The sequence below is a fragment of the Cryptomeria japonica genome, chromosome 7, assembly GCF_030272615.1.
Source record: "Cryptomeria japonica chromosome 7, Sugi_1.0, whole genome shotgun sequence".
Taxonomy (NCBI): Eukaryota; Viridiplantae; Streptophyta; class Pinopsida; order Cupressales; family Cupressaceae; genus Cryptomeria; species Cryptomeria japonica.
The window spans coordinates 66,551,815-66,695,993 of NC_081411.1; the positions used below are offsets into that span (position 1 = coordinate 66,551,815).

The window sequence follows — 144,179 nt, forward strand, 5'->3', positions numbered from 1 at the left end:
ATAATTTATTTATTTATTTTTAATTTATTTTTTAATGAATTTCTTGAAATTCATGCCCAAAATGGGCAAAAATTAAAAACAAAATCAGAGACCAAAGTTGTCCAAATTAGACAAATTTTATATGAAAATGGGGGTTTTTGGGTGTTCTGAGTTCAATGGTGACGCACATTTGAACCCAAAATGCCCAAAAACAAAGAATCACCCCATATCCAAATAAAAAGCTTTGAAAAAACTTGAAACCCTAGCCTCCAAAAATCTTCTAAAAAACAAAAAACAGGCAGCAGCAGATTTGAGCTCTGATACCATGAAGAAGTTGAAAAATAAAACTTCAGAGATCCCAAGAACACCTGCAAGAAAAATACCTATCACAAGAGAAGAATGGAGGCAAAAAAGCAACAATGACTCTGAAGAAAAAGATTATCATTCAGAGAGAGAATTGAAATAAAAAGTACAATACAATCCTTATAAAAGGAGAATATCCAACCCTAAAGAAACCCTAAAGGGATAAAGTGTATTTAATAATTATTAAATACCTATAATATTATTAAATGCCTAAATTTAGCTTAAGCGTAGAGGATAATAGACTAATAATTAAATAAATAATTATTAGCTAATACATGATAACTCTAACAGAGGTTATGTCTGCATTATCAGAGAGTGGTGTATGTGAGAGCAAGTGACTCATCCTTCGATATTGTGATTGAGCAGATATTTGTGTTTAACTAGAACTATAATTAGGCATTTGGAGATGTGTTATTCTTTCAGTTCATTCCTTCCGGATTGTAGTCTGAGTCTTGTTGTAAGTCAATGAGACTTCCCTGAGGGTTGTAGACTTCTAGGTCATTTTATTTGAGCAGTGAGCTCTAGGCAAAGTTCTTGAATGCATGTGTATTCCCCATTGTAATATTTTTGCATACTATTGTAGAGTATCATCTTACTGTGCCTAGGTTCCCACTGTGGTTTTTCCCTTAACCAGGTTTTCCACATCAAAAATTTTGGTGTTGTGTGTTGTACTTTCAATTTGTTTATCTTTGTTATTGTTGCAGTTTATCAGATCTGTATTTGTGATTAAGTTTGTAGATCCGGTGGACACTGATTCAACCTGCCCCCTCCCTCCACCCCAATGCCTCCCCGCCTCCCCACCTCTCAGTCTTCATTCATTGTTGTTGCCAACAGACCTCCTCTCCCCAATTCAAATTGTGTGTTGTGGAGCTAATAGAGGGTGCCTTCATATCAATAGGATTACGAAATAAATCATTTGAAATAAGATATTAAATAATTTGAAATTGGAGAAGATTGGTAATTGATTTCACAAAAAAAAAAAAACCTTTATCTTGAAGATTAGAGAATATTTTATTATATTTCATTGATAGGATTTCTATGCAGGGAACGCTCCCCACCTGAATTGTCTCACGCCGGTATACAATTATTTTTCTGCCGATATACCACCATCTTTCTGTTGGCATACACCCATTTTTTTGTCGGTATCTCACGCCTGAATATTTGTCTTACTCATCGAGAAACAGGTTACCGACAAATCACAATTCGAACAAAAAGTTCTTCAAGCCGCTGGAACTCCACGAAGCTTGCAACCATCTTGTTTCTAGCTGTAGATGAGCCGCCCCAGATTGTCTTTATCGAGGACAAAATCTGTTTCAAAAAATTAGATTGATCAAATCAAATAATACAGTTTTTGAGCATTGGATATTAATTTATTTGCTGGAGCTGGAAAATTCATTTCACTGCACCAAAAGCATTTATTAATTCAGATGAGAAACCAAATATCATTAAAATTAACTATAGTTTTGGCAACAGTTTTGTTTATTGTCCTTTCTTCCACCATATCCCTCAGTCCTGTTATAAGTTGCCTCTAATAAATTCTTGTATTCTTCTTCAATTGAATATGAACTGGTATGTTCTAACATTGGAAGCAAGTGAAGCATCTATACCTCTTTCTTTTGATAGCTACTCCTTCAATCTATTAGTAATTAAGGAAATTTGGAAGACATTGGAAAACTGCATGCATTTGAATATTGTGCAGTGTTTCTTAATCATTTCCATCTATAAGCTCACATATGATAGAGTCAGATCTACCAAAACAGGAGAATGATTGGTATCTTCTATCTAATAAATTTAAATTTTGGCGTTACCCAATCCGCTTCCTAATCGAAGCAATTCTCAGGTATGTAGAACACTTGCAGAGGTGCGATTTGCCCTTATCTTGCCTCACCTAGACTTCATAAAATTTTATTTATTTATTTATTTTATTAAGACATCAAGAGTCATGTTCAAAACTCTCTCGATGCTAGGTAAATTAGGTGACAGAGGTAATCAATTTAAGAGGGGCATATTCTCAACATGTCATTTACATCCTTATGATAGATCATAACAGTTGGGTTAGCTTAGGTGACTATCATATAGTCTTTGATATTCACTTTGAGGACATACATTAAGATTGGACAATGTATTCAAATGACACCTACATTTAAGTCTCTACGCAGTGATAAAAGTCAAAAATAACAATGCAAAGTTATGGAGAAAAACATTTGTTATTAACTTGGATTATCTATGAGTAGAGAATTTACGAAATTGGGTCAAATAAGAGTACATTGAGTTTATCCAAGTATAAAAACCACATCTCGAATCAAACAAGCAAATACAAAATATCAATGAGGATTTATAGATCATAGTATCCAAACAAAAGAAATGGGGTAATGTCAAAGGATTGGGCTCAATTTATCATATCACTGGGTTCTCATTAGCTTATGCTTAGTTGAACTCTTGAAGGTGGTATGAAAGTTTCATATCTTGTAATTCCTTGGCTTGAAAAATTCCCTTCTTATATATATTGAGAGTTATGAGAGTTTTGAGGACAAAATGGTAGCTTCTTGATAATAGAAAAATAAGAGATGTAACAATATTTCTATTTTTATCATGCAATAGAGAAATAAGATTTTATTTTCAATCCTTGATATAAAAGAATTTTTATGTTATGCTTGCCTTATTCATTAGGAGAATTTTATATAGTCCCATCACTGTTTTACTTGCTAAATTTGTGTTTCTAATATTCATAAAAAGTTGGTCATGGGAATTATAATTAGAATTGGAAAGTAAATATGTTTAGAAGTGCAAACACATATTTCAAAGTTCAACCAGATACCAATTATTGTGATAGTGGATGATCGTATTCTTGAATGTGTCATAGAATGATTTCCTACCAATAGACTTATTTTGGATATGTTGGTGTAACATGGGCATCAGTGACAATACAAAAGAATTAAGCAAGTTGATTCCACTATTTTGGTCCCATTGTAATGCAAAGATCGTGTTAGGTTGCACACAAACTTCAAAGTTAAACAAGATACGAATTACTGTCATAGTGTATAATCATATTCTCGAATGTGTCATAGAAGGGTTGCCTACCAACAAAGTTATTTACATAGATTTTAGAAATATGGTATATTATAAAAAAATCTTATATATCTTATTGTAATTATTCAAAGTACATTGTACCCTCCAATATATTATCTAAAATATATTTTACTATCGACGTAACCCTTGAACCTTCTTTAGATGCCAGCACTAATATATCATATTTTTAAAGTATGCAAACATACTGTTGTTAAACTAAAGGATAGGATTTTCTTTCAACTTTTATTAAATGAGACTTTGTGGAATGCCATCTTCCATTTTTCATACTTTTCTAAGTTCTATCGATCTAATTGTTGATGCTTTGAGGATTTTTATAAAAGTGACTATCCAGCCGCCTAAATGCATCCATACCACTTTATTAGTGTATGAGGTGCATTTTAGGTGTCAGGAGAAACGCATATGTAGTCCCAATCATTGAATGACTACAAGTGGTGGAAGTAGATTCAGTGTATCCAACTCGACTGAACACTAAAACAAGTAAACAAGAAGCTATCAAGGCAGGGTGTGCGACTGCGAACAGCCTGCGTGAGCAATAATTAAATAAAAGGCGCATGGAAGATCATTGGGTACGGAGAGGAATAACATTGAAACAATGCAAATGGGAATTGTCTATGCAAGTGCGCTCAGGTTATAGCGGAGGCATTTCGCGGATATCATCGACAAAGGCGTTGGTTTAGCGAAGGATTCATGCCGGATAATAATAATTCAGCGAATCCAAGATGTTTGAAAGGTCTATATACTTAAAAAATATTCAAGAAACGGTGTACAAGTGGCTTGTGTGTGAAGAAGCGCAGCAGAAGACTTAAAGCTCTGGTGTGGGTCATAGTGAACGCTCTATATATAGAAAGAAAGTCTTTACAAGCTTGTAGCGTGGGCTTGTTAGATGGCTCCTATGCGTCCCAATTTGACGAGATGTCACTGGCCCAGCGATAGGTGATGTAGAAGGCGGGTGCGGGCAGTTTTCGATGCATATGGTGATTTCTGAGGTGTTGCAGAACTTGGGTGTTGGTGTTGAGGAAGAAAGTATTAAGGTGACTCTCATTCCCAAAGTAATTCTTCAACAACCCATTCAAATCTCTGATGTGCGAATCGACAAAGAAAAATCTTGAAATAGAAGCTCTGTTGTGGCTTTGTTTATATATAGTTAACTTGTTGTATGCCGGGGATGTGGGATTGAGAGTTTTTGTTTGATCCATGTATCCAAAACTTCATATCTGATGTCTTCTATTTACGCTTTACAGTATTTCTTCTTGTCTTCAGTTAACGTGCATTTATCTCTATTCTGTAATGTATTAAGCTCCACCTTTAAGCACTCTATTCGAATATACATTTGGTTAAGATCTTAGAGTGATTATGCCGATGATGGAGTATTTTGTCATCTTTTTCATCTTCTTTTTCTTTGCTCAGAGTGTTGTGTCTTTACAAAATATCCTCTTACGATGTCTCTTATGTCGATAGTGTCTAAAACTCCCGAATCCCTCTTTTCTGCTTTATGCGATATTTTATAATAATTTATACGAAAGCAACCCCCAGTACATGAAAACAGTAAGGTGCATAACTGGAATTGTTCTACTGGAACAACCAGTAGAACAATTATGAAAAGGAAAGAACGAAGATATATGAGAAACCCCAGGAACGATTAATACGTGTACTGTTTACAAAAGCCTAAAAGAGAAAATTTAAAGCTACACCAACCATGAATTAAATCAGACGGCAGAGGAAAAGCAAACGCAGAAGATAGAAAGAGAGACACAAGAGATTCATATATAGCAAGAGAGGTTTCAAATCTGATTGTTGGAAAAATAAGTCATCAGAATTAATCACGAGAGGTTTGGTTTGATCTATGAAATATTTAACACTAATAATATAATGCGTTCATTATGATAGTTTGAAAGAAAGGAAGAATAAATTTTGTAAATTTTTCTAATTTAAAACAAATGAAGAGCATGGGCAAATAGAGCATTCATTTGTTTTAAACAATATGCTAACATGGTACAGAAAATAAAAAACATTGCATTCTATGTTGGAATATTAAGGTTCACTTTGTACAAAAGTCATGTTAGTGACTTGTGGTTTGTTACTGTTGTTAAAATGATTAGTTGTATTTTTGTTGGTAGTTTGAAAGGCTTTATAAAACATCATATAATCAGTCATACATGCCAAGAATAATTCATTGTATCATAGTTATTATTTTGTACTTCTTTTATTATACAAGCATGGTTTTGAATAATATTTGTGATTGTCATTATAGAACAATGTATCAAAGCACATATAGAAAGAAGTCCATTGAGATGAAATCCAAGTAGGAATTAAAGACATACTAATCATTTCAATTGTTGGTGGTTGTAGCTCATAAAAAATATCGGCAAAACATTTGAAAGAATAAGATATGTAAAGTATTTTATTTTTTTTTCTAAAAATGACAAAAGAGGATTTATATGCATAAATTGAAGAAAATGTAAGAATATTAAATAAGAAAAATAAGGTGTTATACAAAAAATTTGACCACATAGAATGTAGAATTTTTTATTCATGCAAACACCTTAAATGATTCTTCTTATCATATTACAGTATTCGTGTGCTTTTTATATTGCATTTGCTACATTAAATAGTGCCTCCTATCATAGCTTAGCTAAGATACCTTAAATATATGGAACTGAATCTTTCCCCTTCACGGAGCTATAAAAATTGAAATTTATTTTCCTTCATGGAGATTGTTTTCTAGGTGTTGTCCCCATTCACTAGTTCCCTAGGCCAAGATTAACCTATCAAGAATAAATCTTCCACCTAGGAACACATTATGTCTAGGTCAAACTATACAATTGTTGTTAGTTTAATCCTTATAACTAAAGCTTTACCAATGATTTTATAAGAGGTTTTAAAATAATAAGATTCCATTCAACATAGAGTTTGCATTCTTTCTTTCCCATTGGAAGAAGTTTGATCATACCTCTATTAATATAAGGCTCTAATGAACATTCTTTAAGAGCTTCCAATCTTCTATAGGTAGACCATAATCAAAATCCAAATTTTGTGGTATGTGGTCTTTGATAATATTTTTCAATATTGATTGGGTATCCTACTTAATAGAATTATTTCCAAATTTTTCTCATAAATGTGATAAACATAGATTTAGTTTCTTCTCAATTCATACAAACTTACCTAGACTCATCTTGGATTACACTAATAAGCCTTTTTTCATGTTTATAATTTAAGTAGTTGAAGAAGTATTTGGAACCTCTATTTCCATCCTTAATGTGATGTATTCTAACCCCAATTTGGACTCTCTCTCTCTCTCTCTCTCTCTCTCTCTCTCTCTATATATATATATATATATATATATATATATATATATAGATATATAGATATATATAAAGTTTATAAATTACATTTTGATAGTAGCTATAGAAGTTTAATTGTTAATTGTAGCATCATAAATTGCAAGATCCTATGCAATTTATTTCTTAGCTAGGCCCTATTTTGGCATGTATGACCTCTCAATTTCGGTCTCGTTCATCACAACTCAATTTCATATGTCTTTCTAGCTTCTCCTTCTCATTTTGGACCTTAGGTCCCAATTTAAGGCCACATTGTGGGGAGAAAGAAACCTATGGTGTTTGCCTTCTAGGATAGGTCACCCAAGGCATCCTACTCACTGATGTTTGGGCCCAAATTTAAATCATGACACACTTGGCTAGGTTGAGTGGGAAATCTTTTCCCGTGTCATCCTGCTCCAAGTTTTGCATCTTGAAATGCTTGGGAGAGGTATATAAGCAAGATATCCTCCCTCATTTTAGACCTAGCAATCATGAATCATGAACTAAACATAAGAGGAGAACTATAGGCAATTCAATTCAAGCATTCAAGGAATTTCATCAAACCATATTCTTCATTGTGGAAAGCTTCAACAACCTTCATGCAAGCATGTCTTTTATGATTTCTTTTTAGGGTTAAAAGCACAAAACTGTGTCACGTTTCAAGCCAACTTATCAGCACAAGTGAATTTAAGTAATTCTGACTAAAAATTAATTTTAGTCAAACATATGGTCTATATAGATTCATTATAGCTAAGTTATATATGGGCCACAACTTTTTCATTTGGAAAATGTCTACTAAATGTATATTTTATACCACTTTGTGTCTAATTACCAAAAAAAAAAAAATTTAAAAACTCGATGTTTCAACAACTCCTACTCTTATAAATAATATTTTTTTTGAAATGTAAAAATATCATTTTATAGATCTATAAGTAAATTTTCCAAAATATATATCTTTTGATATTTTAATTATTTTTTATTTTTTATTACTTTTTTAATTGAAAGTAGGTCATCAACACTAAAATATAAGGTTGATTATCTTGTCAAGGAAAAATACTAAAATTTATTTAAATTTTTTGAAAAAAATATGATGCTGTAGAGAAAAGAACCTATGCCAAGATGATATAATTATTTTCTAATTTGGATAAATAATTAACAAAAAAGGTGGTGACAATTGGAAAGAGTTATATTTCAGCGCACACAACTTTTTAAATTTATTGAAAATATATATTTATTAAAAATACTAAAAAATATATCCATGCACTAAAGTTTCAAGTTATCAATATACACAAAAAATTGAAGAGAAAAATGTAAAATTTACTAAATAAAGTGTGGCGACTTGTGTAACTTCAATTTCAACATTTTATTAGCAACTAAATTATAGTGTTTACTTTATAAAAAACTACATTCAAATAATTTTTTAAATTTTTGTTAAAATTATAAAGATAAAATAGACAAAAGAATATTAATTTTATTAGTTTACATCATTTCAAAATTCAAAACATATATTTCACTTTCTATTGATTTAATTTAAAAAGTTGAATCAGCATTGACCATTTCCTTTATAAAAGTGTGAGTCATGCTAGTGCATTAACATTCATGATCATCTTCCCAGAAGAATTTGTGTCATCAACGTATAAGACACTTCCATTTTCAGATCTACCTCTACTACCTAAAAACACACTTTCCTTTCAAGTTCATTTCAATTCTATTTCAAGGCTAATTCCAAAATTGATGTTTGAATTAGGCAAACCCGTTTCTCCCTAATTATCTCCTCTCTTTTTTTAGTGTATAAATAGGTGGCGAAGCTATGAAAATAGGCACAAAAAATAAATAGAAAAAATAACTTTCATTGAAAGTATATAAAGCTATCTATTTGAGTGGTTGAATTGGTAATTGCACAAATTCAGGGACTAGCGAGGAAAAAATATGTGAAAGGTAGAAGAGAATTATGTCAAGCTCAACAAATAATGTGTTAGGTTTTGTAAAAAATTTAGGGTTTATCCATAAGTTGAATCCCCATGGCTTTTAGCTTCTCAATTCTTTGTGCTAACAATTTCTAATTTGTTGTTGACCTACAAAACAAATGAATAAATCACTTTGGTCATCCTGCAAATGTGTGTAGTTTTGTTATTTTACAACCCTCTCATCTAGATTACCAACTATATCATGCACTTTCTGGATTAAGATGTTAGCATTAGGATAGGTGTACTTTAAAGACTTTGAGGTTCTCACTTTGTTATGCATCATTTTTTAATCACATTATGCATGGTTTTATATATTGTAGCTTTAATCAAGGCGTTTTTTCTTAAGGTTGCACTTTTCCACTCTATTGGTTATGTGTCAGTTTTTAATCCACTTAAGTTATCTTAATTATTGTATTATTGAAAGAGAAGTCATAAGTTCGTGTATGCTTCATTTGAAACACAATTTGATACCTCCTTAATGATGGTCTCATATTACTATAAATCATTTTAAACCCAAAAAATAGATCACCTATTATCATGAACAATAAAATGATGTATATTTTGTACCTAAAATTATTCACCAAAGTTTTTTTTTCAGATAGTTGGTTGTGTTTTTTTTCGCCTCTTCACTTTTGTGCTCATCCATTCGTTTACCTAGCGGGGGGTTTGAAACAAATTGCTACTTCAAATTACAGCTCATAAAGATTTCATAGCACGATTTCACATGTGTGCGTCCATTCAATGTTTCGATGATGTCATATGTTGATAACTATCACCGACGAATGGTTCAATTCAAGTACCATACATTTTTCCTATTCGATCAAAGATTCCATTGTATCTCATTTATATTGAACCACATTTGCTGAAGTAGGTGTCATTCTATGATTGTAGTGCATGCTTTCTTTGCAGCGCGGTTTGACTAAAATATATTTTAAATTCCGTGCACTAAAGTTTGTGAGTTGCTCTACCTGATCAATGATCGATGATCGACATTCAAAGCAATAAATGGCCCATGGCACAGCATGTAGACTGTGTCTTGTATGAGCATGTAATGCAACTGGTGACAGATGACATTGAGCTTTCAGGTTGCAATTGAGGCTTTGTGTTTTACTTTCAAGGCTATGAAATGAATAACTGAGTAAGAATTTTAAAGGGTGCGATGTATTCAGTAAGCTCTTTGTTGCTAGTTTTAATCTGAAGGATTTATAGTGTTCATAAAATGAGTATATTTTCAAAATCTCACTATATGTTGATAAGGGTTTTTATTGATGTGGTTTTACTTTTAAAGGAACTTGCTACTTTAATTATCATCAAATTCTCCTCTATATCCTGAACATTCCCATCATAACTAGGGATTGCACGTTGCACAACTAATAGAATTGTGGTTTAGAACAAGATATCTTCAGTCAGCTTCTCAGTTGTCCAAAAGGTTGAAGCATACATAGGGCATAGGAATCCTCTTTAAAAAGATTTATAACTGAGCTAAGTCGGTTAGAGGTGCAATTATCACAGTACAATGATAGGAATTGTTTCAATTTTATTATTTTTATTAAAATGGATACCATTATTTCGAACACATAAAGATATGGCTTGAGAAACGCTAATTTATTTATGGACGTTTGCAGTATTTAATACAATTTCATTGTTAGAACATTGTATAATTATGAAGACACACTACTTTTGGCAATGAACAAAGAACTGGCTAGAAATGTTCTTTAACCACAACTAACGGAAAATATTATAATTAATTTTGGTCAATTACATAAAGAATATAAAAGAGACAGATCTAATCATAGTGTCAAATGTTTGTCACATCATAAGAAGAAAGGCTTTTGTAGGTAAACCCCATTTGCAGAGAGAGAACTGAAGCCTTTCAATAGAGATATATTTTAGAATGACATGCTCTGATATGTGTGAGGTACTGGAAATTGATTTCAAACCGCGAATCCATTTGATGATGTTGGTAGCTGATAAAACAATACAATAATCAATAAATAACATTAATTCTCTATAAAAAATCAATTCATAAACAATGTAGCCTATTATCAATTAACTCTCTTTATAAAACCATACAGGCTGATGAGTGTTGTTGGCAGTTTAATGTTCTCTACCTTCTCACAGGAGTCCATCTGAATTTGCTCCAAGCGGCTCACTCTGAAGCTTAGGACATTCGTTAATGTACAACTGTGTAAGCTTTGTCAGATCTGCTGTTCCTGATACTCTCTCCAAATTTGTGCACCCCATAATCTTCAATTCTATAAGCTTGGAAGGATCAGATGTCAATATCAATCTTTTTAGTTTTTCACAGTTGGTAATCTCAAGAAAATTCAATGTATTTATCCTAGCTAAATCCACTTCAATAAGATCTTTCATTTCACAAATTTTGAGAGACTGTTGGCATTGACAGCAATTTCGAGTAATTAAAATCTTCTTTACAAAATGATGGCCTTTAATCTCTAAATATTCAACATCATTCATTGCTGTTCTATACCACCCCTCGTTATTCAAAGCCATTTCCCTCTCTCCAGGTAGTTTGAAATCATAGATAACTAAGGACTTAAAAGCAGTCCTCTCTGCAGTATCAGTAGAAGCCAGTTCCCCTGTTAAATTCGAGTGCATCACATTTAAACAAGGAAGTTTCATTCGAAGAGATCCTAATAAAGACCAAATATCCATTTGAAATTCCGTAGCATGTAACACTACCGCTTCCATATTATCTGATTCTCCCAACAAATCTGGAAACTCTTCCAGATATGTTCCAATAATTTGGAGCTCTTTCAAATCTGGAAACTCTTCCAGATATGTTCCAATAATTTGGAGCTCTTTTAAATGAGAGGGCGCCTGATAACCAAAATAAATTTATTTTTAACTTTGGTTTTACTTAGAAGCCAAGACACTATCAGCACATAATAAGACATAATAAAGACTTGATTTTCGATGGAGAAGGACAAACTACCTGCATAGCGCTCTGCCACAATCTTTGGTAACGAACACCTCTGATTGTTAAACACTGCAAGTTTTGAAGAGGAATCCATGAAGGAATGCTTGGGTTTATATCTGAATTCAAGACAAATTGTGACCGGTTGAAGTAATTTTTTGAAGAGAAATTGATGAAGGCAGGCACCAGTTTATAACTGTAGTCAAGCTGAAGCCATAGGAGAGAAGTGTCGCAACTATCTTCCGGCTCCCCTATGAAATATGTAATTTGCAACCCATGGATTCATCCCGAATGGAATGAAAACACCTGCCTTTAGTTTGGGCCAGGACATTTTGGAATCCCATTAATTCCTACATTCACAGAATGCAGCTTACATTTGTGTAATAGATGGAATTTTAATTTAAATATCAACAAGAAAAGGAAACTTAGAAGATGGGCAAGCATACCAAAGATTGAAGATGTTGGGGATGCCACACACGACGAGGATGGCTAAACTCTTTTGCCAATTCTCTTCCCAAGTCCCGCAGGTGGTCATACATTCTCAGGACAAACCGATGCCGACCAGATTTCCGTCCGCAATCCACCGAAGGCCAATACCTTATGTCGACTTCTTCCACAAGGCATTTATCTTTTAATGTTTCCAAAGCATCGTGAGAGCTCCATCCAGACCCCTCCCATATGCTCGTGGCCATAGTCGTTGATTTGTCGATGAAAAAGCATGCTACATCCATGAAAATCTGTTGCTCTTCGCAATCCAATGAATCAAAGCTTATCTTCAGTCTCTTCCTTACATCTCCGGGTAGCGTCTTACTGACTTTTTTCAATTCTTCTCTCCAATACCACGGATCTTTACCAGAAACATGCCGACCCAGAACTTGAAGAGATAGAGGCAAGCCTCCACACTTGTTTACGAAGATTTGGACTAGATCTTCGTATCCGTTGCGTGGATAGGGTTGGCGGAAAGTATGCCAACAAAACAGCTCCTTCCCATCTTCTTTATCCAATCCTTTCAGATAACCAATCTCAATTCCTGCAGTTACAAGAACCCCTACGTCACGGGTTGTAATAATCACCAGATTATTTCCATACTTATCTAATATATCCATTGCTGTTAGAGCATCTAACTGTTCTAGATGATCGATGTCATCTAAAACAATTAGGAAACTCGAAGACCTGCTCCTTTCCAAACGATCACTCAGACAGCTTGTCCCTTCCTCAAGACATTGAAATTTGTGATCTTCGCTGAAGAGATCTTTCAGCAGTGTACTTTGCAAACTAGGTAGTTCAGACCTGGCAGAAGCTTCCCGGACGTCAAACAAAAAACATGCTCGTGTATTGTGATCTCCTTCGGTTAAAGAACTCCTTGGAGAGAGTTGTCTTTCCTCTAACTAGCATTTCTTCTGTCAGTCATTACAGTCATCTTGGTCTAGTGCTGGTATTATTTTCGATAAATTGACCTTTTTTCTCGACTTTTTTCGGCCAACTCCTCAAGGGGGCATCCATATGTTTTGTCATTGTTTGGGGCATATTTCTTGATTGTTCTTTGAAACAATGCTCATAATCGCATTGTCTCAAAGAGGGGCAAAATGTAGGCATCTAAGAATGGTTAATGCTTATAGTGTCATACATTAACATGTTCTTGTGACCTTATTTTAGGGTTTTCGCATCCTATTAACATTTCTTCTATGTCGTACATTTGATCTTTATTATTTGTCGACATTTTGTCATTCTTCAACATTTCTTGCATTTGTCTCATTTTCAATTAGGTCTTGTCAACATTATCATTATCAATTGCGATCTTTGATCATTATCAATATTATCATCTCAATTGGACATCGTCAACCCTTCTCAATGTCGAATTAGGGTTTTGTCCTGATCAATCATCAATTTATTAATCTCTTATCAATTTGTGACTGATTTGTCATTGGTCTTTGGTCATTCGACCATCATCAAGTCGACCTTTTATCAATCTTTGATCGATTTGTCATCGATTTGAATCAATCATCATTTCTCATCAATTTGGATTGATTAGTCATTGGTCCTCATCAATTGACATCTATCGATTTCATCCTTGTCAATCTTGATCAATTTATCATTGATATTTATCAATCAACATTGATACTTTATCAATTATCCAATTTTTATCATTAAATAATGATCAAATTTACCCTATATCAATTATCTTTTGTCATGACCTAATTATCGTCCTTGCATTTCTAATTCATCTCCTAGGGTTCTATGATTTAATCATTTAATCCTATTTGTCATTTTCCCTCTAGGTTAAATAATTTATTCATTTATCCTAAGTCGTCTTATCACAATTAAATATTTATTTAACTGGCTAATTAATTCCCCCTCTTTTGTGAATTAATTAATGAATGAAAACATTAATTAATTCACCTAATTTACTAATTTCGTAATTTCTAATTTCATCACTTTCTAATTTCCTAACTTCTAATTCATCATTTCCACCTAATTTCTTAATTGCTAAATCCTAATTTCCAACTCATTATCTCTCTCAAGTGGCTCCTTTTTTTGTGCTTTAATTTGGAAGCATGTTTCCTTATTCGTCATGAGTTTGGATATGGCATCTTATCTTAACATTAGATTTGATGGCTAGTCTTATCCTCTTGCATTGAAAGTGTGCAATGACATTCCTTTCTAAATCTGACTTTTCCCATTTTTGAATCCAATTGCATCTAATATCTATTTCTTGCTAATTGTTGTCCTCTCTCCAATTTTTCTATAAATTGGATGCATTTCTCATCAGAATCAACCACACTTTGAGTAACTTTATTCAGTCATTTTCATCTCACGATCTTGCTTCCACTTGCAATTGCACTTGTAGATGAAATCCACAAAATCACATTTGAAGGTGAAAGAAGGACAATGGAGAACCATGGAGGAGGAAATGTGTGATTGGTTTACATTTATTTTAATGCTTTGTCTTCATGTCTTTATTGATTGAATTATGATTTCATTTCATAAGCTTCTTAGTTTTCGTGGTTAACTAATGGTGGGCTTTGATGTTTTCCTGAATTCCTACTTACAAGTATGAATCTTTGATGAATTCTCATTCCTTGAGTAATACCCAAGATAAGGCATACATCGCACTTGTATAAGAAACATTATAATCCTCTTCAAAATTAAGACATTATCTGAAATACAACTTGATGCCTATAAATAAATGAATGTTTACAAGATTATTGTATTGTATAGTAAACCTCTAAAATTTATTTATGAACAAGTAAAAATAAATATATAATTAATGATATATTAAATATTATTTAAAGTATTTATATTGAATAAATATTATAATAATCTACCTAATACATGTATAAAAATGGGATTTGAACTAGTCTCAACCAGGTGGGGCTACAATTAGGGAGGCACCTCCAAAGAAACATTTCCCCCTTCATTTGAAGAAGAGATAATGTAGATACCCCCCCCCCCCCCCTTTCCCCTCTTAGAATTTTTCCATTTAACCTCTAGATCCATCCATCCGCTCTTCCATACTCTAGTAGTTTCAGAGTTGAAACCCCCACATTATCCATCCCCCTACTATCCTTACAATGCTGCTTAGTTTGATTCTTGTCAAACACCTCTATGAGACCTCCCCTTAGAGAACAAGAACAAGCCCTCATTTTTGCTACAACCCAAATGAGCACCACCCTTCACCATGACATTCAAGCCTCCAGCCAAGCCATGCTCAATCTTTGTTGGTTCTAAACTGAAAACAACCTTAGATTCCTTTTTATGTTTCTCTTTAATTAAACCCCTAAGATCCTAGGGAGTTATCGGATTCACCTCCGCCTTGTCCATCATATAAAATTAAGGGGTGACCTCTTTCCAACAAGACACTAGTCGCTACACCCTACTCTTGTCACACAAATCAACATTCATTTCTAGTCTTAATACATCTCCTATACCTAAAGGGAACTCCCTCATATTCCACAGGCTACATCCAACTACCTTTCATAGTAATAGAAATATTTATAGGGAGATCCTTACAAACATCCATCTCAACCAATAACAAGGAAAAATTTGTGTGCAAAAAACTTAAAGAGCCTTCACGAGTCATTAAGAACCTACCTAAAGGGTTCCCAACAACTTCAAAATAAGTGTCAAACTAGAACTGCATTGGAAGATTTGGAAGCCAGATCCAAAGAGGGGTATGAACAAAATATTTTGACAAAGGATTGAAAGTCGAATGCCAAGGTTTCAACATCAACGAATGATTGTCCTCCCAACAACATTGACTACTTGACTAGGGACTTTGTTCCTATCCACCTCATTTTGGAAAACAACAATGAAAAACCCTCAAGCATGTGGGTAAATCTGCACATAACCAGCAACAATGGGTTCCTAAAGAACAAAGATCCACTTATGGAGATTATCAAGACTTGGCCAAAGTCCTTTGAAATGCCTAATAAGCCCTAAGATGGTAAAACCCCTTTCATTATGATCAACTTCCTTCTCTATCTCCTGTATCAAATTAACTATAACCAGCTTAGCTACTAGTGACATAGTCGTAGTAGAGGAACTTGGTTTATCTTGCCCATGAGGTAACGAGTCTCCAATAGGCATTGGCTGAAAAGTCCTTTGATTTGGACATACCACCATTCCTTGCACCCAATGACCATCCTCTTCTGCAAAGGACCGAAATTGGGATCAATCCCCCTATCCACATCATCACTCAACAACACCATTTTGCACTACATCAAAACCCTTCCATTCTCGAAAGCTCCCCAGGTCACAACACCAAAGTTGTTAGGGAGATGCAACAGTCCCATTTTGACTACATCCCCCCTTCACCATGGACACCCAACTATTTGCACCCTTGCGAGAAAGATTTTCAATGCAAAAATCAAAAACCCTGAAGGAACCCTAGGCTAGGAAGCTACACGCAGTGACATGTTTTTTTTGGCTCATCTTATATGTGAGTTTACAAATATGTGTATAACTCCTAAACTAGCATATATGTCTTAAATTTTAATCTAATCTATATAACATATGCCGAGAGATATGCTTCTCGAGGCACCTATTTTTAATCAATTTTGAACCCTAAATTGAAATAGGCACCTTGAGAAGGATATCTCTTGGCATATGTTATATAGATTAAATTAAAATTTAAGACACATATGCTAGTGGCAGTTGTGCGGTGCAACATGGAAAGCATAAAATAAATTAATATATAATTATATACTATCTTTTTATTAAAACAAATTATATTATAGTATTATTATATTATTTTATCGTTACAATTTTATATATCTATTTAGACTATTTTTATTAATATATATGTGTTGCAAGATCAAAGCAAATACTAAAAGATCTAAGATATATTAAACTTTGTTTAATGGCATGTATTGTGGTTATGGTTAGCGTTTGGGTTAAGGTTAGTGTTATGGACGAGGATAAGGTTTACATCATGGTTTGGATTAGGGTTATGATTAGGTTTAGGGTTATGATAATGGTTAGGGTTTATATCATGGTTAGGGTTAGCATGGTTAGGTTTAGGGATAGCATAGTTTAGGGTTTATATCATGGTTAGGTTCAGGGATCTAAGGATTATTATTAGGGTTAGGGTTTATGGTTATGGTTAGGTTAGGGTTAAGGTCTAGAGTTATGGTTAGGATTATGGTTAGGGTTATGGTTTACATCATGGTTGGTGTTGAAGTTAGGGTTACAGTTATAGTTAGGATTATGGCTAGGGTTAGGGTTTACATCATGGTTAGGGTTAGGATTAAGGGTTAGTGTTAGGATTATTATTAGTATTTATATCATGGTTATGGCTAGGATTAAGAGTTACATCATTATTAGTGTTAGGGTTATTGCTTGGGTTAGGGTTTACGGTTTGGGTTATAGTTAGGTTTCGGATTATAATTATGGTTATGGCTATGGTTATGGTTATGGTTAGGGTTAGGGTTAGGATTTACATCATGATTAGGATTAGGGTTTACATCGTGGTTAGAATTATTGATAGGGTTAGGCTGTACAACATGGTTAGGGTTAGGTTTAAAGTTATTTTTAGGCAAACAACTATCCAGCCCTTTGGATGTAGCAAGATATTAATACCCTTCATATATTATTAATATATTATAATAGATGATTGGTGCATCCTAAGGGTTGTAGAGCCATTCTCCATTTTTAGGGTTAGGATTTAGGGTTATGATTAGGCTAGGTTAGGGTTAGGGTTATGATAAGGGTAATGGTTTAGAGTTGTGGTTACGACTATGGTAAAGGTTATGGTTTACATCATGGTTCAATTACATTAAACTTAGGGTTAAATTACTATTAAAGTTCAATTAGGATTAGGGTTTGGGCTAGATTAAGGTTAGGAATATATTAGAATTAAGGTTCAATTTGGGTTAGGGTTAAGTTTAGGATAAGATTATTGTTCAGGTTAGGGTTTAGGATTACGGTTAGGTTAGCATAATGATTAGCGTTAGGGTAAGCATTATGATTAGGGTTATGGTTTGGGGTTCTGGTAAGTTTATTGTTTAGATAATGGTTGGGGTTAGGGTCATAGTTAGGATTATGGCCAGGGTGAGGGTTTACATCATAGTTAGGGTTAGGCTTAGGTTTGGGGTCATGATCAACATCTTTATTTAAGGTTAGGATTTACATCATGCTTAGGGTTAAGGTGATGATTATGGTTGGGGTTAGGGTTGAAGATTAAGGTTAGGGTTAGGGTTTAAGGTTAGGATTAGGATTATGGATAGGATTTACTCTTAGGATTAGGGATAGGTTTCGAGTTATGGTTATGGTTAGAATTAGGTTTAGGGTCAGGGCTAATGATTATTATTAGGGTTAGGGTTTATGGTAATGGTTAGGTTAGGGTTAAGGTATAGATTTATGGTAATAATTATGGTTAGGGTTATAGTTTACATCATGGTTGGGGTTGGAGTTAAGGTTAGGCTTATGGTTAGCCTTAGGGTTATATTTCTGGTTAGGATTATGGCTAGGGTTAAGGTTTACATCATGGTTAGGGTTGGAGGTTAAGGGTTAGTGATAGGATTAATGTTAGTGTTTATATCATGGTTATTGTTAGGGTTAGGATTTACATCATGATTAGGGTTAGGTTTATTGCTTGGGTTAGGGTTTAGGGTCTGGGTGATACTTGGGTTTATTAGTTAGGTTAGGGTTTATATCATGGTTAAGGTTAGGGTAATGATTATGGTTTAATATTAGAGTTAAATTTATGGTCATGGTTAGGGTTTACTGTCATGGTTACAATTATGTTTAGGGTTTACATCAAAAGTAGGGTTAGGGTAAGCACAATCGTAGTTACAGTTAGTATTAGAATTATAATTGGGGATATGGTTAGAATTAGGATTTGGTTTATGGTTGTGTTTTGGATTAAATTTAAGGTTAGCATTATGGTCAAGGTTAAGGTTTACATCATGGTTAGGGTTATGATTAGGGTTAGGGTTTAAGGTTAGGCTTATGATAATAGTTAGGGTGTATATCATGCTTAGGGTTATCATCAAGATTAGGGTTTGGCTTTGATTTAGGATTATGGTTAGGGTTAGGGTTTAGTTGTAAGGTTAAGTTTATGGCTAGGGTATAATGTCAGGGTTACAATTGTGTTTAGGGTTACATCAAAGTTAGGTTTAGAATTAGGGTTATGGTTCAATTACATTAAAGTTAGGGTTAAATTAGTATTAAAGTTTAATTATGATTAGGGTTTGGGCTAGATTAAAGTTAGGAATAAATTAGGATTAAGGTTCAATTCAGGTTAGGGTTAAGTTTAGGGTAGGATTATTGTTAGGGTTAGGGTTTAGGATTATGATTAGGTTAGCGTTATGGGTTAGGGTAAGGATTATGATTAGGGTGATGGTTTGTGTTATGGTTAGGTTTATTATTTACATCATGGTCGGGGTTAGGGTCATAGTTAGGATGATGGCTAGGGTTAGGGGTAGGGTTAGGGTTATGGTTAGGATTAGGTTTAGAGTTAGGGATAAGGATTATTTATAAGGAAGTTAAGTAGCAGAAACAACTTCCTACACTAACTTTGAGAGGAGGGTAATGCAAAACTTTTTCAGATCATTACAACAGTTATAGAAAATAGAAATAGATATAATAGCATTCATACCACAACACAATGATTTACGTGGGGAAAACCCTTTCGAGAGAAAAACCCCACCCTCCAAAAGCAGCTCAATATTTTATTTAGCAATCAAAAACAGATTACAACATACTTGCAGAGCAAGCTCTTCGCAGGAGTACCACTAATCAGAGATTCAGAGGCAACTCAATAGCCATAGGACTCTTACACACAACCTCTATCTCACACACCTCATAAATAGGAGATACAATACAAGAGACCGTCAAATGGTATTACAAAACCATGGGCTAAAACCACCCAATAAGGTGTAGCCGACCTTATCTCCCTTCTAGATGCCCTATGACATGTTAAAGAACACATCAACACGTGTCGCTCCCCTTTTACAGCTCATTTATGTATCCGATACAAATTATTTTTCCTATTTCAGGAGTACAAACTTCCGGAGGCCATAACTTGAGAACCGGGTGTCCGATTGACGAACCGTTTGAAGCGCCGGAAAGCTCGCGAAGTGCTCTATCACCTCGTAACCTGCTTCGCTGGTTACGGCCACTTTTTAGGGCATTTAGGAGCCTCTAATGTCCCCAAAATTAAGTTTAAACATTTTATTGCACCCCTCCAAGATGAAAACTTTAATATCTTCAAAACTAGCTATGACCTTGCGACGCAACTTTACCGAAATGCTTATCTAGCCAACCAGAAGCTTCAGGGAGAATTTCGCACCATTTCGTGCTCAAATGAAAACTTACTATAAATAGTAACCTCACATAAATGCAAGGTTGAGACACCATTTTTCCCAACAAATCTCCCACTTGTCAAACACCTTGTAGGAGCGGAAGGGAATGTCAACACAATGAATCAATTGTTAGGGGCCATAAGGCCCATAGACTCTGAACACCATCTGAACTTTTCTGTGCTCACAGCCTTAGTTAAAGCATCTGCAACATTCATCAAAGTTTCCACCTTAACCAACTTCACCCTACCATCTTCGACCATATCTCTAACAAAATGATACTGAACATCAATATGTTTGGTTCGGGCATGAAATGTCAAGTTCTTAGCTAGGCTAATTGCACTCTGACTGTCACAGTAAACTGTCACTGTACCTTGTTTTATTCCAATATCCGAACACAGTCTCTTAAGCCAAATGGCCTCTTTACAAGCACGAGTATCTTCCATATACTCTGCTTCAGTAGTGGATAAAGCAACCACAGCTTCTCGCTTACTCATCCAACTAATTGCACCACCAAACAAAGTAAACACATAAGCACTGGTGGATCTTCTACTATCAATATCACCTGCCCAATCTGAATCCACATAACCATGGATATCAAGGGAAGTCATGTCTTCAACTAAATTACCATGATAACACAAAGAATACTCTGAAGTACCCTTCAAATATCTAAAGACTCTTTTGATTGCATCCCAATGAACTCTACCAGGATTAGACATATATCTAGAAAGTACTCCCACTGCTTGGGCAATGTTTGGTCTAGTACAGACCATAGCATACATCAAGCTTCCAACTACACTCTGGTAAGGCACTCTGCTCATGTCTTCCATCTCCAATGGGGATGTAGGACAATCTGAAACAGATAGTTTTGTTCCAACTGTAAAAGGAACACTCAATGGTCTACAATTCTGCATGTTGAACCTCTGTAACACTGAATTCACATACTTACTCTGGCCTAGCCATAGCTTTCTGTTCACCCTATCTCTTCTAATTTCCATCCCAAGAATGTGCTTTGCTGCACCAAGATCTTTCATTTCAAATTTAGCAGCGAGCTGAGACTTCAGTTCTGAAATCATACCTTTCCCTTTACCAATGAATAACATATCATCAACATACAATGCAATGAATAAGAAATGATCACCATCAGATTTATAATAAACACAGTGATCTGATTTAGAACGCTCAAATCCCAAAGTCAACACATATGTATCAAATTTTTGGTACCACATCCTAGGACTTTGTTTGAGGCCATACAAAGATTTCTTCAATTTACAGATCAAATTACTTTTTCCTTTCACCACATAGTGCTCTGGCTATGTCATATAAATATCTTCCTCCAAATCACCATGAAGGAAAGCAGTTTTCACATCCATTTGCTCAACCTCTAAATCATAAGCAGTAGCAATAGAAAGAAAAAATCTAATGGACGTCATTTTTGCAACAGGAGAAAATATCTCACCGTAATCAACACCCTCAACCTGAGAGTAGCCTTTTGCAACCAACCTTTCTTTATACTTCTCAATGCTTCCATCTGAACCAATCTTTTTCTTGAACACCCATTTACAACCAACAGGTTTTCGTCCTTTAGGCAATGGTACAAGATCCCATGTATCATTCTTTTTCAAAGCTGCCATTTCTTCCTCCATAGCAATCTTCCAGGATTCTGCATCATTCATACCTAATGCCTCTTCTATAGATTTTGGTTCATCCACACTAGTATTCAGAGCAAAAATACATCTCCAATCATTAGGTGAATACCTTTCAGGTGGTTGTCTATGTCTTGTAGATCTTTGAACAAGCTGAGTTGGAGGTTCTTCCTCCTCTTCTGAAGATTCAGAGCTAGACGAGCTCTCCTCAAATTCTTGCCTATCTAGGGGTCTCGATTCAACTCTTTCAGGTGTAGAAGGAAGTTGAATCACATCTTCTTTTTTAGTCTATTCTGGCTGCAATGTAATAGAAGGAGACTTAATTTCTCTAAAAATAACACTTCTACTGTGAATTACCTTTTGTGCAACAGGGTCCCAAAGCTTGTATCCTTTCACACCATAACTATACCCGATGAAGATACATTTCACAGCCTTGTTCTCCAACTTTGTTCGCTTCTCCTTTGGCACATGTGCATATGCCTCGCAACCAAAAACTCTAAGATGTCTCAATGAAGGCTTGTGACCTGACCATGCTTCCATAGGCGTTTTATCAACAAGAGCTAATGTAGGAGACCTGTTAATCAGGTAGCAAGCAGTGGCAACAGCTTCAGCCCAAAACTTTTGTTCGAGACCAGCACCACTCAACATACTCCTAGCCTTCTCCATCAGTGTCCTGTTCATTCTTTCTGCAACTCCATTCTGCTGTGGAGAATACGGAGTTGTCTTCTGCTTGTTAATTCCACAGTCTTTACAGAATCTATCAAAATCATTAGAGCAAAACTCACCGCCATTATCAGTTCTCAAACATTTTATTTTCTTTCCAGTCTGCAACTCAACCATTGCTTTAAATTCTTTAAAATGACTAAAAACTTTAGATTTACTCTTTAGAAAATATACCCATGTCCTTCTACTAAAATCATCAATAAATGAAACATAATATGTGGATTTTCCAATCGAAGAGACATCTACTGAACCAAACACATCAGAATGGATAAGATCCAAAACACCACAGGTTTTATGAGAACTCGAGTAAAACTGAACGCGGTTTTGTTTTCCATAAATGCAATGCTCACAGAAATCAAAGTCAAGATTACAATCATTCAAACCTTCAACAAGATTTTTATTTTTCAGGGTCCTTAGACCCTTTTCTCCAATGTGGCCAAGTCTCTGGTGCCATAACATAGTCTTCTCTGTAGGTAACTTTGCTTCAGACGAAAAAGCACCCTTAGGTACCCAAAAACCATTTCCATCTGCTGAAGGTGAAACCTTCAAATCTTCCAATGAAGTATTCATAGATTTACTTTTTACAGAAGTGCTATTACACTCAACAGTGTATGCTTCAAGCTTATACAAAGTGCCAAACCTGACACCTCTAGCAACTACCATAGCACCCTTAATCATCTTACATCCTATTTCAGAAAAGACTACCTGCACACCCGCATCTATTAGTTTGCTCACAGATAACAGGTTTCATTTTAAACCAGGGATATGCAGCACACCATTAATCCTTTTTATTCTACCATCAGAAAACCTGATTCTAACTTTACCTCGACCAACAATGTCTAGAGGTGAATCATCACCCAAGTACACCTTACCTCCATTAAATCCTTCATATTCAGAAAACCAATCTCTATTGGAAGTCATATGAAAAGATGCACCTGAGTCAATTAGCCAGGTATCATTACCTGTATGAGTCGCCAAAGCCGCAATAAATGCATCGCCATCTTCCTTGTTGGATTTAGAATCAGAATCGAACTTTTTCTTTTTCTTCTTCTTCTTTTCTTCTTTGCAGTCCTTACGGATGTGACCCGGTTTACCGCAATTCCAGCAAATGACTTTGGACTTTCTAGGAGATTTTGATCTCCCTTTGGATTTGGACTTGTCACGCTTCTCATTCTTCTTGCCTTTCTCCTTAGGTCTTCCATGAACGGTTAGGGCTTCCTTTGAACTGATGTATACCTTCCTTCGCATCTCTTCACCGAGTAGGGCACCCACCACGTCTTCAGATTTCAAAACAGCATAAGTACTACCGATAGCCATAACAAGAGAATCCCACGAATCAGGCAAAGAGCAAAGCAAGATCTGACATTTCTCCTCCTCGTCCATCTTAACACCGATGGATACTAATTGAGCCACCAACATATTGAATGCTTCCAGGTGGTCTGCAATTCGTCCGCCCTCTTCCATCTTCAAGGAATACAATTTCTTTCTTAAGAAAATTTGATTTAATAAATATTTCACTTGATACATCTCACCAAGCTTAGTCCATAGCTTCTTTGCAGAGTTTTCTTCATGGACATTGATTAGAACAGAGTCTGCCAGGCACAGTCTGATTAGACCCTTGGCTTTTCGGTCCATAACATCATACTGAGCTACCGCAGTAGGATCTGAGGGCCTTTGGACATTCGCATCAACAGCATCCCAAAGATCTCGATCTATTAGCAGATCTTCCATCTTCAGCTTCCACATCTCAAAATTACTTCCATTAAATTTCTCCACCTCTATTCTCCCTGACGAACTCGCCATCTGAATATTCCTGCAACAAGATCAAAAAGTGTCTTCTGCACAAGCTCCCACTCAAATCTGGATTAGTTCAAAAAACCCAGCTGCCCACAATTGAAACCAAAGGTGATCAGGCTTTGATACCACTTGTAAGGAAATTAAGTAGCGGAAACAACTTCCTACACTAACCTTGAGAGGAGGGTAATGCAAAACTTTTTCAAATCATTACAACAGTTACAGAAAAAAGAAATAGATATAATAGCATTCAGACCACAACACAATGATTTACGTGGGGAAAACCCTTTCGGGAGAAAAACCCCACCCTCCAAAAGCAGCTCAATATTTTATTTAGCAATCAAAAACAGATTACAACATACTTGCACAGCAAGCTCTTCACAGGAGTACCACTAATCAAAGATTCAGAGGCAACTCAATAGCCATAGGACTCTTACACACAACCTCTATCTCACACACCTCATAAATAGGAGATACAATACAAGAGACCGTCAAACGGTATTACAAAACCATGGGCTAAAACCACCCAATAAGGTGTAGCCGACCTTATCTCCCTTCTAGATGCCCTATGACATGTTAAAGCACACATCAACATGTGTTGCTCCCTTTTTACAGCTCATTTATGTATCCGATACAAATTATTTTTCCTATTTCAGGAGTACAAACTTCCGGAGGCCATAACTTGAGAACCGGGTGTCTGATTGACGAACCGTTTGAAGCGTTGGAAAGCTCGCGAAGTGCTCTATCACCTTGTAACCCACTTCGCCGGTTACGGCCACTTTTCGGGGTGTTTCGGAGCTTCTAAAGTCCCCAAAATTAAGTTTAAACATTTTATTGCACCCCTCCAAGACGAAAACTTTAATATCTTCAAAACTAGCTGTGACCTTGCGATGCAACTTTACCGGAATGATTATCTAGCCAACCAGAAGCTTCAAGGAGAGTTTTGCACCATTTCGTGCTCAAATGAAAACTTACTATAAATAGTAACCTCACATAAATGCAAGATTGAGACACCATTTTTCCCAACATTATTGTTAGGGTTGGGGTTTATTTGTGTGGTTAGATTAGGTTTAATGTTTAGAGTTATGGTAAGGATTATGGCTAGGGTTATGGTTTACATCATGGTTGGGGTTGGAGTTAGGGTTAGGTTTATGGTTAGGCTTAGGGTTACATTTATGGTTAGGATTATAGCTAGGGTTAAGGTTTACTTCATGGTTAGGTTTAGGTTTAAGGGTCATTGTTATGATTAATGTTCGTGTTTATATCATGGTTATTGTTAGGGTTAGGATTTATATCATGGTTAGAGTTAGGTTTATTACTTGGATTAGGGTTTAGGGTTTGGGTTATTGTTAGGTTTAGGGTTATAATTATTGTTATGGTTATGATTAGGATTTACATCATGGTTAGGATTAGGATTTACATCTTGCTTAGAATTATGGATAGGCTTAGGGTGTACATCATTGTTAGGTCTAGGGTTACTTTTAGGGAAACAACTATCTAACCCTTAAAATGCATCAAGATATAAATACCCTTCATATATTATTAATACATTGTAATATATGATTGGTGCACCCTAAGGGTAGTAGATCCATTCCCTATTTTTAGAGTTAGGGTTTAGGGTTATGATTAGTTTAGGTTAGGGTTAGTGTTAGGGTTAGGGTTAGGGTTAAGGTTATGATTAAGGTAATGGTTTAGAGTTGTGATTAGGACTATGGTAAAGGTTATGGTTTACATCATGTCTTGGGTTAGGGTTAGGGTTAACATTAGTATTATAGCTCTAGGGTTATGTTTCACATCATGGTTGGTGTTAAGGGTTAGTGTTAGGATTAATGGTAATGTTTACATCATGGTTAGGGTTAAGATTACAGTTAGCGTACACCATTATTAGTGTTATTGTTGGGATTATGGACAGAGTTAGGGCTTGACACTATTGTTAGGTTTAGGGTTTGAGTCATGGTTAGGGTTAGGGTAATGGTTTAGGATAGGGTTTAAGATTAGGATTAGGATAATAGTTAAGGTTTACATCATTATTAAGATTACCTAGGTTAGTTTAGGGTTAGGTTATGGTCAGGGAATTGAGTCTAGATTAAGAATATTGGCAAGGTTAGGGTTTGATTATAATAAGTGGTTGATCATAGTTATGATTAGTATTAAATTTTAATTAGGGTTAGAATTACGATTATGATTCAATTACTTTAGGCTTATGGTTAAATAGGGTAAGATTACTTGTTTAGGGTTAAGATTATGCTAAAATTAGGGTTAATATTGTAAGATTGTGCATTCATAAAACTTATTATCAATTTTTTATGAAATATTGATAAAATATTTATTATTATGTACATTTATTAAATAATTATGTAAAATGAATAGCTTTAAACTTTGTTCTAATAAAATTAAGACATTTTTAAATAGCTTAAATCTTTTTTTTAATTAAAATTATTTTCTTTTAACCCTTTAAAATTTTGATAAATTATTTTTGAGATTTCTAAATCAATCATCATATGTTATTTTTGAAATATTTTTAACTCACCTAAAATAGAAAAATCACATCTATATGATAAATAAGAAACTTTTAATAATAAATATTTTTATATCTTAAATATTATATAGTATTTTTAAAATATTTGTGCATGCACATAACTTTGATTTTTTGTAAATAGAAAAATTATATTTTTATGATTGAAATTTAGAAACATATAAATTCTTTTTGATCTTTCCAAATTGAAAATTAAGATTTTTTTTTCCATAAAAATATTACTTCTATTCAGTAGTCCAAGCCTTTTTAACCTTTCTAAATTGGATATTAGATTCTTTCCTTTCTTTTTAATATTTCTATTAAACATTCTATGTAGCCATTATAAACTTAAGAAATTAAAATATAAATAGAATCTTTTAAAATAATTTTGTAGATATATAAATAATATTTCTATTATATTTTTGCTTTCTCCATGCAAATCATTTCATGAATAACTTTAAACTTTGTTTTATAAAATTAAGACATTTTTAAATAGCTTAAAATTTATTTTTTATTAAAATTATTTTCTTTTAACCTTTTAAATTTTTGATAAATTATTTTTGAGATTTCTAAATCAATCATCATATGTTATTTTTGAGAGTTCTCCTTGTTTTGGTGTTGCATAGTTCAGATGTTGAGACCTTGGTGGAAGAAGCAGATCCGCTTATAACTCCATTCCCCCACCGTTGAATGTGTTTTAAGCGTACGTTGCAAATTTGTACTGCAATTGGGATTTGAAAGGTTGATGCAAGGCTCTTCGAATTTCATAAGGCTCTTCGAATTCCATATGTTATGATTGTACCTATCGGAATGTCAAGCAGTTCTTTTTTTAGCTCCAGTCTTCTTTGATCAGTTCTAATAATATACATAGTTGGAAGAATATGAACCACTTATTTTTTCTTACACCGTTACTGGTGATGACCCCTATATGATGCCATTGTAGGTTACGCCTCTCAGCATAATTAACTGAAGAATTTTACCTCAAAATAATTATTATTAATTAATAAAGATGCCACTTTAGACTTCTAATTTATTAGATCTTATTTCAATTTAAAATATTATCTAAAAATGACTTAAGTAAAAATTTATTTTGCTTACAAATGTCAAAATGAAATTTTGCATAACTTAATTAGCCGATAGGATTTTTTTTACGTAGGAACCCACCGAAATTGTCTCACCCATGGGCAAAAGTTTCACAGATTCCATTTCCTTAAATTCCATTAGGCGGATAGATTTCGGTTTATAGTATTGTGCCACTTCACGTCAAATAATAGGGAATACTTTTACCTATATTCAATAATTGTCCTTGCATATTTGAAGGCTCGCTTATTTTATATTTTATGTATTTGTATTTTCATCTACATTTTACATAATTATAAATTTTGTTTTTTATTTGACAAATGTAGCCTTTTGTAGCAGAAAATTTTAAGATATCTAGAATATTTTGTATTCTTAGATATTATCCTATGAATTTTTTATAGCTTTTAATTCCATTCTTTATGATACAATTGTTCATTTGTATGTCAAAAATATCAGAAGGAGCATAAATATTTTGTAATAGTAGAATTTATTTAACTTTTTATTTTGGAAATTTCTGTTTGTATTTTTTTAAAATTAATTTAGCTTTTAATAGTAGGAAGTTTTGATTTGTGTAATTCAGATTTTAGTATTATAATTTTTTTATAGGAATGAAAAATATTTTGTAAGTATATAATTTATGTTGTTTTGTAGCTTTTATTTTTGCTTTCATTTTGATCAGTAGAGAGAATTTTGATTCAATGTAGGTCTTAATATCAAGAATTTTAATTTTTTGTTTGATTTGATCAATATAGATTTAGATTTTAGGATTGGGAAACGTTTAAAGGGATGCAAAATAATTTATAGGAATAAATTAGGGTAACTTCCACTGCTATTTTGATTTGACTAATGTAGATTGTAATGTTAAATAAAATTTAAAGAATAAAGAACAATTTTTAATACTTTGCATCAAATCTATGTAACTTTTAATGAGGAAAATCTTTTCTTGTAGTTTTTAGTTAATTAAAATTTAAGGGATGGAAAATAAATAGTAAGGATAGAATTTATGTAGCTTTGGAAATTTTTTAGTTGTAGTCTTTAATTTTGGTGTATAGTTATGTTTAGGAATATTTTAAGGGATTAAAAAGGATACAATTTATATCAATTTTACAACTAGATATTGAATAGACCATAAACAATGCTACATGTTTCCTCATAGTTTAGCATGTCATGGCCTTGCACAAGGCTTGTAGCAACATCAGTATCCCTTGCACATAATGCACCACTAGAATGTGACACTTCTCTACCCATCTCTTAATTTTTAGCTCCTTGCATCTAGGTGAGTTATGACACCAACTCTAGCACTAATCTCTTGATTATTGTGAAAGAACAAATTCAAATCCTTGTTCTTCAAGAGTGTTTACTTAGAGAAGTAGCCTAAATTTCTTTCTTTTTGTACTTACCATGAAATAAAATAGTTTTCTAATAATGTTTCAAATCTAAAAACAACCTAATCTAATTATAAGGAAGAAAGAAGAATCAGTATTATAGCATCTATATCTCTTTAAAGAAAAAAGGTATGTAGTTGCAAATTGAATCTCTTTCATACTTTTTGCATTGTTACACAACACAAGAATTTCATTTCTTCTATGTCTCCATTCTAGCTTAAGCTACCTATTTTTTCTTATTATAGCATATTTTCATCTTGGAGGGAAAAATCATCTACATGAGCACCAAAATTATGTGATTCATATCACTTTCGATATCATGCAATAGTATCTTCAAATGAATGACACTGAGATCATAAAATCCACTTTGTCTTTTAGAAACAAATGTATTTAATCTACCCAACTCCAAGAGAATAGTGATTCATATCTTACCTTGTACAAATATCCTATATTATATTTAGAATTTTGAAACTTTTAGTATATGGTATTATTAGCATTACCATTGCACCTCCATTTGATGCAAGTCATGGTGTAAAATAACTATTTGAAATGAGAGAGAGAAGGAGAAGAGGGAAAGGAGGAGGTAGTGTTTCAAGAGGGTGTGAATTTGGTGAGGGAGAATTAGAGAGCAAGGCAAAGGATGATGATGGGGGGCATCTTTGTAGTGTCTATTGGTGCTCATAGGATTCTCCATTGGTGGTGGTCAAGCGTTGCATTTTTTGGTTCAGTGACTGTTGCTCTCGAGGATTTGGTGCCTTATTTAGTTATGGGCCCTTTGTTGGAGAGACTTTATGCTTGTGTTTCTTTTTACCCTAAGGTAGTTGTGTTTCTACATTTGTCATTGGTAGTTGTTGTCCTCTGCTCTGCTTCTCTTGGTCTTCCTTTCTTGCACCTTTGTGATCTAGGAGCATCCTCGATCGATGGGAAATCTTGCATCAACCAAAACTATTTTCTTTTAGTTTTGTTCTTGCTTAGTTCTTTATGCAATTTCTGTATTCTTACCAGTATGTATTGGTAGTTACTTGTTCTTCATGACAGATCTTGTTTGCAGTTTCCTGGCGGTTACATGTGCTTGATTCTTGATTTCTAGTTCATTTGGATTCTTCTCCGGTCAGTTATTGCTTCCGGTTGGTTGTTTCTGGGTTCCTGGGACAATTCTTGTGCTTACTAGTTGGTTTTCCTTCATTACTGACATGATTCTTGGCATGTGGGTCCATCTTGGGTCTTGTCAGATGTTCTTTGACGTGTGGCCGACCTTCCTGCTAAACCACATCACCTGGTTGTTATTTTTCGGAAAGATTTCTTAAATCTTAGGGCTAACCTAATTACACATTTCATTTTCCTACATTGGTGAATGTAATCTTTTGAGGCCAACCCGGATATGTTTCGGTGGGTATAAATACGATGTTATGTAAGAATTTGTAAGGGCATAGAAACCAGAACTTAGAATGAGGATGGAGATTTGCATGTTGTGATCCGGTTGATTCTTAGAATCCCAATTGGATTGTATCTGGCTAGAAGCTTGTATGTAACTGGTTAATTACCGGATGTTCCTTAATGATAATATAATGATTTCCGGAAGTTCTATGGCTTGAATATGATATGTTTTTATGAATTTGTTATTTTTTCTTGTTGTTTCCGTTGTGTCTCTCTCACTGCATAAGTCGGTTGACTCTTTTGAGGGTTTTTACCAGTTATGGCTACATTATTTTGGATCAATGCCTTGGCTTTGACCATGTCCTCTATGTGGAGCAACTATTTTTGCCTAGGATATGGTGACTTAGCACTTTCTTATTCTCTTATAACGATTCTATTTTGGGATTGGTGCTACTTTTCCCATTTTCTAGATTGCGGTTTGAAGGTTCTTGACCTTCCTCCAATCCTAATGTTGTTCCAAATGGTTGACTATTATTTTTGCTTCATCTTCTCACTTTTTGATTTTTATTGTGGTTCCCTCCTTATTGGAGGCTACTTTGGTTGCTACCGTTTTTCCTACCCAAGCTCTATGGGTGGTTCTTACTATTCTTTTATAGGTTTCTATTCATTATTGATGACCTACTAGTTATTACTACTATTTGTTGCTTCCCAACTTCTAATAATGAGTTTGTTTGATCTAGTGATTGTTCCTTCAATTCTCTCTTTAGTTCCTCTGCAATTATTCTTGGTACTTGTGAAGAGGTTTTGTTTTCTTCCCCTTCAAGGTTTATGTGTCTTGTTAATAGCTCATACTAGATGATTTTTCAAGTTTGGAAAAGGTTATTTAGATGTACTTGTTGAGTTCTTTTATTGCTCAGCTTTGGTATGTTTAGACTATTGTTCTGGCTAGGTAGTTGGGTGTTTAGGAAAAAAGATGTTAAAACACATAGGTTGGTTTCTAATGTTGGTCTATCCTCTTTTGGTAAGACTATTATTTAATTTAGAATGTTTCGTGCTAAGGTTCTCAACATTGTTTCAATGTTGTATCTATCCTTCTTATGGTTAACTTTGGGGTAACTTGCCATTTTATTTCTAAAACAAGCTTTTGTTTGTTGTCTGTTGTGATTTTGTCTTAGTTCGGTCTTTCATTTTGTGAAGGCTTGTTCTCCAAACCTATTTTTGATGTTTTTGGTTCAATTGATTTTTAATTCAAATCTGTAATAAGTTGGGACCCTTCCCTACTTAATCTAATAAAAAACATAATGTAAAATAAATACACTTTAACATAATTATAATAAACAAAATTTCATTCTATAAATAAATATAATTTAATTTTTCAAACCTACACAATAACCAATAAATAATATTAAATATCTCCATAAAATATATTTACAAATAATATAACTTATCAACAATTGTATGCAACACTTGCTGAGTTCTCCACTCTTCATCTCTCTTCAAGTCTACCCGTAATTCCTCCTCCATTATTCCATACCTCCTGAATACATTCGCAACTATTGTAGAATACCAACTATTGACACATTCTACCATTATAATTATCCATTTTCCTTAACACATGCTAAGGCCATCGTCAGAGTACTAGGAAAGTGATTTATTTATACCCTCTACCAAAGAAGAGCTATCGATGATAACCACAAAACAGCTAATTAGTGCACTTAGCTCTACCCATTTGGGATAAAAGGTTTTGTAAGTACCAGTGTCAATAACTTTGTTGATGCAAATATTAGCGTCAGGAAACATATTTTCATTTAAATATGACACTGCTCCATCCACTGCTCTTCCAATTATATCCAGTTTCCTCGGCATACTCTGAAATATGTTAGCATTAACTTCTAGTTCTTCCAGTTCTGTTGGCATTATTTTACAGTTACCTGCATAGATTATGGATCATAATCTGTTAATATCTGTTTGCCTCAATCTCCTCCATTCACGTGAATTTAACATGTAAGTCTAACTTAGGTTTCTTGAGTTACATCCACAAAGTGTGGATCTAAACACAGCAAAAGGTGTATGCTCGTATGCATTATGATCATTGTATTTTTTCTTTTGATTAATTAACACTCTGTTTTTATGCTCTATATTTTTTCTTGCAAACTCTGTTTTTCTTTTTTCTTCTAGTAGATCTATCCTACACTGTGCAGCTACAGCTGCATTTATTTTACATGGTATCAGAGCTTAGGTGTTAGAAAGGAAAAGCAAAATCTTTGTTTGTTGCAGATATAGAAGATCAGAGTTGGAAAATGGAGTTCTTAGCCTCTGCTATTCTCACACCATACAACTATTTTGATTGGAAGCCAAAGATTCTACTTCAGCTCAGAAGTAGAGGCCTCTATCGAATAGTTATGAATATAGAGGTTGAACCCAATCCAACAGTTGAAAAGTCTAAATACTTCAATCGAATGGATGAAGCCTTTGGTCTGCTATGCTTATCCATCTCTCTAGAATTGTTGTTTCATGTTGACGCATGCAAAACTCCAAATGACATTTGGAAGACATTGGAGACACTCATTGGAAAGGAAGATGAGATGTAAGGTCATATTCTTGAAAATGAGTTCAACTCATTAGATCCAAGAAGTTTTGATAATATTCAAGATTTTTTCACAAAGTTCAAATCCTTATTGCTTCAGCTTAAAGGATGTGGTATTGACAAATCCAAAGAAGAAAGAAAATTAATCCTTTTTATTCTATCAAAGCTAGGTCCAAAATATGCAGTATTTGTCTCTACTTTCTACACAGTTAGGCTCACAACAGGAGAAACTTGGAAGATGCCCACACTTGATGCCTTCATTGAGTCCTTGATACATGAGCAAGATAAGCTCATAAAGATGGGCACATTGAACAACTCCAATGCTCATGCACTTGTTGTGCATGGAAGTGGAAAGAACAACTCCAAATCCAATTAGCAATCCAAAGGAAAAGGGAAGAAGGAACTAGATCCAAGAAAGGAAGGCAATCCCAAACCTCCAGATGGATCTACCAGCTCAAAAGAAAAGAAGGACACAAAGGGCAAATCAAAGTGTAGCTATTGCAACCGTGGTTACCATCCAGAATCATCATGCATGAAGAAGACCATTGATCTCATGGCACAAACACTTCAGCAAAATAATCTTGGTAACCTTATCCCAGAAGGTACCAAGAAGAAGCAGGAAGAAAAAGCACCAGAAACAAGAAACAATGCTCATGCATTGATTGCTATTCATTCTTCTTCAGATGCATGGATCATAGACTCTGGAGCTTCACACCATATGGCAGCCACAAAAGATGTTCTCTCTTCTTTGAAACCATATTTTGGTTCACCTATTCACTTGAGAGATGGATCTTCTATAGCAGCAACTGGCATAGAGAAGGTTGAGATGGGAATTGGAAGTTTTGAGAATGTCTTGCACATTCCAAATCTTTCTGTCAATCTTCTTTCTGCGTATCAAATGACACACATTGGCACTGGCAGGAGAGTTGAATTCACTCCAGATTCTATGAGCATATTTGATATTGAAGACAACTCCAAAATTGTTGTTGGTAGGGCAAATCATCACTCTCATCTATACACTTTCACTGATTTTATTGCCAAATCAGATTCTACTTTACTTCTAACACATGCAAATGATGAAAGTAGATTTTGGCATGAAAGATTTGGTGATTTGAACATTAGATACATGCAGCAATTGAGAAAACAAGGGATGGTGAAAGGCTTGCCTACCATAGAATTTTCTGATGGAGTTTGTGAAGGTTGTGCTCTTGGAAAACATCCACAAGAAAAATTTCCAAAGGGGATTGCATGGAGAGCCTCCTCCCCTCTAGAGATTGTTCGTAGTGATCTGATGGGTCCATTTCCTGATCCTTCCATGAGTAAATCTAGATATGTCCTAACATTCATTGATGATTGCACAAGATACACATGGGTTTATTTTCTCAAATTCAAATCTGAGGTGTTTGAGAATCTCAATATTTTCAAAGCCCATGTGGAGAATCAATTAGATAAAATGATCAATATCCTCCACACAGATAATGGGGGGGAGTATGTCAACAATGATATTCAACATCTTTGTGATGAAGTAGGAATACAGTTGCAGAACATAGTTCCTTACACTCCGCAACAAAATGGGTTAGCTGAGAGGAAGAACCGATCCTTGAAGGAGATGGCTAGTTGTATGTTGCATGCTAGATCTCTTCCCTCCAAATTGTGGGCTGAAGCAATCAATTGTGCTTCATACATACAAAATAGATCTCCTCACAAATCTGTCACAGGAAAGACACCTTTTGAAGCATGGAGTGGCATGCAACTAGAAGTGACCCATTTTCGAATTTTTGGATCACGCGCATGGTCTCGCATTCCTGTAGAGAAAAGGAAAGCTTTAGAGCCTCAAAGCAAAGAATGCATCTTTGTTGGATACCCAGATGGTGTAAAGGGCTATAGATGGTTAGATCTTTCAACAAAAACACTCTTAATTGAGAGGAGTGTCTACTTTGATGAAAGTCCCATGCACGCATCTCAGAAGTCACATTCTCGTACTTCTTTGCTTCCTCCTCTTACAGATCTCAAAGATAATACATGTAATCATTCAGATCTGATTTCTGATACATCTAAATCTGATTCAGATGAACTTGAGCATGCATGTGCAGATCTAGATGCAGTTCTTGATTGGGCTTCTAGTGATGATTCAGTATCTCCTATGAAAAATCAAAGGACTAGGAGCTTGGTTGATATATAAGATGCCCCTCATGAACTTTCAGCTATCGATCCCATCATGCCAATGCATGCCTATATGATTCAGGAATTCGATCCTCAAACATATCCAAAAGCTCTAGGGAATCCTCTTTGGGAAGCAACCATGGATGAGGAATACAATTCTCTCATTGAGAATCACACTTGGGACTTGGTTCCACTTCCACCTGATCACAAACTTGTAAGGTGTAAATGGGTCTATAGAACAAAGAAATCAATAGATGGCCATGTAAGTAGATACAAAGCAAGGTTGGTAGCCAAAGGCTTTCAACAAGTTCATGGCATTGACTATGATGAAACTTTTGCTCCAGTGGCAAAAATGGATTCCATTCGTTTGGCTCTTGCAATTGCAGTAGCAAGAAGGTGGGAGATTCATCAAATGGATGTGAAGAACGCATTTCTTCATGGTGATCTCAAGGAAGAGATCTATATGGAGCAGCCACAAGGGTATGTACAAAATTCCTCACTGGTATGCAAACTCAAGAAGTCACTCTATGGCCTCAAGCAGGCACCTAGAGCTTGGTATGCTAAAATGGATTCTTATCTATTGTCTCAAAATTTCATGCGATACAATTCTGATCCAAATGTTTATATGATGAGAATATTTGACTCTCTATTTCTCGTAGTACTCTATGTAGATGATCTACTAATAACAAGTGATTCAGTCAAAGCCATTGCTGCAACCAAAGTAGCTTTGCATGCTAGATTTTCCATGAGAGACATGGGTCTCCTCAACTTTTTTCTTGGTCTTGAAATTAACCAGAATGAATCAGGTGTCCAAGTTTCTCAATCCAAGTATGCATGGGATCTTCTAGCTCAATTTCACATGAGTGATTGTAAGCCAACACCCACACCTTTCTTGTCCGCAGTAAAGCTTGAGGATGGCCAAGATACACCATTGGTTGATTGCACACTCTATTGTCAGCTTGTGGGGAGTCTTCTTTATCTCACTCGCTCTCATCCAGATCTATCATATGCAGTGGGTGTTGTTTCCAGATACATGCAGGAGCCTCATGAACTGCATTGGAAAGTTGCCAAGCATATACTTCACTATGTTCAAGGAACCCTTAGCTACGAGATTCATTATTCAGCTAGATGTACTTTGGATCTCATTGGCTATACTGATTCTGATTGGGCTGGTGATAGCATTGATTGCAAGTCCACTTCAGGATATGTTCTCAGTTTGGGCTCTGGTCCAATTTGTTGGTCAAGTAAAAAGCAATGTTCCATTGCTCTATCATCCATAGAGGCTGAATATTGAGGTGCAGTCAATGCTACCATTCAAGTTCTTTGGTTACAAAATTTTCTCACTAAGCTGGGTATATGTTTTCATCAACCAATCATCATTTGGTGTGATAACCAAAGTACACTGAAGGTTTGCAGAGATCCTGTACAACGAGAACGGACAAAGCACATCGAGATCCACATGCACTTCATCTGAGATCTGATCCATGATGGCATCATTGATTTACAGTATTGTCCCACGTCTCAACAGATTGCTGACATATTCATGAAGACATTCACTGAGCAGAAGTTTCACTTTCTCTGAGATCTTCTTGGGGTGAAAGAAACTGTACCACAGTAGTTTTCTCGTTATGTTAGTATCTATTTTGAGGGGGGGTTTTCTTCCCACTGGGTTTTCCCTCTTTCCTCATTTCTTTCCTCTTCTATCTCTTTAGTTAGACTTAAGGGGGGTGTTAGCATTAACTTCTAGTTCTTCTAGTTCTGTTGGCGTTATTTTACAGTTACCTGCATAGATTATGGATCATAATCTATTAATATCTGTTTGCCTCAATCTCCTCCATTCACGTGAATTTAACATGTAAGTCTAACCCAGGTTTCTTGAGTTACATCCACAAAGTGTGGATCTAAACACATCAAAAGGTGTATGCTCATATGCATTATGATCATTGTATTTTTTCTTTTGATTAATTAACACTCTGTTTTTATGCTCTGTATTTTTTCCGGCAAACTCTGTTTTTCTTTTTTCTTCTAGCAGATCTATCCTACACTGTGCAGCTACAGCTGCATTTATTTTACAAAATAAATGACAAAATATTCTTAGTTCATCTATAGTAAGTTTGTTTCATTTACACGTCAAGTAAAACAGCTTACATCTAATATAGACTGCCTTCGAACACTGAAAATTATTCATGGAAGATTAGAGTGATAATTTAGAAATTATGAGAAAATCATATTGAATATTTATTTAAGTAAAACTTAAGTTTCTGTACTCAACATTGCGGTGCTTTAACCATTCAAAGAAAATTAAGTATCACTTATGATTGCCCATTTAAACGGAGTATTGAAATCGTTACCTTCAATTTATGAATGCGATCTTGTATTACTGCATTACTACAATAACAAAGTCGCATCCATTGTAATGCATTCAACTCTTCAATACCCGATACACCTTGCAGCTTCTCACAAGACTCAATGAAGATTTGCTTCAAGCAGCTCACTCTGTAAAGACTTGGCAACTCCTCAAGCACAGGGCAATTTTCAGTAATCAGCAGTGAAAGCATTGTAAGGTCACCGGTTACTCTTTGCAAATCTCTACAACTTCGTACAGACAGCCTGATCAGTGCCGCTGGCAGCGTAATGTTCTGTAGCTCATTACAATTGTCAATCTCAATTTGCTCCAGGCAGCTCAGTCTGGCAAGATTTGGCAACTCCCCAAGCCTATTACATTCTTTAATTTACATTCTCCAAAATTGCACACTTGTCGATCTTGAATTCGATGAGCTTGGGTAGATCAGGTATTAGTGACAATCTTTTGAAAAATTTACAGTTGGTAATCTCAAGAAAATATAATGTCTTTATCTTTTCTAAATCCGCTTCAATAAGATTTTCCATTGTACAAATTTTTAGAGATTGTAGGCATTGACAGCAATTGCCAGTAATTAAAATTTTCGTTACAAGATAACGGCATTTAATTTCTAAATTTTCGACGCCACTCATTGCTCTTTTAGACCACCCATCACTATTCAAAGCCACCTCTCCCTCGTGAGGTAATTTGAAATCCGAGATAACTAAGGACTGGGTCTCCTCTGCAGTGTCAGTGGAAGGCAGGTATCCTGTTAATTCTTGCTCCATCACTTTTAAACTACGGAGATTCATTCCTAGAGATCCTAATAAAGACCAAATATCCATTTGAAATTGCTTAGCATGCAACACTACCATTTCCATATTATCTGATTTTCCTGACAAATCTGGAAACTCTTCCAGAAAGGTTCCAGCAATGTGCAGCTCTTTTAAATGGAAGGGCGCCTGATAATCAAAATAAATGTATTTTTAACTTTGTACCCAATAGCCAAGAAACTATCGTAACATAACTCACATCTAAGCATACAAATAATAAAGACTTAAATTTGGATGTAGAAGGACAAAATACCTGCATATCGCTCTGCCACAATCTTTGGAAACACCCACCGCTGATTCTTAAACACTGCAGGTTCTGAAGAGGAACCCATGAAGGAATGCTTGGGTTTATATCTGAATTGAAGACAAGTTGGGGCTGTTGGTGGTTAATTCAACTTCAAATAACTATTAGTTCACTACCGCAGATTGTGGATCACTAACCGCACAGAAATATGAAATTAGCGGTAAAAGATGCTTAGTTAAACTTATAGATCTGAAGTTTGCGTGAAAACAGATCCACTATTCTTGGAGATAATGGAGAGGATCATGCCAGCGGTCCATCATTCACGGAGAGTGAGAGAGGATCTTGCAAACTAGATGCAAAACTAATGCTAACACCTCCTCTTTTCATATATCTCCGTGAATGATGGACCGCTTGCATGATCCTCTCCATTATATCCAAGAATAGTGGATCTGTTTTCATGCAAACTTCAGATCAATAAGTTTAACTAAGCATCTTTCACCGCTAATTTCATATTTCTGTGCGGTGGCTTGTTTCTATAAATCATGCTTTTGCATAATGTAAAAACATAATGAATTAATAGAGTTTCATTTTTTCTCCTGCAAGTTTTGTTTTCTTCCCTAGCTAGATTTGTAGTTTTGCTTTGCAGAAATTTTAACATGGTATCAGAGCGAGTTTGCTATGAAGAAGAAGCATTAACGATTATTTGCAAGCAGATTTCTGAAGATTAGCATCATCATGGAAGCTGGCGTAGATCTCTATTTCTAAATGCATGCATATTCTTCCCCTCATTTTTGCATGCTCCTTGATTTTTTTTCCTATATTGATTCTTTAAAATTGTATGTGCTTTGCAAGCACTGCATGATGAAGATCTGGAAAATTTGGGGCTTTGTAAAAATTAAACTTTTAGAAAGTTTATATGAGGTTTTGCTTAATGCATTTAGTATAGGTTTCTTTCAATAAGATTCTCGTATAAAATAGAAGATTAAAGTTGCTATACACTCTTCTTCCATTGATAGCCAAAAATGTTCTTTTGTTCTAAATTCTTGTCTACATGAGATTCCAATGTTGCAACTTTGTTTGCTCCTAGAGATTCTTTCTAGCAAGGTTCCTGACTACATGAGATTCTAGAGTCGCATCTCCGAGTGCTTCTAGAGTTTCTTTCTAGCAGGACATTATTGAGCAATGGATATACAATGGCATCATCCCAACTGGATGTCATATTTCCATTTCTTCAGCTTGGAGCACATTTCTACATATTCATATCTTCTTGTCATCAGATGGTCAATTTCTATATTCAGAGACTATGTATGTGTCTATTCATCCATTGGAGCAATACAGAATATGTACAACTGCATTTTCAAAGTATCCCAGAGGTACTCATGCAGTGGTTTCTATGATTTTGATACAATTCTGTTGCAGTGTGGATTCATTTGTAGTTCTTCAGCCTCGATTGCAGCTTTCTTCTATAGTTCGAATAATGGTCAGGAGTTTCTCTCAATTGGATTTTCTCCTTTCTTATTTGTAATTGGGTTCTTGATCAGACTTTGTTGCCGAGACCCATATCTCTCCTTATGTAGACTTAAGGGGGAGTGTTAACACACTTAACATTTAGTCCCGCACCGTATTTTATGAAAAAGAGATAGTGCATATGCGTTGTGCATGTAAGGCTCACTAAGGAGCTCATTCTGGTTTTTAACTCCCTCTTCATCTTCCAGTTTTGTTTCATGCAAATAGTTGTTGATCTCCAAAAATTTCATGTATCTCATGCATAATTTCTGCTCCTGTGATCTATATATTATTTGTAATCATACAGATTTTTAATAATGAAGATGGTTTAATGGCTTTCATTTGTTCTTCTGATTTTCTCTGCAAGTTTTGCTTTTATTTTCCAACTAGAGCTTTTCTCTATTTTGCAGGATTAGCTGCAAAATTCTACACGGTATTAGAGTAGGCTGCTAGGAAGAAGAAGCTAAACACTTTTATTTGCAGGCACAAAAGATAGAGTTGTTCTAGATTGGAATAACCATTGTATTGAAAGTTTTGTTTTTGCATCTTTTTGGAGATATTTTTAAGGAGTTAATGATGTATATTTATAAAGATTGCAGATGCATGTATTGTGGGAGCAATCAACATGGGCATGAATAGTGTCCCCATTTCTCACATAATGTCTTTCTACTATTTTTTGGGAATGCATCAGAATCGCAAACTGCTCCTTCTCCACCTAAAAAAATAATTGATGTACCTTCAACTTCACTTGCGAGTTTGATAGAGATCTTGGCTTCTTTGAATGCTACTTCAGATTCTCTTCAGCAGGTTCATTCTTGTCCTCTTGATGAGTAAGATATCATCCTATCAGACATTTATCATTTGTTTGTTGAATCTCTCTTTGATCATGATGACAATTTTGAGGACATGTGTCTTCTCTCTGATGTCAGCTCACATCAAGTTGCATCTTCTTTTGGTTTGGATTCTCTTGTTTTCTCTCAGCCACTCCATGCTACTATCTTGATACATCCTGATTCACAGCCAAACAAATCTCACACTTCAGTGGTCACTGTTCTGGAATCTTGTATGGAAGAGTTGTAGTTCAACATCATATTGGAGAAACATGAGTATTTTTCATAACCATTCATCTTGATTCCTTCATACATTTCATTTGAGTGGGAATTCAGCAGTTTGATAGCTCGAGGTTTCTATCTTCCAAAAGGAAGAGGCATCATTTGTTGCAGGGGAACCTACTACAACATTTGTTTTGCTACATTCTGTATTGACATTCTTTCTCTTCTTTGTGAAGGCACAAATAGCCACTTTCTGCAAGATATTTGGTTGCAAGACATTGTAGCATATTAGGTATCAAGCAGAGTTAGTCTTAATTTTGAGGGGGGGTTTTATTCTCACTGGGTTTTCCCTCTTTCCTCTTTCCTCATTCTTTCTTCTTTCCTCTTTCCTTGGTGTAGCATCCTAAAATTGCGACACTTGCAATTTCGACTGCATTTGGGTCTTCACGATGGCGACGCAACACTGAACCTGAATGGAGACCTCAAAACTTGTTTATAACATCAAAAACTGCATTTGCACCCTGGCCTGATCCTCCTTACACCCTGCTGTCCCAGGAGGTGGGACCATGGCGCCCAGCACCTTGGTCCTTCAGGACCATGGCGCCCAGCGCCTTGGTCCCCCAGGACCATAGCGCCCAGCGCCCTGGTCCCTGGCCCTATTTTGGGCCCGATCTCTTATGGGGCTTCAGGTCTTTAAGTTTGCAAATTGGAAAATAAGGTTGCTAAGTCGGCCTAAGGTCGGAAAAATCAGTCTTTCAACCCTAGTTGAAAAGTATATAAACTACATTTCCTCTCCCATTTTGAGGAGGAAGGACATATGCGTACAAAAGGCGGAAGCGCTAAGCGAACATTCAAACATTCAAGCATTTCAAGCATTCCTTCAAGCAATTGATCATTCTAAGTCTCCATTCAAGGATAAGTGTTGCATTCAAGACAAGGATTCAACCATTGAAGAGGAGATCACATACAACATACAACACCATTACACCTTCGCATGTAAGAATACAAACATTCTTACAACAAGGTATTAGTACTTTATTACATTACAAACATTTACATTTACAGCATTTTCATTTCTTGGTTAATTCCAAAACCGGGGTTTGACCTAAAGGCAAATCCCTAATCCCTAACCCCCCAATCGTCCTCTCTTTTCTGTGTGTAGGTTGCAGGTATGCGGCTGTAATTGAAGATCTGGAATCCTTGTGCAGAGACGAACAGATCCCCTTTCGTTTCGCAGATTTTTCGGACGACCGTGTGCACGCCGGGCGCCATCGTCCCATCAACTTTCGCTCAAATTTGCAAGACAGCATCATCTCGACATTTTACTGCTAATTCCAGGTCCGCAGCTTCATCCCATATTCCTATCTCTGTTTATCAGCGAATCTTTCTCACTTTACATGCATTCCTAGTTCAATCCTTCTATCTACATTCTTTACAAAAGAGGGTAGCCTTGCTGTCTTAACCCTTGAAACTCATTTAGAATCCAATCTTGCATTGTGTGGGATTGGATCTTGTGGGTTTCAACCCCTCTTTTGAATGTAAAGTCTCTCCTAAGTGAAAACTGTCAATCCTAGTGACCTCCTTTCTCCTTGGAGTGGGGGGGAACACCTGGGGTTCGATTTTCCACTTTACATTTTGGTGAACCCGACATGAACATCCTAATTCTGATTATTCATGGTTAAATCTGAAAATTTTTGCTTCCTTAATTATATTTCCACATTTGATCTTTTGCAAAATTTTAGAGGTTAATTGCATAAAAAACCGTAAATTTTCTTTTTGGTAATTGAGCTTGTGAAATGTTTAATTGTTAATGCTAATTTTAGATCTATCCTTCTATTGCAAATTGTCAATTCATATTTGTGCTTTAATCCTGAAAATTAAGTGGTTAAGTGTCAAAACCTTAATTTTTTAAAAACCCTCTTGATTCAACCTTTGATCGATAATTTCACTGATCAAAACATCTCCAAATCGGCTGTAACTTTGGATTCCACAACAAAATCATAATATCTTTCATCCCTGAAAATTTGGAAAAAAGTTGCGAGGACCGTGTGCACCCTGAGTGCCATCGTCCTCGACATTTTTTTTGAAATTTTGGGAGCTAGATCTTACTGTATTTTTCTGCTAAAATCCAGAATCTTGGCTGATTTCATCAATTCTAACACTTTCAAAATTAAAGTCAAAGTTGGTCTAGTGATTGCTTGGATTAAGGCTTCTAATCATTCAAAAATTGTGGAAATAAAAATTTTGTGTCAAAATTGTATTTCATACTGTCCTAAATCTGAAAAGTGTGTTGGCATTCATTCAAAATTTTAGTGCTTTATTCAAATTTTTGCAATTTGTGACTTTTGAAATTAAATGTTTAATTGCAACAACTTTGATTTCCACTTTCAAAATTGAATTTTGCGTGAAATTGAGTCAACTTTTAAATTTCAAAGCTTGCAATGCTTTTAGTGTTCCCTCTAAAATCATAAAATTCAAAATTTCAGTTTCCCTCTCTTTTTCAAAATTCAAATTTTGCATTTTTCAACAAACTTGGTAGGGTTCAATTTTGAGATTGCAACTTTAATTTGGCCTATCTACAGATCGTAAAATCACTCAATTTTTTCAGATTAGCTTTAAAATCATCATAACTTTCATCCCTGAAAATTTTGAAAAAAGTTGCGAGGACCGTGTGCACTCCGTTCGCCACGGTCCCTGACATTTTTTTTGAAATTTCGGGAGATTGTCGTGATTGCATTTAACAGCTTAAATCTAGGAGATTGGCTGATTTTATTGAAATTTGTTACCTCTAGAATTCAAAATCTTCTCTCCCTCTCTAGTGCATGAGTTTCACAACAATAAGCCCTACTTACACTATTCCCGTTAGACGAAGTCTTAGAATTAAGTCTTTCCAAGGTTTAATTACCGAGGAGATGGAACCTAATTTGAATGGCCTTTTTAATGAGGACATGGGTAATTCCTCTAATCCTCTTAATGATGAAGAAGCTCTCCATGAGGTTTCTGTAGAACAACTTTCAAAATTGGATAACCAATTTGATGATTTTCAGCAATGGATGTCTTATGAGTATCCCGATAGTCAAGCTCTTTCATTAATTGAGGGTCTAAAACGTATGGTTCAAAGCGATAAGAATGGAATTGATATTTTGTGTGGTATTGCACACATCGTGGATTCGAATGTAATGCCTATGAAGAGTTGTGTCGAAACTTTAGGTTATACACAACCTCCTACTCAAGCCAATCATTCTATTCCTTTGACAACTTCTATTGCTAGTATACCTACTTTTACATCAAACATAATGACTACTTCAATACAAAACATTCCACCTATGATCACCAGTCATGGGGGCAATCCTTCCTCTTCAATCAACCCTCTTCCTTCATTCAATCCGACTTCTTCATTCATTCCTTCAATGAGTGTCCCTATTACATCTCCACAAATGAACATGACGCAAGGGGGCAATTCATTTAACCATTCCATTCCTCTTGGTAGTGTTCCTTATTTCCAATCATTTCCTATGACTAACCATCATAGTGTCCTTGGTACCTGTTGTGACCATTTCACACATCGCCCCATCGCAAATGGGGACCCCCTCTTTTTGCTTGTTTTTCGCTCGTTTTCGCTTTCGTTTTTAGGGTTTTGTTAGTTAGTTAGTTGTCTGGATTTAGGGTCAAGCCTTAGGGTTTTAAATTCTGTCTTTTCAAGCCAAAATCCAGTCGTTTTTGAGAGCTTTTGAGCTTCCTTTTCTAGGATGCAAATTTTGAATGCAATGAATTCGCCAAAATGGTCTAATTTTCAATAGGAATGTTAATGCAGAGCTTAAATTTGTCTAAGTGTTGACAGTCAATGAGAATTTTTGTCCGATTGAATATTTTGACCAAATTTTGACCTTTTTTGATTTTTGATCCTGGGCATTGGAATTGATTTGTTTTCGCCTCGTGAAGTGTTAAAATGTGAAAAATCATGTTATTTTGGCCTGTGGGAGCAAAATCGCTCCTGTCCCTCAGTGAAGGACGGGAGCTCATTTTCAAATATCTCATCGTCCCTGCAGAGTCCAGACAAATTTCGAATTGGAAGTGATGGAGAACGGCGATATCTTTCCATTGAATATAAATTGAAGATTTTCATGAGCACAAAAATGCCTCCAGGAGGAAAATCGCTCCTGTCCCTCAGTGAAGGACCGGAGCTACAAATTCAATTTCGCCTTGTCCTTGCGAGATTTCGAAGACTTAATGATTTGAGGACATCCAAGGGAAGATGCTTTGCCAAATGAATATAATTTGAGATGCAAAAATGAAGGAGAATGACCTATATTGACCAAATCGCTCCTGTCCCTCTCCAAGGGACCAGGGCGAAATACCTTATAGCTCCCGTCCCTCTCCCAGGGACCAGAGCGATTTCCTTCATTATGCAAAATCCAGACAAAGGTCAAGGCAAGTTTACATTCAAAAACAAGGAAAAACATGAGATAAATGCGTTGAATATAAATTGAAGATTTTTGGGATGTCCATAACAGTGTTAAATGCCTAGTTCGCTCCTGTCCCTCAGGAAGGGACCAGAGCGATTTTTGATATAATTGATTTTCTTGCAAAGTTACAAACAATGTCAAGGCATGAACGAATAGAGTGAAGAAGGACGAGTTCGTTGAATATAAACTCGGAACCTGGCAAAGTGAAAATAAAGGCTACAAAGGGAGGATCGCTCCTGTCCCTCTCCAAGGGACAAGGGCGATACAAGGATGATGTTGCTTCCCACGCAAGTTCAAGGTCGATCCAAGTCAAGACAAGGTGGCGAGGGACATTTCAAGGTGTCTCTAGCAAGCACGAACATTAAAAGGTTGTCACAATGATGAAATTCACACCCTATAGCCTAGATCGCTCCTGTCCCTCAGGAAGGGACTAGGGCGATGTTAGATGCATTGGCCATTTCATGCAAAATTTACGTAAGGACAAGATGTTGCAATGTTCTAGAGGGTCCATGGTATGATAAAAGGATGATATACAAGGGTTTTGAACGTAAAATGATCATCATTTTGAGCATGGTGACTATATCGCTCCTGTCCCTCTCCAAGGGACTAGGGCGATTTGCTTTGGATTCCTCGTTTTGCTTCAAGTTCAAGCTAAGTCAAGACGTCATAAGATAGCATATGGTCCAAGGCATCGTTTGAATATAATTCGCAAGATTGTTGAACGTCCAAACATTGCTGATCAAGGGTAAAAGCTCACATCGCTCCTGTCCTTTGGACAAGGACCAAGGCGATATCACCAAAAGCGCTCATATTCTTTCAAAAACGAAGCAAGGCGAGGTTAAGCGAGGTAAGGGATGACGTTTAGAAGACATTACAATGAAGATCAAAGTGCAAACTTGCCAAGGTTAAGGAGAAAATCATGGATCGCTCCTGTCCCTCTCCAAGGGACAAGGGCGATGATCCCTCAAAGCGTCCAAACACTTCGTGCAAACAAATGAAACAAACGCAAAGGGAACAAGCATAGGTGTTATTCGCCCTACAATGAAGATAGAAGATGCATATTGAACGTGAAAAACATAGATCGCTCCTGTCCTTTGGACAAGGACCAGGGCGATATGCATTTAAAGGACACCCATATGCGCACACAAGGCAATCAAATTCGAAAGGCCATCATGATGATCGATAATCAACGTGGAGATAAAGGAGTTGGACGTAAGAAATGCAAAAATCTAGACAGAAATGGTGAATCGCTCCTGTCCCTCTCCAAGGGACCAGAGCGATGAGGTACGTCCCTTTATTTTCATATTTTTGGCGCCAAATTAAACAATTCAAATTTTCCTCAAATGCTAAATCGATTTAAAACATTGAAAATCCATTTTTATTTAGCATTTAATATGGCGTTATCTTTTGTTAATTATTTTTTGCCTTTATTAAAAATCGAAATTCTCATTTAAAAAACGCAAGGCATTAATAATTAATTATTTAATTAATATAAAATTGATTTGAAACGCCCAATTAAGCAAGTCGGCCTTGTTATTTTATTGCAAATCATTTAAAAAATGGTTTTATTTGTCAAGTCGGCCTAAGGGGTGAAAGGATGAGCGCGCTATATATGAAGGGTGAGAGATTTCATTTTTACATAATCATTTTTATCTTTCTTCATGCGAATTGAGGAGAGGCGAATATAGTGCGAAGTGTATTCAAAGGTGGTGCGAATTCAAACCAAGGGTGGCGCTTAGTTATCAAAGGGTGGTGTGAATTTGAAGACCACACCAAATGCGCACTTGAGGATACATTAAGGCGAATTTGCTAAGGACTTGGAGGATTTGTTTGAGCGATTTGTCAAGGGCAAATTTGAAGATCCATTTAAGACCACGTCAAAGACGATAATTGAAGATCACGTTGAAGACAAAGGTGGCAAAGTCAATTTTGAGGAGATCATATTGAAGATTATTTTATACCTCAATTTTGCCTAGGCGAATTTTGTTTTTGCATTCTAGAGTTAGCTCTCTATCGAGGTATGGCGATTTAATTATTATTGCTTTATTCATTCGTCGTCATATTTTAAATTTTGAAATTTTGGATTTTTGAATTTCTCAGCTCAATCGTTGTTTTTTTTAGGAAATGATAACTCTAAAGACTTATCATGATGTTTCCTAAAAACTCTTCTCTCTTATTTACGCTATTTATTGCAAAATCTAGTCCTAATAATGAAATGTTGTGTAGGTATGGCGACCCCAAAGGCGGGAGCATCCACCAGCCACTCGGCTCTCATGAAAGAAGATCAGAAGACCGAAGAAGTGGAGACCAAGATCGTGTCAAAGTGGAGCAACATTGGAGATACAAACTTGGGGAACTTTAGCACGAAGAAGTTCCGAGAGGTCCCTTACATCGGCAAGCCATCACCTGTCGCCCAGAGAATAATAGAGAGTGGCATCATCAAGGCGGCCGGCTTTCCTCCAGCTATTTAGTGCCACGAGTTGATGATTGAGTGTGCCCGTCACTACAATCCACAGTCCAGGACAATTGTGTCCAATGAGGGAAGCACTTTGGCGTACCTTTCAGAGGAAGCCATAAGTGAGGCTTTCCATCTTCCAGAACACAGGGACATGATATATAAGAGCATTGAAGGAGCCAGATCAGTGTACGATGATGATCCAGATGCTTGCCTAAGCATAATCAACAAGAACTGGCTACTTAAGAGTCGTCCCCGTCTGAGCAAAGTACCGAACACACCGCATCGGATTGATTTCCAGGAGGAGTACAGAGATTTGATTACCATGCTCAACAGAGTTACAGGAGCACCTCATGCCTTCTATTTTGAGAAATGGATGTTTTACTTCATCCAGGTGATTGTTCAAGGAAAGGGTACAATACATTGGGCTAGGATAATTAGCCATTGCCTAGACGTACAGTTGAGGAGACTCAGGGCTACTAAGTCCTTCCACATGAGTTCATACGTCATCTATGCGTTGATCAGAAGTGTTGAGTACGCAGGACTACCTCACAGAGGAGTGATTGGAAGAGGACCCGGCGAGGTTAGAGCTTGTGAATCCTATACCTACTTGCATCATCCACCAGGGAAGAACTACAAATTAGTCAATGATACTTTCATGATGAACATCACAAGGACGTTGCAAGGAGGGATTCACAACAGATTATCTCAGGATGCCCAGGAATTCATCAAGAGGTACGGTGCTTGGTTCATTCAGTTTCCCAAGTTCACTTACATTAGAGTGCATGGATGTCCTTTACCTCCATACATGTTGCCGAGGTACCCGACAGACAGAATTGTGTTACTTGAAGTAACAAGGCAGTTGGCAGCATATGTGAAGGCATTCAGACACAGACATCAGAATGGAGTTCAGGTACCTATTATTTTGGGTAATTCAGTTGAGGTATGTCCTAATGTCTTAGCCATGGATGACGCAGAGAAGGAGTTAGCCTTGTATTCTTTTTCATCTTTTGCTTGGAGGAATAGTTTTGATCCGCATGGACATTTAGAGGAGACGGTCGGTAGAAGATTTAAACATGAACAGCAGATTGAAGATTTTATGATGAACCTCCTAGATGATCTCGGAGTGAAACGAAAGATACATTCTAGATTGCCTTTGGATTTCATCAGGAAATGCAGGATTTACAGAGTGGCTGACCAAGCTCAGGACAACGGCAGGCACATCCAATCTTCATATGATAGAGAAAGCAAAACAATTAGTTTGAATTGGAATGAGCCCGAGGTCATGGATTTAGATGATTTGATGGCACCAGTTTTGTCTTGTACTCGCAGATGGGTAGACGTTCAGCATCAGAAGTTGAGAGAACAAGGCATAGCTATGTCTTTTACTTTGGAAAAGAAACCAGCCGAGGGTGGAGCCAGTGTTAGTGAAGGCAATCCTAATCCTAGGAATTCAGGTGAAGGTAACCTTCGATGTGCCAGTGAGGGCAATCTCCATTCGAGAGGTTCGAAGAGAAAGGAAAGATCAGAAAAGAAAGGGCCTTCCACGAAAAAGCTAGGTGCCAACAAAGATCAAACACCGGGTACTTCTTCCAGACCAGAGGATAGAATAGTTCGAGTGGAAGAGTCCATGGAGTCGATGGTACAGAATGACAGACAGGAGGAAGGACAGGACAGCATGTTTCATCCGATGGATCTCTCCAAGATTATGAGTTAGAAGAGGATAACGAAGTAACATCTCCTCCCAGACAAGAAGAAATAGTACATAAAGAAATTCAAGTTCAAGAGAAAAGATCGAATATCCCAGATTGGTTGAAGGAAAGATTAACCAAGGTGATTGTAATTGAGGATGAAGACAATGCAATTGATTTAGAGAGCCTTGTTGGACGTTCACATGTGATAACAGAAAAGAAGAAGGCTACAAAGATGTCCAAGATGATTCGAGATGAGACTGGATCTAGAAAACTGCAGATAGCTACACCGGCAGCAGACAAGTATGAGGGTGAGATCCTAGCAGAAGACTATCATATACAGACTATTGAGTTAGGACCGTCCACAGCAGAGCAGACTTTAGATGATGCCACCGACACATTTGAGGCATTGAAGGACAAGTTTAGAGAAGAAGTGGAAAAGAATAGAAAGCTTGAGAGAGAGGTCGGTGCATGGAGGACATATTTCAGTCACATCAATGAACCTTTGGGACGTCAGGATCCAGTTAGATCACCAGTGCAGGCATTGCCCCTTCAATCGATCAATGAAGCAGAAAGATTCAGAAACCTGGTCCAGCGTACATGTAGTTGGATGGATAGATCTCACACAGTGGCCATAGAATTTGTTTCGAGGATGTCGAAGATCACCCATCAGGCTATCCAGGTCCTTGAGATAATCCACAGATTGATGGCAACAGTAGCTGCATTTGCCCATACCAAGGACGTTGTCATCCCTGTCTTGAAAGTAATAAGACATACATCCAGAAGAATTTTGGCGCAGGAGAGGATCTTAGAGGGTGATTCTCACAGTTTGTTTCAGTGGTCAACCTTACTCCATATAAAGAGTGTTCTCTTCGAGGACATCAGTGTTAGATGTGGTCAAGTTGAGGAGGTGATCAATCCGATCCAGGACAGAGTATTTGAGGTACTTCATACCATTCTTGGCAGAAGGATCGAGGTCGAGACAGATGTGGATATTCAAGAATTTGAGGATAAAATCAAGATCATCTTTCGCAAGGACGCAGATGTTACAGATGAACAGTATGATCAGATGTATGCCACCATGCTCCTGATTGATAGAACGAAGGAACTTGAACCTACTTGGGACGCAGCTCTTCTAGATGCATTCGATCAGGTCATCCACTTAGAGGAGAGTATCAAGAACCTTCCCGAGATTCCAATCACAGAAATCGAAGGAATCGTGACAAAATTCATTGCATATGCTAAGAAAGAGAATTGGAAAGGGAATAAGATTCTGGATGAAAGGTTGTTACAGATGACATGACATCTTATTTCTCATTGGTTGATACCTCCTAGATTTTTGTGCCAAATTTAATATTTGGCTATGTATTTAATATTGTTCAGTAAAAAGGAGGTCATTTGTAACAAACCCTAATTAGGGTTTAGTTGTCATGATCTTGTCCGTTGATTTATTTTCAATCTGGACCTTTCATTGTAACTGGGGATGCTATTTATACCCCCATTTTTCATTTCATTTAATAATAGTGTAATAGATAATAGTCGAATAGTCAGATAAGAGTGAAATAGAGAGATTAGAGTTAGAAGCAATTTTTATTTTGTAGCAAGATTGAGTCTTGAAGAGAGAAATTCAAGCAATTGTTGTATATGATGACTTGGAAATCAATAAAATATTGAAGTTATGGTGTTTTGTTGCAAATTTCTTAAGTTATCTTCATGGTTGTTGGATGTACTTGAATCACGCTCAATCAAAGTAGTTTGTTAATTTGAAAGACTAAGTGTGTGATTTGATATTTGGTAGGATTCGCAATCCAAACCACTAGCTTCTTGCTGATTGTAGGAACGCCGTGCATGGTCGACTGGAAAACATTTTGAGTCCTTAACCTTCAAGCATTTTCGTATCTAGGATATGTACCTTCGTAGTAGTGTCCTTGGTCTTTGATGCATTGAACATCATTATTACCTTAGAAGATCGCACTAATCTCAATTGAGTTGTTATCTTATGGCAAAATTGAAGTTGGTTGAGTCTTGCCAAATCTCATTCATGCTAAGTCGTTCATAGGGTTAGGCTAGATTAGACTTCCTTAAACCCTATCCTTTTGCTATTTTTGAAAGTTCCTTTTTAGTTTAGTAGAATCTTCGAGCCTTTGGAATCCGTAAGACGCCTTGGAGGAAACAGCAAATCACATCATACCACTAAAAAAGCTTGTCCACACGTGGAGACCCCACTAAAAGAACCTTGGAGTCCATCTAACTGATCCTTTTTGCAGATCTTCAGCAGTTAGAGACTATTTTCTCAAGAGAGGATAAGATGCCTGTCGGTATTTTATTCTGTGTATGATTGTGTATAGAATACACGTCAACAGTACCTTACTCTCAATCAATACCTTCTTTCAATAACATAATACCTCCATCACAATCTAACATGTCTAATATGAATTCTTCGACTGAAGCGACCATTAACAATCTTGCACAAACCGTCTCTTCTTTACAGCAACAAATTGCCTCTATGAATCAATCTAAGTTTAGTGTGCCCACATTTGATGTTGCGAGCCCACTTTCTCTTGACATTGTTCGAGCTATCCCACCTAAACATGTTGAAATTCCATAGTTGGAGCTTTATAATAGTAAAGGTGATCCTCTAACACATGTTAAGACCTTTCAAACAGTATGTACCGATTTTGCTCATGACCAAAGGTTGCTTGCAAAACTGTTTACTAGAACATTAAGAGATAAGGCCCTACAATGGTATTGCTCGTTGCCTTCCTATTCTATTACTTCTTTCCAACAACTTGCAAATGCTTTTATTCAACAATTTCAAAACAATATAAGTCCTAAAGTTACTTTGATTGATTTAATGCATTGTAAACAAGGTGTTAAAGAAAAAGTGACTGATTTCATTGGTAGATATAAGCATTTGTGTGCTCAAATTTCTTTTTCAATACCTGACAATGATATTCAAAGAATCTTTATTTCTAATTTACAAAACGATATTAGAGAAAAACTTCTATTTTCTGAGTTTACTTTTTTCCAACAGTTGTGTGCAACTCTTCACAATTATCAACTGACCGTGAGTCAAATGGAACAAGCAAATCCTATGGCTCCGAGTGATAAGGGTGATAGTAGTCAACAACCATTTGGGAAGTTTAAACCGAACAGAGGTTTCATTAATGAAAACATCATCAACAAAAATGTGAATGCAGCATCAGGTGTGCCTCCTATTTCTAAGTTTTTCAAGAAAGAAAGAAAGTTTACTCCTTTGAATGAATCATTGCATAGTATTATGAATAAGTTATTGGAACAAAATGTGCTTACTCTCCCTCCTGTAAAGCAAATAGATCCTGCAAAGATTAATTCACCCTATTTTGATAACAAATCTTTTTGTCAATTTCATCGTCAACCTGGGCATGATACTGAAAAATGTTTTGCTTTGAAGGGTAAAATTCAAGATTTGATTGATAATAATACTATCTCTGTTTCAGGAGTGAATGATAAAGGCAATACATCTGTAGCTCCTCCTAACCAAAATCTTAAAATTTTTACTGATCCATTACCTTCTCATACCTCTAATGTGATTGAGACTAATGATTCCTCTTTCTCACCTGATGGTCTTGTGTCTATGACTCCGAATGTGATTAACTTTGTAGAGTAGAAAAAAATACCTAAAGAACCTTCCATCACATTTGATTCTAGTGAAACTATTAGGGCACCTGATGGTCCTTTATATATAGTTGCAAAAGTCAAGAATACACCTTGCCGTGGAGTGCTTATTGATCCTTCTTGCATGGTTAATGGTATTACTGAAGAATTTCTTTTTACTTTGCAATTGAATCAAGTGATCTATGACAAAACAAATGTGGTTGCGAAATTATTTGATGCATTTTGTTCTCCTGCAATTGGTTCTATTACATTACCTATTGAGGTCCATGACAAATCCCTTGATGTGAGCTTTGCTATTATTCCATCGTCCGAACAATTTCGTGTGAAGCTAGGCTATCCTTGGCTATCTTCCATGAAAGCTATTGCTTCTCCTATTCACAAGTGTTTCAAATTTCCCCATAATGGTGAAGTTGTTACTGTCAATCATAGTCTCTTTAAACCAGCTGAAAGAGCTTCTAGCGTTCCTATTGATTATTTTTTGTCTAAACAATTCCAATCTCTTCCACCGCGAAGTGATCATCTTTTTAAATCTTATCAAAAGTGGAAAAAAGATATGATCCTATCTCTAAGTGAACCTCGAACACCCAAACTTGATATTCCTATCGTTCTTGAGAAGGAAGTTCTTCCTTTGAAAGATAAAACTAATGTCTTTCCTCAAGAAGATTCCCAACCCATTCCTATGGATGTGACTATGTCTATGTCTAATAAACTTTCTAAAAGTAGACCTATACCTCCTCGTCATGATGGACTTGGTCTCCTTCCTAAACCAAATATTCCTCCTTTATATGGAGCAATTCCTCCTCCTTCCTTTTATAAAGAGAAGAGACCTTCCTCTTCTCCTATTATCCAACCTAAGAGATCACAACCTAAACACCCAAGTGATAAGGATGAGAACATTCCTCCTCCTCAATCTTCTCAACTTCCTACTAAGACTAGACGAAATCGTTCTGCGCGTGAACGCCGACAAAATCGTCGTCTTAGAGCACGTGCAGTTGCTTCTCAAACTTTGCCATCCCCAAAAACACCTTCAGCTAGTATTATTCCATTTTCTCCTCAGCCAAAAATTGAGCCAAAATCTCTTAAACATAAGATGCATGATGATCCTATTTTTATAAATCTTGATGATGATATAGATGAAAATGTTATTCATGATGAAAATGTTACTCCTCTTGCTTCTGATAGTGAATATGAATTTGTTGATATTGATAACCATCTATCTAACGAATTTTCTAAAGCACTTATCCTAGCTCCTAGACAAGAACAACGTGGCTTGGAACATGAACATAACCCTTGTTTGGATCTTGTGATAGCTCCATCTGCTGTGTTGGATGTTCCTCCTTTAGCATATTTCCTGCCTTCCCGAAATATTGATCAGCAAGATCGGGGGGTGGATGACGTGCTAGACTAGTTTCATTAGCATAGCAGACTCTCTCCTCCTCTCTTTTGTTACTTCTTCTATGTGTTATTCTCATTCTTCTATTTGTTGTCCTTAGTGTTGTCTACTTGAGGACAATGCAAAGTATTGAGATCTCTTTTAGTCTCTCTCATGTTGACTCAAAAGACACATGTGTTCCCTTCTTCTAGGTGACCTTCCTTGATTGGGGAATGAAGAACAATTATGCATACATACATATGATATACATGAATTATCATACAGCATACTAACCCCGAGGAAAGCGAAGTCACCTCGTGATTTATGTTTTGTGTTTATTATCCTTGGGTTTATCTCACACTTGGGGGCTAAATCTTTGTGATAACGTGCTCCTTTCCCTTCTCATTTCTTATGTGTATCACTACCTTAAAGAAATCACCCCCGACGAGGCATGTGCGATTGCTTTAACGTAGGGGGGCATACACCCCATCCATATCTCTTCAAGATACTTGAAAACTTCTTGGCGAACTTAGCTTTGCCTTGAAAATTTTTGGTATTTTTCTTGCATGACTCATAGTGAGAGAACCTTACTACTAACAGTCATGGTTCTCCCTTGTGATCTTCCCTTTTACTTTGTCAATCGAAGTCGTAAGATCCTTAGTCCACTGGGGGCTTGGTGTATCTTGCCTCCTTGACGTGGTGAAAGTCCTTCAATGTTGTTTCCTTGTACTTTACTGGAAGTATGGGCATACGCTTATACTCCTGCTAAAGTGGAGGCTAAATGTAGCGTCCTAAAATTGCGACACTTGCAATTTTGACTGCATTTGGGTCTTCACGATGGCGACGCAACACTGAACCTGAATGGAGACCCTGAAACTTGTTTATGACATCAAAAACTGCATTTTTCAGCACCCTGGCCTGATCCTCCTTGCACCTTGCTGTCCCGGGAGGTGGGACCATGGTGCCCAGCGCCCTGGTCCTTCAGGACCATGGCGCCTAGCGCCCTGGTTCCCCAAGACCATGGCGCCCAGCGCCCTGGTCCTTGGCCCTATTTTGGGCCCGGTCTCTTATGGGGCTTCGTGTCTTTAAGTTTGCAAATTGGAAAATAAGGTTGCTAAGTCGGCCTAAGGTCGGAAAAATCAGTCTTTCAACCCTAGTTGACAAGTATATAAACTACATTTCCTCTCCCATTTTGAGGAGGAAGGAGATATGCGTACAAAAGGCGGAAGCACTAGGCAAACATTCAAACATTCAAGCATTTCAAGCATTCCTTCAAGCAATTGATCATTCTAAGTCTCCATTCAAGGATAAGTGTTGCATTCAAGACAAGGATTCAACCATTGAAGAGGAGATCACATACAACATACAACACCATTACACCTTCGCATGTAAGAATACAAACATTCTTACAACAAGGTATCAGTACTTTATTACATTACAGACATTTACATTTACAACATTCTCATTTCTTGGTTAATTCCAAAACCGGGGTTTGACCTAAAGGCAAACCCTTAATCCCTAACCCCCCAATTGTCCTCTCTTTTCTGTGTGTAGGTTGCAGGTACGCGGCTATAATTGAAGATCTGGAATCCTTGTGCAGAGACGAACAGATCCCCCTTCGTTTCGCGGATTTTTCGGAGGACCGTGTGCATGCCAGGCGCCATCGTCCTGTCAACTTTCGCTCAAATTTGCAGGACAGCGTCGTCTCGATATTTTACTGCTAATTCCAAGTCCGCAGCTTCATCCCATATTCCTATCTCTGTTTATAAGCGAATATTTCTCACTTTACATGCATTCCTAGTTCAATCCTTCTATCTACATTCTTTACAAAAGAGGGTAGCCTTGCTGTCTTAACCCTTGAAACTCATTTAGAATCCAATCTTGCATTGTGTGGGATTGGATCTTGTGGGTTTCAACCCCTCTTTTGAATGTAAAGTCTCTCCTAAGTGAAAACCGTCAATCCTAGTGACCTCCTTTCTCCTTGGAGTGGGGGGAACACCTGGGGTTCGATTTTCCACTTTACACTTGGTTAGAATTAAGGGGGGGTGTTGGTGGTTAATTCCAACTTCAAATAACTATTAGTTCACTACCTCAGATTGTGGATCACTAACCGATCTCTGTTAGATTTAGATTCATTCTTTCTGCCTGAATTAAGGCTGTTGATTTCAGTCTTCTCTTGTCTTCACCGTAATGTTAGATCATGCGCTAGTTCAAGTGCTATATAAATCATGCTTTCAGCTACTGTAATATATAAGATGGGTTAATACAATTCCTTTCCTTTCTCGGCTGCTCTGTTTCATCTTTTGTGCTATTATCTGTAGTTTTTTTTGTTTTGTTTTTTTTCTAGCTAGCTCTTGTGCAGATCTGCACTCTATTTGCAGGTTTGGAAAATTCTACAGGGACTGTTTGAAATAGCGCAGCTGAAGCCATAGTAGAGAAGTATCGGAACTATCTTCCGGCTCCCCTATAAAGTATGCAATTTGACAGCCCATGGATTCATCCCAAATGGAATGTAACGACCTCCCTTTGGTTTGAGCTAGGATGTTTTGGAATACCTTTAATTCCAGCATTCACATAGTGCAGGTTACATTTGTGTAGTAGTAGGAATTTTGAAATTTAAATATCAAAAGGAAATGGAAATTCGGAGGAGGGGAAAGCATACCAAAGATTTCACATGTTGAGGATACCACACACGACAAGGATGGCTCAGTTCATTTGCCATTTCTCTCCCCAAATCCCTCAGGTGGTCATGCATTCTGAAAACAGACCTGTCCCCCCTGTATATCCATTTCCAATCCATGATAGACCGATGCCTTATTTCAACTTCTTCCAAAAGACATTTACCTTTTAGTGTTTCCAAAGCATGGTGAGAGCACAATCCAGACCACTCCCATATGGTCATAGCCATAGTCTTTGACCTGTCGATGAAAAAGCATGCTACATCCATGAAAATCTGTTGTTGTTCATAATCTAATGAATCAAAGCTTATCTTTAGTCTCTTCTTTACATCTCCGGGCAGTGTCTTACTGACTTTTTTCAATTCTTCTCTCCAATATTGCTGATCTTTACCAGAAACATGCCGGCCCAGAACTTGAAGAGACAAAGGCAAGCCTCCACACATGTTTACGAATGTCTCGATTAGATCTTCATATCCGCTACATGGATGGGATTGGCGGAAAGCATGCCAACAGAACAGCTCCTTCCCATCTTGTCTATCCAACCCTTTTAAATGATAACCAATCTCAATTCCCGCGGTCACAAGGACCCCTACATCACAGGTTGTAATTACTACTAGATGATTACCGTACTTATTTAATATATCGATGTCTATTAGAGCATCCAACTGTTCCACATGATCAATGTCATCTAAAACAATTAGGAAACTCGAAGAGCTGCTCCTTTCCAAACGATCCCTCAGACAGCTTATCCCTTCCTTGGGACTTCCAAATCTCTCATCTTTACAGAAGAGATTTGTGAGGAGTTTACTTTGCAAATTAGGTATTTCGGCCCTGGCACAAGCTTCCCGAACGTCAAACAGAAAACTTGCTCGTGTATTTTGATCTCATTCGGTTAAATAACTCTATGGAGAGTGTTGTCTTTCCAACCCCACCCATACCGAAAATTCCAATGACATTACCCTTCTTTCTCCCCGTTCTATTCATTCTGCAATGGCTCTCAAAATCTTGAACAAGATCATGGAGGTATTGCTTTTCAAAATCTTTTACAAGCTTATGAAGTCCTACTGGATGTTTGGCCACATACAAGTGTTTTGTCCTTTGTAGTTCTTTTTCCACAGCGGAAACTATTTCTTTGCAATCAATTGAACTGCAAGAGAAAGGGGAACTTTATGAGAAATAAATTTTAGTTTATCAGTTTTGCCAGATAAACAATATAGAAATAAATTTTCCAAGATATTGAAGATTGGCAGAAAAATTACCCTGAATTTTGGAATTCGTAGCCTGCAGTATATGAAACTTGTTGAAGGGATTCCTTCCACTCCTTGATCTTGTCGAGATGCCTGCCCTTCTCTTCATAATTAACAAATGCATCTTTATATACTCCCTTTTTGACATAGCGGAGTTCCCATGGTTCCACTTGATAAAACAGGGGAATAATCTTAGCGTTGGTCTGTAACATGAGAACCAGCTTAGCTAGACACCAAGGGGAGTGTACATATCCTTTGGAAAAGATGGCTATGTGTACCGTAGCAGAGCGGATGGCAGTCTCAATAGTAGAAGTAAACGAAATTCCAAGTTCCCTCTCTACTGAATCAAGAAATGCCCCTACTCCCACCCGCTTTAGAGATTTGTAAAGCTGAGTCGCCAAAGTTTGTTTCACATCGGGGCCTCTGTGGTTGATGAACACATCAAACAGTCTAGAAGATTGTTCTACTTTTCTCCTTTCATGGGGAGGTTCAATTCCAGAAAAAACATTTTTTTGGTGAGATGACGATGTAGAAGCCATAAATGCAAGGATGGGGTTGAATGCAAGGATGGGTTTGAAATAAACAGAGTAAGCAAATCTCGGAAATGATAGATATTTTTAAAAGAAGAATATAGTGAATGGAAGACATCCTTTTGCCTCCATCTAAATAGATGCTACACTTCAAGTGCAGCCTCCTTCTAGGGTCGATGGGGAAATGAGCTAAACCCTTCATTCCCTTCAAATAAGAAGAAAGACGACCGACAGATTTGATCGAAAGGACAGAGAAAGAGACTATTACTCCTTCTTCGAAGGGACGAGGAAACATATTTTTAAGCTCTTTCCCAAATGCAAATAAATAAATAAATAAATACAGTCACAAAAAATAAGAAAGGAGAAAACTTTTAATTTAAAAATATTAGCATTATAACAAAAAGGTATCTATAAATAAATTAGGAAACTTTATTTATAGGGGAGAGGACCTGCACCTTAACTTTGGATTTCTCAAAATCTTACATGGAAATTTTAAATCACTTCTAATTTTTTACAGTAGCTTACTTGGCAAGTCCCCTACTTATAACTAAGATTTAAGGACCACATCATCAAATATGATGCCACTTCACCATGCTTTTTGCCAAGGTGTCCAGAACAGCGAAAAAAATAGTGAGACCAATAGTTGTGCAAAAAAGGGTCCTCGTAGATGTGGCATCACATTATTGGTTGTTTTTTACAACTAAGGGTACATTTCATTCAATTATGGGTACTATTGATGAAATATTGTCAAGAAAAATTGGACATTAAATATATGAATATGGGTATTATGTCAACAACTACTATCACAACAATTAAAACACGTTCAACAAATAAATCCTCTCTTTAAAAAATCAAGGTTAAAATAAAGAACCTGTTTCATGACAACTCCCATCAGTAAGACAAGTACCGACCTGCAAGAAGCACAACCTTAAGGAGGTTAGAGTGCATTGTGAACATAAGCAGGTTAGAGTGCATTGTGAACATTGACGATAGCTAACCTTTCAACTTCGCATGAAAATACAGCTATGCAGAAGTCACATACATTTTGCACTCAAAGTTGAATGAAATCTGGTATAGAAGAGAAACCCATAAAATGAACCCAGAGATTGTATTTTCATTCAATCAATTTATAGTTAAATGCATATTAATTTCTATAGAGGCAAAGTCATCTCTTGGTAGATGGAGATAGCGAGAGGGGTCACTTGGTTGGTCTGTTGTGAAAGTAGGTGGCTCATAACTAATTTATTTATCATCTAACAAAAGTGCACTGTGATGTGAACGCTTATGAGTTGTGACTGCAAAAATGGTCATAGTATGCCAAGTGTGTGAACAGTTATAAGGTTGCAGACCTGGGAGTGCACACATCATCTTTGGCGTGTTATAAGGGTGTAGACTTGGGAGACTTCTTATATTTTCAGTCAATTATCAACTAACCATTGTCACACAGTACTCATGCAAATATGAACATTATATGATAATGAACAGTAGAGGGAAACAAGCCTTTAAACAACTCATCATATAAAAACTTGAACAGAAAGCATCCACATAAGAAGAATGCAAACTTATCTATTGTAGTGCAAAGTCTAATCATATTAGATAAATTGTTTAGAAGTTTCATACTCAAATTTAAACAACATGTTCTATTTGTCTTTCAGAAAACAACACCAAGTTTGCTTCTCTAAAATAATTCCCAACCCCCAATCTAATCTCCCTTTTCATTTTTATATCTAAAATCCCTTTTACCATTTTCAAGAAACGGTTCCTTCCAAAGTAATGGTCTTGACAATGACTATCTTTTAAACATGATTTTATATAAAACAAAAATTATCAGAAGTTAACACTAAATTCCATATTATAAACAACTACTAGCTTCATACTTCTTCTTCAACAGGCACTAGGTTTCGACCAATGATTTGGTTGTTGATCATCTCTACCTTTGTCTCTTCTTCGATAAGCACCCATAGAACCACTAAAAACTCGTCCTCATCTTCTATGAGTTCCCGAGCGAGGTTGGTCAGGTCGAACAAAATGTCATCTTGCATATGCCCAACATCTAGCTAGATTATGGGACCTTTTTCCTTTAAGCACCATTTTTGTGTGAAAGCTCAGTTACCATGGTTTCTTTTTGCAACTATTTCTTCTCGGAGATGCTCCTGTGAATTTTCAGCTTGTTTAACGATTTTCACAATAATATGATAACCTTTCTGTATTCTGAAAAATCAGTTTGATGTTTCCATACAAGAGCATGCAACCCTTGGATAATATTTCCTTGTTCACATTATGGCCAATTTAGGTCAGGATCAACAACTAGTAAATGGTTATTATGGGGCATAATCATTTTGGTAAGGAAAACTCATGATGGCATACGTTACTTGATCAGTTCCTAAGGATGGTGCATTAATTTTTTCCTATAGAAAGGTAATAATATAAAAAATTACAACTCATGCCACCACCTTTACATGCCTTTAGTTATTTATTCAGTCATTAATGATGGTACTTGTAGACACCTAAAAGTTGCACAATGGATTAAGTGAATTTTATTCATTTAATTATTCTTAATTCTTCCGATTAATTAAATTAAGATTTAATCAATATACCCTTCTTTTGTCTAAGCCATTTAATTAAATTCAAATTTAATTAAAATCCCCTTTCTAGCCATTTAATTAAATTTACATTTAATTAAAATCCCCTTTCTAGCCATTTAATTAAATTTACATTTAATTAAATCCCGCCACTTGCAAAATCCTACAAATACAAGTTGCAACCACAATTAAAATAAACCAATTTTATTTTAATTAATCCTATTATTCCTCACCCACTTGCATTTTCTTACATCTCCCACTTGCCTCCTAAACCCCTTTCTAACCTTCTTCTAGATTTTTCTAATCACTTCTCAATTATCCTAACCCATCTCCTAAATATTGTCACATCCCTAAACAAAGGGAAGTCACTTCTCAAACTTCCAAAGTCTTCCAAACCATTAATGGTTAACTCAACCCTCTTACATGGTTAGAGACTTTTTGACTAACTTAACCTCCATCCAACCCAAGGGTCTCATCAAGCATTCATTGCTTTGACCATGGTTATCCCTTTAACCTTTGCACAAGAGTTTATCCTTTGGGTAAAAGCTTTATCCAATGGATAACCCTAACCTAACCTTAACCCTTACCCCCCAAGGTAACCATGAGGTTTTCTCAAGCATTTAATGCTTCTTACATCTCCTCTCAACCAACCTTATGTTGACAATTGTCACCATTTCATTGGTGCCAATTGTAAACATGGATTGATAACTTTCAATCCTGGCCCTTGTTAAGATTATCCAATTTTGACCCTCCATTGCCCTATTTTTCCTATAAATAGAGCTCTCCTTCCTCCATTTTACATATCCAAGTCTTTAGCATCACACTTATACTCAATATTAGTAAGCATCTAGCCTCTTTTTGTAATAGGAAATAATCTAATATACATTTTAGAGTATTTCTATTATCATTAGCTTAAATCATTATATCTAGTATAGCATGTTACGATAGTATTTCTACTAATCTTGGCATCTTATAATCTAGTTTTTACTCATTTGTATTATCATGCATAGATAGGATGCATTCATATTAAAAATCAATCTTAAGAATCCCTCGTTCTTGCATTTGTCATCCCTAAGCCACTTTGCTCAGTGATCTGAGAGCAAAAACATTGGTTTGAGGGACCTTGTGAGATAGAGAACCATGGAACCAACCTTGGGGAGTTGAGTCATTCTCCATGACTCCATAACTTGCACCAAGAGCTCCTGTGGGTGTGTGAGCAAAGCCTCCTTGAGCTCAGTTTTTCACATATCGAGTTTCATCGACCCACTTTTCCCACATACATTTATGGTGCCCACCATGGGGTCCGACCCCATATATCAAATCGGTTTTTGAATTTAACCCCTTTTGTAGGTACGCGGGAAACAAGAATCAATGCATGGGAAACATTCCCTAGCGCATCCAACTAACAGTCTAGCACATCCTGCTTTCTGTTTAGTGCATGAGGTCTATACTCTAGCGCGCAAAGTCCTTTCTTTAGTGCATGACTTCCACTAATCTTTTCCTATAGGTATCAACGTGGGAAAAAACAAAGTAGTGCATCTGAAAAATAGTTTGGCACGTCGGGTCTATCAGATAGTGCATTCAGCTCATTGTTTAGCGTGTGTGGTCTATTCTATGGCACGTAAAGTCTTTTCCTTAGCGCATCATATTTCTAACAGTTTCCTGTAGATCTTGACGCGGAAGAAAAATAGAATAGCACGTCGGGAAAATAGCTTAGCACATTGGGGGCACATAATAGCGCATAGGTGCTTTTTCTTAGTGCATCTGTACAATAGTTTAGCGCATAGAGCTAGCAGAGGCAAAATTTTGTAGCAGAGTCAAAAATTAAGCTTGTGGGAGGTAGAATATATATGGAATATAACATTTCCTCTTCTCTTTTATCTTTCTTATACTTTAAGTTATATTCCATATATATTGTCAGGATGTTTGAGAGGGGTTTTGGACCTCTAGGAGTTATAATGCAAAATTTAGTTTTTGGAAGATCTTCCAAATTTCAGACTTAGTCAAAATTCAGGGCATTTCAGGATCAGGATTGTACAATTTGTAACCAAGATCAGAATTTAGGCTTGTGTAAGCCCACACTAACATTTGATCACTGACTGTGTGCAAGTTCTAATATTTTTTGTGCAGGGGAAGGAGCTAGTTTAGAGGCTTTAAGTTTCTTTTTTTTACTTTCTTTCAACAAAAGTTGGTTAAAAAGAACTCTCTCCTTTTTTGCAAAAGTTAAAATAAACCTCATCATTTCATTTGGATGCATATAATGAACTTCATGCCTTCATTTTTGGTGTTTTAAAATAAAACTTCATCTTTTCTTTATTGCAAGGTAAAAAGAACAACTTCATATTTGCTTTCTTATAAGATTAGAGGAAAAACACTTCATTTTAGAAGTTGTAAAAAGAACCAACAATCTTTACTTTGGCAAAAGTTTTAAAAAGAACCTCACCATCATTTGGTGTTTAAAAGGATTCACTTCATTTTGTGCAAGGCAAAGAGGGAAATTTTTCCCCTATCGACTTTAATTTTGTTGACCAAACATCACGGTTTACTTTGTTGACCAGGCTTGTTTTACAAAAGTTTTGGAAATACACACTTTTCTATGAAAGGTTAAAAAGAACAACATGCTTGTTGGAGCAACATCTCCAAATAGAAGTTAGCAAATCATTGTCTTGGAGGCTAAAAAGAATCTTGTTTGCCTTGTCTCGAAAGTGGAAGGAATATGCTCTTCCCTTAACTAGGTGATCAAAAATCTAGACCACTCTTATGCTTTCAGTGTTTATTGCATTTACATCCTTTAATAGGCCTGCCTTCCCGAGGGGTTGAAAAACTCTTAAAGCCATTCTTTGGCTGGTGTGAAGGGAATGACCTAAGTGGGGAATGACTTTGACGCCAAGTGTTCCAACCCACTATAATCAAAAGTGGAAAGTGACGAAAGTCCTTTTCAACGGTTGCGCACAGCGATTAGCCTTCCCCCAGTATCCTTGAGATACGTAAAGCCTTTGTTCTAAAGGTTGGGAAGCCTCCTGAGGGAGTTTATCATTGATGCCCGAACAAGAAGCTTGATTACAAACCTTAGCATAGAAACTTTGAGCCGAGTCAATTGCCAAACATTGGCAATATCATAGTGCAAGGGTGGGGAAGAATCCACCCCCAAGATCGCTCACCATATATCTCCCAAGACAACTACTCAATTGTGAAGCAATTCACTTTGAGTTAATTTCTGGCAAAAGACAAAAAAATGGGCGCCCCCTAGGGGGTGACAAGGCTGTTTGAGCTGATGGAGTATTGAGACTAGTGGGCTATGATATTGTCAATGACCTTTGAATAAAGAGTCTATTTGATGTGTCTTTTGTTGTAAATCAAACCAGTAATAACATCAGGGATTTGGACACATCCTCAAAAGAATATACACTCAATGTTTAGCATTAGGATGATCATTGTCTTCATGTGTGCTATGTATTCTAGTTACAAATGTTAAAATATCTTGCAAAGTATCCAACAATCAAACTCAAAAGTCAGTTCAAACAAGGAAGAATCATAAAGTGGAGGAGATTTCCAAATCCAACAAAGCATGTTTTGAGATGGTTATCAACATTTCAACTATCTTTAGGAAAGACTTTCATCCAACAAGATTAGGGAAATATCAAACCAAGTGATCAAGAGTTTATCTATTCAACTTAGTAAGCTTGAGTATCCAAAAAGAAATCATCCATCAAAATCCCAAGTGTTAAAAATTCCAAAAATCACAGAAAAACAACCAAGTCAAAATATATCAGGGCAGTTTAGTGCATGAGAGCAACTTCTTAGTGCGTGAAAGAGCATATTTTAGTGCATTAGACCTTCATCTTAGCGCATTAAGTCTTAAAATTAGTGCTTCATAGAAATCCAATTCTAACAGTTTCAAGTAGCGCATTTTGAAAATAGTTTAGCACATTGAAGCATCAGCTTAGCGCATGAAAGCCAAACTTTAGCGTGTAGGGTTTAACAGTTAGCACATTGGCAGCCTATATTGGCGCATGACCTTTTTGAACAAAGGCAAAAGCAAAATAAACTAGTTAGCACGTATCAGGGGGCAACATAATGCATGGAGTCTTTTCTCTAGTGCATTGATAATTTTTTTTAGCGCATCGAGTCTTTGGCTTAGCGCATGGTCAAAACTCAAAAAACCAGAGAGTAAAACAAGTCTTTCTGGAAAATTTTATCAAACTTATTGAGTATCCTTTCAGGTCCAATATCAAACATGATCACAAAAAATCAAATCAGAAACACCAAAGAAATCATTTCCAAATCAAACAAGTCAGTCTTAAAACAAAAGTTGTCAAATCCAAAACTAGCTAAAGATAACACTTTTTCCTATCAAAATCAGGTTACATCATCACACTGATCAAAAGGTCTGCCATCCAATAGATTCTATCAAACAAACAACATGCCAAGTTTAAACCTTAAGTTGTCAAATCAAGTTTCCATATCGGGAGACTTTATCCATATCATTTGACACACTTTGTCGTGAGGGGGCATCTAAACCTTCATTTGATAAAAGTAGACTTAAGTTTCCAAAAAAAGTATCTCAATCCAAACATCAAAGAAAACCATTGATCATTCGTGTATGACCACTCCTTATATTTTGAGACGAACAACTCTTCATCACAAAACTAAGTTAAAGAAGAGACAACCTAGTCCTAGGACCCTTACCAAAAGGAGTAAATTTCTCTACATCAACCTATCAAAAACATCAGCTTTGATCATTCATATGACCAATCATTATCAAACCAAGAAAAAAGAAACTCAGTCAAAGGAAATGACTTGTAACCTAAATCAAGATCAAGATATCATGACTTCCCAATCTGATCCCATCTTTGATCAAGATCCCACCTATCAAGAATCTTATGATGATCCCCTAAAATTTTGGTATTCCATCCATGATGATCCCCTTTCATCTCAAGAGCAAAGTCCCATTCAACATCCACCTCCTAAGAAAGAGCATGATATCCCTTCCATCTCCTCCACTAATCTAATTCCAAATCAAGAGGAAAGCACAAACTCAAATGATCCTACTCCAAGTCAAGATCAAGATCAAGGAATCCTTTCATCCTCCAAATCTATCTTAGGTCCTTTCATTCCAAAGTCAAACTCTTCATCCTCCAAATCTATCTTAGGTCCTTTCATTCCACAATCAAACTCTCCATCCATTCCATCCATCTTGGGTCCTTACCTTCATCCATCCACTAATCTATCACCTCAAATGATCCATAATCAAGATCAACAAAGGAACACGTCTTTGAACTTATTTCAACCCTCTATCTAAATATCTTTCCTAAACTAATCTTCTATCATTTTCTTTATCTATTTTGGGTCCTTATGTCCCAAAATTCAATTTTCCTCTATCTCTTCATCACTTCTAAAGTTGTGTACCAACACTCATCCTAAAAACATTTCTATCTATCCTCGCACAAATCTTCAAACATTCTATCTATTATCCAACACCTCTTTTCTATCCTTCCATCCCTATCATTCAATCCTTCACATAAAATCTTTCATCTGTGAGATAGGTGTTTGTGTCATTTTGTCACATACTTGCCCATGCTCAAATCTAATGTTTAGTCCTTTTCCTAGATATCTATTCATGAAATGCTCCTGAATCCAAGGTCGTTCCTCTTTAACATTTTCTTTTGGTTGGGATACACACTCAATCCAGAAAAGAACCACTTATTGTATCTTGGTACTAACATCTTTTGATTACTATATCTCATACACTTAATCAATTGCTCTAAAATCATTGTGATCTCTTAAATTGAAGACATGGCTAGTGAAAAGTCTAAAATCTTGCTTTAGCACCACTGTAATTATCAGACCCATGTAAGTTTCATCACTTACAAGCCAATGCAAGAAAAATAAAGAGAAAAAAAAAAAAGAAATATCAAATGATCAAAAGCATGAGCAAGAAGAGAAATATCAAAAGCCCAAAATCACGAGCATGAAAAGAAAAATGCAATATCAAAATGCTTGGCTATGGGAGAATGCAGGTAACTCCATCAGGGCTATGGACGCCTGGCTAGCAATGGAGCAATATTTGTGAGATTACAACAATAACCTCATCGGGGCTATGGATGCTCACTGGTAGCAAGGCTCTATCTAGGATGCTTTTGAAGTCAAGATAACTCATGTAGCTAGCCATGCTAGATTCTGAAGATTGCAATGATCATATGAGCTAGAATGAACTCACTTGCACACACATGTGTAATCAAAGACTAAGTACCTTGATCCAGTTTGGGATTCTTCTTCCCTTTTGAGTCTACTTCCTAGTTGCTATAAATGTTTAGTTGAATTTTCCAAAGGTTCTAAGTGTGGGTTGGGTCTCTATCTTTAAAAATTTCAGGAATGCTTATTCAGGTGGTGCTAAAGACTGTGACAATCTTACATATCACCTTTTTGCAAATGGAAACCTCTATGCTTGGGAGCAAATTTCATCCACTCTATTCTTCCTACCATATCTCCCATTATCCTTCCTCCAATATCCATTACCCTATCTAACTTCATCATTATCTACGATCTTACTTCACTCCAATCCATATCCCATATCCTATCTAATCATTTCTTCTATCATCCAGTCTTATCTACAATCTTGCTTCGCAATCCTATCTAATCATTTCTTCTATCATCCAGTGCTATCTACAATCTTGCTTCACCATATCCATATCCTCTAACCCATATCCCTTATCCTATCTATTCATATATTCTATCATCTAGTTCTTTCTACAATCTTGCTTCCATATCCTATCTATTCATATATTCTATCATCCAACTCTTTCTACAATCTTGCTTCCATATCCTATCTATTCATATCTTCTAACATCTAGTTCTTTCTACAATCTTGCTTCACTATCCTATCTATTCATATCTTCTATAATCCAATTCTTTCTACAATCCTGCTTCACTCTAATCCATATCCCATATCCTATCTAATCATTTCTTCTATCATCCAGTCCTATCTACAATCTTGCTTCACAATCCTATCTAATCATTTCTTCTATCATCCAGTGCTATCTACAATCTTGCTTCACCATATCCATACCCTCTAACCCATATCCCTTATCCTATCTATTCATATATTCTATCATCCAGTTCTTTCTACAATCTTGCTTCCATATCCTATCTATTCATATCTTCTAACATCCAATTCTTTCTACAATCTTGCTTCACTATCCTATCTATTCATATCTTCTATCATCTAATTCTTTCTACAATCCTGCTTCACTCTAATCCACATCCCTTATCCTATCTATTCATATCTTCTATCATCCAGTGCTATCTACGATCTTGCTTCACTCTAATCCATATCCCTTATCCTATATATTCATTTCTTCTATCATCAAGTGCTATCTACGATCTTGTTTCACCTCATCCATAGCCTCTAATCCACATCCCTTATCCTATCTATTCATTGCTTCTATCATCCAAGGCTATCTAAAATCTTGTTTCACCTCATCCATATCCTATAATCCATATCCCTTATCCTATATACTCATTGCTATCTATGATCTTGTTTCTTCTATCCATATCCTATCTCTATCCATATTCCATTTTCCATCCTTTATTTTGATCAAAACCATGGACAAAAAAATCCATTTCCACCTCAATTGTTTAGTCATACATTCATAATATTCCTTGTCTTTCTATACACTGGGGCAACCAAATACATCTTTCTTTTAATCCAAAAACTCAAAAAAAAATCAAAATATCCAAAACCTCAAAAAAAAAAAAAAAAAAAATCAAAATATCCAAAACCTCAAAAAAAAAATCAAAATATCCAAAACCTCAAAAAAAAATCAAAATATCCAAAAACTCAAAAAAATAAAAATATACAAAAACTCAAAAAAATCAAAATATCCAAATAAAAATAAAAAATCAAAAGCATGAAAGCATGGACCATCCATCAAATCAAATTAACAACAGGAAAAATCTCAAAGTTTGCAATCAAACTGATCACATGTCTTGTTAATCAATTCATTACTTGAAAACATCAACATCAAACATGTCTTATACATGGATAGGTACACTCGAAACTAGACAAATCGGTCTTATACAGGGTACTCACTCTTTGAAACCAGACATTCTTATCAATCATTGAACAAATCAAAACAATGACATAGATCAGTATGACTACTAGATTTTGTTTTAGTTAGCCTTATCTTTATCAATTGATTGCAATACATGTTTCACAAGTCATATTATCCATATCATATCCACCTATCTGAGACATCACCAGAAATTCACAAATGCTTATCAATCTTGGACATACTTAGTGTAGTCAGTGTCCTTGATTTATCTAAATCCATTATCCAAATCATATCCCACCATGGCTTGGTGATCAGTGTACATATCCATATCAAAGTAGTATCAATAACAAGGGGCAAAATCTTGACCTCGTTGGGGGCATTTCGCCTACAAGATTTTCAATGTCAGACCAAAAATGTAGCAAGACAACAAGGACCAAAACAACCAACAAATGACACATGACAATGCAAGAAGGCTAGACATCACAGACTTGAACTAATTTCAACTAAACAAAGATCTATTTGCAAGATGTTTTAATTGACAAGAATACATTCCAAATAGCATGCATCCTTATTTATGGTTGTTAATTTTTTCTTGTCATATCTCCTAAGTGACTCAAGGACGTCTTACGACTAGAGAAGCAAGGAAGGAATGTGATGTTTTATTTTTTTTCTATCTATGAGTGAAGTCTTCTACCATGCAAATTTGTCCTATGAAGCAATCAGGTGGCATATTGTTGAGGACATTTCAAATTTGTATGGGACAAAGGTTAACTCTTGTATGTTTATGCAATACACACTCTGGTCGTCCTGGTTCAATTATACCTTGACGCTTGTGATATCTTGCAAAATCAAACATATCATGAAAATTTTTCTCAGGTCATTATGGTTCAATTATACCATTGTTCTTGCATAAATTTTTAACATATCCCAAACAAATCAATGCTCAATGATGATACCTACAAAGAAAGCAAACAACATGTGGCTATATGGGGATGACACATGCAGAATAAGGATGCTCAAAAACAATTAGTTGCATATCATTTTAAAATTAGTTGCATATCATATCATACATCTCATTTTCAAAATATCATTCATCATTCATCATTGCATCCCTCACATGCATAACTATCACATCATCATGGAATCTTTCTTCACTTTCATATCTTCATCATTTTTCCAAACTATCTTCTATCATTCTTCCAAACTATCTTCATCATTCTTCCAAACTATCTTCTATCATGTCTTATACAGGATGTATCTTTCTTGAAACTAGATGTTTTAATCAGCTCTTATACAGGATATATCGTTCCTGAAACCAGATGTTTTGATCAGCTCTTATATAGGATATATCATTCCTGAAACCAGGCATTTTGATTGGTCTTATACAGGATATATCATTCCTGAAACCAGACACTCAATCATCCATGTCTTATACAGGCGGTATCATTCCTGAAACCGGATGCTCGATCATCCATATCTTATACAGGCGGTATCATTCCTGAAACCAGACGCTCGATCATCCATGTCTTATACAGGAGGTGTCATACCTAAAATCAGACTTGATCTCATTCCAATCAATCTAATCAATTTTATCAAACCCATGCATGCCATCACTATCCACTCTTCTATCTTTCAAACAACATTCTTCTTCTTTCGAGAGATCATTCATGCCTGGTGTGCATGAATGATCTCCCAAGGGGTCATTATCATATCAAATCTCGACATCAATTTCATATCAATTTCATATTGACATCAGTCATCATATCGACTTTTCATATCAAATCAATTTTTCATATCCACAAAATCATATTGATAAAATTTTGACAGCATATCCGACAGATTTTCTTTGAATCAACGTGTGATCACACGTTAACTCAAAGAGGGGCAAAATGTAGACACCTAAAAGTTGCACAATAGATTAAGTGAATTTTATTCATTTAATTATTCTTAATTCTTCCAATTAATTAAATTAAGATTTAATTAATATACCCTTCTTTTGTCTAAGCCATTTAATTAAATTCACATTTAATTAAAACCCCCTTTCTAGCCATTTAATTAAATTTACATTTAATTAAATCCGCCCACTTGCAAAATCCTACAAATACAAGTTGCAACCACAATTAAAATAAATCAATTTTATTTTAATTAATCCTATTATTCCTCACCCACTTGAATTTTCCTACATCTCCCACTTGCCTCCTAAACCCCTTTCTAACCTTCTTCTAGATTCTTCTAATCACTTCTCAATTATCCTAACCCATCTCCTAAATATTGTCACATCCCTAAACAAAGGAAAGTCACTTCTCAAACCTCTAAAGTCTTCCAAACCATTAATGGTTAACTCAACCCTCTTACATGGTTAGAGACTTTTTGACTAACTTAACCTCCATCCAACCCAAGGGTCTCATCAAGCATTCATTGCTTTGACCATGGTTATGCCTTTAACCTTTGCACAAGAGTTTATCCTTTGGGTAAAAGCTTTATCCAATGGATAACCCTAACCTAACCTTAACCCTTACCCCCTAAGGTAACCATGAGGTCTTCTCAAGCATTTAATGCTTCTTACATCTCCTCTCAACCAACCTTATGTTGACAATTGTCACCATTTCATTGGTGCCAATTGTAAACATGGATTGATAACTTTCAATCCTGGCCTTTGTTAAGATTATCCAATCTTGACCCTCCATTGCCCTATTTTTCCTATAAATAGAGCTCTCCTTCCTCCATTTTACATATCCAAGTCTTTAGCATCACACTTATACTCAATTTTAGCAATCATCTAGCCTCTCTTTGTAATAGGAAATAATCTAATATACATTTTAGAGTATTTCTATTATCATTAGCTTAAATCATTATCTAGTATAGCATGGCATGTTAGGATAGTATTTCTACTAATCTTGGCATCTTATAATCTAGTTTTTACTCATTTGTATTATCATGCATAGATATGATGCATTCATATTAAAAATCAACCTTAAGCATCCCTCGTTCTTGCATTTGTCATCCCTAAGCCACTTTGCTTAGTGATCTGAGAGCAAAAACGTTGGTTTGAGGGACCTTGTGAGATAGAGAACCATGGAACCAACCTTGGGGAGTTGAGTCATTCTCCATGACTCCATAACTTGCACCAAGAGGTCTTGTGGGTGTGTGAGAAAAGCCTCCTTGAGCTCAGTTTTTCACATATTGAGTTTCATCAACCCGCTTTTCCCGCATACAGTACTTACAAATCTCCTCTTGATCTGTTTCTTGGAAATTGTTTGTTGCATGGTCATGGGTTGACTTAAGAAACCAATAGAAGGGAAACTGGAAACTTTCGATACTCCAACATTGACCTATAAGAGAGTATTGGGTATCATGAAGAAATAAGATGTATTGGGTTTACTGGTTGTCACCCATTGGGCATCGGCCTTTCCTTAAGATCACAACATCGGGTGGAAACAGAACTTGGGAACTCTAAAGAAAAGTTTTGATATGCTAGGTTTTTTTGATAAGGCAAGAGTGATAGAAAGAAAAAGGTCACCTATTAATAGAGGTAGGTGTTTTTGAAAAATAAAAATGGGAGGGTAACAAGAAACATATTTAAAAAAATTGGTCTAGGCCTAAATTTATTGCATATCTTTTAGTATAAGAATATGTGATGCAGGGACATCCAAATAGAGGGGACCCTAAAGTAGAAATTTTAAATTTTCTATCAGTAGGCATTAGATTTTGATGCTTTGACCAACTCTTTAAGTTGTGAATAGTGGGATTTTTAAAATATCCTACACCCTGAAAGTAGTGGAGCCCCCATAAGACTCTAAAATTAGCAACTGTGATTCTATGAGAGGAGGTACTGCATTGGCATTTTATGTTTTTTATTCTATTTTTGGGTGGTGTTTTTCTTTTTAGGGGTTTTGTGTAGCATTTCTACAGGGCAATAGTTTTGGGAGTGAATAGAATTATTTTCAGAATAAGGTTTCTTTGAAAAAGGAAGAGAAGAAACCTAGATTTTAGAGAGAAGGATAGAGCTTGGTGTAGTTTGGTTTTAGAAGGATTGAATAACTAGTTGTGCAGTTGCAATTTCGGAGGTGTGTTTGAAGGAAGGCTTTTCAGAAGCCATTTGTTGTAGGCATGTGTTCAAGCCAAATCAAATTGAGATGTTGTAAAGAAAAGCCATTAGGCTTACCATTTTGTAATGCAAATTTTCTTGAACTTTCAAGATGAATATTTGAAGTTTGTGCATTAGTTTGTTGTTTATTTTCATCTATTTTTCTACCATATATATCAAAGTTGTATGTGTGTTGGAGTGATGGTTGTGGTAGGTCCTATAATGGTGTAGAATAGGGGGTTAGAGATAAGATCCACAAGTCTATGTAAACAAAGAATTTATTTTAGTCCCTACTCATTACATTCAAAAGGAAAATGATCAACTAGGGTCAATATGATTCAAGCACAAATTGGATGGAATGGTCCTTCATTGTTGAGTTGAAATGTGATGATGCAAATGATAGAGGAAGAAAAATGAAGAATTAACCCTTTTCTATGTGTATAAGTCTATAATATTCTGATAACTCAATTCCAGAAAAGTATGTAGTAGTACAAGCTAAGACTAACCTGTAGAAAAAATTTGAGGTGTAAGTGCAATGACTTAGTTACCTAACTCACCTTACTCTTGGGACTCAATTGCCCTGCTCATCCCACTCCTATCAATTTCAGATTTGATGAATTGTAAATTGTAGATCTATACTTGATTAATCTGTACTTATTTATGTAGCTTCATCACCTATTCCTGCACATAGAAAAGAGAAGAAATTGTTGGGGAGAAAGGAGTTTGCCTATGTCAAACCCTAGTTTTGGAATTAACCTTGAAATAGAATTAAAATGAACTTGAAAAGAAAATTTGTCATTAGGTAGCTAAGGCTAGATCTGAAACTGGAAGTGTCTTATACCTTGATGATGTAAATGCTTCTTTGAAGATGATAATGAATGTTGATGCGATAGCATAAATCCGCACAAAACACCTAAAAGAAAATCATAAAAGGCATGCTTGCATGAAGGTTGCCATAATAGATGTTTGAATAGTTGTATACTTGAATACTTGAAGACTTGAATGCTCACTTAAAATTACTATATCTCTATGACTTCATTATTGACTCCTTTATCCCTAAAATTATGGAGGATAACTTGCTTATATACCTCTCTCAAGCATTTTTGGGTGTAAAACATGGAGCAGGCCAACACACAAAAATATTTCTTATTAAATCCACCAAATCATTGTGTGATCTCAATTTGGAGCCAAACTAAGGGGAGTGGGGTTCCCTAGGGGCCATTCTCCCTCTAAAGTAAGCCCAAATTCGGGCTTGATGTCCTAAATGAGGACAAGATTCTAGACTGATATGCTAAATTGGGTTGTGGTGAGTAGAACTAGATGTGGAAGGCTATACATGCTAAAATAGGGCTTAGTTAAGCAATAAATCGCATAGGGATGCAATTTACAATGCTATAGGTTCGTGTTGGTTTTCAACCCCTTCCATTAGTCCAGTATCAAAACTAGAAGATTCCAAGTGAGTAGGAAGATTTTCTAGAGGGAGGCAACTTGCACTAGGATCGAGCTTGTGGTTATTGTGAAAGATGTATGCAAGAGGAGCTCCACATGGTTATGGTGGAGTTGAAGTTATAAATGGAGGTAGAAAGACTACAGATGTTGTATGTATTGATGATTTTAGAGCCCTAAGGAAGCAAGTTGAAGCCATATAAGAAGAAATAATAAGAGGGGTTGCTTGTAGGAGAGACCTTGAAAGTAAAGAGGATGAAATTGTACAAGATGTAGATGATGAAAGACATGTTGAAGATAAAGTAATGACATCAGGTTTGAGTGATCCTTTAGTAGGGGTATTGCCAAGAATGGGAAAGAAAACAACGATTGATTTTTCCTACCTTTAATAGAAACTTAAATCTACAAGAGTTGATAGACTGGATGAATAATATTGAGGAATATTGTTAATTTGAAAAAGAGGAAGATCCTGATAGGGTGAGGTTTGCAGAAACCAATTTTAAAGGCCATGCCTTTATTTAGTAGAAAGAGGTGCAACTTGAAAGAGGAAGAAAAGGAAAATAAAAGATTTACAAATGTGATAGAATGATAGAAAATATCGAGAGCCAATATATTCCTATGGATTATGAGTTAGATTTGTTGAAGAAAATGCAGGGCTTGACACAAGGAAGCAAAATTGTAAGACAATACACAAAGAAATTTCATAAAATTTTAATCAGGTCAAGCCATTTAGAACAAGACAAGGAGAAGATAGCCCATTATATCAATGGGTTAAAATAAATTATTCGAGAGGAGAACTAGCATTGGTGAATATGTACACCATGGAAGATGCATATCAGTTTTCACCGAAGGTGGAAGAAAGATTCAATGAAAGGTTTGAAAACAAGAAAAGAGGAAGGGGTAGATCATATGAAGACAAGAATGAAGGTAGTAATCATACAAATAAGAATGAAAAATACCATAATAAAAACAAAAATTAGAGATATGATGATTCATATGGTCCTACAAATCAAAATTTAAGAGGTAGAGAAAGATCGGGTAGAGGTTTAAGAAGATGAACCTTCAGAGGGACCTATTTTAAGTATGGAGAAGAGGCTCATAGAGCATATGAATATCCTCATGAGGAAAAAATAACAAGAAGATCTAAAAGTCATCCAAGAGTAGGACATTTGAATGAGGAAGATGTTAAGTCATCACAATCAGAAGATGCATAAAATAGAGAAATACTTGTTGCACAAGAAGAGTCTTGATGAATGTAGGACAAGAGTCGATTCAAAGTAAAAGTTTGTTTCACACAAGATGTAAGTGTAAGGGTAAGTTATGTGATGTAATTATTGGTGGGGGAAGTATAAACAATCTTGTTTCAGAAGAAATGGTAAGAAAGTTGTAGTTACAAAAAAGAAGGCATCCACATCCATATCATATTGCTTGGTTGTAGGATGATCAAGAAGTTTTGGTGAGGAAGCAATGTTTAGTTAAATTTAAGATAGGAGATTACCATGATGAGGTATTCTATGATATTATGTAATGAATGTTTGTCATATGTTATTAAGAAGACCATGTTAGTTTGACGAGAAGGTAATGGACAATGGTTATGCAAGCTCACAAACACATTGATGAAGGATGGAGTTTGACACAAATTAAAACTCTTGAACTTAAGAATGGTGAAAATCTATTTAAGAAAAATAGTAAATGTTTGATTAATATATTTAAAGAATCAATCAAAAAGGATGAAAATGAAGATTTTGATTTTCACATGCACGTTGCAATAGTGTTGATTGTATTCTAAATGGGCAAAATGAAACTTTTAATGGAGAAGGAAAAAAAGGTAAAATCTGATTTTTGTGAGAACATTGTTGATTATGATTTGTTTAAGGTTGATAGTATTGGTGTAGGAGATGATTTTGTAGATTAAAATCCATTGGAAGATGAATTTATAAATGAGGAAGAATATGAAGAGGTGAAAGGTGGGTTGATGGATGGTCTCTTGCTTGATAAAGAGATTGTTGAAGATGAAGGTTTTATAAATAATAGTTTGTTGTCAGATGAGAAAGAATAATTACTTGGTTATTTTTATACCTTTGATGTGAATCAAGAGGAGGAAACCTTTTTAGGAAAACAATGTCTTTTGAAAGGCATGAAGAAAGAGGAACATGGTGCTACCATTGAGAGGGATGAAGAACAAGTTTTTGGAGTAGTTTCAAGTGATGGGGTACTACAAAAAGTTGATTATTGAACTAAATGGAATGGCAATGAAGTTTTTGATTATCCAAAGTTTCCCCATGAAAATTGGTGGGAAATGAATTATGTTACAAGATGAAGAAAAAGAGGAAAAATGAAGAATGATAGAGACATCAGATTACAGAAGAAACTAGTTAAGCATATTCAAGAAGATTAGGTAGAGAAGTCGTTGCAAAACAAGCATAGGAATTATAAATATTTACGAGTTTCACTCATGAAACATTTATTTCTACCTTGGGTGTTTGATGTAAGGGCATCCACGTAGAGGTAAACCTAAAGTGGAAATTTCAAATTTTGCGTTAACAAGCTTTAGATTTTGATACTTGCATTTCACTGTGGCCCATGTTCAAGGAACATGTAACTAAATTTTGTTGGAAACAATGCAACAAATTGAGAGGGGGGGGGGGTTGAATTAGTTTTCTCATAAAATTTAACTTAATACAACAAAATTTAGATATGATAATTAACAATGAAAGCACAAATCATTACCACATCAACAATACCAAGATTTTTGATGTGGAAAATACAGTTAAGGGAAAAACCATGGTAGGAACACACCCATAATGAGATGATACCCTATTAGGAGTATATGAAATACAAGACCCCTTATGAGCTTTGGTTTGGTCATGTTCCTACTGTGATATATTTCAAAGTATTTGGTAGTAAATGTTGTATCAAGAGAGATGAGGATGTAGGAAATTTTGATGCTATAAGTGATGAAGGAATTTTATTGGGATATTCAACAAAGAGAAAATCCTACCAGTGCTACAATAAGAGACTGAGAAAGATAGTGGAGAGTACAAATGTGAAGGTGGATGAGAACCTTGGGAAAGAGATCATAGGATGTGGTTACAATGATGGACATCATGTTGTTCTAACCCCCATTCAGACTGAAGAGCCTGTTGGAGCTCAAAATCATTGGTTTGATGATCCCTAAGAGTATGCCACTTTCTATGATTAGGACCAGCAACTAATTTTGGCCGACTAGTGGAATGATCAATTTGATCTTAATTCCCTTCACTTTTGGCCCTGTTAAGCCAAGGTGGGTATACCTTATCACAAAACCTTCCTTACTTATGCTATGGTTGGTGATACTTAGACAAATTATGTTACAATGTTTCTATTAGTGATCACTCTCCAATGGCATGAGAATGAGAATGATCTTGAGCTTATCTTTTACTCCTATTCTACAAAACTGAAACTGAAATAAAATCTTACCTCCTACTTTATGAAACTGAAATGAAATATCTTATTAAGATTTGATAGAATGCAATGTTGAATATGCAATGTTGACCAGCGTCTTCCTCTTAATTGGGCACAAAGTCTTATGGAACCCCTTTCTTTTTGTCTCCCTACTAGATAGTCCTACACAACCATCCACTATCGACCTTCCTATACTTATTTCTCTTATAATGACAATCACTATATAAGGAATTTAATCAAAGTTATACATTTTTCATCCAAGAATGCATGCCTTCTTGTTCATTGAATGAAAATAACAAGATAACAATATATAGAATGAATTCTCAATGCAACCTTTAATATTCTTAGTATCAAAATAGCAAGAAGATTCAAAAGATGAACCACAACAATTTGAATACAATAAATAAGCATAAAGGTTTTCTAATTCTTGTATTACTTATAGGAGAATTGCATCATAAAAGTATAAAATGCTTCTAACTGAGTGATAAGTATTTGTTCTAATAATGTTCAATTGTCTTTTTTACATAAAAATGATCTTCCTTTTATAATGATAGATCAATGAAACGACATGTCTCTTGAGAAAGGGTGTTACATAAACTGAAATAACTAACTCTTAAACTTAATTTCTAACTAAAAACAGATTGACTGCACTCAAATGATCAATATATTCTTGATCCTTGTATGTGTGAATTCTCGTGATGAAGTGCCTCATTGCAAACTCCTTCCCGTAGAATTTATTTGTGATCACCTTCCTATGATGTAAGATTTGTTCATCATCATTGATCAGGTTCAAAGCCTTGGGCAACTCACCAATAAGTCCTTCTTTCCATAGCTCCCATGGCATGACCTCACCATCTTCTCCATTTAGTACTACTGCCAGGATCTCTGTACCCTCCTTATCTAATTAGGCCATATCCTTTTCCAATTCCTCATGGTATTCTCTATGTTTTTCTACTAACCTTTTTTCATCCTTACATATCTCAGCGGTGGTAGGATCTTTAATTTTCTCAACTTTATCATTCAAATGCTCAGTTAACCTAACATGCTTAGGTATGTTCCTGCATATGTCTTCCAATATTCATTAGCATAGAGCATCATCTCTTTATGTCTATGTGTGAGCAAATCAGCATCATATCATACATAGTTTTCTTTCCTTGTTCTTCCAATTTCTTCGCCTTCTTCTCCAATTTCTCCACTTTGTATTTTCAATTGTTGGTGTCTTACAAGGAAATAGCAATTTGTTGTTCATCCTCATATGAGAACCCCTCCTGTGACACTAATTTTATCCTTTCTTCAAGTTGTAACCAGAGTTCCTCCGCCTTTTCAAATTTTTTCTTGTATATGTCTCTTTTTATTTTAACATGTCTCATTTGGGCCTTGTTGAACTAAGTAACATTGACATTCAGGTCTGTTATTTCCAAGGGGTCAATTTCTCCTACTTTTTGCACCATTAAATGTCCAAAAACTTTATCATTTTCTACCAAAATCGACATTTTTCTTTTTGGTTATAGGGCCCACTGGAAAATTTTCTCCTCCTCAGGGTGAAAACATGATCCTAAATATACACTATCTGCATCATGCAAAAGCAATATCTTTTCATTGTTGGTACTTTTAACAAAGCTATCAAATAACATGACTGAGATCATGTTCCATCTTGGGACAATGAGTACTCCTTCCTGCAACAACTATCTTCCTATTTAGGGCTAATGGAGGCAATATGATGATCTACATCATTCTGAAGCTTAGCAAGATGTTTAGGTTCATTTTCAAGAGTAATTTCTCCAACTTGTTGCCTAAGCAACTTGCCTTTATATCTGTATAAAAAAAATTTAAACTCTTGAGAATAAATAAAATCATCATTAGAAATGAGCTCTCCTACAAATAATCTGACATCTTCCTTGTCATCCTCATCTTCTACCTCTACTATTTATTTTCCTTGAGGGATGTGAGATGGAACCTGTTCTCTAACATCTCATATGTCACTTTGAACTGAAGAGAAGGGTTGTGGTGATGTATACATGAGAGGGGTGATTGCTTGTTCTCCTCTCCTTGGGATCTTCCTTTCATCATTTTCAAACACACTTGGAAGGACCCCTTCTTGAATATCATCTAAGTGAGCAATCTTCTCATTGGCACGAGCAATTGGATCTTGAATTCTATCATAAGCATTATCCTTCAATAAGCCTTCTTCTCCACTCTTCTACTTTGCAGACCTTATCATAGGCCTCTAACTTATCCATACCTTGTCCTTTGTCCAGATTCCTAATCAAGTCATCAATTTGTAGTGGCACATGCTCATAAGGGTGCAACTTCTACATATGTTTGGTAGAACTTATAAATCTTTTAGGGTCAAATTTTACCCTCGACTCTCCTGGTGTCATTTCATAATAGGATAATTTATCTTTAATACACTCATAACACTTAGTAGAAAATACTGTAAACTCACCAAAAGACAAATATCCTAGCGTAAGAGATTGTTTTCCATGTATCCCCAAGTGGGTGTAGCTTGACTCGGTTAGTTGTCTCACAATTTCCAAATAAGAAAATCCTATATGGTATATTTTTTGGTAATAGAAGAGGAGAACCCTCAAATCCAAATACCTTGAACTTGGTGCATCCACTAAGTGCATACCAATCTCCCCAATTTTGATTAATTTTCAGCTTCTCATCAAAGTCCTTGGGTCTTAGAAACTTCTTTATTTCAAGTGACAAATTATACGTACAAGGATGACCAAGAAGATGAAGTATGGGCTTTATGAAGTATTCTTCAAAGTACAAGTATTGAGACCATGGGCATCTTTGATCCCACATGGCTGTCCACATTTGAACTTGTAAAGCGGAAAATCATGAGCGAACCCTAAGTGTTCCCCCCACCACTCCAAGGAGAGAGAAAGGGGGTCACTAGGGTTGACGATTTTCACTTAGGAGAGACTTTACATTCAAAAGAGGGGTTGAAACCCACAAGATCCAATCCCACACAATGCAAGATTGGATTCTAAATGAGTTTCAAGGGTTGAGACAACAAGGCTACCCTCTTTTGTAAAGAATGTAGATAGAAGTATTAAGCTAGGAATGCATGAAAAGTGAGAAAGATTCCCTTATAAACAGAGATAGGGATATAGGATGAAGCTGCGGACCTGGAATTAGCAGTAAAATGTCGAGACGACGCTGTCCTGCAAATTTGAGCGAAAGTTGATGGTCCTCCGAAAAATCCACGAAACAAAGGGGGATCTATTCGTCTCTGTACAAGGACTCCGGATCTTCAATTATAGCCGCGTACCTACAACCTACACATAGAAAGCGAGGACAATTGGGGGGTTAGGGATTAGGGGTTTGCCCTTAGGTCAAACCCCAGTTTTGGAATTAACCAAGAAATGAGAATGTTGTAAATGTAAATGATTGTAATGTAAACAAGTACTTGATACCTTGTTGTAAGAATGTTTGTATTCTTACATGCGAAGGTGTAAATGTTGTTGTATGTGATCTCCTCTTCAATGGTTGAATCCTTGTCTTGAATGCAACACCTAGCCTTGAATGGAGACTTAGAATGATCAATTGCTTGAAGGAATGCTTGAATGCTTGAATGCTTGAATGTTTGAGTATCGCTTCCACCTTTTTTTTCATCTTTTTAAAATGGGAGAGGAAGTGTAGCTTATATACTTGTCAATTAGGGTTAAAAGACTGATTTTTTTGACCTTAGGCCAACCAGGAAAGATTATTTTCCAATTTGCAAACATAAAGACCCGAGACCCAAAAGAGACCGGGCCCAAAAATAGGGCCAGGGACTAGGGCGTTGGGCGCCATGGTCCTAGGGGACCAGGGCACTGGGCACCATGGTCCCACCTCTAGGGACAACAGGGTGCAAGGAGGATCAGGCCAGGGTGCTGAAAAATGTAGTTTTTGATGTCATGAACAAGTTTCGGGGTCTCCATTCAAGTTCCGTGTTGCATCGCCATCGTGAAGACCCAAATGCGGTCGAAATTGCAAGTGTCGCAATTTTAGGACACTACATTTAGCCCCCACTTTAGCAGGAGTATAAGCGTATGCTCATACTTTCAGTAAAGTACAAGGAAACAACATTGAAAGACTTTCACCATGTCAAGGAGGCAAGACACACCAAGCCCCCAGTGGACTAAGGATCTTATGACTTTGATTGACAAAGTAAAAGGGAAGATCACGAGGGAGAACCATGACTGTCAGTAGTAAGGTTCTCTCACTATGAGTCATGCAAGAAAAATACCAAAAATTTTCAAGGCAAAGCTAAGTTCGCCAAGAAATTTTCAAGTATCCTGAAGGGATAGACGGGGTGTATGCCCCCCTACATTAAATCGATCGCACATGCCTCAACGGGGGTGATTGCTTTAAGGTAGTGATACACATAAGAAATGAGAAGGGAAAGGAGCATGTTATCACAAATATTTAGCCCCCAAGTGTGAGATAAACCCAAGGATAATAGACACAAAACACAAAGCACGAGGTGACTTCGCTTTCCTCGGGGTCAGTATGCTATATGATAATTCATGTATATCATATGTATGTATGCATAATTGTTCTTCATTCCCCAATCAAGGAAGGTCACCTAGAAGAAGGGAACACATGTGTCTTTTGAGTCAACATGAGAGAGACCAAAAGAGATCTCAATGCTTTGCATCGTCCTCAAGTAGACAACACTAAGAACAATGAATAGAAGAATGAGAATAACACATAGAAGAAGTAACAAAAGAGAGGAGGACAGAGTCTGCTATGCTAATGAAACTAGTCTAGCATGTCATCTACCCCCTGATCTTACTGATCAATGTTTTGGGAAGGCAGGGAACACGCTAGAGGAGGAACATCCAACACAGTAGATGGAGCTATCACAAGATCCAAACAAGGGCTATGTTCATGTTCTAAGCCACGTTGTTCTTGTCTAGGAGCTAGGATAAGTGCTTTAGAAAATTCGTTAGATAAATGGTTATCAACATCAACATATTCATATTCACTATCAGAAGCAAGAGAAGTAACATTTTCATCTATATCATCATCAAGATTTATAAAAATAGGATCTTTGACTCACACAGGATCAAGAACATCATGCATCTTATGTTTAGGAGATTTTGGCTCAATTTCTGGCTGAGGAGAAAATGGAATAATGCTTGTTGAAGGTGTTTTTGGAGATTGCAAAGTTTGAGAAGTAGCTACCTGGGCTCTAAGACGACTCTTTCGTCGGTGTTCACACGCAGAATGATTTCGTCTAGTCTTAGTAGGAAGTGGAGAAGATTGAGGAGGAGGAATGTTCTCATCCTTATCACTTGGGTGTTTAGGTTGTGGTTTCTTAGGCTGGATAATAGGAGAAGAGGAAGGTCTCTTCTCTTTGTAAAAGGAAGGAGGAGGAACTGCTCCATATAAAGGAGGAATATTTGGTTTAGGAAGGAGACCGAGTCCATCATGATGAGGAGGTATAGGTCTACTTTTAGAAAGTTTATTAGACATAGACATAGTCACATCCATAGGAATAGGTTGGGAATCTTCTTGAGGAAAGACATTAGTTTTATCTTTCAAAGGAAGAACTTCCTTCTCAAGAACAATAGGAATATCAAGTTTGGGTGTTCTAGGTTCACTTAGAGATAGGATCATATCTGTTTTCCACTTTTGATAAGATTTGAAAAGATGATCACTTCGCAGAGGAAGAGATTGGAATTGTTTAGGCCAAAAATAATCAATAGGAACGCTAGAAGTTCTTTCAGCTGGTTTAAAGAGACTATGATTGACAGTAACAACTTCACCATTATGGGGAAATTTCAAACATTTATGAATAGGAGAAGCAATAGCTTTCATGGAAGATAGCCAACGATAGCCTAGCTTCACACGAAATTGTTCGGATGAAGGAATAATAGCAAAGTTCACTTCAAGGGACTTGTTATGGACCTCAATAGGTAATGTAATAGAACCAATTGCAGGAGAAGAAAATGCATCAAATAATTTCACAATCACATCTATTTTGTCATACATCACTTGATTCAATTGCAAAGTAAAAAGAAATTCCTCAGTAATAACATTAACCATGCAAGCAGGATCAATAAGCACTCCACGGCAAGATGTATTCTTGACTTTTACAACTATGTATAAAGGACCATTAGGTGTCGTGATAGTTTCACTAGAATCAAATGTGATGGAAGGTTCTTTAGGGTTTTCTTGCTGCTCTACAAAGTTAATCACATTCGGAGTCATAGACACAAGACCATCAAATGAGAAAGAGGAATCATTAGTCTCAATCACATTAGAGGTATGAGAAGGTAATGGATCAGTAAAAATCTTAAGATTTTGGTTAGGAGGAGCTACAGATGTATTGCCTTTATCATTCACTCCCGAAACAGAGATAGTATTATTATCAATCAAATCTTGAATTCTACCCTTTAAAGCAAAACATTTTTCAGTATCATGCCCACGTTGACGATGAAATTGACAAAAAGATTTTTTATCAAAATAGGGTGAATTAATCTTTGTAGGATCTATTTGCTTTATAGGAGGGAGAGTAAGCACATTTTGTTCCAATAACTTATTCATAATACTATGCAGTGACTCATTCAAAGGAGTAAACTTTCTTTCTTTCTTGAAAAACATAGAAATAGGAGGCACACCTGATGCTGCATTCACATTGTTGTTGATGATGTTTTCATTGAATTTAACAGACTCTCTATTCGGTTTAAACTTCCCAAATGGTTGTTGACTACTATCACCCTTATCACTTGGAGCCATAGGATTTGCTTGTTCCATTTGACTCACAGTCAGTTGATAATTGTGAAGAGTTGCACACAACTGTTGGGAAGAAGTAAACTCAGAAAATAGAAGTTCGTCTTGAATATATTTTTGTAAATTAGAAATAAAGATTCTTTGAATATCATTGTCAGGCACTGGAAAAGAAATTTGAGCATACAAATGCTTATATCTACCAATGAAATCAGTCACTTTTTCTTTAACACCTTGTTTACAATGCATTAAATCAATCAAAGTAACTTTAGGACTTATATTGTTTTGAAATTGTTGAATAAAAGCATTTGCAAGTTGTTCGAAAGAAGTAATAGAATAAGAAGGAAATGAGCAATACCATTGTAGGGCTTTATCTCTTAATGTTCTAGTAAACAGTTTTGCAAGCAACCTTTGGTCATAAGCAAAATCAGTACATATTGTTTGAAAAGTCTTAACATGTGTTAGAGGATCACCTTTACCATTATAAAGCTCCAAATGCGAAATTTCAACATGTTTAGGAGGGATAGCTCGAACAATGTCAAGAGAAAGTGGGCTCGCAACATCAAATGTGGGCACACTAAACTTAGATTGATTCATAGAGGCAATTTGTTGCTGTAAAGAAGAGACAGTTTGTGCAAGATTGTTAATGGTCGCTTCAGTTGTAGAATTCATATTAGACGTGTTAGATTGAGATGGAGGTATTATGTTATTGAAAGAAGGTATTGATTGAGAGTAAGGTGGCGGGACACTATGATAGTTAGTCATAGGAGAGGATTGGAAAAGAGGAACACTACAAGGAGGAATGGAATGATTAAATGAATTGCCCCCTTGTGCTAGGTTAATTTGTGGAGATGTAATAGGAACACTTATTGAAGGAATGAATGAAGAACTCAGATTAAATGAAGGAAGAGGGCTAATTGAAGAAGAAGGATTGCCGCCATGACTAGTGATCATAGGGGGAATGTCTTGTATAGAAGTAGTCATTATGTTTGATGTAAAGGTAGGTATGCTAGCAATAGAAGTTGTCAAAGGAATAGAATGATTGACTTGAGTGGGAGGTTGTGTATAACCTAAAGTTTCAGCACAACTCTTCATAGGCATCACATTCGAATCCACAATGTGTGCAATACCACGCAAAATATCAATTCCATTCTTATCACTTTGAACCATACGTTTTAGACCCTCAATTAATGAAAGAGCTTGACTATCAGGATACTCTTGAGACATCCATTGCTGAAAATCATCAAATTGGTTATCCAATTTCGAAAGTTGTTCTACAAAAACCTCATGGAGAGCTTCTTCATCATTAGGAGGATTAGAGGAATTACCCGTGTCCTCGTTAAAAAGTCTATTCAAATTAGGTTCCATCTCCTCGGTAATTAAACCTTGGAAAGACTTAATTCTATGGCTTCGTCTAACGAGAATAGTGTAAGTAGGGCTTATTGTTGTAAAACTCATGCACTAAAGAGAGAGAGAAAATTTTGAATTTTAGAGGTAGCAAATTTCAATAAAATCAGCCAATCTCCTAGATTTAAGCTGTTAAATGCAATCACGACAATCTCCCGAAATTTCAAAAAAAATGTCAGGGACCGTGGCGCTCGGAGCGCACATGGTCCTCGCAACTTCAAAATTTGCAGGGATGACAGTTATGATGATTTTAAAGCTAATCTGAAAAAATTGAGTGATTTCACGATCTGTAGATAGGCCAAATTAAAGTTGCAATTTCAAAATTGAACCCTACCAAGATTGTTGGAAAATGCAAAATTTGAATTTTGAAAAATAGAGGGAAACTGAAATTTTGAATTTTATGATTTTAGAGGGAATACCAAAAGCAATGCAAGTTTTGAAATTTAAAGGTTGACTCAATTTCACGCAAAATTCAATTTTGAAAGCGGAAATCAAAGTTGTTGTAATTAAACACTTAATTTCAAAAGTCACAAATTGCAAAAAATTTGAATAAAGCACTGAAATTTTGAATGAATGCCAACACACTTTTCAGATTTAGGACAGTAAGAAGCACAATTTTGACATGAATTTTAGTTTCAACAATTTTTGAATGATTAGGAGCCTTAATCCAAGCAATCACTAGACCAACTTTGACTTTAATTTTAAAAGTGTTGTAATTGATAAAATCAGCCAAAATTCTAGATTTTAGCAGAAAAATACAGTAAGATCTAACTCCCAAAATTTTGAAAAAAATGTTGGGGACGATGGCGCTCAGGGTGCACACGGTCCTCGCAACTTTTTTCCAAATTTTTAGGGATGAAAGATATTGTGATTTTATTGTAGAATCCAAAGTTACAGCTGATTTGGAGATGTTTTGATTAGTGAAATTATCAGTCAAAGGTTGAATCAAGAGGGTTTTAAAAATTAGGGTTTTGACATTTAACCACTTAATTTTCAGAATTAAATCACAAATATGAATTGATAATTTGCAATAGAAGGGTAGATCTGAAACAAGCATTAACCATTAAACATTTTGCAAGCTCAGTTACTAAAAAGAAAATTTAGGGTTTTTATGCAATTAACCTCTAAAATTTGCAAAAGATCAAACATGGAAATGTAATCAAGGAAGCCAATTTTCAGATCTAACCATGAATAATCAGAAAGGATGTTCACATCGGGTTCACCAAAATGTAAAGCGGAAAATTGCAAGCAAACCCTAAGTGTTCCCCCCACCACTCCAAGGAGAGAGAAAGGGGGTCACTAGGGTTGACGGTTTTCACTTAGGGGAGACTTTACATTCAAAAGAGGGGTTGAAACCCACAAGATCCAATCCCACACAATGCAAGATTGGATTCTAAATGAGTTTCAAGGGTTGAGACAACAAGGCTACCCTCTTTTGTAAAGAATGTAGATAGAAGGATTAAGCTAGGAATGCATGAAAAGTGAGAAAGATTCACTTATAAACAGAGATAGGGATATAGGATGAAGCTGCGGACCTGGAATTAGTAGTAAAATGTTGAGACGACGCTGTCCTACAAATTTGAGCGAAAGTTGACGGGACGATGGCACTCGGCGTGCACATGGTCCTCCGAAAAATCCGTGAAACGAAGGGGGATCTGTTCGTCTCTGCACAAGGACTCCGGATCTTCAATTACAACCGCATACCTGCAACCTACACACAGAAAAGAAAGGACGATTGGGGGGTTAGGGATTAGGGGTTTGCCCTTAGGTCAAACCCCGGTTTTGGAATTAACCAAGAAATGAGAATGCTGTAAATGTAAATGATTGTAATATAAACAAGTACTTGATACCTTGTTGTAAGAATGTTTGTATTCTTACATGCGAAGGTGTAAATGTTGTTTTATGTTGTATGTTGTATGTGATCTCCTCTTCAATGGTTGAATCCTTGTCTTGAATGCAACACCTAGCCCTGAATGGAGACTTAGAATGATCAATTGCTTGAAGGAATACTTGAATGCTTGAATGCTTGAATGTTTGAGTATCGCTTCCGCCTTTTTTTTCATCTTTTGAAAATGGGAGAGGAAGTGTAGTTTATATACTTGTCAATTAGGGTTAAAAGACTGATTTTTCTGACCTTAGGCTGACTAGGAAAGATTATTTTCCAATTTGCAAACATAAAGACTTGAGACCCAAAAGAGACCGGGCCCAAAAATAGGGCCAGGGACCAGGGCGCTGGGCGCCAGGGACCAGGGCGCTGGGCGCCATGGTCCCACCTCCAGGGATAGCAGGGTGCAAGGAGGATCAGGCCAGGGTGCTAAAAAATGTAGTTTTTGATGTCATGAACAAGTTTCGGGGTTTCCATTCAGGTTCCGTGTTGCATCACCATCGTGAAGACCCAAATGCGATCGAAATTGCAAGTGTTGCAATTTTAGGACGCTACAGAACCAAACTCCTCAAACCCTATCTATCATATTCTATGACCCTGAGATTGTCAGACCATAAATTCTTTTCCTTTCCTACATGTAATAACATGTGCATCAATACATAATAATGTTTGAAATGCGTTTCTTCAGAGTTACCATTTCATCTCTCCAAACCATGAGTTATTTGATTAACCATTAAAGATACATAATCGAACAACCTAGTATCATGCATTTGCACATCAATAACCAACACCATCTGTACCACATGCATCAGAACACTTGCTTCATACCCCATGATTTGACATATGGCATAATAAGTGTACCTGAAATATTCTTCAAATTGGTCTAGCTCGAAGGGAGGATTTTCATTTTCTTCAAAAAGTTTCCCTTTATTTCCCTCTTTTTGTTTGTGGATGGGCAATCTTCATATTTTATATGTATCTATGAGTCAAGTGTATTTATTAGTTAGAATTGTAGGGTCAATGTGTTGGTCCAATGTTATATCCAAATCAAATACTCTGGACATGAAATCCCTTGTGATGGGTAACAATATCTGCCCAATGGCATCCTTGATGAGTTTTGTGCTTGGTTCATAGCTTTTTATCAATGCATTCATTAAATTTGTATTCATGAAGAAATTTGGGACTGCTAATTTTCCAATGTTGTAAGTCCATGGATTGCAAATAGGTTCTGGCCTATTCCTCTTTCTATAGTGGTAAAGCACTATATCAAATCCCCTCATTGGTGTACATATATCTTTTAGGCCCTCATTCTTATCTCCCAATACATTTGTTCTTACTTGTGAGGATCGTTTGGATTTTGGCCCAAAATCGGGAAATTGATCCATTAGATCCCGGTTTAGGTGTCTCCCCTCCTTTTTCTGCTTTTTAGGTTTAGGTTCTTAGGAAACTTCTATTTCAGTGGTTTCCTTTTTCTATTTTTCAGCCCAAGTTTTCTTCAAAGTACCCTCCATCATGCAAAAATGTAGAATTAATCAAAATATTTTCTTCAATGATAAAACTTACTTGCAATTTGGGAGTTAACTCTGATCCTTTGTTTGCTCACCTAGCTCAAAGCTATCTTTGTATGCATTGTCTGAATTCTATAAAATTCACTTCTTAAAAATGTCATGAAACGTTGCCTTGAATATAGTTGCAGAATGGTCATGGATACTTTAAATTCAATTTCATGTAATATTGACATTAAATTTGGTGTGCATTAATGTTGAAGAACTCTACCCATCATCTTGTCAGCACCTAAGTCTTTTTGATGTAACTTGCTAGTTCGTCAAAACTCCTAATCCTTTCTCTGCTATTTGCAATTTCATCAAAGTGTAAATCCTTGTCAGTATAAAAAAATTTAGTTATCCCAATATGACCTTGTTTCAGTGTAAGATTGGATTTTGACATATGCACATTCCCTCTTTGTAGACTCCATTTGTCATACTGATATCTGTTCTAAATGTCTATATATATTGGTGTAAGTTTTAGGGATATATTCTGATAGTTTTCATTTTCTCTATAGCACATATTTTCGGTATAAGATTCACATCCTTTCCCATTTTTCTTCATCACAGCGAAATCACAGAGTTCGTCATAGGTTCCTGGCTAGTTTTGTCGAAACTTATTTACTCATAGAAATGGGGCACACCAGTCTTTTCGGTATAGAAGCAGATTTCGGCATAGTATTTCCACTCTCTGAAATTCTTTGATCATTATACCGAAAACCCATATTTTCGGTGAAGTGGCTAGACACCTACTCTGACATCACCAAAAACCCTTACATTTTATGCTTTTGGTATAGATTATATACTTTTACCCGATAAGTTTTTCCTTTCGTTGTAGTTTACTCTTTTGGTATAGCATTATCGTATTCAACAAAACCACAACATTATGTCGATTGATAGATTTTCGCTAGAGATTTGCAAGAGTCATACCAAAAAGGGCTTATTGGTATAACTTACCATTTCGCCATGGTGTTTCCTTTGTTCACCAGGGCTACAAGCTATTTTGAAAAGTCATCCTTTCATTTTAATAATTGGTGAGTTTTGTCGGTACAAAATTTAATGCACAATGAAGAATATAAGGTGATCTTCTTGGCTTCATGAATTGAAATCATGCATCATTGTTGATTACTCCCTAGTGCTAAGTGTTGGGCTTAACTCTTGTAGGAGCCACATTTATCCCCTCACATAGCATCCACACCTCAGAGTATTCCTAATGATCTTTATTTCTTTGTTATTCATGTCTTTCATTAATGAACTTGTAACAATAATAACCTCACCTGATAAATAAACTATTCTTCTCAAACAAGTGTTCATAGGGATAGGCTAAAACATATGGAATTATTCTTTTAGGATAGGATTTTCCCCTTGTTTGAATACAAAATCTTGGTGATGACAAACAAGGAAAGCGGTCTCAATATTTTACAAGTCAAGAAATGCTAGATTCTATCAGGAATTTTAGGGTTCTAATAGAGCCTAAGTAGAATGATCCAGTAGAGATTGTTAATTTGTATGTTGTTGCTACCGGTGAAGGACTGCAGGAACCTGAGTATCAAAACAATCAAAAAACTTTGAGGTATGTAAGATTGAATCATTCTAAAAATTGGATTATTGGTGATAAGAATAAAGGTGTAATAACTAGAAGAAGGTTAGCTGTTGAAGAAGTATACTTGATTTCTAAAGTTGAACCTATAGATGTTGTTGAAGCTTGTAAAGATGAAAGTTGGATGAGAGCTATGGAAGAAGAACTAGATCAAATTGAAAAGAATAATACTTAGGAACTTGTGCCTAGACCTAAGGATTAGAATATTATTGGTACTAAATGGGTATTCAAAAACAAATTGAATGAAGTTGGTGAAGTTGTTAGAAATAAAGCAAGACTGGTCTGCAAAGGATATTCACAACAAGAAGGGATTGATTATGAGGAGACTTTTTCTCTGATTGCCAGACTTGAAGTTGTTAGACTGTTGCTTGCATATGCTGCTTATAAAGATTTCAAGGTATATCAGATGGATGTCAAATCTGCCTTTTTGAATGGTGATCTTGAGGAAGAAGTCTAAATTGAGCAACCTAATAGATTTTCATTATCAAATGATGGAGACATGGTATGTAAATTGAAGAAAGCTCTTTATGGATTGAAACAAGCCCCTATACCCTAGTATGCTAGATTAGATAAATATTTGTTAAAATTGGGATTTGCTAAAGGTGTTGCTGACATTAATATGTATTTTAAGATTGAGAATGATAAAATCTTGATTGTTGAATTTTTTTTTGATGATATTATATTTGGAGGTGACAATGACTTGAGCATGAAGTTTGTTGGTGATGTGTAGAAAGAATTTGAAATGTCTATGATTGGTGAGATGAAATTTTTCTTCAGTTTGCAGATTGCACCAAATGGAAAAGGTATATTCATATCTCAAACTAAGTATGTGAAGGAATCGCTTAAGAAGTTTGGGTTAGATGACTCCAAACCAGTTGGAACTCCTATGGTGACTCATTGTAAATTGTCTAAGAATGATGAATCTCCAAAAGCTAATCAGAGTTTGTAATTGCACTTAGGTAGTTTGGATGAAGTGAATGCTGAAAGATATCAAAGTTATTTATGATGAGCCTACTATTATTTATCATGATAATTATAGTGCTATTAACATGCAAAGAATCTGGTGCAATATTCAAATACTAAGCATGTGTCAATCAAATATCACTACTTGAGAGAGCAAGTCAGTGAAGAGAAGGTGAAGCTGGAATATGTGTCTACAAAGGAACAAATACTTGATATTTTCACTAAACCTTTTCCTACAGATACATTTGTCTATTTGAGAGAAAAGTTATTGGTATCCACCCATCCTGATGAGAAATAGATGCATTAAGCTACATCAATCTAGTGGATTTCATAGCTTTATCTTCTTATTTGGATTTATGAATTGATACTACTCCTCTACTGGAGTAGTATGTTGACCTGGTTATACATTTTAGGGGGAGAGAGATTCATGTTTCTATTTTGGGGAGAGAGTTTGGTTTTCTATTTTTGATATCTTTGGCATTGTTGTCAAAGGGGGAGAGAGATCATGTGAAAAACTACTTTATCTATCTTGATCTTAGGGGGAGTTTGATGGAGATATCTTCTTTCTTTGCATTGACTATTTTTCACATTCATATGTTGCCATCAATGCCAAAGGGGGAGATTATTGGATATTGTCATGCATTACTGTTGCTAGGATATGTTGTTGTCATTGATGTCAACATATTCCTATGTATTGCTTTGGTGATTGCAGATTGGGAAGAGCTTATGATCTGGTTTTGCAGTATTGTTTTGTTGATCACTGTTTTGTAGAGTTCAATATATTCTCCAGTATATTCCAGTTTGATCAGATTTTGTGTTGATATTTGGGGATATTGTTTGAGATGGTCTTGTGTATCTTTGTTTCATATGGTTTGTGATTTGGTGCTTTACAAGTTATCTTTCTTCATGATAGTTGCCAATTGGTTGTGTTCTTGAGCCTTTAGACATTGACCGATGAAGATTTGATAAGTGGTGTTGGTGCAACTATTCCTGATATTTCTAACGTTCTTTCTGGTGTTTCCTAATTGTGCTCTATTTTTTTTTGGTGATCCACATTGATTGTTGTGCGATTTTTTGGTGGTTTGCATCGACTGATGATGATTTTCATGTTATGTGACATTTCTAGTGGTGTAACATGTTGCAGTTGATCTTGGCATGACTTTTGGTAGAGTTGCATGTTTGGGAATTTTCTTTAGGTCCATGCTATGCTATGTAAATCATTGTACTAGTCTGGTAGACGATCTTTGTATCGTGTGATGTAATTTTATAATTGAGGGTTGAGGGTTTAGTCGACCTCGTTATCAAGGTTGATGAATTGTATATATAGGTGACATATTCATGCAGTTTGGATGTCGATGTTGTGTTTACATTATCAAAGAGAGGTGTATGTTTGAACAAGAGATTTATCCTTTAGTGTCATGTTGAGGTGAGATTGGTGTTGTGGAGTAGATAACTGTTCTTAACCGGAATTGTAATCAGGCATTTGGAGATGTTATTCTTTTAGTTCATTTCTTTCGGATTGTAGTCTGAATCTTATTGTAAGTCAGTGAGACTTCCCTAAGGGTTGTATCCTTCCAAGCCATTATATTTGAGCAGTGAGCTCTAGGCAATGTGTCTGATTGCATTTGCATTCCCCATTGTAATATTTTCACATACTACTGCAGAGTATCATCTTATTATGGGTAGGTTCCCACCGTGGTTTTTCCTTTAACTGAGTTTTCCATGTCAAAATCTTGGTGTTGTGTTTTGCGCTTTCAATTTTCTTATCTTTGTTGTTACTGTAGTTTATTAGATCTATTTTGGTGATTAAGTTTGTAGATTTGGTGAAACAATAATGATTCATACCCCCTCTTAGTCTTCCTTCTTGGTTGTTGCTAACATGTTTATGCAATGATTAAATGAAACATTGAAAATGTAAGATGGGTACTTTATGAATGCTCTAAATGATGATGATGATAATAATGTAGTGATGTATAATAATTATGTGATGAGATTAATAATGACCTTAAATGATGATATGGACTAAATGAATTTGAATGAAATGAGTAAACTATATGAATCTAAATGCCATGTATTGACTAAATGAATTTAATGAATGCTGAGGAATGAATCTAATGAATGTACTAAATGAGCCTAATGAATGCACTAAATAAATTATGAATGCAAAAGAATGTCCTAAATGAATTTACTAAATGAAGTTAATGAATGCAAAATAATGAATCTAATGAATGCACTAAATGAACTAGTGAAGGAACTTAATGAATTAATGAAGGCAATGAATGCACTAAATGAATTAATGAATGCAAAAGAATTTCCTAAATGAATGTAATAAATTACAGAATCAAGGATCACTGAGAGGGGGGGTGAATCAATGATCTACCGACAAATAAATTTTCTGACTTAATCTCAAACCACCAGAATCATATGCAAGAAAGTAAAATATAGAAACACAAGATAATAGGCCACAAAATTATAATACCAAGATTTTTACATGGAAACCCAAATGGGAAAAACCACAGTGGGATTTGAACCCACAATATTATTCCACTATGGCTAGTAGCAAAACAATATTATATGATGGGAATGCACTTGCATTCATGCACACTGCCTATAGTTCACTACTCAAGTTACAAAACATGGCTACAACCCTAGAAGAAGGATCGCTGCCTTACAAGAGATTAAAAACTAATTACAACAAGTGATGAAGAACTAGAAAATAGCATCACTATGCCAAAAATCAGTTTTGATTAGGCACAAAATGATCTGTTGCACTGTTCTGCCAAATTGCTCTATTATGCTCTATACCTGCTCATCGGATCAACCAAGATGAAAATGTGCAAGTGAAACTGCGCTAATAAATCCAAAACAATCTACCACATCACATCACATCCTTAATGCATCGTCCAAAATGGTCTTATATATATATATATATATATATATATATATATATATATATATCGGATTAGCAAGATTAATCTTCCACAGGTTGGCTTCCAAAAATTGCATAAAACACAACATGAAACGTGTAGCTACAAGTCAGCTCTAATCTTTTCAAAAACTTTGTACCAGATCCAAAATACATTATCACATGCTTCCTATAGGTCTCACATAACTCCGAAACACAATTTTGACCATCAAAATTAACTTAAACAATCCAGACACACACTACATCAAACATGAAGAATACTCTGCTTTGCTACTCTTTCAGATACTGAATCTTCAAACAAGTGACATAATCAATACCAGAGGGTAGATTTGCATGATAGTAGGCTTATGATACTTAAACAATCAACCCTGATCACAAAAACTAAAATCTGCTTCACCAAAAATGAAAAGTGCTCTCAAACTTGTACATTGAGCTTCACTGGGCAAACTGGTCACTAAAGGCATACTCTAGATTACCGATTAATGAGAACTTCATACTGGATCAAATTAGCAGGCTAAGTTTCCATCAATGACAACTCCTAAGCATTTGCAATCATTAGAGACTACCAATCTTTGCCAGAGCATCACTGGAACATCAAATGTCAATAATCTCTCTCTTTGGCATTGATGGCAACATTGGTGAAAAAAGATAAGTATCCCAAACTTGTGCTAACACCAAAAATCTGAACTATGTGCACTCATTCTATACTAACTCCCCCTAAACTGATTAATCCAATTTTCACTAATCTCTCTATCCCCCTTTGACATCAATTGCAAAGGGTGGGAATCCACCAACACATATGAACAAAAGAATGAATGAATGTGCTTATTTACATAATTTTAAAGATTTCTAAGTAGGTCACCTTTAGGAACTTCAAATACTCATTTCATCCTCTCTAGAAACAATCAAAGATATTTATTAAAGCAATGTACATAAATGCATGAATCTCAAGACTTGGAAGATGGAATGGTACCGATTTACTTAATGCACTAATTAAATCATCCAAAGCTCCCAATAAGGTATCCATCCCAGGACTTATCAAACTCGTTAGTTCACCAATTCTACTCAAAATTCTATCCTTGTCTTGATCCAAACCCTTTATTATAGCGGTCTAATCCATAATTTGTGCTTCAAGGGTACTTGGGAAAACTGATTGAGGTGTGAAAGAATGTCCTATGCTGGCTAGCTTACCCTCAAGTTCTCTTATTTGCTTATCAATGTCTATAGTAAATTTGGGCAAAAATAGACATAATTTGAAGATTTCCCACCTTCATCTAAAGCCTCTTCTACACTCTTCATTGCAGACTTTATGCTCACTTTATCCTTTCTACTTCTTTCAAATTTTCTTGCAATCTCTTCTCATTAAACCTCCTTTGTATAGATTCATCCGCAACCTTTTCTAATGATACAAAATTGGTATTAACAACATTCAATAAATTCTTAAGCTTTCCATATGGAGAAGCACTAGAATCTTGACCAAAATTGGGTAAGAATTTCTCCAAAAGCTTAGTGGCAAGAGTAATAATTGTTAGCATGATTGGCCTAACTAATGTAGATGGAGAATGTTGACTGAACTAGTAAAAACTAATGGTGATAACATTGTGATGAAGAGATTGAGATTGCATGATTGGATTACTTTGATTAGTTATTTATGTTGTCATTGATGGAATCTGATGTTTATTCATGACAACTGATGTTTACTTGTGTTGTATTCTGTCATCTAAATCTTTTTGGTCTACCAGAAAGAGCTTGCCGGTAAAGAAACAGGAAACTGGGAATTAGGACCTTAACCAGTAAATGAGGAATTTTTTTGATTGGATCTAGTGATTGGTGATGATTGAAGTTTTGTAGTTTGGAATGTGAGGTTTTATCATTGTAATATGTATTTGACTAGAACGGCATCATGTTGTGACAACCGGAAGTCATATTTATGATTTCTATTGTATCTTTGCTAGGGTTTAAGAACCGGTAAAGAATTCTCTTAATCGTTAATGATTTTCAGTTTGCCGGTGATCTACATCAAGTTCAAATGTTGGAGGTGACGTGACACAACCCACATAAATGGATGAATTGTTGTTTTGGTGTGTTTAAAGATGGAATTTCTTGGGAAACAAAGAAGCACTTAGAAGAGTGTTCTAAGGGTTTGACTTTGTATCAGATCGAGTTGCTATGATGACTTATGTTCACTCAACGGTTGATATTGTCTTGTAAAATGTTGTAATGACCTGTATGATGATCTGTATTATAAAATCTTGATGTATCTAGGGTTTAGTTGCCAACCTAGTTGTAAAAGTTATTTATGTCGGTATAGTTGATGTTTGTTGTGTCAGTGGTTTTTGAGAAGAGTGTGAAGCCAAACCAGAGTATGAGAGATCTTCCAGAGTGTTGCTGATTTGGATCATAATTGGATCTGACTGATGAAGCAAGAAGTGAAGTGCTATACCTAGATCATTCACTGTTGTTCCCTAATAGTTGCAGTAGATAAAATCCCTTAACTAGGTAGGTCCTATCATGCCTTACATTTTAAATCCCCTAACAAGGTGGCTCAATATCTGAGTTCTAAATCCACTTTCGAGGTTCATCCTAACAAGTCAAAGCTCTTAATAGGGCTCATCATATAAATCCCTTAATCGGGTGACTCCTAATAGGGTCTACTCCTAATAAGACATCTTTGTAAGCTCCTAACCAAGCTAGGCTCATAACAAGACACATTCTGAAAGAGTGCAAAATTCTTGTGGGTACCAATTCCCACCGTGGTTTTTCCCTATTTGGGTTTCCACGTGAAAAACATGGTGTTCATATGGTGAATATTTTTTTGTGTTGTTATGATTTACTTTAAGTTTATGCATGGTTAATGAACACTTAATGAGAAACATTAATATATCAGTTTAACAAATGATTATCAGTGGATACCGTTACTAGTAAATGAATTTATTGTTGGTTTATGTTTGATTTGGTGAATGTTTGATAAGTTTCAGTTTCATTTTTTTCAAGTGGTGTTAATTCTGATTCACCGCCCCCTCTCAGTATTCACCAGATCCTCTAAGATTACCAATTGGTATTAGATCATTGGTCCTGTATGTGCAGAAAGCCTAAAAGGTTGAGCGAAAGATCCTGAAGAAAGATGATGAAGAAGGAGGGTCCTAAGTTTACCAAGGAAAACTATTGGATATGGAGTGATTGGATGAATATCTACAATAAAGGAATGGGTTCTTAGTATTGGAATCATGTGGTAACCAAGTATGTTTCTCCTACTACCAGCCCCTTCACATTGGATGAGCTTAAGGAATAACAAGAAAACATTCATGCACTTGAAGCAATTGTGAGTACTTTGTATGACTCAAAATATATTGATGTTCATGGATTAGAGACTACAAATGAAGTATGGGAGAAATTAAAATTAATTTATGGAGGAGATTAACATGTACAAAGGGAAAAGGAAGAAAGTTTAAGAGGTAGATTTGATGATATGAAAATGGTTGATGGTGAGAACATAGTACAATATGGACAAAGGATTAAGGAAGTTGTAGGTGTTATAAAGAGTGTTGGAGGTAAAATTGAAGAAGATACTGTTGTTGGTAAGATGCTTAGAACTCTCTTACCACAATATTCTATTAGAGTTTTTGCAATTCAAGAATTGAGATCTATTTCTAAAGATAAAGTCACTATTGATTCTGTTATTGGCAAGTTGATTGCATTTGAGTTAAACAACTTTGATAATAGTGTTTCTAAACCTACTAAATATGCTTTTAAAGCTTCTATAACTGGTACACCTATGAGGAAAGGAAATGATATTTGTCATAATCATGGTTGCAGGTCTAGTCATGGGAGTAGTAGAGGTGATGGTGATGAAGAAGATCATCTGATGGAACTTGAGGCATTATCGGCTAAAAGATTCCCTAGAGGCACCGGTAAATATAAAGGTAAATTAGCCTTGAAGTGTTTCTCTTGTAGTAAAATTGGACATATAGCTGCCAATTGTCCTAAAACTGATAAGAAAGAGAAGTGCAATAAATTCAAAGGAAAAGGCAAGAAAAAATGCTATGTTGTAATGGATGAAGGTGTGAGAGATGAATAATCAGCAGAAGATGACAATGAGGAGATAGTACTTATTGCTGTGAAGGAATATTTGGATGATGAAAAGGTATTGGTGTCTCACATGAATAGCAGTGATGGATGGATAATAGATAGTGGCTGCTCACACCACATAATCATTAACAAAAGTAAGTTCATATCCCTTGAAGAGTTTGATGGAGGTGTTGTAAGGTTTGGTAATAACTCTCACTGCATGATAAAAGGTAAGGGATGAATTTCATTAAATGGAAAGAGTATTGCAGATGATGTCTTTTGGTTTGATGGATTAAAACATAACCTTTTAAGTGTTGGTCAATTAAATGATAAGGGATATTTTCTTGAATTCAAAAGTGGAGTGTGTAGGATTCTTGGAAACAATGGTGAACTAATTTCTACTGGAAAGCAGAAAAGAGGTAATATTTTTCATCTGAATACTAATGTGAATAATTGTTTGGTGGCAAAGATTGAAGACAACTAGTTATCGCACAAGAGGTTTTGTCATGTGAATTTTGACAATTTAATAAAGGCTATTAAATCAAGTATTGTGAGAGGAATGCCCCAACTTGTGAAACCAGACAATGTGTTATGCAAGGACTGTCAGATGGGTAAGATGACTTATGCATCCTTTAAGAGTAAGTCTTTCTCTTTAGAGAATATCCTTGATTTGGTTCGTACTGATTTATGTGGTCCTATGAGGACTAAGAGCTATTATGGTGACAAGTATTTTATGGTCTTTACTGATTATTTTTCCAAGATGATGTGGGTAACTTTTTTGAGAGAAAATTCTAAGGCATTCAGTAAATTCAAAGAATTTAAAGCTCTAGTTGAGAAAGATACAGGGAAGAATTTGAATTGTTTGAGATTTGATCGGGGAGGTGAATTTACTTTTGATGAATTTGCCAAGTTTTGTGATGAAAAGGGAATTAAAAGGTAGATGTCAGCTCCTAGAACTTTACAACAAAATGAGATAGTAGAGAGAATTAATAGAACAATTGTTGAAGCTGCTAGAACCACATTGATTCAAAGTGAAGTACCGAAAATGTTTTGGAGAGAAGCAATTAGCACTGTTGTATATACTTTGAACTGGGTACTTGTCAAGAGAGGTAATAACAAAACACCTTATGAATTGTTGGAAAGAATCCTAATGTAAGTTATTTTAAATTTTCTGGGAGTAAATGTTTCATTAAACGTGATAATTTCACTGGAAAATTTGATGCAAAGTGTGGTGAAGGTATTTTTCTTGGTTACTCTACAAAGAGTAAGGCATTTAAATGTTAGAACAAGAGAACTAAGAAGATCATTGAGAGTGCAAATGTGAAGGTAGATGAACTCTATGAGAAATATGATGAGACCAGTAGGTCTAAACCTAAGAAAGATAAAGAAAAACTTGTGTTTATAGAACTAAAAGTGCACAAGAATGTTGAGCAGGAAAATGCAAAAATAGGTGTTCAACCGGTAAATGAAGAAAGTGATGAAGAACATGAAGAACATGAGGTAGAAGGCCCAACACCAGAACTGGTAATACCAAGGTATGTCAAACTGAATCATTAAAAAGACCAAATAATTGGAGATAAAAATGTTGCCGTATAAATAAGAAGGAAAATCAGTGAAATTTTTTATCTAATTTCTACTATTGAGCCTAAACAGTAAGAGAAGCATTGAAGGATGATGATTGGATTAATGCTATGAATGAGGAATTAGATTAGATAGAGAATAACAAAACATGGACACTTGTTCCTAGACCGGAAGACAAGAATGTGATTGGCACTAAATGGGTCTTTAGAAACAAGTTGAATGAAGAAGGCAAGGTTGTGAAGAATAGAGAAAGGTTCATATGAAAAGGCTATGCACAAGAAGAAGGAGAAGATTATGGTGAAACCTTTGCACCAATGGCGAGACTAGAAGGAGTAAGAATGTTACTAGCTTATGCTACATTTAAAGTCTTTAAGGTCTATCGGATGGATGCTAAATTGACTTTTCTTAATGGCATCCTTGAGGAAGAAGTGTACATAGAACAACCAGATGGATTTACTTTGTCTAAGGATAAAGATATGGTTTGAAAGTTACATAAGGCACTGTATGGATTGAAGGAGGCACCGAGAGCATGGAATGAAAGATTGCATGTAGACCTAATCAAGATAGGATTCCAGCATACCAGTGAGGACATTAATATATATCTTAAGACCGATCAAGATAAAATATTTATAGTTAAAGTATTTGTAGATGATATAATGTTTGGTGGTGATGATGATTTATGTATGGATTTTACTAAGGAGATGAAGAAATAATTTGAGATGTCTCTTATTAGTGAAATTAAAATTTTCATTGGGTTGCAGGTCCAACAACCGGATGGTGGAATGTTTATCTGTCAAAGAAAGTATGTAAAGGAAGTGTTGAAAACATTTGGTATGGAGGATTGTAAACCAGTTGGTACTCTAATGGTAATAAGTTGAAAATTGTCTAAACAAGATGATTCACCATCTGTTGATGAGAAGGAATATAGGTTAATGATTGGTAAGTTGCATTATGTTGTTCATAGCAGGCCTGATATTGCACATGTTGTTTTGGTTGCTATATTTCAAAAGGATCCCAAGGAGACTCACTTAGTAGTGGTGAAAAGGATATTTTGGTACTTGAAAGGCACAATAGATTATGGCTTATGGTATCCTTATAAAGGTGATTTTTCTTTGAATGTGTTTACTAATGCAGATTGGGCAGGCAATGTTGATGACAAGAAAAGCACTACCAGTGGAGCTTTTCTTCTTGGAGGTAGATTGGTTGCTTGGAAAAGTAAGAAGCAAACTTGTGTATCACAATCAATAGAAGAAGTAGAGTATGTTGTAGCATCAATGAATTTCACACAAGCAATATAGATGAGACATGTGTTAGAAGGTTTTAAATTTGATATGTCTGAACTGGTAACTATTTATTGTGACAACACTAGTTCAATTAATATCTCAAAAAATCTTGTGTTACATGTAAGAACAAAGCACATAGAATTGAAATATCATTTTATAAGGGAGAGAGTATAGGAGAAGCGAGTCAGAATGGAGTATGTGACAAGCAAAGAGTAGCTAGTAGACATTCTCACAAAACCATTGTCGAGGACAACCTTTGAGTACCTCAGAGGTAAATTAGGGATCGGACCCTTACACAAGAAGAACTAGGATGTAGCAGATGCATCAATCCAGTGAGCTTAATGACTATTTTTCACTATGGATTGATGAGATGCAAGCTACTTTGCAGGGAGAGAAACTTAGATGTGGTGAGCAGAGATAATGGCAGCAACAACAACAAATTTGATGATCGGTGATACATATGCACCTTTGGCATTGTTGTCAAAGGTGGAGAAGAAAACTACCAGGAAGAAGAAAACTATAAGGCATGGGAGAAGAAATATGATTGGGGAGAAGTAATATAACCAGGAGAAGAAAACTATTAGAAAGGGGGTGAAGACATGAAGATGAATCAGAACCGACAGATGAATTGTAACTGACAGATGAGATGCAGTAGAGAAGAGTTGCAGAGAAGTTCCAGAATAGAGAACAATAGTATAAGTTGAGTATGTTGGTGTTTGTGTTGGTGTTACCATCAATACCAAAGGGGGATACTATTGGCATGTTGGAATAATCGATGTAGATAGAGAATGTTAACTGAACTGGTAAAAGACTGATGGTGATAACATTGTGATGAAGAGATTGAGATTGCATGATTGGGTGAATTTGATCAATTATTTATGTTGTCATTGATGGAAACTAATGTTTATTCATGACAAATGATGTTTACTTTTGTTGTATTTTGTCATCTAAGTCTTTTTGGTCTATCGAAAAGAGCTTACCGGTAAAGAAATAAGAAACTGGGAATTAGGACCTTAACCTGTAAATGAGGAAATGTTTTGATTGGATCTAGTGATTGGTGATGATTGAGGTTTTGTGGCTTGTAATATGAGGTTTTATCATTGTAATATGTATCTAGCCAGAACCGCATCATGTTGTGACAACAAGAAGTCATATTTATGATTTTTTTTGTATCTTTGCTAGGGTTTAAGAAGGGTTTAAGGATCGGTAAATAATTCTCTTAACCGGTAATGATTTTTGGTTTGTCGGTGATCTACATCAAGTTTAAATGTTGGAGGTGATGTGGCACAACCCGCATAAATGGATGAATTTCTTTTTTGGTGTGTTCAAAGATGGAATTTCTTGGGAAATAGCAAAGTGCTTAGAAGAGTGTTATAAGGGTTTGACCTTGTATCAGATCGAGTTGCTGTGACGACTTATGTTCACTCAATGGTTGATATTATCTTGTAAAATATTGTAATGATTTGTATGACAATCTGATATGATCTATGATGATCTGTATTGTAAAATATTGATGTATCTATGGTTTAGTTTCTAACCTAGTTGTGAAAGTTATTTATGTCGATATAGTTCATGTTTGTTGTGTTGGCGGTTTTTTAGAAGAGTGTGAAGCCAAAAAAAAGTATGAGAGATCTACCAAAGTGTTGTAGATTTGGATCATAATTGGATCTGATCAAGGAAGCAATGAATTTCTATACCCAAATAATTCATTGTTATTCCCTAATAGTTGCAGAATATAAAATCCCTTAACCAGGTAGGTCCTAACAGGCCTTACATTGTAAATCCCCTAACAAGGTGGCTCAATATCTGAATTCTAAACCCTCTAGCAAGGTTGATCCTAATAGGTCAAATCTCCTAGCAGGGCTCATCGACTAAATCCCTTAACTGGGTGACTCCTAACAGGGTCTTCTCCCAACAGGGCATCTTTGTACACTCCTAATCGGCCAGGCTCCTAACAGGGCACATTATGAAAGAGTGCAAAATTCTTGTGGGTACCAATTCCCACCGTGGTTTTTCCCTATTTGGGTTTCCACGTGAGAAACATGGTGTTCATATGGTGAATTTTTTTGATGTGTTATTATGATTTACTTTTAGTTTATGCATGGTTAATGAACACTTAATGAGTAGTTGTTGGCATTTGACCATTTGATTTGAACTGATAAATGTTTGTTTGCTTGATGCAACTGGTACATGTTTGATTTGTAAAGTGATGAGATTATTGAGTGATGATTTATTTTTATGTTTTCATTGATGGTAACTATGTGTCTATAGTCATCTAAGTCCTATAGTTCAACAGGTAAGGCATAACCGGTAAGCAGAGACAATTTTTATCAGAACCAACAAATAGGACTTTAACCGGTAAAAGACAGATAGAATAATATTCTGACAACCAGTACAAGAAATTCATGAAGAATGGAATGATGTGGTTTTGCAAAAACAATCAAGATTGGTAGATGAAGTTATGTCCATGACCACATGTGCAGATTCAATTAGGTGAACAAGATTTATTTGATAGAGAAGATTAGTTGATGAATACTTAACCATTAGTGATGAGAATCACTTAGACTGGTAAATCAACACAAAATTTGATGTGTTAAGTTGGTGGATGACTTATGCAAGGCATGCAATGCAAGTTTGACTAGATTCATTGAACCTAGGAAATTGTTCCAAGGTTGTAGCTGACTAAATGATGATTTTAAGATGTGTGATGAGGTATGAGTCGAGTATGAGTTTATGAGTATGAGCTTGAATGTGTGAGAAATCATTAGCGAATGTTTTATTTTTGATAGTGTGGTAATTAGAGGAGTTCTGAGATGAAGTATATGTGATATTGTAATGATCTGAAGTGGGTCTTATCAAACACTGATGGTGTTATATTGAGAACACTTGAACTTGTTGTCTCCCTAACAGTTGTAGCAAGAAAATCCTCTCACAAGGTCACTCCTAATAGGGTGCAATCGCATCTTAATAGGTCTAATCATTAAATCCTCTAACCAAGTGACACCTTAACTTGTGTTTGAAAATCCAAGTAATGTGGGTATCTCCTAACAAGGCTAGTCCTCATAGGCCTTATTGTATAGCTCTTAACCAGGATTAGACACTCCTAACAAGGTGTGCCCCTAATAGGGTATTGTAGACCTTAACCGATCAGATCTCTATACTGTAGATAGTGGATCTTTGTGGGTACTAACTCCCACTATGGTTTTTCCCATTTGGGTTTTCCACCTATAACCTCTTGTGTCATGTGGTTTATACTTTATATGGTGATTTCTTACTTGGTGTTATTTCTTATATTCCTATTGAGTTTTAAGTTGGTGAAATTGACAATTAGATTTGTATTGTTTTTACTTGCACTGATTCACACCCCCCTCTAAGTGCCTTATAAGTTCATCAACAACATTGATATAGCAGTTTAGCAGATGATTATTAGTAGATACTGGTACTGGTAAATGACTTTATTGTTGGTTTATGTTTGATTTGGTGAATGTTTGATAAGTTTAAGTTTTAGTTTTTTCAAGTGGTGTTAATATTGATTCACCTCACCTCTCAGTATTAACCAGATCCTCTAAGATTAAAAATAACTTCCTTTTCTTCTAACTAAGATTTCATCAGATCTTCACTTGCCTTAATTTGTATATGGGTGGAAATTCTTAATGCTTGAAGAGAGGAAAGAGTTCTCAAATCAACCTAACCATGAGAAAAGTCATCCTCTCCATCAATTTCCTTACCTTTGACAATGACAACTCTCACAATCATGGTTACCAGAGCTTTCTTTATTTGCTCATTACTCTTATCCTTCTCAACCTCTGCATTCACACTCTTTTCACCTTTGGTACTCTCCTTTGTGATCATTTATGCAATTATATCAATCTAAGGAGGGTCCTGAGTAGCATCACCAGAGACATCTATAGCTGGATTTTCAAAAGGTGTAACTTTTACTGCTTCTTGTTCAACCTTCTCAATAGATGGTTGATCCATCTAACCACCAGAGACCTCTATATGTACTTCCAGAATGGAAGTGTCTTTAGGAATGTCCTCTACCAAGTGGGTGCTAACTTGAGGTTGATTTACCTCATATTTATGCTCATGCACAAATTCTCTCATGATCTACTCAGTCTCATTGGCAACTTCATCAATTTTACCGAGCATTCTTCAGTTGACCCTTTTCTTACTTCTGAACTTTTCATTGGCCAACTTTAGTAATTTACTTATTTCTTCTCTAGAAATATCTGAACATGATTTAACCAAAACATACTCCCCCATTTCCTCATCTTTTTGGCAGGAAGTATTTCTTCGGATAATTAAAATATCATACAATTATTTTGGTAACTCAGATGATAATTCAATTAAGGCTCTACTACAATTATTCATATAGTACAATTGCTTCCTCAATTTCCCTTCTCTCCCTATCATTTGCATTCTCATAATATAAACAAGATTATTCAAGTTACGATCCTTAAGTATTTCAGTCTTTATTCCTTTTAGAGACTTAAGAGGAATAATCTTAACATTACCAGATTCCAAGGCTTTAAATTTTTGCTACTTGGTTCCCTTGGACTTCCCAGATGGCTCACCTTGAATCTTTGTCTTCTTAGAAGGAGGAGCATCACCAGATGGCTTCTGGATTACATGAGCATAGGTAGCACTCTTCTTGACTTCCCTAACTTCTTCATCTTACTCTGTCTCTTCCTCTACTCCATCTTATTTCCTAGAAGGATTCTCCTTTTTACCCTTCTCAACTCCACCAGTTGATACTGTAAGCTTGGGCTTAGGTGGAGGAATTGGTTTCTTTACTCTAGAAAGAAGTGCAGACTTACTAGGTTTAGCTTTGGGCTGCATAGGAGGTTTTACTGGTTGATGTTTGATTACATCCTCCTCCCTTAGAATGTTCTAAGCTCTTGCCCTTTGCACAACTTCCTTAGTAAGTCCCATCTTTTCTGCCACCGCCTCTACTTCCTTTCTAATCTTCCTCTTCTGGGTCGGTTCAAAGAACTTATGATGTAAGCTTAAGTCCCTCTCCTTGAAAGTACCAAATCCTTCTTCTCTTGGATCTACCATTTGGCTCAGTAGGTGTTGAGCATATGCCTCAAGCATGATAGAGTCAACTCCATACCCTAGGGGCATGATCCAAGTTGTCCTAGGCTCAACAACTTCCATTTGACATTGATCTTTATCAACCATGAAGAAAATATTTTCCTCATACTTCTCCACAATCTCCTTAGGGATTCTTTCTCTACTCTTCATGGAAGCCTGAAAGGTTTTGAAATAGCCCCATAATTTAGATATTCTCATTGTGGCATCTCCTATTCCCCACAATCCCTCTTTGATTTGCATTGCCACTAGTCTATCATAGGCCTATTGGACCTTTCCTTTTACACTTGGTATCTCATTCAAGAAATATAAGCCCAAGAAAATAAGAAGAGATCCATACTTAAAGGTGTGTTTCTTGTCTTGTTTAATTTTCTTCAAATTACTCATCATCTCATTCAAAAGGACTGTACACAGATCATACTTTGTAACCAATCACCATCGATGCAAACCTCACATCATGCTCCAAAATGTTGCTAATAGTTATTGTTCTGTTATTGAACTTAGAACTGGTAGTGTGTATCATTGTGTTATTCGATACTTTTCTTAGGCCAGGTACTTCACTAGTTTCATTGAGGCATGTCGCAACTCAAATTTCCTATGTAGTGATCTTATGAGGCCTATCAAGCCATATGAACTTATCATGGACTCAATCAAGGATATATTGGATCCACTCTACTTCATCGAATAATGGAAAATAGATGAATTGTGAAAACCCCTTGTCCTAAAGAACCTTATATCCTGGTTTGAGGTTGTTTATGGTGAAAATGGATAACAATAATAATGATATTGAAAGGTTAAATGAATTCAACCACAAAACCCTAGCCTAACAACAACAAAGATCCACCATAACATATGAAGATTACTGAAGAAAATACAAATCAAATGAAATCACAAAGATTATACCATCACATGTCCAATAGGGTTTGAATCTCCATTCTTCCTATCTCCATTGATCTTGCTTGATATATTTGCTCTTAGATTTTATGTGCACAAGAGCTCAGCAAAGAACAGAATGTGGTTGCAAGTAGGATGGCCTATGTTCAAAAGCGTAGTGTAGTCAAGTAGTCAATTGATCAAGTAGTTAGGGTTTGATAATTAAGGAAGCATCTTCTTATATAGAAGACACTATATGAAATGGAGGGATAAGATTGAGAGGTGTAAAAGGAGGTCGGCTATGATTAGAGGGTAGGTAAAAGAAATAATAAAATAATGAAAGGGGTAGGTAGTGTATGAATTAAGAGATGAATGACATGTGTCATGGGTAGAAAAGGTTAATGAATTAATTAAATAAATAAAAATTTATTTAATTAATAGAAGAAGTGGGATCAATTAAATAAATAAGATATTTATTTAATTTAGGAAAAAGAATAATTTAAATAAATAAATGTATTTATTTAAATGAGAAATAAGGCTAGAAGAGGATAAATGAATTAATTAAATAAATAAAGATTTATTTAACTAATAGAAGACTTAAGCTAAAATAATTAAATAAATAAAATATTTATTTAATTAGACATGACAATTTTAGGTGTCTACATTTTGCCCCTCTTTGAGACAATGCAGCTTGTCGCGTTGTTTCAAAGAAGATAATATGAACTGATACAAAGTTGCCCCAAGATGGGAATGATATGCCCCCTCGAGAGATTGGATGAAAATTTATGGAAAGATCACAGACAATCTCTCAATAAGAAAGAAAGGCTAGAATGAACTGACCAGATAGGATAGAGTGTCAGAGTCACAGGATAATGAAGACTGACTTAGGAGACAAGGGTTAGGGCTAGGGCTAGAGCAGTCTATAAAATAGACTACGAGGGGAAAACATCCTTATTGTCATCCACACATCCAAGAGATCAGAGTGCGGAGAGAGAATAGAGCAGCAACAGTCAGCAGCGATGGTATTGGTTCACAGATTCGATTGCGTTTGCCAATTTCAAAGGCCAGCAAATGCAGGAGAGCTGGTAAGTACAACAAAACCTCCTTGTACTTTGCTGCAATAAATGTTGTCATAAATGCATGCTATGTAGTGCAATAAAATGCGCTTTAGGTAGTGTCAAGCGGGGTAAAAAAATGCTAGGGCGTGTCTGCATCATGAATGCGTGTTTATGTCTTCAAGGTCAAATCGGCAATTCTGTGATGAACATACGTTGTCGATTGGATAAGCTACTGAGAGGATACACTCAAGTAGGTCCTCTAGGGAAGACTAGGATAGTAGATAGGGCTAGGATTGACAATTCTATGATAAAACATACGTTGCCAATTAGGAAACTACTCAAGAGGATTCACTCAAGCAGAGGCCCTAGGATATGATAGATCAAGGTACTTTGTGATGAACAGTGAGTACCAAGACATAGTACTTTGTGATGAATAGGGAGTACTAAAATATGAGCAGCACTTTGTGATGAACAGTGAGTGCAAATGTGAGCAGCACTTTGTGATGAACAGGGAGTGCCAAACATGTGGTACTTTGTGATGAATAGGGAGTACCACTAGGATAGAAGCAACACTTTGTGATGAACAGTGAGTGTCACTAGGATAGAAGCAACACTTTGTGATGAACAGTGAGTGTCACTTGGATAATAAGCAACATTTTGTGATGAATAGTGAATTCCACTTTGACTGACATAGTTGATTTGCTTGACTGCAGGAGTATCTACCTATGCTGGAGTCACGAGAGAGATTCCCGTCAATGCAAAGATTATGACCAGAGCTAACATTCGAGGACCGAGCTACTATTGAGGTTATGGGTTTGAGATTTATTCTGTATGTGACTAAGTTTCAGGTGAACATGGGATTGCTGACTGCATTGGCAGAGAGGTGGCACTCTAAGAATTGCACTTTTCATTTGTAGATGGGGGAGATGACAGTCACCCTAGAGGATGTATATAGGATTCTGCGGATACCAATCGATGGGGAGCTGATTCCGTATGATCAAGATGGAGACAGGGATGCCCTTAGATGAGTGTTCTAGGATTCAGGACTAGAGATGAGGGTGGGACATGTGGCATGGGATACCATGACATGGACAGGATTAGCACTACCAACAGTGTTGGCAGGAGTTATCAGTGGGTTCCTCTGTCTGGATAGGGCGACACAAGGGGTGGTTGCAAAGGACACAGGGGCCAGGAGAGATGATCTTGGGGTGGGTCCTTCTAGGGCTCTGACTCTGTCGAGGCTAGCCAGCTTTGAGGGAGGGAGTTCATCATAGTTGTAGAGGGCTCCCTATGTATCAGTATTGTACCATTTTTGTATGATGATGTAGACACCTGCGGGTGATTGTAGCCATATGATTTTGACATCATTGTATCATGACACTTTATATATATATATGAGATGATTCATCTTTGTGGCAACTATATGCATGCATACCTATGTGATGTATGTTTCTATGTGATGCTTATGATATGGATGCAATGCAATATATTTTTTTGTTCTTTTATGTTTTATATGTGTATGCATGATGCAAATGTGAATGTATGTAATGCAGATGAATATGATAATGAAAATGTAAATTGTGCTAATAGGTGTTGTGTGCAGGATCTGATGCAATTGTGATATCTATATGTATGTATGGAATACTTATATGTGGTAATGTAGGTGAAACTACATGAAATGCAAATGTTTTTGGTGTGTCATTATACTCAGTCATGTGATAGCAGGTTACGCGGACTCGAGAAGGACGATGGAAGTCAATCAAGAAAGGGGGATGAAAGATAGAAGATATGAAAGTGAAAGAGCTTCTTGTGCATTATCATCATTGAGATTTATTATGGCAAGTAGGTTATGACAATCGAGGCATATGTTTGACCTAGAAATTCATTGTACCTGTTTGTATGGAGATAAGACAGTCACAAACAAAGAATGCCCCAGTTCATATTAGACTCATAGTGTCCTCATATCCTTGGACAAGTCATAGCATTACTAAAAGATAATCCACAGACAACAAATACAAATAGGTGATGATACCCCATCCTCGCCTTTCTAGTCAAAGACATCCTAGAGATAAAATCTCTAGTCAGAGACATCCTGGAAAAGCTAAAATACATGTCACCAAAAGATAAACAAGAAAAGAAAACCAAGACTCGACACCAACATCCACTGTAGTCCTCAAATTTAGTGTCTCTTGTCACTTGTATAAGTCTTATTTGATTGTGGTCACAATGTTTACTTTCACAGAAATGATAGATAGCATTGAACCATATGTTGTTTGAGTCTGTTGAAAGATTTGATTTGTTGAAGTTCATTGTTGTTGTTGTGTCTCATCTGAAACTGATTGAATCCATGAAACTGATACTTTATTGTGGAGAAGATGAAACTTTACTACGGATTAGCGATGCAGATGTTGCTTTATTGTGGATTGTGCATGGATAGACTGAAGGAAGCTAGAAGAAACTGTACTCCTCAAAACATGTGATGTTCTCAGTTCCACAACCATCACTAGACATAGGATTTGCCTTAGCCACAGATAGGATCTGATTTATTATGGATGGACAGGGAGGTGAAAAGGGAGGTTTATTATGAATGGCTAACCAATCTTGGGTAGATCAATAACAAGCCATGATGGGAATGGGTAAGTTTATTATGGATGAATAGGCTATGAGTGTGTGCAAAGCGAAGGATGAAATGGAATCCTGAAGGAGGGAGGAGCAATTTCTCTACGCATGGAGCTGGTGACCCAGTTTTCACCATGGTACTTGCCCAGGGCGCCACCGAAGTGGTTTTCACCATCGGACGAAATTATTTCTCTTTACTTTTTTCAATTTTTCAATGTTTTTTGTGTCACAAGGCTCTTGTTTACTAGGTTTTCACCAAGTAACAATTTTTTTGTTTTATAATTTTTTTTGTATTTTTTTGAATTAGGATACTCTGAAGAGCTATGTGTAAAACCTGCGAAGGTGCATGTTGTTGATAGGATCCTCCAAAGGTTCACTTTCTGTAGTTGAGAGCTGATATGCCCCAGATCCATATGCTGCTGTAATGATGTAAGGACCAAGCCAATTTGGTTCGAACTTGCCCTTCTTCTCTCTGTCTTGCTGATTTTTTGGATTTTCTTTGAGAACTAAGTCCCCTACCTCAAATGTGTGAGGCTTGACTTTATGATTGTAGTTGCATTGTTCCTTGACTGAATGATATGTATCTCAAGTGAGTGTCTTCCTTGATAAAGGAACTGAGATAGAATTACTAGTGTGTGGACTACACAGGCCCGTATGCATGCCACCTAAAGAAGTTTGGGCATCCTTGATAACAAAGTCCTACGAGGAAGATCCATTAAAGGTCCCTGATGTATTGCCAAAAGGGGATGGATGTGTGGAACAAGTGGATGAGTTATGAAGGCTTATGATTGTGAAAAGAAGTGAAAGTAGGATAGCATGATGGAGACTTAGGATCAACAAGTATGCTTTTTGATTTGCAATTGTAGAACTTTTGCCCCTAGTTATTTTGATATTAGGGGAGATCAACTCTTGTTCTTTTTGCTTCATAGGATTTTTATCCTTGCCTTTGATTTTTTCAGAGTCCATTAGCTTTTGATTTTAATTTGGACTAGAGGATTTTTCTTTATTTTTGACTTTTAAATTTTTATTTTCGTAGCTTGATTTTTGATCCCCAATGAGTAAGGGTTTTGTAATTCTTGTTGATCCAAGTCTAGAAGTGGAGTGGAAATGGAATGAGTGGATGATATGGTAAAGCTATGTGAGTTCTAAAGAGGGTTGACAATACACTCAATAGATTCTTTGCTGGAACCACTCTTAGGACTATTGATATCAAGAGTTGCTTGCACCACTAGAGGAGATTTGCATTCAGACTTAGTAGTCACAACACTAGGTGGTTCACACCCAATTCCTTGGCATTGCAAATTGTTTATAGATTGTTCCTGTTGACTAAATACCTTAGGAGATAGTGGGAGTTGATCAACATGAAAGATATACTCACCACATCCCAGATCTTTAATCTTGAATTTTTCTTTGAGCTCTGCTTGCTTTGATGTAGAAGGTTTCAAGGATTCTAGATCCACATATGCCAATGAAGGAATAGCTTCTTGATTGACTGGGATTGTTATTTTTGATCGAGGTTGCAGATTGTTGCAATATATGAATGGATTTGGATCTGCTTTGACGGTCACTTCAACTCCATTGTGTGGAAACTTGATACATCAATGATATGTAGATGGTACTATGCTCATCTCATGAATCTAAGGATGTCCTAGCAATATGTTGTATGTGAGATCAAGGTCTATGACTTGACAAACCACATCCTTTGTAACTGGCCCTATTCTGAGAGGTAAAATGACTGTGCCCTTGGATGAACGCTTTTCATCATCATATGCCTTGATGGTAATTTTGTTTGTAGAATTCACAACTTTATCAAAATATCCCATTTGTTTAATAGTGCTCAATGTACAAATGTTTAGACCTACTCTTCCATCTATCAGAACTCATTTTATTTGATGTTTGTGTAGGAAGGCTTCAATGTGTAAAGGTGCATTATGTGGCTAACTTACGAAGGCGTCATCGGCTTCTATGAATGTAAGGGAGTGTGGAATGGAAAGGTGATGAGGAGGTAAAAATAGAAGTTAGTCTCCTTTTTGAGATTGGTGGGCTTTTGTTCTCCAAGTGTTTCCCAAATCAATCCCTAGGCACAAATGGGATTCTCCTAAAACTTTCTCCTATCTCCTCCTCTCTATTCAACACTACTTGAACCCTAGTGAATTGGACATCACTCCTCCTTACCTTCCATGATAAGGCATTCAAGTCTGAAATGAGGTCCTCTTGTGTGTCACCAAAAATGAACAAGTTTGGTTATCCAACTGGCTGAATCTCCTCTCTTCCAAGAATGGGCAACTGTTGGAGAGCCATGGCTTACCTAATCTTAATTGTACCCTTAAGGATTTCAATCATATTAACTTGTTGATTGAGCATCTGGACAGATCTACAAAGATTGAGGACTGTACTTCACCTTTCAAGAATGTGAATTTCTAAATTGGGTGTAAAGAACGTTGTATTACTCAAGCAACTTTCTAGGTTCAAATGATCATTTTGACCAAATGACTTAATGCAAGGCTATGGATATTGTAGTAGGGTGTCTCAGGCCTTTACTCATCAATTTTGGTGATTTGAAACAACCAATTGCTTCCCCTTCCTTACCGATTTCATAAATTGGTCAAATTTGCTCCAAAAAGGCTACTAGAATTAGCCCTACTTTTTAATGAAATTTGTTCACCCTGTTCAACTTGCTAAACTTCATGACAAACCCTTGGAGATGTGGTCATTTTATGTTGAAAGCTCAAGGATTTTTGCTATGGCAAGTACTGTATAGACTGTTTTAGTGCTGTCCCACAAAAAATGCAATTTTCAAGGGTTTTTGAGGCTTCTAGTGAGGGTTTGCAATTTACAAGTCTTCCTCATGATAATAGACCAATTTAAATGCTTCAAACCTTGCTTCCACATATACCAAACACTTCCAAGGACTTAAACCTCATCTTCCAATATTGACATTTTATCAAATAGTTATCATACTGCTGCATTTTCTCAGAAATAATAGTCCAAAAACAGGAGCAGTACGGACTCATGGAGCCATGGTACAGACTGTACTCTAAAAAGTGCAGAAAACTAGTTAAAACTCACAGAAAATAAGAGCAAAACAAGTATTTTTCTTATTTTTCCAATGTAAACTGCCCATACAATGATTGGAACATGGTTTTTATACATGTGCCAACTTGTTGAAGCCTTTGTACAGACAGGTACAGGCTGGAACTAGCCAAAACCACCAAAAATCATTTTTTTCACTTTTTGACAGCTTTTTGACAACTTTTGACAAATTTGTTGCTCAAAAAGTTGCATTTTGACTCCCGGTGACTTGGCACTCAAACCAATGACTCAAAATCATCTAGAAACACTAAATAAACATGCTCCAATGCCTTTCAAGGCTTTCCAACATAAAAAATTCAAAAATGCTCATTTGGACCCAAAATTGACAATTTTTAGCCTGCAGAGCAAAAAAACAAAAATCTTGGAAACTCTTAAACACAAATGAGTTCCAAGCCTTATTACACCCCAAAAAAAACCTATTAAACCTATTAGAAGCATAAAATAAACACACATGCTTAATTTGCAATAAAATGTTATACCTGCTAGGATTTGAGCATTCAGGTGCTCAAGTGCTCCTGCACCATACTCCCCTAAGGACAAAGAAGTCATGTGACTCCTTTGGGCAGTAAAGAAAGAGGAATTCTAGCTTTGAGAAAGTCACTTTCAGGTATCCATGTGGCTTCAGAAACTGGTTTATCCTTCCACTTGATGAGATGCTCCAAGTAGGTATGGTGTCTTGTCCTTTTGATGATTCTTGAATCTAGTACCTGCTGAGGAATGGGAGTAGAAGAAGAGGGGAGAGAAAGATCAGAAAGGGAATGAGAAAGATCTGAAACTCTTTGTGAATCTATTGGTAGCTCCCCTTTGAATGGCACCAAATCTGCAACATTGAAAATAGGAGACATAGAAACTTCATTAGGCAAATCAACTTTGTAAGCATTATGGCCATATTTAGCCAAGATTTTGCATGGTCCTACTCTTCTCATTTGCAACTTAGTAGGCACTCCTTTCTGTAACCATGACTTGTTGAGATGGACCATCACATAATCACCCACTGAAAATTGAACATCTCTTTTTGAAGCATCAACTCTCTCCTTAACTTTTTGAGTAGTTTCCTGTAAAGACTTCTGTACCTGATCATGAATTTCTTTCATAGACTGTGCCATATCTTCTACTATACCACTCACATGCTGCAAATTAGTTACATCATTTAACTCAAAAACACCTCTAGGATGCATTCCATAAACAATCTGAAATGGGCTCTTACCAGTGGATCTATTTACACTGTCATTGTATGCAAACTCTGCCTGATGGATGAGTTGATCCCAACTTTGCCCATATTCTTTGGTAAGACATCTGAGTAGATTACCCAATGTTCTATTCACCACTTCTGTTTGGCCATCTATCTGTGGATGGTAAGCTGAGCCAAAAGACAAGTTAGTACCCAATTTCTTCCATAAAGTTTTCCAAAAATGACCCAAAAACTTAGCATCTCTATCAGATACAATACTAGATGGCAAACCATGAATTCTTACAACTTCCTTAAAGAAAAGAAAAGCAATGTGACTAGCATCATTAGTAGTTTTGCAAGGTATGAAATGTGCCATTTTGTTGAATCTGTCAACAACCACAAAAATACTATCACACCCTGCTTTAGTCCTGGGCAAACCTACCACAAAATCCATACTGATACAATCCCAAGGCCTAGAAGGCATGGGAAGAGGCTGATACAAACTAGCATTAGTGCTAGTACCCTTGGCTTTCTGACATACCATGCATTGCTCAACATATTTCCTGACATCTGCCTGCATCTTAGGCCAAAAATAGTGCATCTGAACCAATTCCAAAGTCTTATTAAGACCAAAATGACCACTCAAGCAACCATTGTGCTTTTCCTGTATCAGATTCTCCCTCATTGAACCTTTTGGCACACACAATTGTCCACCCCTGAATAACAATCCATTTTGCAAAGTATAGTCAGCATATTCACTATGAAAAGTATTCTGAAAATCTTGACAAACTTTGTAAATATCAGCAAAATCAGAATCATGTGGATATAAATCCTTAAAACATTCTATACCAATACTTCTAATCTGAATTTCTTGAACAGTAAGTAACCTTCTACTCAATGCATCAGCTACTTTATTGCACTGTCCTTTCTTATGCTTCAAAGTAAAGGTATATGCTTGCAAAGACTCTACCCATTTAGCATGTCTGTGACTAAGCTTATCCTGTGAATTGAGAAAACTAAGTGCCTGGTTGTCAGTGTAAACCACAAATTCTTTAGGAAGAAGGTAATGCCTCCATTTTCTAAGTGCCTGAACCAAAGCATACATTTCAAGATCATATGAAGAATATTTCTTCTTAGCATCATTAAGCTTTTCACTGAAAAATGCAACAGGTCTATTATCCTGACTCAAAACAGCACCAATAGCAATATTGCTTGCATCACACTCTAAGGTAAACAATTTGTCAAAACTAGGTAGAATCAACACTGGTTGGGTAGCAACTCTGACTTTCAACAATTCAAATCCCCTGTTGGCTGCTTCTGTCCACTGAAATTTCACTTTCACACCATCCTTAATGGTTTCTAACATAGGTGCACATATTTCACTGAAACCTCTAATAAATTTCCTATAAAATTGAGCAAGTCCATGAAAACTCCTGACATCACTAGCATTCTTAGGGGTTGGCCAATTAACTATGGCTTCTACCTTATCTGGATCCATCTTCAAATCACCCCCTGAAACAATAAAACCCAAATAGACCAGCTCTTGCTTAAGGAAATCACATTTTTCTAGGTTGATAGTAAGTTGTTCATCATTCAATCTTTGTAAGACAATCTGCAAATGTTGGAGGTGTTCTTCCTTGGTTTGACTGAATATTAAGATGTCATCAAGGGACACAACTACAAACCTGCCTATGAAGTCATGTAACACCTCATTCATCAATCTCATAAATGTACTGGGTGCATTTATTAACCCAAATGGCATGACTAGCCATTCATACAACCCCTCATTTGTCTTGAAAGTTGTTTTCCATTCATCTCCCTCTTTGATGCAGATTTGATGATAACCACTTTTTAGGTCTATCTTACTGAAATATTTTGCTCCCCCTAAACAATCCATAAGATCTTCTATCCTAGGAATGGGGAATCTATACCTGATTGTGATCCTATTTATTGCTCTTGAATCTGTACAAAGTCTCCAAGCCCCACCTTTCTTAGGTGCTAACACTGTGGGTACTGCACATGGACTAATACTTTTTCTAATCAATCCTTGGTCTAATAGCTCGTGGATTTGTCTTGCCACTTCCTGATTTTGTTCAGGTGTCATTTTGTAGGCAGCTTTGTTTGGTAAAGATGCACCTGGGATGAAGTCTATCTGGTGGCTAATGGCTCTCTGAGGAGGTAGAGAGGTTGGTTGGCCATCATTAACAATTGACTTAAACTGATCCAAAAGTTGCTGCACCTCATATGGGATTTCTACCTTCTTTTCTTTCTTTTCATCAACTGGTTTAGTTACTAATGCAAAACCTATGCCATTACCTTCTTTTAGGGTATGAATGAACTCCTTTTCACCAACTAACAAAGTTTTTGGAACTTGTGGTTTGCTGCCCTCACTCTCTATTAAGGGACTGAATTTTATAGTTGATACCATTCTTGAAAAATGAGTATGAGTTCTTTTCTCCATCATATTGTGCTTTCATGTCAAATTGCCAAGGTCTTCCTAAAAGCAAATGACAAGCATCCATAGGTAGTATATCACACAAAATCTTATCTTGGTACTCACCTATGTTAAACTCTACCCATGTTTGTTCACTCACTAATACATGCTACCCTTTTTCCAACCATGTGACCTTGTAGGGCTCATTGTGTTGTATTCTAGGTAGATGAAGTTTTGTAGCAGCTTCTTCTGATATGATGTTATCAGTTGATCCTGAGTCAATGATAACTTTGCACACCTTTCCTTGGATCTTACATTTGATCCTGAAAAGAGCTTTCCTTTGAGACACATCTTTCTGAGATGGCTCTTTCATGAGGATCCTCCTGATCATGAGGTTTTCCCCTTCTTTTGATGGTAGACACCTTTGACTTGGTGTGGTTTCTTCTTGCACAAAATGGACTCTCTTATCACCTCCTTGAGATGAGCTTGGCTTTTCTGGGCATATATATGTTGGATGGCCTAGTTTCTGATAGTTGTAACACTTCATTGTGGAGAAGTATGAACCTCTTCCAGGTCCATTAGATCTACCCCTTCCTGGGTTGCTTGATCCCCTACCCCTATAGTTGGGTCTGCTCTGAGAATCCCCGCTTTGCTCAATAAGCTTAGACTCTCCCTGGGACCTATGATCTGTGTATCTTCCCCCAAATCTGCCTCTATGACTGCCTCTGTTTCCTCTGCCTCTGCCTCTACCATTATGTTCTTGTTTCTTCTTGTTTCTCTCTTCTACCTTCAATGCTAATTGATAACACTTCTGTAATGTGTTGGGATACCATAGGCTTAACTCTTCCTGAATATTCCATCTTAACCCATTGAGATATCTAGCTACTCTGACATTTTCATCTTCTTGTACCTTAGATCTAAGGCTTAGTTTTTGGAATTCTTGAGTGTAACTACTGACATCTAGGTCTTTCTGCCTCAAGTTTTGTCTCTTCCTATGCAACTGGATTTCATAATCTTCATTGTCTTCTAGGTGGTTATGGGTTTCTTTCCCTCTTTCACCCTTTCCTCTTGGATGAATTTCCACCAGGTCAAGGCTGCCCCTCTCATTCTGGATTTGGCTACCTTTACTTTCTGTACTTTAGTAATGCCATCACATTCAAAGTGATTCTCTAGACCCTCTATCCACTCCATTAGTGCTTCTGGTTCCATCTTACCACTAAAAAGGGACACTCCATCTAGGGCCTTTCCAGTCAAAGCTTTCAAAGCTTGTAAAAAGGTTTCTTGTTCTTTATCCAAGATTGGATCTGGTTCTGGGACTTCTTCCTCTAAGGTTTCCCTCTTATCTTCAGCATTTTCTACTCTCTCACTGACTTCTTCGGTCTTGACTTCTACTTGGTTCAATTTTCTTTCAAGTTGTTGTAATCTTTCCCTAAGGAGTCTATTTTCTTCAACCTAATCCTCCATCCTCTTTGCTAACTCTGCATTGGTCACCATGTTGTCGATGTTGTCTCCCACTGACTCACTACCAGACATATGCTAATCTCTCAACCCAAATCTGAATTGGCTCTGATACAACTATGATGAGGAGGTAAAAATAGAAGTTAGTCTCCTTTTTGAGATTGGTGGGCTTTTGTTCTCCAAGTGTTTCCCAAATCAATCCCTAGGCACAAATGGGATTCTCCTAAAACTTTCTCCTATCTCCTCCTCTCTATTCAACACTAATTGCACCCTAGTGAATTGGACATCACTCCTCCTTACCTTCCATGCTAAGGCATTCAAGTCTGAAATGAGGTCCTCTTGTGTGTCACCAAAAATGAACAAGTTTGGTTGTCCAACTGGCTGAATCTCCTCTCTTCCGGGAATGGGCAACTGTTGGAGAACCATGGTTTACCTAATCTTAATTGCACCCTTAAGGATTTCAATCATATTAACTTGTTGATTGAGCATCTGGACAGATCTACAAAGATTGAGGACTGTACTTCACCTTTCAAGAATGTGAATTTCTAAATTGGGTGTAAAGAACGTTGTATTACTCAAGCAACTTTCTAGGTTCAAATGATCATTTTGACCAAATGACTTAATGCAAGGTTGTGGATATTGTAGTAGGGTGTCTCAGGCCTTTACTCATCAATTTTGGTGATTTGAAACAACCAATTGCTTCCCCTTCCTTACCGATTTCATTAATTGGTCAAATTTGCTCCAAAAAGGCTACTAGAATTAGCCCTACTTTTTAATGAAATTTGTTCACCCTGTTCAACCTGCTAAACTTCATGACAAACCCTTGGAGATGTGGTCATTTTATGTTGAAAGCTCAAGGATTTTTGCTATGGCAAGTACTATACAGACTGTTTTAGTGCTGTCCCACAAAATATGCAATTTTCAAGGGTTTTTGAGGCTTCTAGTGAGGGTTTTCAATTTACAAGTCTTCCTCATGATAATAGACCAATTTAAATGCTTCAAACCTTGCTTCCACATATACCAAACACTTCCAAGGACTTAAACCTCATCTTCCAATATTGAAATTTTATCAAATAGTTATCATACTACTGCATTTTCTCAGAAATAACAGTCCAAAAATAGGAGCAGTACGGACTCATGGAGCCATGGTACGGACTGTACTCTAAAAAGTGCAGAAAACTAGTTAAAACTCACAGAAAATAAGAGCAAAACAAGTATTTTTCTTATTTTTCCAATGTAAACTGCCCATACAATGATTGGAACATGGTTTTTATACATGTGCCAACTTTTTGAAGCCTTTGTACGGACAGGTACAGGCTGGAACTAACCAAAACCACCAAAAATCATTTTTTTTCACTTTTTGACAGCTTTTTGACAACTTTTGACAACTTTTGTTGCTCAAAAAGTTGCATTTTGACTCCCGGTGACTTGGCACTCAAACCAATGACTCAAAATCATCTAGAAACACTAAATAAACATGCTCCAATTCCTTTCAAGGCTTTCCAACATAAAAAATTCAAAAATGCTCATTTGGACCCAAAATTGACAATTTTTAGCCTGCCGAGCAAAAAAACAAAAATCTTGGAAACTCTTAAACACAAATGAGTTCCAAGCCTTATTACACCCCAAAACAAACCTATTAAACCTATTAGAAGCATAAAATAAACACACATGCTTAATTTGCAATAAAATGTTATACCTGCTAGGATTTGAGCATTCAGGTGCTCAGATGCTCCTGCACCAAAAGGTATCTTACCATGGCTTGAAATTGGTCCACGTTTAGATCAATAGGAATGGAAGTGTCTCTCAAAGTTTTGTCAAGAATGGCTTTATGTGTGGGAGATATGTGTAAAAGCTCAAGGATTGAGATAAGCGAGGGTGTCTTCCCTAACTATTCTACAAGGTCATACTTAGGCTTGGTTGATGAGGAAGTGGTGTTTTTAGCTAGAGCATCTTGCAAAGTGAATTTACCTTGACGAGTTGTGACATTACATTCAGAGGTTGGTTTGGAAGAAGATCCAATGCCTTTTAGGACACTCTTGGGTCTTTGGGTAGAAGTCTCAGGCGTTTTGTCCTTGATGATAATGGTAGAGACATAATTGTCCATTGAAATGTAATTAACAGTTGAATCATAGTTATAAGATGCTCTGGTATAGTTGGTTTGGTCATCTATGGCTTTAGCTTTTCCCTTGTCATGCTTTGGGAATGGTTCCTTAAACATTTCATGTTCTTGGTTGGATGAGTGTCCGTCAATTTCAATGTCACCTCTATCAATAAGATCTTGTATGATGTTCTTCAATCGATGACAATTTCTTGTTTTATGACCCTTGCTCTTATGAAATACACAATACTCATCATCATTCACCAATTTGGTTTAACCTTTGGCTCATATGGAGGTAGATCTGGAATTGTTATTATTTTGTTTGCCACTAGTTTCTTGAAAATTGACTCAAGTGGTTCTCCCAATGGAGTGTACTTCCTTCATGATTTTGAAGTTGTTTGAGTATTCACTTGATTGTTTGTAGAGCTTGATCCAGAAAAAATGATTTTAGGTCACACTGTATTGGCATCCACAACACCATCATTGATTGTGTTCTTGTTTTTGTTCCAAAATCTTGGCTTATCTTTTCCTTTGAATTCCTCTTTGTTTTCTTTGAATATCTTAATGACTCCTTGTTCAATTAGGACCTTCTCTGTTGCTAAGCCTTTTTCAATGATGTCTTTGAAGGTGGATAAGAAAGCTTTTCTCAAGTCATAACCAATTTCTTTGTTAACATTCTAGGTGAACATTTCTACCATTTGTTTTTGTGGAATTTCACAAGAGCATTTGCTGGCTAGATTCCTCCATCTTTGTAAAAATGATGAAAAATATTCTCCATTCTTTTGTTTGGTGTTCCACAAAGTAGTGACTGATATGTCTGTCTCTATGTTGTAGGAGAAATGTTGGATAAATGCTTCTGCTAAGTCACCCCATGACTTACTTCTAGGTGGGAGTTGAGAGAACCATTCCATAGCTTGATCACCTAAGCTTTGTGGGAATAATCTCATCAAATATGTCTCTTCTACTGCTATCTCAATGCAAGTTGTGAAAAACTATCTTATGTGTGCCTTAGGATCCCCTTTTCCTCTATACTTATCAAATTTAGGCATCACAAAGTGTGTAGGAAAAGGAGGCATTGGCATGCTCTTGTCAAATGGATCAGGACATATGTCTCTCATTGTGTATGTTGGCTTTGGTGTATTTATGTCCTCCATTTTCTTTTGTAAGTCCCTAATTTGTTGCTCCAAATTGCTCTTAGGTGGAGATCAATTTCTTGGACCATACCCCATGCTTGAGGCACCAATTGGAGGAGAAGCATGTTGCATATATGGATGATATTGATCATACACATGTTCATATGGAGGAGGTCTATAATGATGCTACATATATGGACCACTTGGTATAGAGTCATGTTGAGCAACAAAATATCTACTTTGTCCATGTATACCATACTCTATAGGAATGTCATGATTTTGTTCTAGTGTGTTGCCCCCAAATTTGATGCGGGGTTTCCTTGTGTCCAAATTTTGAGCATGCCTTTGAATATCCAATTTCTTTGGTGGTAGGTCTTTAGCATTAGCATGTGCTTGAGTGTATTTTTCTGCATAAGACTTCCATAATGGTCTACGAAGGTGAGTATCATATGCTTGACCATGTGTGTATGGGACCTTTGGTTTTTGAAACAAAGATGATGGTGATTCAGGCACCATATGTGGTCCTCTATTGCCTCCACTATTAAGCCTCCATTGATCCATGTTGGAGTGATTTTGTTGTGAAGGTTGATTTTCCATTATTTGAGACATGTCAAAATCATGAGGTATCTTGGCTCCACTTTGTGCCATCACTTGTAAGAAGTATTGTCTATCTCTCCTCATTATTTCCTCAACCAATCGATTGAAATGGAGATCCATAATGGAGTCTTCCACTTCTGCTGAATGTATGGAAAAGTTGTCCATATTGTCATTGTGTGTATCATTTTTGTTTGTAGTGTCCATGTGCTCAACATTTGGAATGTTTCTATAAGCATCCATGCTAGGTAATGTAGTATGATCAGAATTGAAAAAGATATCACTGTCATACTCATAGGAACTCATGTTTGTGGACTCTTGAGCCTCTTTAGTTTCTCTCCTAGATTTTTGGGAACAGGTTTCAACCATGAACTAGGTATTGACCAAGATGTGTGAGACTAGATGAAAATGAAAAGATTATGGAAGACCAAGAGTTGGATGGAATGTAAATGAATCTGAGGTTTACTTGTGTGTGGGGGAAAAAAGTGTCACTAAGCAAACATGCCCTAATCTCACTTTCAACCACACACTTGTGGAATACAAAAGAACCTCGAGGTATCACACAATTGGCTACTTCTTTTTGTGAAAGAGAGAGCCACGGGCTACCTATTAGGATTTCTATTCCTTTGTTGTAATTGAAAGACAAAATGATGCAAGTTCAATCCCTAACCCCAAAGTGCAAGTATGAACTAATAACAAGATTGCAAAATTGAACTTAAACAATGGAAAGCTATAAACACAAGGACAAGGCAAGAATGCAAATGCATACCCGGAGTTAAAATCTGACTAAAAATGTTCAGGATGGGGGCACGGGCGCCACTGTCTTGATTTTGCCCCTAAAACTGCTCCTGAAACTGCTGTTTTGCACTCTGGAAAACTGTCAGAAATGCTGTCTGTCAGAAGGACCAGGGCACCCAGTGCAACTATCCCAGGGACCAGGGCACCCAACGCCCCTATCCTGGTAGTACCAAGGTGCTCCACGCCCCTGTCCTGGTCTTTTGCTCTGAAACTTGGTGTGGAGTGCTGTCTCAGCCTACTTTTTTCGGATCTGCAACTTGCGGCGTCGTCCGAATCCTGAAACTTGCACTTATATCTGAAAAGGGTATGGTGGGCAGCTATATAGGGTTTTGCCTTAGTCAAACCCCTGCTTCGGTGATTTCCACCTCCACGAATAGCTAAGTTGTATTGTAAAAGTAATGTGTGTGCAGACCTTGTGTGTGTGCAAGATCCTAAAATGCAAGTAAGCAAACTAGAGCAACCTAGAAAGTAAACCCTAATTGCTTGTAAATGACAATGTAAATGCTCTAAATCAAGATCCAAAGTGATCTAAAGCATGAATAAGTGATATAGTGAAGCTTATGCAAAGACATGAAAACAACATGAAATCATACCCAACCCCAAGGGAGGGGTACAAGCCAATCTTTAGTCGGTGATCCCTTATTACTCTTCAATGCCTTCAAAGCCCTAAATGAATGAAATTGATGAAATGCTTGATGGATGGATGTTGAATGTTGTTGAAGTCTTCAAAGATCTACTCTTTCACTGCATATGAGGTCCCTCCAACCAAAATTTCAGATCCTTTCAAATGAAGAAAGAGAGCTCTTATATATGAAACCCTAGGTCTTAATTTCAACTTTTAGCCAACCTAGATATTGAATCTCCCGCCAATTTCTTGGGGTTAAGCTTTATTTTATGATTGGATTGTGCTCCTAAAATTTCAGGAAAAATGTCCAGGACCATGTGCACTCCGGGCACCATGGTCCTCTTCGGGCGCCATGGTCCCGACAACTTTTCACCAAATTTTCAGGGTCATCGGATATGATGATTTTAGAGAGAATCCTGAAGTTATAGGTGATTTTGAGATGTTTTGACCCTCGAAATCAGGCCTTAAAGTTCAAAATAGGACCTAATTAGGGTTTTTGATTAAATGATGTATTGGAGGAATAAAATGAAAAGGGCACACTTTAATGAAAGGGCCCAACTTTATGATATGGGAGATGATAAAATAGAACCTTAGACCTAATTAATTTAATTAATTAAGTGCTAAAGGGGAAATGCAATGCAAAATACAAAATGCGCCAAGGCGAGTGCTAAACTAGGTGTGAAATTGTACCACCCTAGCAAGTGCGTACAATTTACGACGCTACAACTTGCAATGTCCAAAGTGTAAGACCAAGTATGTATGTAGTAGAGTAGGTGTGACTTCCAAAGAGAGGATAGTTTCTCTTGATGAGGTAAGTTGACCTTGACTCTAAGTAAGACCAAATGAGACCCAAAGGTGATAGACCTTGATGAGGGACCACTTAGCAAAATGTTGTTGTATGTAATGTGTTGACAAAGTATGATGAGGACAAGCAAGTGACATATTGACTCAAGTTTAGACAAATGTGAATGTAATGTAAGATGTAAAGCAATGATGGACTTTGTGAGACCCAAAGACAAGTTGAATGCTAGATGAAAACCTGGAGAAACAACCTAAGAAGCTCAAGAATTCCGAAACTGATTGCTCTTATTTGTTAGACTGTAAAATTTTTCCAATTTGTGAAGTTGTTGGTTGTGACCAAATCTAAATGTTTGACTATTTTTCGTGACAAGAGGACACAATGTTGATGAGGACTCAATGTTTGCAAGTGTTTAGACTCAAAATGACTCCAAGAAAAGTGTGTTGTTTGATATAAAAATGTTTTGCATACACTTGAAGACACAAAAGACACAATGTTTTACTGTTTGGTCTTGAATGTTTTGAATGTTTAAAATAAGTCAAGCACAATTCTTATGGCTGGCCAAGACAATAGTTGTTGATCCCACATGAGGTTTTACCCCTGAGGCTATGCTATTTAGAGCAGATACTTAGATGCTTGACCTTACTATCTCCACCCTCGGCACTCACTTCTCAGGTCAGCCAAGCATCAGTCCCCATGAAAACTCCTTGTGGTGAACTTTGTATCTCTACTAAGAACCGTATGTGTGTGGGCCGCTACCAGAGGTCCGTCCTCTTGCCTCAACAACTAGAAGGATTTTGGCTTCTAAAACAAAAAGGTGCTAGTAAGGGCATCCACTCGTGTGGCCATACATGCGGCACTTTCATCTCTATAAATACAGAAGGCTCCCAGCTGGTAGGGGTTACGCCCTACAACTGATCAAATAAATTTGATCAAACGGGTTTATGGGGAGACATAGTGTCGGTATGAACTAATCAGCACATGTTATCCATAGTTTTCACCATGAATATAGTTGTTTATAGTGGTTCGAAAGAGGTGGGTTTTCCTCGCTACCACTTGGGTCGTTCTCTTCTCACTAGTAGTCCTAATGACCACACGGGAAGACAGGCCCTCTAAAGATTAAACAAAAAGAGCCTATTGCTCAAGACACAAAAGACAATGATTCAATTTTAGTGCACCAATTGAAGTGTTTGCTAGTCTATGAAAACAAGGCACATAATAAAAATCCAAAAAACCTTGCCAAGGACCTGCAACAAAGATTTATTAGTAGTTTGGATTGTTTGAAATAATCACCCCTTCCTGCAAGCACACAAGATAGGTAAATTTTAGATCCAAAAGACTTTGTCAAATAGGGGCCTTCAACAATGTATTTTGTTGACCAATTCAAAGATATGATTCATCATAAAAAAGAACACCTGTAAAATTTCAAGATATTTCCAGAAATGTAAGAAAATCCAAAAAAATTGCTAATTTGCTCCAAAAATTAATTTTTTATGAAAAATCATAAAAAATTCATATAAAATGTAAAATCAATCAAAAAATTATGAAATTTTTACTGGAGAGTTCTGATGGTCTTCCAAACCTGCATAAAAAAATTTCTACAACAAATCCAAGCAGTTTGTCAGATATGAGTAAAATAATGTAAAACCCTAATTTTCAAAGATCTTATTTTTGAGGAATTATTTTGCATCAAATTTAAAATCACAAAACTTAGATCTTATGTATAATTCTGAGATATTTCTAAAAATGTAAGCAAATGCAAAAAAATTGCTAATTTGCTCTCAAAATTAATTTTTTATGAAAAATAATAAAAAAATTCATATAAATTGAACAATTGATCCAAAAAATATAAATTTTTTACTAAATCCTTTTGATACTTTTTTTGACTTGCAAAAAAAATTTGATACCAAAATTCAAAGCCGTTTGTGAGATCTGATCAAAATAAGGAAAAACCCTAATTTTTAAAGATCTGATTTTTAGGGAAATATTTTGAATCAAAATTAAAATCACAAAGAATAGATCCTATGTATAATTCTAAGTGATTTCCAAAAATGTAAGAAAATCTAAAAAATTCTCTCATTTTCTCTCAAAATTAATTTTTTATGAAAAATCATAAAAAATTCATAGAAAATGAAAATATACTCCAAAAATTCTGAATTTTGTATTGAAAGCTCCTGATACTTTTTTCAACCTACAAAACAAATTTGGTGCAAAATTTCTAAGCTGTTTTTGAGATATGATCAAATCTCTCCAAGATCTTGATTTTGTGTCCAAAACCCTAGCTGCACAAGATTATTCTCCAAATTGTTTTATAAAACAACAATATAGGGTTAGAAAAATCTACAAAAAACATAGATCTAACAAAAATACATGTCCCATGGGGTGTGGTAAAATGTATATGGTGAAAATGGATAACAATAATAACGATATTGAAAGGTTAAATGAATTCAACCACAAAACCCTAGCCTAACAACAACAAAGGTCCACCATAACATATGAAGATTACCTAAGACAATGCAAATCAAATGAAATCACAAAGATTATACCATCACATGTCCAATAGGGTTTGGATCTCCATTCTTCCTATCTCCATTGATCTTGCTTGATATATTTGCTCTCAGATTTTATGTGCACAAGAGCTCAACAAAGAACGAAATGTGGTTGCAAGTAGGATCGTCTATCTTCAAAAGCGTAGTGTAGTCAAGTAGTCAATTGATCAAGTAGTTAGGGTTTGATAATGAAGGAAGCATCTCCTTATATAGAAGACACTATATGAAATGGAGGGATAAGATTGAGAGGTGTAAAAGGAGGTTGGCTATGATTAGAGGGTAGGTAAAAGAAATAATAAAATAATGAAAGGGTAGGTAGTGTATGAATTAAGAGATGAATGACATGTCTCATGGGTAGAAAAGGTTAATGAATTAATTAAATAAATAAAGATTTATTTAATTAATAGAAGAAGTGGGATCAATTAAATAAATAAGATATTTATTTAATTTAGGAAAAAAGATAATTTAAATAAATAAATGTATTTATTTAAATGAGAAATAAGGCTAGAAGAGGATAAATGAATTAATTAAATAAATAAAGATTTATTTAATTAATAGAAGAATTAAGCTAAAGTAATTAAATAAATAAAATATTTATTTAATTAGACATGACAATTTTAGGTGTCTACAGAGTTTACCCAAACTGTCTACCAAATATTTATTATATAGGGTCAGCATATCAGCATTGCCAAGCTCCTCAAGATCACAATGGATGTATGCCCTAATATCCTCATTGTGATGGACGTTGTAGGGTATTGAAGAAAATTTTCCTTCTAGATCATCTTCAACAAACTTGAAAGGGTGTCTCTTGAAAACAGGTTTGTCTCTATCCTTAATTTCAATAACCAATGGGGTAGCAATTCTAGATACTGATGCCATTTGAATCTAGGGTTTAAAATTGATAGCTTCACAAAATAGAAAAATACCCTAATTCACAACCAAGTGGAAGAATTCGACTTTGGATTGCTATAAGATTTCTTTAGATCGCTAAATCAGTTCACTTTGCTATACTACTCTATTCTCTTGGATGCATTGTGAGATATGAACTTTTGGAGTGTCATTTTACTCTCTAAAAACCTAATCCTACATTATAATAAACACTTTAACTGGTTACCATTATATTCATGAAATCATTTACTGGAGCCTCAAATCTTCATCCAATCTTCTGAATAACACCTGCATACATGATTTAAACTTCCTGACAACCTTTCGAAATTGGTTACAAATCTCTGAAGAGTGGGGTTCTTGTTACTACTTATCAAATTGCCATTAGTTTTATATCCAAAGTCATACTATATATTCTAGTCGCTTAGTATTACTGAATCATGTAGTCGACACACATAGAGAAGTCGGTATGAACAATCTAGTCGGTTACAAAAGAAAGCAGTCATAGAACGTAGTAGTCACCGAGCTGTTTACCGAGTAAAGTTTCATGGCTACCGAGTGGTAAAGTTAATTCACCGAGTGAAACATTTTACCAGATACATTGAACCTGGACATGCCCATGAAAATGTGTTACAAGATCGAGGCACATCTAACCGTTATTACATTGGAAATTGCACTAGGAGATTGTGTATGATTACAAGGTCAATCTAACCAATCAAATATTTAGTTTAGTTATTCATTCAAAGAATCTTTTGTAAGATCGATGCAATGAATTTGATCACCCCTGTAAGAGATCTATTTATACAACATGATTTTAGGGTTAGAAAATACAAAAAAAGGAGAAAAAACAAGAGATGTGAGATATGTGTGTGTATGCATGAAGGAAGACTTTTACAGAGACACAAAAAGGTTAACAGTGAATAGTCGAAGAACAGAGTAAACAGAAGGGTTTACCGAGTTACAATATGAGTTACCGAGGTATGCTACAGGCAAGTTAATCTTATTTTGAGCACATAGAATCTGCTACAGTATTTCACATGTGAAGTTGCAGATATTTGTAATGATTTTATTGTAATATTTTGAAGTTGTAAGAGAAACCTTTAATAGGGTAAAAGACTCTAACCAAGTCTATAAATTGTAAATCCTCTAACCAGGTGCAACATTTATATATTGTTGTAAAATCCTTTAGTAAGGTAGATCTAACAGATCTTGATACTCCTAACAGGGTAAGCTATCAGAAATAGCTAAATGTAGCTCTAACCGAGAAATCTTTATTATTGCAATAGTGAAGTTGTGGGTGCCATCCCCACCGCAGTTTTTCTCTCTAACCAAGATTTTCTGCGTAACCAAAATATATGTGTTATGGAATGAATCATGTATGATTGGTATATATTTGTTTTAGCTTTATTTTATGTTACTACACTATTCGGCTTATGCATAACAGTAAAGTTATTATTCAAGAAGTGTTTTTCAGTACTGATTCACCCCTCCCCTCTCAGTACATTAGCTTTCCATATTGGGCCTAACAATTGGTATCAGAGCTTGAATCTTGGAAAAGGGTTTAACAGACTAAAAAGAAAGATCTTATCAATGGAAGGCTACAAACAATCTCGGAGGATTGTATATCTGTAAGAAGAGGTGGATCATGCCAATCAGGTGATTGTAGACATGCAAAGGCAAATGCAAAAATCTCTGAAACTGAGAAGAAGATTATCTAATGACTTGCAGGATTCTTAAGAGCTAGTAGAACAAATCAAGACATCATCTAAGAATAGTATATCTGAAGAGACTGAAGAAATGATTAGAATGTTGAAAGAAAAGAACAAAGCATTGGCTAATCAACTAAAAGCAATGAAAAGAGAACAACAACATTTTGGTACACAGATGACTAAAAATCTAGATGCATTAAGGATAGCCGAGGATAAAGTAAGAGATCTACAAAGAGAGAAACAACAACTTGAAGTCTCAATATTTGATAAGAATGATGAAATCATAAGGCTAACTTGTATTCAACAAAATATGATAGATCTACTAGGTTATGCACATCATGAAGCAATTCTGAAAGATGATGAGAATCAAGCATTGAAACTTGAAGTATCAAGGTTGACCAATGAACTTGAAACAGAGAAGAAATCCAAGGAAACACTAAAGAAGAGTTTTGAGGCATCAAAGATGTTGGATGAGCAACTGAATACAAGACGACCTTACAAAGATGCAGGACTCGATTACAAAGGAAAAGACTCTACCGAGAAAGGAATTCATACTACAAAGAGAGGAGAATCATCAAAACAAGCTGGAAAAAGGAATAACATCAAAAGGAAGAAGCCTATTTTCTACTATTGTAGAAATCACGATCATACTGCCAACATATGCCAGATCAGAAAAGGTAAGCAACCGAATTTCACTAAGTCCAATGGATATTGTTACAATTGCAATAAATATGGTCACACATCTAATCAATGTAGGACAAAGTCTGTTAACAACTATCAGAAGGCAAAATTCAAAGGGTTTTATAGAAACTGCAATAGATATGGACATAGTACCGAGAAGTGTTGGTTTAAGAAAAAGAACTACATGAAGTATCCACAACGATCAAACACTGGAGGTTACCGAACTCACATAGATCCTTACCGACAATATGCAATAGTACCATGTGATTACAATACAAGGATATGGTGCGAATGTTGTGGAAGATATAGACATATAAGTGCCAACTGTTTTATAAGATTTGGAATGAACAACTGGAGATCATGGAGAAATCCTAGTATGGCATGTTTTCACTATCACAAAGTGGGACATTTAGCTAGAGATTTCAAAGATCAACCTAGAAAAGACACTGAGGAAATAAGAGAGAAATTAAAGATGATTTGGAGAAAGAAGGAAATTATGTCAGATGAAGAAAGCACCTTACCTACCGAGTTAGGTGCACCTATTTCAAATTAGTTAGGAAAAGGTATGAAGGGACTCCATTCTCTAAAGGTTAAATCATAACAGTTCCTATTCTATTATGTACCAAATTCAATTCTGCATAGTTAAGATGCAATTAGTCAGTTTATATAATATACAGGAAACTTGTCAAGTCGGTGTATACAGGAAACCTATCAAGTAGGTTAATAAAGGAAACTTGGCTACTCAGTTAAAACAAAAAAAAGAGTAAATCGGTAAAAGGTGAACCGAGTGCATTTAATGTTTTGACCTAACTTGCATGGAGCCCGATAATGTATTTTTGAGTACTTAAAAGGTTTTTCGCGGTCATTTTCATTCACCCAAGTTTTCAAGAAGCAGAGCAGAGCAAATCAAAGCGATCAAACCACCTTCAAAGGCAAAATTTTAGGTATATACATCAATCTATTAATTGCTAACTTGGTTTAGTGAATGTATTAAGCATTATTATCTATTGAGTGTGAAGTGTCAGTCATTTGTAAATCCTAAGGATAATTTGTCAAATTTTACCCGATACCTACCATGGCGCCCAAGATCCAAGATCTTGTAGTTGTCAAAAATGTGGAGAAGCCCTCGCTGAAATATTCTCTAACTCCTAAAGTTGTCTCTGAACCGGATGATAAAAATGCATTTTCACTCATCCCGATCGAGTCTTGGTAGTGGAAGATGTCAGATTCTTTACCAAATGTCGTGTTGAAGAACTCGGTCATGTAGAGATTAGTGACACATATGATGAACTTTGCATTGATGGCAAAATGGATAACAAATTTGAGCATATCAAAATCAAGGGATTAGCTGAAGCCCTAGTCTATCCTCGTGTGTTCAAACCCCAATGGGTTAAGTTTGTATTGAGTAGAGTACATGATGATTTCATGTGGCTACAAGAGAAACTATTCAAGATCACTAAGGAAGTCATTCATCTGGTCACCGGATATCCTATCTATGATCATGCAAGAGCACAGAAGATGATATCACAAAAGGAGCTAATTAGTCTAACCAGAGTAGAATCTGATTACCAAGGACTGAAATTGAATAATGTCACTGATGTAGAACTCAAGTTTGCAATTAGAGTTATTGGTTACTGTTTCTTCCAATCTGCAAGGGAAAACAGTATACGATGTGCTGCAGTTGACTTGGCCTACAAAATAGTGAAGAAGGGAATGAAAGTAGACTTGTGTGAAGTACTACTGAAGAACTTGTTTGAGAACCTGAACACAATAAGGAAGCCAAAGAAGAAGAACTCTGCAAATACACTAAATTTCAATTCATTACTTGTATGTATGTTTTTCTATTTTGAGAAGTTCTTTCCCACAATCGGTAAAGTAGTTTGGGAACTACACCGACCTATCACCCATCAGATCAATGACTACATCAAGAAGTTAGGAGAAAACTTTAATGATATCATGGATGATTACTTCAGCAAATTCCAAGGGAAAATGCACAACAGGTACAAGATCCCACTATAGCTAATCGAAAAATACAAGCACAATATATGTTTTGAAATTGACACTGATTATTGCTATGTAAATGCCTGTGAACCAAGGACTCAATCGTTGCAACTAATGGGTTATGAGATTGATTATGATATTACACAACAACAAATTGATGCCTATCTATCATTACCAAGGCATTCAACTGAACTAAGGTATGGAACCTATGAAGAGGTGAAGGAGAAAGTAAAAATGAGCATTGTAGTACCTAAGGCTACAAGAAAAGCTACAAAAATGATAAAGGTTTAATCTGAGAAATTTGGAGAAGAATCCTCCTCTACACCTATCAAAGGCAATCTTTCCATTACCAAAGAGGAGACAGAAGATCAAGAGGCTGCAATAACATTAAGCACAGAGTTGCCTAAGGGTAAAGTTTTTGAGAGAAAGAAACAGGACATCACAAAGGTCCTACAGACTCCACAAACAAAGAGACCCAACACCAGAGCATCAGCTGCATCACTAAGTAAGAAGCAAAAGAGTGTTACTGCACCCAAGGTAACCAAGACCTATAAGAAATCTACTCGGAGACTCATTTTGCCAAAAGAGTCGAGTGATACAGAGTCTGGTGATGCAAATAAATTTCAAATTGTGAAAAGCAAGAAGGTAGATGTACATAGTGTAGAATTTTTTTTTAAAAATCTTAAAGAATATGGTGGATTTGCAAGATTTAGATATGTTAAGTATGAGTCTAGGAATAATGATGAGAAGCGACAAATTGAAGAAGCTGTCATCTGTACACTTCTGAAGTTTCGGTTAGCACCATTAGAACTAGCAAAGTCACTTCTGAGTGAACTCTACTTACACATTGATAACAGATAGAAATATGCAATGGATTCAGAGAGACAAATAAGAGAAAGAAGTCTAGTCCATCTATTTCCTGACATGTCCATTGTTGAAATCAAGGAACATTTGACCACATATAATTCTAAATTTCTTGTGAAACAAAGAGCCTTAAAATTGATGAATGGGCTATACATTGATTTGGAGAATGAGAAAAGAGCCAAGTGGCAGGAATTCTTGAAACAAAAGGATGTCGGTGATCAATCTTAAATTGAAATTGTTGATATCACCGAGAAAGATCCCGATGTCACTGAGGAAGGTTCGGACCCAGTTGACACTATACAAATTGATGAAGATGTAATGGATGAAGCACCAGAGCAGGAGATGATTGAAGGCACTACCTATGCAAAACTTGTCTCTAGTGAATCTATCTTAGAACAAGTTCAGCCTTATCCACCGGTGAGGCCACCTATCTCAACTGAAGCTCCCAAGGACACAAAGCAAGGCACCGAAGGTAAAAAATCTGAAGCTACAGTTGATACAACCAAAGATTAGATGTCTCAAGCACCATCAAGCACTGCAACTATTACAGCTGAGACCCCTAGCATCGAGACACCCAAGGACCCTACAACGGCTACAGGGATAGACCAATGTGTTGCATCTACTGAGCAACCTATCGAGGGTCAGTAAGCCTCACAAGCACTTATCTTACTGCCCTTGACCAAAGGAAAAGAGAAGAAGATGAGAAAGCATGGTTTCAAATATGACTTATCTAAACTGATCGTGTTGCCCAATGTAGACTTTTCCAAATTGAAAGGGTAAGCACTCACTGAATTTAGTGAACTATGCAAAGCAAAGGCCGAATAGGAGAAGCAACTGGCCATACAAAAGAAGAATAAAGTACTTCAGAGGGTTAAGACACTACTAACAAATATTCTGATGCTACATAGAGGAAAGTAATACCTGACAAAGGGGGAGTAATGCTATATTTGGAGAGTGATACATTTTCGATAATACAGTTTTGAGTATTGTATACAAGGGGAGCATACCAAGCAAAATATACAAAGCATTCAGAGCCACAAGCATACAACAGTACTGAACATGCAAAATTTAGAATTATGTACAGAATAATGATAAGGGGAGTATATCTGCATATACTATTTTATTGACTGTTAAATTTTGCAAGTATATAGTTTTTGAGTTAAGACTTTGAAAGTAGCTTTTGTCAAACATCTCAACTAATGTCAAAAGGGGAGATTGTTACTACTTATCAAATTGCCATTAGTTTTATATCCAAAGTCATACTATATATTCTAGTCGGTTAGTATTACTGAATCGTGCAGTTGATACACACAGAGAAGTCGGTATGAATAGTCTAGTCATTTAAAGAAGAAAGCAGTCACAGAATGCAGTAGTCACTAAGCTGGTTACCAAGTAAAGTTTCATGGCTATTGAGTGGTAAAGCTAATTCACCGAGTGAAATGTTTTACCAAATACATTGAACCTAGACATGCCCATGAAAACGTGTTACAAGATCGAGGCACATCTAACCATTATTACATTGGAAATTGCACTAGGAGATTGTGTATGATTACAAGGTCAATCTAAAGAATGAAATATTTTGTTTAGTTATTCATTCGAAGAATCTTTTGTAAGATCGACGCAATGAATTTGATGACCGCTATAAGAGATCTATTTATACAACATGATTTTAGGGTTAGAAAATACAAAAAAAGGGAGAAAAAATAAGAGATGTGAGATATGTGTGTGTATGCATGAAGAAAGATTGTTACAAAGATGCAAAAAGGTCATAGAGAAGGTTAACAGTGAACAGTCGAGGAACAGAGTAAACAGAAGTGTTTACTGAGTTCCAATATGAGTTACCAAGGTATGCTACATGCAAGGTAATCTTATTTTGAGCACATAGAATCTGCTACAACATTTCACATGTGAAGTTGCAAATATTTCTAATGATTTTATTGTAATATTTTGAAGTTGTAAGAGAAACCTTTAACAGGGTAAAAGACTCTAACCAAGTCTATAAATTGTAAATCCTCTAAACAGGTGTAGCATTTATATAATGTTGTAAAATCCTTTAGTAAGGTAGATCTAACAGATCTTGATACTCCTAACAGGGTAAGCTATTAGAAATAGATAAATGTAGCTCTAACCGAGAAATCTTTATTATTGTGGTAGTGAAGTTGTGGGTGCCATCCCCACCACAATTTTTCTATCTAACCAAGAGTTTCTGCGTAACCAAAATATATGTGTTATGGAATGAATCATGTATGATTGGTATATATTTGTTTTAGCTTTATTTTATGTTACTGTACTATTCAGCTTATGCATAATAGTAAAGTTATTATTCAAGAAGTGTTTTTTAGTACTGATTCACCCCTCCCCTCTCAGTACATTAGCTTTCCATATTGGGCCTAACAATTGGTATCAGAGCTTGAATCTTGGAAAAGGGTTTAATAGCCTAAAAAGAAAGATCTTAACAATGGAAGGCTACAAACAATCTTGGAGGATTGTATATCTACAAGAAGAGCTGGATCATGCAAATCAGGTGATTGTAGACATGCAAAGGCAAATGCAAAAATCTCTAAAAGTGAGAAGAAGATTATCTGATGACTTGCAGGATTCTCAAGAGCTAGTAGAACAAATCAAGACATCATCTAAGAATAGTATATCTGAAGAGACTGAAGAAATGATTAGAATGTTGAAAGAAAAGAACAAAGCATTGGTTGATCAACTAAAAGCAATGAAAAGAGAACAAGAACATTTTGGTACACAGATGACTGAAAATCTAGATGCATTAAGGATAGTTGAGGATAAAGTAAGAGATCTACAAAGATAGAAACAACAACTTGAAGTCTCAATATTTGATAAGAATGATGAAATCATAAGGCTAACTGGTATTCAACAAAATATGATAGATCAACTAGGTTATGTACATCATGAAGGAATTCTGAAAGATGATGAGAATCAAGCATTGAAATTTGAAGTATCAAGGTTGACCAATGAACTTGAAACAGAGAAGAAATCCAAGGAAACACTAAAGAAGAGTTTTGAGGCATCAAAGATGTTGGATGAGCAACTGAATACAAGATGACCTTACAAAGATGTAGGACTTGGTTACAAAGGAAAAGACTCTACCGAGAAAGGAATTCATACTACCGAGAGAGGAGAATCATCAAAACAAGCTAGAAAAAGGAATAACATCAAAAGGAAGAAGCCTATTTTCTACTACTGTGGAAATCAAGGTCATATGGCCAACATATGCCAGATCAAAAAAGCTAAGCAACCAAATTTCACTAAGTCCAATGGATATTGTTACAATTGCAATAAATATGGTCACACATCTAATCAATGTAGGACAAAGTCTGTTAACAACTATCACAAGGCAAAAATCAAAGGGTTTTATAGAAACTGCAATAGATATGGACATAGTACCGAGAAGTGTTTGTTTAAGAAAAAGAACTACATGAAGTATCCACACTGAGGAAACACTAGAGGTTACCGAACTCACACAGATCCTTACCAACAATATGCAACAACACCATGGGATTACAATACAAGGATATGGTGCGAATGTTGTGGAAGATATAGACATAGAAGTGCCAACTATTTTATAAGATTTGGATTGAACAACTGGAGATCATGGAGAAATCCTAGTATGGCATGTTTTCACTGTCACAAAGTGGGACATTTAGCTAGAGATTGCAAAGATCAACCTAGAAAAGACACTGAGGAAATAAAAGAGAAATTAAAGATGATTTGGAGAAAGAAGGAAATTATGTCAGATGAAGAAAGCACCTTACCTACCGAGTTAGGTGCACCTATTTCAAATTAGTCAGGAAAAGGTATGAAGGGACTCCATTCTCTAAAGGTTAAATCATAACAATTCCTATTCTATTATGTACCAAATTCAATTCTGCATAGTTAAGATGCAATTAGTCAGTTTATATAATATACAGGAAACTTGTCAAGTCGGTGTATACAGGAAACCTATCAAGTAGGTTAATAAAGGAAACTTGGCTACTCAGTTAAAACAAAAAAAAGAGTAAATCGGTAAAAGGTGAACCGAGTGCATTTCATGTTTTGACCTAACTTGCGTGGAGCCCGATAAGGTATTTTTGAGTACTTAAAAGGTTTTTCGCAGTCATTTTCATTCACCCAAGTTTTCAAGAAGGAGAGCAGAGCGAATCAAAGTGATCAAACCACCTTCAAAGCGAAGTTTCAAGGTATTTACATCAATCTATTAATTGCTAAGTTGGTTTACCGAACGTATTAAGCATTATTATCTACTGAGTGTGAAGCATCAGCCATTTGTAAACCATAAGGATAATTTGTCAAATTTCACCCGATACCTACCATGGCGCCCAAGATCCAAGATCTCGTAGTTGTCAAAAATGTGCAGAAGCCCTCACTGAAATATTCTCTAACTCCTAAAGTCGCCTCTAAACCAGATGATAAAAATGCATTTTCACTCATCCCGGATCGAGTCTTGTTAGTGGAAGATGTCAGATTCTTTGCCAAATGTCATGTTGAGGAACTCAATCATGTAGAGATTAGTGACACACATGATGAACTTTCCACTGATGGCAAACTTGATAGCAAATTTGAGCATATCAAAATCAAGGGATTAACTGAAGCCCTAGTCTATCCCCGTGTGTTCAAACCCCAATGGGTTAAGTTTGTATTGAGTAGAGTACATCATGATTTCATGTGGCTACAAGAGCAACTGTTCAAGATCACTAAGGAAGTCATTCATCTGGTCACCGGATATCCTATCTATGATCATGCAAGAGCACAGAAAATGATATCACAAAAGGAGATAATTAGTCTAACCGGAGTAGAATATGATTACCGAGGATTGAAATTGAATAATGTCACTGATGCAGAACTCAAGTCTGCAATTAGAGTTATTGGTTACTGTTTCTTCCAATCTGCAAGGGAAAATAGTGTACCATGTGCTGCAGTTGACTTGGCCTACAAAATAGTGAAGAAGGGAATGAAAGTAGACTTGTGTGAAGTACTACTAAAGAACTTGTTTGAGAACCTGAACACAATAAGGAAGCCAAAGAAGAACAACTTAGCAAATACACTAAAGTTTAGTTCATTACTTGTATGTATGTTTTTCTATTTTGAGAAGTTCTTTCCCACAGTCGGTAAAGTAGTTTGGGAGCTACACCGACCTATCACCCATCAGATCAATGACTAAGTCAAGAAGTTAGGAGACAACTTTAATGATATCATGGATGATTACTTCAGAAAATTCCAAGAGAAAATGCACAACAGGTACAGGATCCCACCACAGCTGGTCGAAAAATACAAGGACAATATATGTTTTGAAGTTGACACTGATTATTGCTATGTAAATGTTGTCAAACCAAGGACTTAATCATTGCAACCAATGGGTTATGAGATTGATTATGATATTACACAACAACAAATTGATGCCTATCTATCATTACCAAGGCATGCAACTAAACTAAGGTATGGAACCCATGAAGAGGTGAAGGAGAATGGTAAAATGAGGATTGTAGTACCTAAGGCTACAAGAAAAGCTACAAAAATGATAAAGGTTTTATCTGAGAAATTCGGAGAAGAATCCTCCTCTACACCTATCAAAGGCACTCTTTCCATTACCAAAGATGAGACAGAAGCTCAAGAGGCTGCAATAACATTAAGCACAGAGTTGCCTAAGGGTAATGTTTTGAAGAGAAAGAAACAAGACATCACAAAGGTTCTACCGACTCCACCAACAAAGAGACCCAACACCAGAGCATTAGCTGCATCACTGAGTAAGAAGCAAAATAGTGTTACTGCACCCAAGGTAACCAAGACCTATAAGAAATCTACTCGGAGACTCATTTTTCCAGAAGAGTCGAGTGATACAGAGTCTGATGATGCAAATAAATTTTAGATTGTGAAAAGCAAGAAGGTAGATGTACATAGTTTAGAATTTTTATGTAAAAATCTTAAAGAATACGGTGGATTTGCAGGATTTAGATATGTTAAGTATGAGTCTAGGAATAATGATGAGAAGTGACAGATTGAAGAAGTTGTCATCTGTACAGTTCTGAAGTTTCGGTTAGCTCCATTAGAACTAGCAAAGTCACTTCCGAGTGAACTCTACTTACACATTGATAACAGATGGAAATATGCAATGGATTCAGAGAGACAAATAAGAGAAAGAAGTCTAGTCCATCTATTTCCTGACATGTCCATTGCTGAAATCAAGGAGCATTTGACCACATATAATTCTAAATTTCTTGTGAAACAGAGAGCCTTAAAATTGATGAATGGGCTATACATTGATGTGGAGAATGAGACAAGAGCCAAGTGGTAGGAAATCTTCAAACAAAAGGATGTCGATGAACAATCTTAAATTGAAATTGTTGATATCACCAAGCAAGATCCAGATGTCACCAAGGAAGGTCCAGACCCAGTGGACACTATACAAATTCATGAAGATGTAATGGATGAAGCACCAGAGCAGGAGATGATTGAAGGCACTACCTATGCAAAACTTGTCTCTAGTGAATCTGTCTTAGAACAAGTTCAGCCTTATCCATCGATGAGGCAACCTATCTCAACCGAAGCTCCCAAGGACACAAAACAAGGCACTGAAGGTAACAAATCTAAACCTGCAAGTGATACAACAAAAGATCAGACGTCTCAAGCACCATCAAGCACTGCAACTATTACAGCTGAGACCCCTAGCACCGAGACACCCAAGGACCCTACAACGGCTACAGGGATAGACCAAAGTGTTGCATCTACTGAGAAACCTACCGAGGGTCAGTAAGCCTCACAAGCACTTGTCTTAGTGCCCTCGACCAAAGGAAAAGAGAAGAACATGAGAAAGCATGGTTTCAAATATGACTTATCTAAACCGATCATGTTGCCCAATGTAGACTTTTCCAAATTGAAAGGGTAAGCACTCACTGAATTCGGTAAACTATGTAAAGCAAAGGCCGAATAGGAGAAGCAACTGGCCATACAAAAGAAGAATAAAGTTCTTAAAAGGGTTAAGACACTTCTAACAAATATGCTATCATCAGCAACAGTGTCAACCGATGCAGCCATCCATATTCAATTGGATGAAATCCTCAATCAGATTGAAACATCTGGAGTTGATGCATCCAAGTACTTAAGCAAGCTCAAGGATAAAGAGCTAACTACTAAAATGATAGAGGAAGTACAAAAATCAATTGCTGTTGGCAAGGTAAAACTTGTCAAATTCATTGTTGAGTTGTCCCCTCACCTCAAGCACATTCTTTATTTATTTCAGAAACTTTGTACATTTTCCTTATTCATTAAAGATATCAAGAATAAAATTGATGAAATTGAGAAAAAGATCACCAATCTCTCAACTACATTGACCACTAAGCCAAATTCAGTTCAGAATTTTTATACGAAGCTTCAACAGCTCATGGCTCAACAGTTAGAACTCAGGTATGAAGAGCATAAAATCAGGATGGATATAATGACCCTTCAGAAATTATTCCTTCCTCATCTCTCATCAGTACAGGAACTGATCAACAGAGCTACACACCTATCAACTACACAAGAGGGAAGCACTCTTGATGGCTTAATATCACTTCTAGCTGATATTCAAGCACAAAATTCATTGATGGAAAGTGTCAAAGTTTCACTCTTAGTTGCCCTCACCGATGCCCGGACCAAGTATAAGTCTATTTTTGATCAGTTACCGCCTCTGGATAGAAATTAAGTTTTTGATGTTCGTCAAAAAGGGGGAGTAATATTCTGATACTACATAGAGGAAAGTAATACCCGACAAAGGGGGAGTAATGCTATATTTGGAGAGTGATACAGTTTTTATAATACAGTTTTGAGTATTGTATACAAGGGGAGTATCCCAAGCAAAATATATAGAGCATTCAGAGCACACAAGCACAGAACAATACTCAACATGCAAAATTTTGAATTATGTACAGAATAATGATAAGGGGAGTATATTTGCATATACTATTTTATTGACTATTAAATTTTGCAAGTATATAGTTTTTGAGTTATGACTTTGAAAGTAGTTTTTGTCAAACATCTCAACTAATGTCAAAAGGGGAGATTGTTACTACTTATCAAATTCCCATTAGTTTTATATCCAAAGTCATACTATATATTCTAGTCAGTTAGTATTACTGAATCATGTAGTCAATACACATAGAGAAGTCGGTATGAACAGTCTAGTCGGTTACAGAAGAAAGCAGTCAGAGAACGTAGTAGTCACCAAGCTGTTTACCGAGTAAAGTTTCATGG

At 36.1% G+C, this 144,179-nt stretch overlaps 2 protein-coding genes across 2 annotated transcripts; both read right to left on the bottom strand.

The window, feature by feature from the left end:
- Positions 1–10,831: 10,831 nt before the first annotated feature.
- LOC131069336 (probable disease resistance protein RPP1) lies at positions 10,832–32,892 on the bottom strand. Its single transcript, XM_059208222.1, has 3 exons — positions 32,730–32,892; positions 12,101–12,954; positions 10,832–11,557 (listed from the first exon to the last, which is right to left on the bottom strand). The coding sequence occupies exons 1-3, from the start codon at positions 32,890–32,892 to the stop codon at positions 10,832–10,834; spliced, it is 1,743 nt and encodes a 580-aa protein (XP_059064205.1).
- Positions 32,893–37,433: 4,541 nt separating this feature from the next.
- LOC131069335 (disease resistance protein RUN1-like) lies at positions 37,434–59,806 on the bottom strand. The gene is made up of 9 exons (XM_059208223.1): positions 59,280–59,806; positions 59,105–59,167; positions 58,005–58,851; positions 39,153–39,275; positions 38,462–39,028; positions 38,077–38,364; positions 37,874–37,898; positions 37,610–37,783; positions 37,434–37,507 (listed from the first exon to the last, which is right to left on the bottom strand). Exons 1-9 carry the CDS (start codon positions 59,804–59,806, stop codon positions 37,434–37,436), a joined length of 2,688 nt encoding a protein of 895 aa, XP_059064206.1.
- Positions 59,807–144,179: the final 84,373 nt, after the last annotated feature.

Excerpts from the sequence above, each read along its gene's own strand:
- LOC131069335 (XM_059208223.1), bottom strand. The coding sequence starts at position 59,806 with ATGGCTTCTACATCGTCATCTCACCAAAAAAATGTTTTTTCTGGAATT. Across the intron at positions 38,365-38,461 it reads AGTGTGCAATTTTGGAGAAT|AACATTACGCTGCCAGCGGC; the intron begins GTAAATTAAAGA and ends AATGAGCTACAG. Across the intron at positions 37,899-38,076 it reads ATCGCATTCATAAATTGAAG|TGTTCGAAGGCAGTCTATAT; the intron begins GTAACGATTTCA and ends AATAATTTTCAG.
- LOC131069336 (XM_059208222.1), bottom strand. The coding sequence starts at position 32,892 with ATGCCAACAGAACTGGAAGAACTAGAAGTTAATGCTAACATATTTCAG. Across the intron at positions 12,955-32,729 it reads CAACAAAGTTATTGACACTG|CTTCTGCCAGGTCTGAACTA; the intron begins GTACTTACAAAA and ends ACGTCCGGGAAG. Across the intron at positions 11,558-12,100 it reads CCCAACATCTTCAATCTTTG|GCGCCCTCTCATTTAAAAGA; the intron begins GTATGCTTGCCC and ends TTTGGTTATCAG.